The sequence below is a fragment of the Podarcis erhardii genome (genome assembly GCF_964252035.2).
Source record: "Podarcis erhardii genome assembly, chromosome: 16".
NCBI classification, from domain to species: Eukaryota; Metazoa; Chordata; class Lepidosauria; order Squamata; family Lacertidae; genus Podarcis; species Podarcis erhardii.
This window is the reverse complement of record NC_138514.1, coordinates 16,227,064-16,357,737: the sequence shown is the minus strand read 5'-3', so window position 1 is coordinate 16,357,737 and position 130,674 is coordinate 16,227,064. Positions and strand designations below refer to the sequence as shown.

The following is a 130,674-nucleotide window of genomic DNA, read 5'->3' as shown; positions in this document are numbered from 1 at the left end:
GCCAGCAAAGAAGTGGGTACAAGTGGCAGCATCAGAGATCGCAGGATCAGGGAGAGGCCCCAAGGTGGCTGCTTCAGCAAGGATCAGAGACCAGTTTGAATTCTTAAGTGGCAGCACTCACCCTCTGAATATCCAAAGCCTGTCACTCAACAGAGAACTGAAAGAAAGTTAAATAGGCAGTGCTGCCCTGGCTAAGAGATGTGCATTTCAGCATCATTGGGTAGCATCAAAGTGCAGCTTTTGACTTGGGGAGAAATCAAACTCACCCACACCTACAGAAGGCCCCCTTTGCCATTCAGCTGCTCTCCATAAAGTACCCAGGCATGCCTTCCTGTGCCCTTACCTATGTGTGTTCATGTCCCTATCCAACTGAGACATGAATTTTCAGCTCAGAGTTGCAGCACACCTCCGGGAGAATTAAACACATATAAGACACTTGGCAATCAGGCAACAGCCCAGAGCTTGGAATCCGAAGATTTTTGACAAAATAGAGACACTTTTAAGCAGGTTGTTAAAAAATAAAAAGATTTACAATATAGGCATTGGCCTTGTATGCCCCTTCTGGCAACTCCTGCAGCAAAGCTGGTGCCAAATACATTGCTCTGCTTTCCTTTGGACCACATCAGCAAGACCAAGACATTGACATCGGGGCATCCCAGGACCTCCATACACACTGCCTGGGACTGTGCCCCAGGGAGGTCACTTTGGTGCTGGCAAAACAGTGGTTTGACTTTACTCCTGGAGGTCCACTCCATTGTCTCTTGAGACATTACGGATAACAACAACAATAACAACAAAATGTAACCTTGGAGTTAAATATAAGAGGTGGAGAAGCAGGAAAATCCTCATGAGAGCCAGTCTGGTGGAGTGGTTAAGAGTGGTTAAGAGCGATAGACTCGTAATCTGGGGAACCGGGTTCGCGTCTACACTCCTCCACATGCAGCTGCTGGGTGACCTTGGGCCAGTCACACTTCTTTGAAGTCTCTCAGCCCCACTCACCTCACAGAGTGTTTGTTGTGGGGGAGGAAGGGAAAGGAGAATGTTAGCTGCTTTGAGACTCCTTTGGGTAGTGCTAAACCGGGATATCAAATCCAAACTCTTCTCTTCTTCTCTTCATTCCAAATATGGTAGGTGCTAGACAGACATGTATGAGGCTACGTCAGATGAGAGAGGGATGTTGAAAAAAATAAGCAATACAAGCAAGAAGCAGTGTAGCTAAGTTGCTTGAGGTCTAGAGAGACAGAAGGATAGAAACACTAAAAAGAAAAACCTGGGTTGAGATATTCTGCTGTAAAGTAGTGGGAAAGAGACACTTTTTCACAGGGAAATGTTTGTGAATTGTGCTTTGGCAGTTTGTGATGGGAAGTGGAGAGGACCATGTAGCTCCTCGAAACCTCTGTTGATTGGAAGCTTCCTAAGACAGAGGCTCTGGAGGAGAAACACAAGGCTGCGCATTCCCTTAGCTCTCCAGTGGGTGAACAACAACGGGGCAATGGGGTTAGGAAGGGGAACCAAGCTGACTACAATTGGAGGCAACTGGAGAGGAAGCACAAGGGCTGAATCCTGGAGCTTAGAGGCAATATGGACACCCAAAGGGAGGCAGTTGCCTTGAGCACAGCGAGAGAAAGATCTAGAGTACTGGTTGGAGTTCTAAGCTGCAGAGCACTGGATCTAAATTTCCAACCCCAGCTGATGAATACAAAGGAATCTGCAAACAGTTCCACATGCACATATACCTGCTAGAGCAGGCTTCCTCAACCTCGGCTCTCCAGATGTTTTTGGCCTACGACTCCCATGATCCCTAGCTAGCAGGAACAGTGGTCAGGAAAGCTGGGAATTGTAGTCTCAAAACATTGGGAGGGTTGAGGAAGCCTGTGCTAGAGAGATCTAACCTCAAGTAATGCTAATGAGTTTATCTAGCTGTGGTGGCACAGCCTCATGCGTTTTGCTTTCCTCTGTCGGGGCTCTAACTGGATCAAATCAGAATGTGCTGTGGATGACTTAATTAGGTTAGAGGCCAGGTAGAGATGTTGGGATACTGCCAGGGAGATAAAGCCCATCATGGCCCCCACGTCACCTCCGGACGATCCATCGATCTCCCGTAGATACAGTATCAGCAATTAGTGACACGAGCTCCAGAAAATAGCTTGCCACATTCCAGAGCTGATGCACCACTCTATCAGCAGAATTCGTACAGCGAAAGATGCACGCAGGAGAGCATTATTTAGAAGTTTATTCAGCGTTGGTCAGAACAAAGGAAAAAACATGACTGCCTGCTTGCGTGTTCAGGCACAGAGAGAGAAACGAAAGCATAGACAAAACATAAACTTCCTGTGAACAGGAAACACGCAGACTCTGTGACTCACAAAGCCTGCTCCCTTTTAAGGTGGAACGGAAATATCCTAACAAGAGAGAGACAGAGGTATTTGCATGGGCTGGAGATCTCACATTGGGATGCATAGCCAAAGTTTGCCTCCATGATCATTACTGACTCAGGTCAGCAAATGCAAAGCACAGCTTGCTCTGCACGTCTAAGATTTTCCTTTGCACACTTTCCCAAGCAATATGGAGCTTTCTGGAATCCAGGTGCTAGGAGGCATTCGTGAAATCCTGAGACTAAGCCTAGGACTAGGACCCTACTGATGTCTTCTTTTTGGGTGACTGGAATGTGCTTTCCCCCCAAAAGGGGCTGAGCCACATGTTTACATCACTGATATATAGGAGTACAGTGGTACCTTGGGTTACATATGCTTCAGGTTACAGACACTTCAGGTTACAGACTCCGCTAACCCAGAAATAGTACTTCGGGTTAAGAACTTTGCTTCAGGATGAGAACAGAAATTGTGCAGCAGCGGCACGGCGGCAGCAGGAGGCCCCATTAGCTAAAGTGGTGCTTCAGGTTAAGAACAGTTTCAGGTTCAGAACGGACCTCCGGAACAAATTAAATACTTAACCCGAGGTAACACTGTATACTACCTATCTAAAAAAAAAGTCCACAAAGTGCAAAAACCTGTAACGTTACTTCATCTACTAAACACTTAGAAAATTATACAAAATCATTGTCCAACCTGATCGGACTGTTAATTATGAGATAATGAAGTAGAAATATGCATTAATTTCCACATTATAATTTGTCCTTCAATAATCAATAAAAGCAACCCACTCTTACAAATTTAGGATTCTGCGACTGTCTTTTAATTTTAATGTCTCACTGATTTTTAACAATCATGCTAATTGCCAAACCTTATTTATTCATTTTCTACACATATTTTTGGCATCTCCGCCACCACCCTCAATTCTTTGCAATGATCAGCTTTGCTGTTGTTACTAAGTTAAAGATGTGGCAGAAGTCAGAGCGCAGGGAAATGCTGCTTACCTTCTGGTCACAGCGGTGCCTATTTATCTACTTGCATTGGCATGTTTTCGAACTCCTAGGTTGGCAGGAGCTGGGACCGAGCAACGGGAGCTCACACAGATTCGAACTGCCAACCTTATGATCAGCAAGCTCAAGAGGCTTGGTGGTTTAGACCACAGCGCCATCCATGTTCCTTTCCCTCTCATATACTCTTACATGCGAAGGAACTAGTGTTTCATTCAATGCTATAAGGTTTGGGCCACCAAAAGCAAAATATTTTATATAAGTGTACAGTGGTACCTCAGGTTAAGACCTTAATTTGTTCTGGAGGTCTGTTCTTAACCTAAAACTGTTCTTAACCTGAAGCACCACTTTAGCTAGTGGGGCCTCCTGCTGCTGCCGCGCGATTTCTGTTCTCATCCTGAAGCAAAGTTCTTAACCCGAGGAAATATTTCTGGGTTAGCGGCGTCTGTAACCTGAAGCGTCTGTAACCTGAAGCATCTGTAACCCGAGGTACCACCGTATTGTGATATGGTGGGAAGCGAATGAACCTCTTTCAGCAGAGCACAGCAAAATAACAGTAGGGGGTTGTGAAGCAAGAGCTTCTGAAGGGACTCTCTTCAGATTGTGTTTTTAACAAAGAAAAAGGGGAGGAGTTGGCCACCAGGAACCAATCTGAGACTCATGTGAATTCTAGACTCTAAACCCAAGCACAGTTATTGTTGCTGATCCAGTTGTGAACTTCTAGTGATGGCCAGACTCTGGTGGGAAAGGTGGAAGCTCACCAGCTCATTCCAGCAATCAAGAACATATGAGCAAGCTTCAAAAAAACGGGGTCCCATGATAATCAAGTCTGGGGGGGGGGGGTGGAGGTAGAGAAGATGAACTGGAGGGATGCTATGTTGAGACTCCATACCTTGGCCATGGCTGCCATCTAGTGGACAGTCCTCCATTTGATCTTGCTTTTGCTCCACAATTGCCGTACTCTCTTTCAGTCATAAAATACTTTCCTGACTCAATTGTAGCATACCCCAGGTGCTAATATCCTTGGTTAACCTACATCCCAGCCATTGTAAATCAAGCCTGGCGACTGAAGAGGACTGGGACAGAGGCTCAGAAGAAGCAACGGTGCTTTCTTTTGTCTTTGTTGGATTCGACTTGGGATCGGGGCGCAATTCCTCAGTTTTTGTTTTATCAGTCTAACAAGATTCCACGAAGAAGGGCAACACTTGGGTTTAATTTGCACTGTACAATGACAATCCTGGGGACAGGACTCGGTTGCACGCCTGCTCCCCTGCACTGCAAATAGGTTTGCAGGAAGTTTCTGTGACTTGGATAAGACTTGGAAGTTGACCAGCAGCCAAGGCCGGCCCGAGACAGTTTGTCACCTGAGGTGAACCATAAAATGGTGGCTCCCTCAGATCTACAGCAGGGTCAAGGGGAGAACAGAGATCTACATTGGGTTCTGCTGCCCCCATGAATCCTGACGCCTGAGGTCACCTCACCCTGCCTCATGGGTGAACTAACCTGCACATTGCTGACTTGGATGGAGAAGGGGAGGGTATATATGGATAAATTGGGGTGTGAAAGATAGAGAGGCTGGATGATGTTTGGACATTTCCATATTTTGAACTTCAAACAGAATGCAGTATTTAGGAGGGAAGATCATATTTAGATGTGCGCTCAATGCTCAGCAAGCATAGGGGGGAGGAGATTGAAGAATGGTGTGTGTTGTGGACACATATGTGTAGCCAGTACGTACGTCGTAGTAGGGATGGGAGAGAGATCTGCTTTGTATTTTAATGCAAACTTACTAGTTCACACTGTCCAAAACAACCCTTCGAATGCACACGTCTCTGAATTTTCACAATGCAGCTCTGCGACCAGAGAGTGGCTACCAAAATGCACACATTAGGAGGAAGGGTGTGTGTAAATGGGCATGTGTCAGGGGAAAAAATATAGCATATAGAAATGCCTTGCCTCAAAGATTGCAAATATGTGTACATTAAACACAGCTGCATGCAAAATTGAGTTTATCAAAAGGAACACCCATGAAAATGCTGGGGAATTTTCATGAGGACCTGTAAAAATAAATGACCCTGAACTGATTTATTCCTGCGTTTCAGAGGGTTGGACTAGATGACCCCTGGGTACCTTCTAATTCTATGATTCTATGATGTAGCGAACAGGCGAGGTGGGTAGGATGGAGAGAGGAACTGAAATTAACACATTTGCCCTTCCCTGTCTCCAAGGTTGGGGTCCTAAAAGGAGCACAAAGCGCTTCAGTTCTTTGTGATGCTTGAATAGAGAACTGGTAGCAGCGAGTGTTTAGTGCCTGGTGATCCAGCCAACTTTCTTGATTCTTTGGTCTCTAGCAGCCCTTCCCAGGTTAGAGGATACTGGCCTGCCATTGGGTGTTCATAATTCTCATTATCCCCTCACCCTCCATTAATATTTATTTGCTAGGAAGAACATGGTAGACTCTGCAATCTCAACTAATGACTTGCTTGGCATTCTGGCTTTGAAGGCATCCATTTAGCGGTACATACAAGTGAAGGTGTGAAGGGAGAGAAGAATGATTTACCGCAGGAAAGGCAGTTAAAATAAATGTCTGCAAGGCCAGGCACGATCCTGCTAATGGACGAGAGCTGCAAAGAAATCACTTTGGCAAATTTCTCTCCCCGGCTCCTTTGCACTAATAATGTTGCGGAGAATCAGAAAAGCCAAGGATTTGGGGCCTGCAGGGATGGTGGTGGAAGAGGAGGAAGAAGCGCCCAGCGTGATCCATGCAGAGAATTAATGGTGCAGAGTATTCTGGAAGGAGATGGCAAGAAGTAGAAGAGAGTGAGAGGCAAAAAAGTGCCATGGTGTTTGGTGGGCGTCCTCAGGGAAGCCAGCAAAGTGTGACATACCCTCCAACATTTCTCCAGTGAAAATAGTGACGTCCTAAGGAAAAGCGGGGCATTCTAGGGTCAAATCAGAAACCGGGATGGCTTCTGTAAATCCGGGACTGTCCCTGGAAAAGAGGGACACTTGGAGGGTCTGGTGTAGTGGTGTGGTTAGACCAACGGCGGCTCATGTGTTGCCTGTTAGGATATAGTTCTGTTCCACCTTAAAAGGGAACATGCATGACTATTGTATGTCACATGCCTGTTTACTTCCAGCACAGTCTGCTGGGAACTTCCGTTTGTATATAGCTTTTGTGTTACTGCTGTTTTGCTGGAGACGAAGGGAAGCAGACATGTTTTCCTCTGTTCCTGAACTATGCTGAATAAAATGCAGTACATTATGCTTACACATTTCTCTGTCTGCCTCTTCTGCTGTGAGAAGATTTATGCACTCTGCTGATGGAGCGTGCACGGGTCTCTAAATGTATCTGAGGCTCGTGTCGCTAATGTCGAAACTCCGTTCGTCAGAGCTGATAAGGCTCATCTTCGGAATCGCCTCCCGACATGTTTAACGACCTCGAGCCTTTGATGAGGCTCCAAGGCACGTCCTCCCAGCAGAGTTTCCAGCAGCATGCGGAAGTGATGAGACAGTATGAGCTACATTGTAAAGAGTTTTATTTCTAAACTATGCAGAACAGAAAATACATCCTCTCTCTATAGAAGCAGAGAGCAACTGAACAAAGGAACAAAGGAAACAGGAAACCACTAACGTCATATCCCGTCTCCTTTCCCATGAGACTCCAATAGTATGGAATCCCAGGAATGTAAACAGAGTCCTATGACTCCACGCAGCTGCTCAGTGAGAAACATAGCTGTCAAGTGTCCCTTATTTGAAGGGACAGTCCCTTATTCCAGCGCCATGTCCCGCTGCTGTCCCTTATTGATGGATGTCCCTTAAATGTTCCTTGAATGATGTCCCTTAAATTTCAAAGGAAGCAGCTCCTCTCCCTCCCTCCCTGCCGGCCAGGGAGGAGGGAGGCTCCAACTGTGTTGCTTGGCTGTGTTGCTCACCCAATAAGGAGTCTAAGAACAACTGGGGGGTGGAGCTTGCATGCCTTGTGTGTGGCTAGTTAATGCAAGCTGAGAGGTTTTTTGAATGCTGGATGCCATTTGGTTGCATGGTGTGATGGCCTGGGATTCCGATTCAGAGTCAGTCAGCCCGGTCCCAGGTTGCGGGAGCAACGTCGTTGTTGGCTTCAGATCTTCCAGTGTTCCTGTTCCCTGCCCGGCCTCCTGCTCCTGACCTTCCAGTGTTCCTGTTCCCTGCCCGGCCTCCTGCTTCTGACCTTCCAGCGTTCCTGTTCCCGCCCGGCTCCCAGTTTCGGACCTCGCCTCTCATCTTGTGAACTCTGACTACGATCACGGTACCTTCCCCCTGGGGCCAGCACACATGTGCTGCTGCAAACTTTGCAGTGCAAAGCCAGGCCGGGGAGCCATCTTAAGTTGAGGCTGCATAGGCCTTGTGGTGCATGTGATTCAGATTCTATTCAGTTGAACCTCTGGTTACAAAGTTGGTTGCACAGTGTTCTCGGGGCTACCAGCATGAGTTTGACTAGACTGCAGGAGGACAGGAAGACAGGAGTGCCTGGAACAGGTGAGGCTGCAGGTCCCTTATTTTCAAGGCTGCTGGTCCCTTATTTTCAAGGCTGTTGGTCCCCTATTTTCAAATCTGTAAGTTGACAGCTATGGTGAGAAACAGAAACTAACAGCTAATTGATGCTATTCCAAGGGAGACTGGCTGCCAGCCAGTGGCTGGAGCCAGCTGGGGGCTTGCCTGATGCCTCCATCTTCCCGGCAGCATCCCAACATTGCCTTCCAGATGTTGGAGCCCCAACCAGTGAGACTTATGCTCAGGGAGGATGGCAGTTCTATTCAAAACAACTTCCAGGATAAGCTGCTCTGCCTACATGAAAAGAGCAAGCAAGTGGAAGCCCAGCTCACAGGGGATTCCCCCCCCCCCCCACTTCAATAAGAAGGACCACCAGTGGCTCAGCACAGACTTTTTCTACAGGAGGGCTGGACCTAGACACATCAAAGAAGCGATTCACTTAAACGCATTGTAAACTCATACAAGGAAATCTGGTAGGGAAAGATGGGACTCCACAGCACCCTCTGGTGTCACAGTGTTATACTGCATATGCAACGCATATATGTAAAACACTGGTGTCCCCAAGAAAAAGCTTGCCAGGCCTTGTCCACTGCGAGCCAAAGACTTCTGGGCATCGTTCACGTGACATTGTCCTCAACTGGAGCCAATCCCTTAATCCTGGGAAAACCTGAAAAGCAATATGCAAAACCAGCCTGCTTCAACCTGGCTGGGAGAGATACCCTCCTGGCTGAAACGCTCCCAGAGCTGCTGCCAATTAGTGTAGACAATACTGAGCTAAATGGTCCCCAAGGATCTGAGTTGGTTTAAGGCTAGTCCCAGTGTTTCTATGTATTATTTTACTGTTAGTTCTAGATTTTATTTTATTTGATTATTAGTATTTTATTTAATAAAAGTTATATACCACTTGATTGTAAAAAAACAACCCCCAAAAACCTCAAAGCTGTTTAGTTTTTAATTTTATGCACTGGTAGTGCACATGCCTTCTTAAACTAACTAGTTCTGATTGATCCCAATTGGGAGAAATAAGTAGCCATTCCACGTGGGAAATGCTAACAGTTTGGGGTGTTGTTGTTTTTAAGAGATACGTAGCTAATGCCTGGTGTTTGGTTAGTGCTTAAAAACGATCAGATGCTGCCATCTAGCGGCACACTTCTCAAATTGCAGATGTCACTTTCCTTTGAAGACCCTGCGTGCTGAGTTTTTCCCATGGCCTTAGAGCAGTATGCAATGTGTGGGGAGTGGGAAGAGACCTCTGAGTGCAAGTGTACTTGCACCACAGAATTATATAAAAGCATGACCAGTGCATGGGCAGCTTTACATTCAGTCCCTTTCCTTATTGTACCCCCTCAGAGTAGATATGGGTAACATAACTAAATCAGAATGCATGGCCATCATAAACCTGTCCATATAACTTAAGGCAGGAAAACAAGGCAGAATGAGGGCTCCACCACCAGTTCCTTTCCTTTTAGCTTTCTTCCTTTCCTCACGGTTATTATAGGAGCCAACTCCTAGGGCAGGCATAGGCAAACTCGACCCTCCAGATGTTTTGGGACTACAACTCCCATCATCCCTGACCACTAGTCCTGTTAGCTAGGGATGATGGGAGTTGTAGTCCCAAAACATCTGGAGGGTCGAGTTTGCCTATGCCTGTCTTAGGGGCTGTGGGGGCTTCGGTCCTCACAATATTTTTTTTGAGAGGGCTGGGCCCCCACAACGTTGATGGGCATTCCCATTCAAATGGTGTGTGTGCACTACATCCTGTGATTAGTTAATGTGGGGTGAGGCTTACCTGGGCCCCCACACTATTTTATTCAAGTTGGCACGCCTGGCTGTTGTTCCTTATCATAAATTGCATGTGCTAAGCCGACTCGGAGAAAATGAAACCCTTTCCTCCTTGCTGCTTCCTGCTACAAACTGTGGAGGGTGTTCAACCAAGTTTCACCCAAGATTAGACCTAATGAAATCAATGGGCCTGTCTTAGTCATGTCCGTTAATTTCCTTGAGCCTATCCTGAGTAATATGGGGACGCGGGTGGCGCTGTGGTTTAAACCAAGGAGCCTAGGACTTGCCGATCAGAAGGTCGGCGGTTCGAATCCCCACGACGGTGTGAGCTCCTATTGCTCGGTCCCTGCTCCTGCCAACCTAGCAGTTCGAAAGCATGTCAAAGTGCAAGTAGATAAATAGGTGCCGCTCCGGCGGGAAGGTAAACGGCATTTCCACGAGCTGTTCTGGTTCGCCAGAAGCAGCTTAGTCATGCTGGCCACATGACCCGGAAGCTGAACGGCGGCTCCCTCGGCCAATAAAGCGAGATGAGCTCCACAACCCCAGAGTTGGTCATGACTGGACCTAATGGTCAGGGGTCCCTTTACCTTTACCTTTTATCCTGAGTAATACTTAGGCCTTGTCACACTGGGTGCCATCCCACTATATGTAAAACATCCAGTGGAGCTATGCAGCCGGTGCTATTTTTCTAGAAAAAGAGGTGTTGGGATTTATTGTGAACGCCTCCCTTGTTCTCTTAGAATGGCACTGGCGCCCACCTGAGAGGTGCCAGAACTGAGTTCCAATGAGTTCTAGCTGAAAAAAAGCTGTCACTCGCTGTTACTAGTGTGAGCTCTAGGTGGCAATAGCACATTGTTATTGCCTTTTGCATCACATCGAAAAGAGAAGAGCTTACCTTTGCTTTTTAAAATAAACATGCTTATTTGCTTTCTTCGGTGGCTACCTGTTGCAGGTGACTTCCAAGGCCCCTCCTGCTCTCCCTTCTTAGGGTTTCTTATTCTTAAACCAGATTTGGACTGGGTACCTCTTCAAAAGGGACGCGGGTGGTGCTGTGGGTTAAACCACAGAGCCTAGGACTTGCCGTTCAGAAGGTCGGCGGTTCGAATCCCCGCGACAGGGTGAGCTCCCGTTGTTCGGTCCCTGCTCCTGCCAACCTAGCAGTTCAAAAGCACATCAGAGTGCAAGTAGATAAATAGCTACCGCGCCGGTGGGAAGGTAAATGGCATTTCCGTGTGCTGCTCTGGTTCACCAGAAGCGGCTTAGTCATGCTGACCACATGACCCGGAAGCTGTACGCCAATAAAGCGAGATGAGCGCCGCAACCCCAGAGTCGGCCACGACTGGACCTAGTGGACAGGGGTCCCTTTACCTTTACTTACCTCTTCAAAAAAGTTAAGGTGTTATTAAAGCTCATAAATGTGTCTCATTGCTTTTTAATGTTATAGACAGATAATATTGGTTTTTATCACTTTGGTGTTTGCCTCCTTGAACTACTTTGGGAGGAAGGATAGGATAGAAATTTTAATCATCATCATATTAATAGAGGGCTGCCCTGTGCAAAGTAGGGTGCATTATAGTTGGGGGTTAACTTGTCCCCCCTGTGCCATTTTCCTTACAAAAAACGGTAAATGAATTGCTATTCACCTCCAGTGGATATTCAGAAGTGATCCTATTATCTCCAGCTGTTGCTTTCTGAACCTTTCTACAGATATATGGAAACCATATCCATCTCATCTCATGATCTGCATCTTGTCAGTTAGATGCTGCAAAATGGGCAGGGTTTGGACATGCCTCATCCTGTCAGGGCTTAGCAGATCAGAGATAGCAAGAGAGAGATGCCCCCAATTTTGCACTGATGAGCAACAGACTGCACAATATTCCCTTCATGTGACATTTGTTGCCTTTTATCTGACAGTGGTTTCAAACAGCAGAGAGAAGAGGCTTGAGTTCTTGACTCCAGGTTCCCTTTGTGACTTTGAGCAATCCGCTGTGCCTCAGCTTTCATTTCCCCATCTGCAGAATGGGGGACTATTGCAATGACACCTCACATATTAAAAGTACAACACTGTCCAAACAAACTGTAAGGGGTACAGGTGACAGAGGAAATGAAGAGCTTCACAAAGCATTTGGCCCATAGACTTTCCTGTCTTGGTCCTTAACAATTAATCTATAGCATGCAAGTGTGTTTAGTCATTATTTTTATTTTTGCAAAATCTCAGGTCTATACATCTCTTTCCGTGCAATGATGACACCAGGCTGGCAACCCACCTTATGGTCTGGAAAATACATCTGCTGTGGCAGCAGCAGGGGCCTTTAGGAGGAGAGACGGGACTCATGGGGAAAGGCAAATGACTAAGACTTTGTTTATTTGAAGAGGCGAAATCATGTCTGTGTACCACTTCATTCAATTGTATTATATACCTTCCTGGGAATAATTGCAGAGTTTCAGAAAGGGTTCCTTCTGTCTCCTTCCCCCCTTTAGAACTGAGTGGAGGATCTCTTGTTTGTTTTCTGAGAAGGCAGAGCACTGTCAGTATTTCCACAAAGCCAAAGCTCCCTGAGTAAAGCTGCAGGAGCCAGGACTGATTTTCAAAACCTGCTGTTGTGTTTTTAATTAGTAAGATCCAAGGATGCGGGTGGCGCTGTGGGTTAAACCACAGAGCCTAGGACTTGCTGATCAGAAGGTCGGTGGTTTGAATCCCTGCCACGGGGTGAGCTCCCGTTTCACTTTCCCAGCTCCTGCCAACCTAGCAGTTCGAAAGCATGTCAAAGTGCAAGTAGATAAATAGGTACCGCTCTGGCAGGAAGGTAAACAGTGTTTCCGTGCGCTGCCCTGGTTCGCCAGAAGTGGCTTAGTCATGCTGGCCACATGGCCCGGAAGTTGTCTGCGGACAAACGCTGGCTCCCTCGGCCAATAAAGCAAGATGAGCACTGCAACCCCAGAGTCGGTCACAACTGGACCTAATGGTCAAGGGTCCCTTTACCTTTACATAGTAAGATCCAGTATTGGTTCCAGGTTTCGGAGGAGCTTTGGACAAGACACCCTCCTTCAGTGAGTCTCTTTCCTCACTGCAGCAAGCCCAGGGCGCTCTTGTCAGTGGGGCCATTTCTTGGGCATGGGCGCTTGGTGAACACCTCACCATGCCGACCCCTGGTGGTAGGGTCTTAAGGTGCAAAAACACCTTAAGCTGCAGGATTCCTGCTCTGATGTTATTGGCAAATAGCTACAGAGGATTTCATGTTGGACTGAGGGCTGGGTCTCCTGCGCCAGTTATTGACTTTAGTGCAGGAAATGAGAGACTGTGCCCCACCTTCACAAGAGCGGGAGGTTGCTGGGCCTGGCAAAGGCAGCAAGTCTTCTGGCTGCCTGTTGCTGGATGACCCGTCTGCTTGCTGTAGCCTGGAATCTGACACTCTATACAGTGGTACCTCAGGTTACAAACGCTTCAGGTTACAGATGCTTCAGGTTACAGACTCCGCTAACCCAGAAATAGTACCTCAGGTTAAGAACTTTGCTTCAGGATGAGAACAGAAATTGTGCAGCTGTGGCATGGCGGCAGTCGGAGGCCCCATTAACGAAAGTGGTACCTCATGTTAAGAACAGTTTCAGGTTAAGAAAGGACCTCCAGAATGAATTAAGTTCTTAGCCCAAGGTACCACTGTACATAGAAATGGTCTCATCTGATGGGCAGAGACTCTCAAGGGTCTTGGACCAAGAGAGGCTCTTTCCATCACTTGTTACCTGAGGTTTGGGGATAGAGATTTAAGAGATTTAAAAAATAAAATAAAAAAATACAGTGGTACCTTGGCTTTCAAACTTAATCCGTTCCAGAAGTCCGTTCCAAAACCAAAGCGTTCCAAAACCAAGGCACACTTTCCCATAGAAAGTAATGCAAAATGGATTAATCCATTCCAGACTTTTAAAAACAACCCCTAAAACAGCAATTTAACATGAATTTTACTATCTAACGAGACCATTGATCCATAAAATGAAAGCAATAAACAATGTACTGCAGCCACACAATCAATCAATCAATCAGTAGCTGAACTGGCTTCCACACAGTCACAAAAAACAAAACAAAAAGCCGCAGAAACAAAAATGCAAAATAAATAGCAAAAACAGACAGACCTCAGCATAACACTCAAAATGGAAGTGTGGCACTCAAATCGGAAGTGAAACACTCAAAACGGAGCATGTTTGGCTTCCGAAAAATGTTCACAAACTGGAACACTTACTTCCGGGTTTGCAGTGTTCTGGTTCCAAGTTGTTCAAGTACCAAGGCGTTTGAGAACCGAGGTACCACTGTAAAAACATTTGCAGTTGGCTGATCTAACCAATTAATTGGCTAATGCATCACTAGAGTGTCACTCCCACATAGTTTGATTTAAGTTACTTCCATTTAAGTTGACTGCCTCCCTGCTATGTACAGGACCTGAAGTAAGAAAGACAAAAGAACTCTCTGTTTCCTTTTCCCTCAAATCATACGCTGTTTTTGTTCAGTATTCTCAGTAAAGTGCTATCAGAATTTCTCTCTCACTCTCTGAACTCTATCTGTGCTATTTATATGACTTTTCTAACCTATAGACACAGGTGCACCTGGCTCTTGGAGGACGACTGGCTAAAGAAAGGGCAGCTGCAATTTTAGCACCGGACCAAGAGACAGCACCTCTCTTTTATTTAAGTCCAACCCAATCGCGAATGGCTCATCCCATTACAAATAGCAAGCATGAGAGCCTCACTGCCTGGTCATGACCATGGTAGGGTTTAAACCCCACCTTCCTTCCATTCCTCTGTAGCTTCCATCTAAGCTGGTTCTTTATTTTAATTTTAAAATATACCTTGCACCCCAAGACAACAAATGGTGCCTCTAGCCAAACAGAGCCTTAAACACTTGTTGAGTGTTTAATTCAGAGGAGAGTGAGGAATGACAACCAAAGGAGTCAGAAGTTTAGTTGCCCTCGGTTCATTTGCCTGGAAGGAATCCAGGTGGCCACCCTGACAACCATATCCAGCCCACTGAGCTGGCCAAGATCGCATAGATTGGCATAGACCTCTGTCTAATGAAACTAATCAGTGGCTAGGAGGAACTTCAATGAAGGCAAAAGTGAACAAAAGAAAAATGAAATGTAGAAGATAAAATCCAAAGTCAGAGGGGTAGGAACCGGGTTGTAAAACTTCAACTAAATTGTTAAAATCTGGGGTTGTTGGCAGGTCAAGCAAACTCAACGATTACTCTGCATTTTATGTGCTGCAGTGGTAGCCAATTTGGAAAGCCTCATGCCAGCATCACTCTTTCTAATACCAAACTCAGTGCTGTCGGGCATTGAGGATTGGAGCAAAAAAAGGGTCATTGGGAATGCCCACTAAGGGAATGGGGGGGGGGTCGTTTAACTTCACAGCTGGTCTGCTTTAAGACCCTGGTAAAACCTCTCTGTTCTGCCAGAGATGCAGATGTTCTGCCAGACAACGGAGCTGGAAACATTTTTGCTGCTGAGTAGAGCAGTATGAAAACAAACCAAAGGACCATTTTTCTCCCTCCTTGTTAAAACCACGAGGAAAGCAGTGGATTTTGAGGGAAAGGGTTTCAATGCATGTTGGGTTTTTGCTTTCAGGACAGGGCTTTGGGTATTGACATGGGCCACCAAGTTTCAGAAAAGGCACATACTATAGAGCAGGCATAGGCAAACTCCAGCCCTCCAGATGTTTGAGACTACAACTCCCATCATCCCTAGCTAACAGGACCAGTGGTCAGGGATGATGGGAACTGTAGTCTCAAAACTTATTGAGGGCCGAGTTTGCCTATGCCTGCTATAGAGGCTTTCCTTGTTTTCTATTGATAAGATGGAAGGTCTGTATTCTTTTGAAAGGATATTTCACTGGGCAACTGCCTTGCAGACGTGTTTTCAGACTGGATACCAGTATCAGTCGTTATGGTTAGGAGCTTTGAAGGTAAACCCCTTCTCGGTCATGGAGCTCAGAAATTTAACTGAGATCCAGGAAATAAACTTTGTGAAACCTGAGGTCTTAAAGCCAAAGCAGAGCTCTATGCAAATTGCTGGCTGTTTTGTAAGTTGGTTTAATTTAAATGAGGGGGGATTGTGGACTTGAACACAGCCTCTATTCTGCACTCACCTCAGACCCAGACCTTCTGACCCAGCACCTTCCTCTGAAGTCTAATCTCATAAGGCTTTTCAACGAACAAATGAAACATTTTGCAGCTCATTAAAGCTCCAAATGAGATTCTAGTTGCAATCCATCTGGTGAAGGGGAAAGTCCAAGCAAAGGGCACTAGGGAGCGAGGAGAAGAGCTCCAAATTAGTTAGAATACAAAAAAAGAAGTGTGTGTGTGTGGGGGGGGGGAGAACCAAAAGAAAATTCAGCTTGTACCTTGGTGGTTGTCTTTGTCCATGGTGTTTTCTTGGCAGGGATACTGGAGTGGCTTGCCGGTTCCTGCTCCAGGTGGATCACATTTGGTCAAAACTCTCTCCAATACTTTGGCCACCTCATGAGAAGAGAAGACTCCCTGGAAAAGACCCTGATGTTGGGAAAGATGGAGGGCACAAGGAGAAGGGGACGACAGAAGACAAGATGGTTGGACAGTGTTCTCGAAGCTAGCAGCATGAGTTTGACCAAAGTGCAGGAGGCAGTGGAAGACAGGAGTGCCAGGCGTGCTCTGGTCCATGGGGTCATGAAGAGTCGGACACGACTAAATGACTAAACAACAACAACACCTTGGTGGTGATCTATATGGGCTTGCTAAGAAGAGCCCGTGCTTGGCTAAAAGACAGTGATGACAAATGCAGGGCACCTTGTCCTCGAAGAAACTGTGACTAAGTTTGTGGCACCTCAGGAGCCTATTTTTTTTACTATAATGCCGAGTAAATTTCAGGTTATAGCCCTGGCTAGGGAAGCTTGTGGCACTGAAATATGCGCCTCTTCCAACAGAGGAAATTTCAATAGCTTTGGAAAGGAAGAAAGGGGGAATTTGTGAGCGGTGCGCATACTTAAGAAATGTTGTTACAGTTCTTTCCTTTCCTTGTTGCTTGTAACTAAAGGCCAAGTGAGATGACATATTAGCTGCATTCTTCTGCCCACAAGTAAAGGGCTTTTTAAAATTAAAAAAAAAACCCCACAAACTGTCAGCACGGCAGGGTGCCTGCTATAGGTTTGGACCCTAGTATTGGGGTGCAAGGTAGATTTTTAAGCCTTTGCCTCTCTGCTAGAGTATTGATTTGATACCACCATCGCTGCCACCAGTTTGCACAGAAAAACAGCAGCTCCCATTCACTTCAGTGGGAACTTTCCACCTTATACAAATTGAATTTTTTTTGGGGGGGGGGATAGAATGGAATGGCTAACAGCTCTAGATACTGCAACATTCTGTTACAGAGCCCCAGAGAAGGTCACACATGACGTCTGGGGTTTATTGGAATGCGAGGTTGCAGTAACAGGACCATCCTGGGATGTGAATGATCTGAACTCCCTCCATCTAGATGCAGGTTGTAAATACAGTGGTACCTCAGGTTACATACACTTCAGGTTACATACACTTCAGGTTACAGACTCCGCTAACCCAGAAATAGTACCTCAGGTTAAGAACTTTGCTTCAGGATGAGAACAGAAATCGTGCTCCGGCGGCGCGGCGGCAGCAGGAGGCCCCTTAGCTAAAGTGGTGCTTCAGGTTAAGAACAGTTTCAGGTTAAGAACAGACCTCCAGAACAAATTAAGTACTTAACCCAAGGTACCACTGTATGTTTAAATAAACCATATAGCATAAAAACAACACAGACCCCCCCCCAAAAAAAACCTTTTTCAGGTGAGCAGGCCATAGCTGCACAACATTCCAAATATGGTGACACCATAGATTGGTATAATGGCGTTATTGTATTGGTGTCTTCCTGCTCTGAGCTGTCGCTGTGCTCACTGTGGGAAGCCAAACCTTTAGTTGTGCGTAGTTTGGGGCGATGCCGTGTGAGAGAGACCCTTTTTGCCATGCGGCCGCACAGTCCTGAACTTCAGAGAGCAGAATGGCAGATGGAAGACCCATAATCGGCTCATAATCGTCAAGAACATGAGCCAGGGAAGACCATTTGGGACAAGTTGTGGACAGGATGAGATGTTTATCCTGGTTGGCATTTCAGTCAGAAAAGAGCTACAAAGCAAAACAGACCCTCGGAATATGGAAATTTACCAGGCTGCCCTTCCAACCTTTTAGCACAAATGTGCATTTAAGTGACTATGCATCCAGACCCCCTGGAGAGAAGCCTTTATAAGCCCTGAAATGGGAGAAGGTGTTCTGCGTTTATGAGAAAACGGGAGCACAGGCTGGGAGATTTTTAATTTTTTTAAAAAAATACTGCACAAATAAACTTTGGCTGTCAACGGGTGATTTCCAGCACACTGCCTCTTGTCTTCTGGGGCCCAGTTTAATTCCACCATATGAAATAGCAGTTGGCTCAGCGTTCCCTCCAGCAGGAAATAAAGCAAGGTGAATGGATAGGAATGACTCTGTGGATTTCAGCATGGGGGCCAAAATGCATGTTGGTTCCATTACCTAAAATGTGAGCTGTCTGGAAGATGAGGATTTCACATTCATCTTTCCTGAAGGAAGGAAGGGTGATAAAATTGCTAATTAGTCAACTTGGAAAGAAGAACTTTTTAAAAATATGCTTTTCTCCTAAAGGTAAAGGGACCCCTGACGATTAGGTCCAGTCATGACTGACTCAGGTTGCGGCGCTCATCTCGCTTTATTGGCCGAGGGAGCCGGCGTACAGCTCCCGGGTCATGTGGCCAGCATGACTAAGCCGCTTCTGGCGAACCAGAGCAGCGCACAGAAACGCCGTTTACCTTCCCGCCAGAGAAGGCATCTACTTGCACTTTGACATGCTTTCGAACTGCTAGGTTGGCAGTAGCTGGGACTGAGCAACGGGAGCTCACCCTGTCGCGCGGATTCGAACCGCCAACCTTCTGATCGGCAAGTCCTAGGCTCTGTGGTTTAACCCACAGCGCCACCCGTGTCAGTACACCTCAGTAAAATTGGCTGTATCAGGCCAGTGGCCCATCTAGTCCAGGATCCTGTTCTTAGCCAGCAAGCAACAGCATTCCCCCCAATTATGTTTCTCAGGAACATGCATCCAGAAGTTTACACCCTCTGTTAATAGAAACAGTACACAGCCATCATGAGTAGTAGCTATTGATACCCCCATTCTCCCTGAATTTGTCTAAACCCCTTCTAAACCTATCCAAAGATTCTTTAATGGATGGTATCCAGCTCTTCCTCACTGTCTCACCTGAGTGGTACATGCCCTGGTTATCTCCCGCTTGGACTACTGCAATGCGCTCTATGTGGGGCTCCCTTTGAAGGTGACTCAGAAACTACAACTAATCCAGAATGTGGCTGCTAGACTGGTGACTGGGACTGGCCGCCAGGACCATATAACTCCAGTCCTAAAGGATCTACATTGGCTCCCAGTACATTTCCAAGCACAATTCAAAGTGTTGGCACTGGCCTTTAAACCCCTAAATGGCCTTGGCCTGCGTACTTGAAGGAGCATCTTTGGCCCCCATCATTCAGCCCGGACACTGAAGTCCAGCTCCGAGGGTCTTCTGGTGGTTCCCTCAATGCAAGAAGCAAAGTTACAGGAAACCAGGCAGAGGGCCTTCTCAGTAGTGGCACCTGCCCTGTGGAATGCCCTCCCATCAGATGTCAAGGAAATAAGGAATTGTACAACCTTCAGAAGACATTTGAAGGCAGCCCTGTATGGGGACGTTTTTAATGTTTAATGCTTAATGTTTTATTATGTTTTTGTATATGCTGGAAGACACCCAGAGTGGCTGGGGCAACCCAGTCAGATGGGCAGAGTACAAATAATAAAATTGTTATTGTTTTTAATAGAGTCCCATTTCTTTTGCACCACTTTTATATTCCTGAATTGCACAAAAGAACTAATTGCTAATAACAACATTTCACACTTCAACACCTTTTCTCTAAAGGGACTTTGGTGGAATGCCCATTTTGCTGATGGGCAAACCAAGGCCATGTTGAATTATTAAACTGGAAAATTAGCAGTGACCCATATGCTTCTAGCCAAGGCAAATGGAGAGGAATCAGAGCTCATTATTGCTTCTTCATGCAAGGAAAGGTTACCGATGCTGAAAAAATCTCTCTTCCAGTTTTCTGGGCGAATGTGTGAATTACATTATTGAATGTGATATAATTTTGAGTTTAGGTTCCAGTTCAGCGCACGAAGAAAGTACAAAAGGGTGCACTATAGTGCTGATACGCCTGCTTGATTTTCTAGATTTAATACACAGCAAACTGGAAGTAAATGTGAATCATTATCTTTTGACAGAGAATGATGGTTTTGCTTTGCAATATCAATTGAATGCTCGTGGGCAAAGATTCTGCCCTAGTAGCTGTTGAAAATTCTTGATTAGATGTTCGGTGGTGACGGTTTCCCATCTTCACTGTAGATCTTTGCCTCTTTACTAATCTCCCTTGTCATATATATTTTCCTATTTGAGAATGCCATTAAAAAGCCTTGCTCTTTAAGAAGCAGAAACTGTTGCCTTTCCCTCTGTAAGTGAACGGGGAATGGAGATGAAGTAATTTTACTGGAGGTTTATGAAACAGACCAATATTATAACGATGATGACAACGACCTGAAAGAATCTACTGCAGAGATTTAATGACTGGCCCTGGGAATACCAGAGGCAGCCCATTGCCATGATATTGCTTTGGTGGTTGATACAGATAACTGTCATTATGTATTAATCTCATCTGGGAAGAAAACTATGCACTGTTCTGCAAATATTGAGGAAAATTCTGCATGCAGTCTTTTTTTGTTTTTTTGCTGCTAAAGAGGGGATAAGGTCCGTATAGTTAAAGCTATGGTTTTCCCACTAGTGATGTATAGAAGTGAGAGCTGGGCCATAAAGAAGGCTGATCGCTAAAGAATTGCTGCTTTTGAATTATGGTGCTGGAGGAGACTCTTGAGAGTCCCATGGACTGCAAGAAGATCAGACCTATCCATTCTTAAGGAAATCAGCCCTGAGTGCTCATTGGAAGGACAGATCCTGAAGCTGAGGCTCCAGTACTTTGGCCCCTTTGAGAAGAGAAGACTCCCTGGAAAAGACTCTGATGTTGGGAAAGATTGAGGGCAGAAGGAGAAGGGGACAACAGGGGCAAGATGGTTGGACATTGTTCTTAAAGCTACCAGCATGAGTTTGACCAAACTGCGGAAGGCAGTGGAAGACAGGAGTGCCTGGCATGCTCTGGTCCATGGGGTCATGAAGAGTCGGACACAACTAAACAACAACAAAGAGGGGATGGAAATAGTTGACCACAGAACAGATAATAGGGAAGAGTCTTCCCATCTTAGCAATTGTCACTGAGAGCTACTCCGGTGGACCTTACAGATCAGGTATAACCTAAAGAGGGGCAAAAACAACTATCTCTGACCATTGGCCATGCTGGCTGGGGCTGGTGGGATCTGGAGTCCAAAACTATTGTAGGGCACCACGTTGGTTACCCCTGTTCTGGAATCTGTGACAATTGTATGAAAATCAATATACTTACATGAGTGACTAATACAGTCAAACCTCGAGCTGAATGTGCTTCGGGTTGAGCGTGTTCGAGTTGTGCTCTGCGGCAACCCAGAAGTAACGAAGCATGTTACTTCTGGGTTTCGCTGCTCACGCATGTGCAGACGCTCAAATTGACATCACTTGCATGTGCAGAAGCAGTGAAATGCCGCCCGCGCATGCGCAGATGTGTCTTGCATTCCGTTCAGGATGCGAACAGGGCTCTGGAACGGATCCCGTTCACATCCCAAGGTACCACTGTAATCAGTTTTACACAGAGAAGGAAGGAAGGAAGGAAGGAAGGAAGGAAGGAAGGAAGGAAGGGATGGTGGTGAGCTGCTGTGGTGTAGTGACTGGTGTCTTAAGTCTAGCACCTGGGAGACTTGGGTTTAAATCCCCACTTAGCCATGAAGCTCACTGGATGACCTTAGGCCAGCCATTTTCTGCCTAACCTACCTCACAGGGTGGTTGTGAGGATAGAAACCGGAAGGGGGAGAACTGTGTATGCCACTGTCAAACTCGTTGTAGGGAAGCTGGGATATAAATGCAATTGTAAGATGACATATCGTATCTCCCACCTGTGTAAATATATACTGGACAAATTGAAACTCCCATTATCAAAGTAGTTAGAATGGGGAGAAAGCATATTTGCTAGTGGAACTCTATTGTCTTCTTTTTGTGCAGCGGCAATGACGTTGATTTTGAAATGTTGGCACACAGATCGAGTTATTGGGGGCAGCAGAGAGTTGGTGCCATTTAGTGTCTGATGCACAGAGCATCCAACTTGGAGGTGGGAGGTCCAGGTTCATATCCTTGCTCATATGTAAAGCTATCTCTGAGCCTTAAATTACAACCCTCCTGCCCCAAGTCCTATGGTCATTCTCTGAAGCCCTTCTCCAAATCTAACCCCTCAACCCCAAGTGAATCACGTGATATCCAGAAATCGGCCTCTCTGCCCAAGGAGGCTTGACAGGTGTCATCTTGGTTTTGTTCTCAGCAACAATGCCGTTTTAATTACCTATTTTTAATTCATCAGCTGTGCTGTGGCATCTTATGCATGCTTACTTGGTAATAAATCTCAATGTGTTCACACAAGAAAAGGGTAAGAATGCAGCTTTAGTGAGCACTCTGCTGACTGCTGTTTTATTATGTTGCATTACTATTGCTGTTTGGTTTTATTGTATTTTTAATACTTTAATTCTGATTGCTCAGAGACCCTTCCTGGCTTACCTGTTGAAGAGCATCAGTGTGAGAGGTTTTCAAAATACCAGAAATCTACCTCACGGGATTGTTGTGGAAGTACAATAGCAAGGAGTTGGGGGGCAGGGAAGTGGGAACACCACCGTAAACTTCTTAAAGGAAAAGCAAGATTATGTGTAATAGGGAACAGCAGACGGGGCCTTTTTGGTGGCTGCACCTCAACTGTGAAGAGGCCTCCCTTGGGAAGCCAGCCAGGCAACTGCTCTGCACTTTTCCTGCTGTTTCGGTGTAGGTTGTGATTCTGCTGTCTGCTCTCAAATGGTAGCATTTTAATGCTTTCTGGTGGTTTTTTTGTTTTACTTGGTTTCATCAAAATTGCAACTGCACCCGGGGTCCTGTTGAAGAATGGTATAAATCACATATATAAATAAAACCTACTAAGATGAGCATATTTAAAGCAACAAACATATCTAATGTAACACATTTGGAGGGATACACTAAATCCACCAGGACTTGGTGAGAATGGAGTGTTTCTAGATCAGTGTTTTTTTCCTGGATTTTTTTGTATATAATTTTTATTAAATTTTCTGTTTTACAATTTAAATACTCATTTTTGCACCCTTAAGATATCAGAGATATCAGTGACTTCCCTTCTTCTTTTTCTATGGTTCATTTTACATATAATAAATCCTGGCATATTTTACAAAAAATAAAAAAAAAACCCATTCAGTATTCTATTATTGCATCCAGCAAAACATAGCTGTCAACGTTTCCCTTTTTAAAAGGAAATTCCCTTATTCCAAATAGGATTCCTCGCAAGAAAAGGGAAAGGTTGACAGCTATGCAGCAAAACTTATTTACACTGTTGGCTTTATCTTAATGCTGCCAGCGTTTTCAGCTGTACATAATTACTTCCCATATATTCAATAAACGTTTTCCAATCTTTCTATGTCAGTGTTTCTATTACAGGGACTACACGGAAGCTGAAAACCTCCTTGCTTGCCTATAAACTTCTGTAGGTGAAATGCCGTCGGACGTTGTGCTTTTACTAGCAGTCTCAGCTGCAAGAGCGTGAGCCTTAGCAGGAGAACGTGAGAATACCTTTCGAGCAACCCGTGTTTAGACATCACAGCGCTGAGGTACAAACAGGCGGGAGAGACTTGTCTCCGCCCACAGACGCGCGGCTCTTCCCTCGCCTCCTCTGAGGCGCCAATGACTTCTCCTTCCCCTTGGGCTCTTTTGCATAGCCACGCCTCTCCGCTCTCGGGGTTGCGCGCTGGGCCGCCATCTTGGACTCCTCGGCGGGGGCAGCGCGGTTACCATGGAGACCGCCGGGACGCGGCGCGGCCTGTGAAGGAACCCAAAGCCCGACTCAAGTCCGTCCCTGGTATTTGCTCCTAATTTCAAGACTTTCATCACTTTTCCTAACCGAAAATAGTAATTCCCGAGTCCTCCCCAGGTATTCTGGGGAAATAGGGACTTGACTTCGGTCCGTCTAGCTCAGTATGGTCCGCACTGACTGGCAGCGGCTCTCCAGGATTTCAAGGCGGCTCTAAGGGGAGATGTCGGAGCCTGTCCTCAGATCTGTGTACAGGATTTTTGACTGGGGGGGAGGTTGTTGAGCTTTTTTGTGGGTGGGTGGGGGGAGATCGCACCAAAAATTGAGTTTTTGGGGAGATCCCAGATCATGAACATTTTCTTTTAAATGTAAAGAAAAATAAAAATAAACCCAGTGGTCAGTCATCTGTTTGAGGGGCAGGCTTTTGTTAGGGGGGGGGGCAGAACCTCAGTTTCAAGATTTATACGCAATTTATACACTGTGTGTGTGCGTGTAGTCATTGCTTTTTTTCTGGGGGGACGCAGGGGTACGCATAGCCCCTAAACATTTTGTGAATCTTTGTACTTTTGTCCATTTACTGTATTTATTTTCCCCTATTTAAACTATAAAATGGTGATTTTCTTGAGTCAAAATGAGAGTACCCCTAAACATTTTTAAAGGAAAAAAGCACTGTGTATTGTAATTTATACACTATGGAGTGTGTAGCCAGAATCCAACTGGTGCAGCTTAAGCTCCCACCACCCTAGTGGAAGTATGGATATATATATATATATATATATATATATATATATATATATATATATATATATATAACTTCCCCTGTTGCTCTTCTGCTTGCCATGCAATCTGTAAAAGCAACAGATGCCAACAACAGAGAGAGGGGGGGTCCCACCTGTTCTGCCCCCACAAGGGTCAGTTTATTTAGTGATAGCAAATCTGTGTATTAGTATTAGGTAGAAGGAATAACCATGCTAACCCCTTTAAGAAAAATAGTGCTCCCCCTTTTAGATCTCTCCCACCCCCCAGTTTGTCTGCAGCAAGGCAAGACCCTAGAAAGTGACTTCTTCTTTCTCATCCTTGGCACTGCCCTGTAAGTAGCATCTCGTCCTTCCCTCGTCCTTGAAACTACACCCATTCTTGGATGCTCTCAGCATCTTCTTTGTCTTCTTCCCTCCAGCTATTCTCACAGTTCCAGCTTTGCCCTGGATTGGCTTTGGAACACCAGAAATTAGACTCCCCCATCCACCCTTTTTTGCAATGCTAAAAGTGTTTCTTCTACAAGGGCCTTTAGTAGAAGGTTTTACACTATTGGGACATATATAGTTTTGTTAGATAGTAGTACTGAGGATTAGTGAGCTCTAGCCCTGCCTCATAAGTGTCCCAAGTAAAAGCCATGGTAGTAAATCTGCTTTGCATGTCTGCAGCATAGGCAGAACTCAAAATTAGCATAACATAAATTACTGTTAGCCATTTCTAATGAACCCATGAAACAACCACAAGGTGGCAAGCTTTAGACATTATGAAATAGTTTGAGATGTTTTATAATTTTTCCTCTTCTTCTTTTCATACAGATTGTTTCAGTATTTGGGGTCAAGATGTCTAAAGAGCAGGAAGAACAGGATTTGCAGAAATTCCTTAGAGATGTGGATGAAGTTAGTAAGTCAACCATAAGTTTGCTTGAACAGTACCTTGCATGAGCTGAGCATGTCCCAGCCAGTCAGCAGCACCTGATTTTTCACTACAGCATCCTTTGGTGCAATTATAGGGAGGTTCTCCTTCTTTCCTAGAGAAGTACCCCACTCAGCTAAAGCAGGAGAAATTGAAATTACCGCTGAGCCAATTTTTCTTGAGCTCCACAGTAAACATACTTACACTGCCTTTTTAAACAACCCCCAAGTGTTTGAGAGTGGTTTGACCCTCTTAACTTTGCCTTTCAGCTTCCTTTTTACCAATCCCCTCATTTTGGGGAAGTTGCCTCTTTTGAAATCGAATGTGATTGTGTTTGATTTTCTTGGCAATTGGCCCTGTGCATGTGGTTGCTTTACCTTTCTTTCTGTGAAACAATAATAAATGGCCCATTAGTGTTCTACACCTGAGGCAGCTGATGGCAAGAAGAAATGACTTTCACTACACAGGGATTTCTACCTGGATTTTATAAGAGGAATACAGGAAGCCGCCTTGTATCAGGTCTGACTGCTCATCTAAGTCCAACATTCTCTACTCTGACTCTCCAGTGCCTCAGAAAGAAATAATTCCCATTAACTAACTGATTATTTAGATCGGAGTTGCCAGAGATTGAGCCTGGGTCATTGTGCAGGCAATACGTGTTCTCTAGCATTCTGCTGTGATCCTTTCTTAAACTCAGTATTTTATCCTCTTTGCTGTACTGACTGATTTGCTGAATTACACCTATGATGAAATGAAGCATTTATACCACACCTTTCATCTGTGGTACAGCACACAGAGTTCTCAGTGGGTCTCTATGCTGGGACTGACCAGCCCCAGAATTGCTTAACTTTGATGAGGTTGCTGCTACATGTGCTTTCAGATCATGCCCTGAGTAATGAATCCAGTGCCACCTTTCAGAATAACATCTGTCAGGAAATGAAAATTCTGTGTCACTTAACGGGCTAACATTGTTGGTCCCTTTGAAATTAGTCACCTGTGATGAAGCTGCAGCTCCTCTTGACCACTGGACAGCACCAGAACCATCAGCTTGCATGGATTTTAAAATCAAGAGTTGTAAAACACTTTATTTAGACAACACTTTTCCAGCCATTATCTGACCATTCAAGTAGTATGTTGCAGCTTACCCTGAACACCTTCCTAAAAGAATTAAGAAGCATAGGAAAGACATCTTGAAAGCACCGAGATAGTGAAAGAAGCGGATGATTTATTAGAACAACTCTTTCTAGTAATAGTGTTCAGAGATGCACAGATTTGATCACCAGACTACACAGCATTACAGCTATATCTGACAAGTTCTGCTGTCGGTAATCCTTTGATTTACTTGTTCTCTGTGTTGCAAAAATTGCCTTAAAAATTTATGCTAGCAACTGCTCTCATGACAATCAATAATTTAAAAGCCTCCTAGTTTGGCTTTTTTTTTTTTTAAATGCTTATGAGACTATGAGCTTGACAGCTCATTCCATACAACAATTTTGGTAACTCTTTGTAAACATTATTTTATTTACAGTTTCAAAATCTTTTTGAGTTAGATAATATGAACCCTGAGATTTGGAAAAAGAGCACAAAGCTTTATAGAAATATGCATAGCAAATAGTATTTGGTGACAAGCAATGCGGTACGACAATAAATAACCCACCTTCCCGCATGGAAGGGGAAGGATGACTAAAGCAAAACACTCCTACCCTCATTTGAAAAACTGTGTATCAGTATTATAAAAATGAGATTCTTTGAATGTTATTTATATCCTGTCTCAGTTGCTGAAATGCTGTTCACTTTGGCCAGCCTTTGGTTTATTGTACCTAGCACACTATCACATAAAATCTCTAGCTCTGTGATATAAAAACTGCCCTATTCTGCTTCTTCTTTTCTCCCTCTTTTCCTTGTCTTGTCCTAAGGGAACTACTACTTAATACAGGTTTTATATTTCCAAAAGAAATGTTTTTCTCCCCAGTTTTTCCCCATGGTGGTATCAGTGTCGAAAAACTGAAGCCTTATCAGAGTGACACATCTGTAATCTAATTAATTTTCTGCTCCAGCTTCTCCCCACACACTTTTAAACAAAATGAGGGAGAAGATAAAGGTACAAATACAGTGATTATGCCACCATTTTGTAATGAAAAGATTACTGAAAGCTGTTCAAGGATATAATATGGAAATAAAAAACCTATATTCATCATTTATGTAGCCCACTAGTATATAGTGATTCTCACATAACTTTCCACTCCAAACATCAGACTGAAATATATTTACAATTTCATAAACTGCTACACATGGATGGTTCACTGGGTGACTTTGTTAAGATTCAAATACGTATTATTTTAAGAAATGCCTTTGTAAAAGCAGAAAGGAATTGTCAGTCATTGTGATGTATTTATTGTTCTAATATTGTTTGACCCGTATCTAATCAGCTTCAAATTTTGTCTGAATGTTTCTTTGCTGTTTCATGCAGCATAAGCTAAATTGTTCAAAATTGCCAATCCCATAATTTGCTGTACAATTCTCTATAAGTCCTAGGTATTTGATTTATTTCCCAGTGCTTTGGAGAAACAATTCTAGTTGTTACAATCATATACAGTGGTACCTCGGGTTAAGTACTTAATTTGTTCCGGAGGTCCGTTCTTAACCTGAAACGGTTCTTAACCTGAAGCACCACTTTAGCTAATGGGGCCTCCCGCTGCCGCCGCAGCACGATTTCTGTTCTCATCCTGAAGCAAAGTTCTTAACCCGAGGTACTATTTCTGGGTTAGCGGAGTCTGTAATCTGAAGCGTATGTAACCTGAAGCGTATGTAACCCGAGGTACCACTGTAAAAGAGTGTACAATGATGTGTAAATGTGATTTACACAGCAGGGAATAAATGGCCTTGCTGCATTTTAAGCCAGTAATGTTTGCACAGCCTGTGCTGGAAAGAAAACTTTAGGGAAGCCTTTTCCAACCAGGTGTCCTTCAGATGTTTTGAATGACAACTCCCATCAGCCCCAGCATCATAAGGTAATGCTGGGCGAGGGCTGATGGGAACTGTAGTCTAAAGCATCTGAAAGGCAGCAGGCTGAGGAAGACTGCCTTAGTATCAGCATAGAGTTTAGAATTTATTGCTTCTTGAATTTCTTTCCTGAATTTCTTTGTTTGTCGTCCTCTGCAGCCGTAGTGCAGCATCTTTTAATTTCCTCTGCTGTCTGCTTTACTTGCAAGGTACAGACAGGGGTTGTACAGGTCATCTGAGAAGATGGGAAGATGATGGTTGTTCTTTGTTTTGGTTTTGCTTTCTGCAGTATCCCCAACTCATCTCGCCTCTACCCCCTCAGTGAATTACAACTGGCTTTCCAATTCATGACTTGGAGAAATCTCAATTATTGCTTGGGTCATCCATTTTCATATAAACACGAGTGCAACAAAGCCAGAACTTCAAGGAGAGCAGGCATCCAGAACAGCCAATCTTTTCTGCAGAGATAAAATGCTGACTTCAGAATTAAATCTTGGCCTAGTTGCACTGCTTTGCAAAAACATTTCTCTTTTTATATCTTTCTCAATGTTTTGAAAGTGGTGTACATCATGCCAGCTTCTGAGAAAGCCCCCAAATTAAATCTGAGCTGAGCAATTTGTTCAGCATTGAGTCGACATCAAAATGTTACTTTGCCAGAGGGCAGCACCTGGTTTGCATATTTACAGTATTTTTTTTAAAAAAAAACATTGTTTGCATATTTTGAGTCGTAGGAAGTTAACATAAAATATTCCTTTCTTGAGCATGTTGACTAATACTCTAAGCAAGTGATGGGTGAGTATCACTTGACTTCTAAGTTCTTGAAAGTTAAAAATAAATGTCAGAGAAATAAATATTTCTAAGGGTCTTTTTAAAACAAACAAACAAAAAACCCAATATTACAGTTTTCCTTTTGCCTTTCCGATTTAAAACACATCTGTGCAACCATGAGGGATAGAAGATTTGTTTTCCTACAAATATCAGATTTGTAGGATTCTAGCTAGAACATCACATTTACAACAAAAATCATATTATATGATTAACAAATCAGCGTGGCCTTTATAATCTATAAAACAATATTAACAGCAGTAACAAAATAGCATCTAAAAGCTAAGTACTGTTAAGTTCATCCACATGTTCTCCATGTCCCCAAATACTATGGTCTTTGTTCATTAAAATACACATAAAATACACATAATGTCCACTTTTAAGCCAGCTCAGCCAGATACTGCACTGGCTGGGGTCCTTGGGTAGTTGGTCGTGGTGGAGATGATGGGGTTCTTGGGCCTACCACTAATGGTAAGGTGGATGCTGACTCTGGGTAGCCTGCCCCGTGGCACCTTTGATGAGGAAGTTTGATAGCTTAGTTATTATTAATCTCAGGGTTGTGGGCTTGAGCACCATTTGGGCACAAGATTCCTACATTGCAGAGGGTTGGACTCGATGACCCATGTGGTCCCTTCCAGCTCTATGACTCTATGATTCTATATGTTGCTCTTGATAATCAGGAAGTCCCTTCCCCCTTGAGGAAGTCAGAGACAAACCTGTCCCTCTAGAGTACTGAGTTGTGGCTGCCCTTGGTGTAGAAGCTGACCAAGATGTCCAGCAGTGCCTGCATGCTTATGATGCTCTTGCTGTGTGGTGGCCCATCCACCAGCAGGTGCTCCAGCTTCTGCCACACCTTGATGGCAGCAGAGGAGGCTGCTGCTGAGGGCAGGCAAATTTCTATTTGGCTTAGCTTTTCTCTGGTTGGTGTGGTTTGTTATGCTCTTATACTTTGTATTACCCTGTGGCTTTTATTGATTTGTTTGTTGTCCTTCTTATTTGTCCTTTACTTGCTTGTAGCCGTGGAAGCCGTGTGCAGAAGCAGTGGCATGTAAATTTCTGAAGCCTATTACTCAGGGCAGGAGTGAACTCCTTATTTGTCTGACAACTTTTCTATTCCACACTTAATTGTTTCGTTTTTCTTCCCGTTTCCAGCCAACCTGATTCAAGGCCTGAATTCCACAGACCCCTCTATCCAGGAGAAAGCCATTGCAGATACAGAGAAAAGATTAAACTCCACTGCTGTCAAATGTGACGATAAACACAAGCCCACAGTGGACAGAACATGCATCAATACACGAGCCCCGGTAAAGCTACGCTAATCCTCGTACCCTGATGGTACAGGGGACTTTGAACAATTACATATTGTACTTTTAAGCTATTATATAGCAAACCAGGTGACACTTCTGTTTACAGGATGCCACTTTTGCCTTTTGTCGAGTTTCTTTTCTTGGAAGAACTATTTAAGGTTTCTCAGTATGCTGCTAATTCCTGTATCATTTCCCAACGTTGCTTAAATGCACATAATATTAAAATGAAATGCCACTGTTATTTGAGAACAGTGTGTGTCAATATTAGGAGAAATAATCTCCTTTTTATAGCCCTTTCCTGCTGTTTCCTTGCTTTGATTGTCTCTGATTATTGTGTTTGCCCATTCTCATTGACAGTTCAGACTGTACTTGGGTGTAGCTGACTGAGGCCTGCATCCACATTGGCAGCACAGTTAGATGTTAGTAGATTGGCCTATGCCACTTCTGACTGCAACTGACGGCTGCCATTTTTTACCTTAAAAAAAACCTGCAAGTTGAAAATAGCATTCTAGCCCAGCCTTCTTCTTCTTGTGCTAATTTTCTAAGGTGTTTTTTTTTTTTTAAAAAAAAAAAGGCATCCCCTAATCTGTAGTCTGAAGTGCAACAGACCATTCTGCCATTTTTGGGACCCTGTAATCTCACCCTATTTTGCAATCTAAAGACAGTCTGACCATTCTATCACTATGGGACTCCGTCATCTCATTCCACCCTATTGTTCTGCATGTTTAGATACAGACGGACTAACTTCCTCAATCAGCTGTAGCAAAATTTTACTGGCTCCAATTATGAAACTCACACACTTTTTTATTCTGGGCTAGTAGAAGCTTGACACCCGCCCCCCTGCAAAAAACAAATAAAACACTGAAAGTAGGAGTTTTCGTCAAATTGGGACGTTAATTATGAAATGTACAACAGCATGCCATTATTGCTGTTTTAAAGTGTCAGTCCACAATGGCAATTTACCCTATTGAAGTGTCTGCAAAATCCTTCTCCAAATTGATTTTAGTTTCTTAAGCCCCGAATTACTGGGTGGGAGGGAGTTTGTTTTGTTTCCTTCCCGTGGCTTTTAATGCTCCTGGCGGAATTAATTTTGACAGCTGTTGAAAATGTTCTTCTTTTTGAGGTTATTATAGGTTATTACTATTTTTTAAGTGGCTTTGAAAAATCAGCCTCATTTTCTTTTCTTGCAGCAGGTACCATTAAAAAACCCCACAGCCAAGCAGTATGTTGCAGCATGCTCTTTCTTCCTCCGAACTTGCAACTAACTTTTTGCTTTGATGTACCTCTTTTAGGATTTGCCAGATCAGCAGGAAACAATGAATCCAGGTAAGCGGCTCAATACATTGCTCCAGTGTATTTTGAACTAGGAGTACTACATGAATCTCTGTGATATGCAGGTTGAACAAAGGATGAATACGTGTATTGTAAGCAAACTCTAGCCCAGGTTCTACATTTGCCCACGTATGGGTGGGTCTTGAAAGAAAGCCGTATCCCAAGAGACTCCTCTGCTGTTTTTGTTTGTGGGCACGCATGGAGTGAAAAGGAACAGATCCTGTTTCACAGATTGGCTGTCTGTCTACTGTCAACCTATAGACCGGCTACCCCACCAGATCCAGGTAGCTTGCATACACCTCTGTGAGGACGGAGTGTCATGGTAGTAGCAATTCTGCTGTTCTTTGTCAGAGCCCTACGATTAATTGCACGTGAGTTAAGGGGAGGGCAGTGTTGACATGTCCTCACTCTTTCCCCTTTGCCTTGATTGGCTCCTTGTTCCCTGTATCTAGTTGAGGGACTGGAATGCCAGTTATCTCTACTAATCCTGAGACATCTTGTACCATTAAAGCCACTTTTTCTTTTAAATTCCCAAGTCAGAACTGGTTTCATTCATCTACATAACAAGCCCAGATGGCTTGCATCTTCAGTGTGTGAATAAGTGCTTTTCAGTATCTTTTAATCACTTCATTATCCAGAAACTAGAAAGACCCTGCCACCTAGAAATGTGGGTTTTTTCAAATGTAGGGATTAAAATCACTATCAGCGCTATGGGTCTCTGTTTAAATGGAAGCTTATTACCCCTGTTCTGATTTGATGTCACATTAATGAAACAGCCCTTTTCAATTTCCATTGCACATCTCAGATATGGCTTTGCTCTTCAATTTTACCTTCATCTTTTCCCTTTCCAAAGCGATCAAGCTCTTTTTGTTTGATTGAACTTGCATCTCCACTTTCTTGGCTTTTAGAGAGTTTCATGGCCGTTTTAGAAAAGGATGCCAAAGAGCGAGCAAGGAAAAGGAAGCACAATGAAGCCTTAGCAAATGGTAACAGTTTGGTTTTGACATGTCAGGGGAAGGGGTGGGAGCTGTCTAGAAAGAAACCTTGGTTTTATGTGATGAAGCTGTTCTATTTTATTTATTATTTATTTTACAGATTTATAAACCACTGTGCCAAAGCTATTGAAATGCTGCTGAAGAAATACAACCTGTGCCGTTAATAATGATTGTGCAACCCGTACAGCACATAGGCAACAATTATTCACACAATTAATATTCTTGTTCAAAAACAAATTTTTCACCATTTATCAGATTTGTGAGAATAAGACAACTACTTACAAAATGCCATAAAAACTTAAGTTATCTAAAATAAAGTGAACTTGCAGTATCAGATTTTACTAAGTTCTTACAACTTCTTGACTCAATTTTTATTTTTTCTTGCTTTTTAGGTAAGTTCAAGAAGAAGGTAGGTAATTGACAGAGCCAATTTATTGGGGTTGGCTGATAGTCCACTCCCTGAGCACAGTTTTCTGGGCTCCCTCAGTAGTCTTAAGCTATTTAGTTCTTTATGCTTAAGCCAAGAAATTGTTTCTATAACTACATTTAGGACTAATAGACACATTAATGGCTCAAGACTACTGAGGACAAAATAGCAGCTCTTCAACTTTATGGATTGCTAGGGCGAAACGGGGATAGAACGCTGGCACCCTGTCTTTCATCTGCACTTCACAGCTACCAGGAACATCGCTACCTTCTTGAACTTACCTAAAAAAACAAGAAAAAACAAAAATTGCGTCAAGAAGTTGTAAGAACTTAGTAAAATCTGATACTGCAAGTTCACTTTATTTTAGATAACATAAGTTTTTATGGCATTTTGTAAGTAGTTGTCTTATTCTCACAAATCTGATAAATGGTGAAAAATTGTTTTTGAACAAAAATATTAATTATGTGAATAATTGTTGCCTATGTGCTGTATGCACAAAGCTATTGAAGCAGCATACCGTGAGATAAAATAGAAAAGATAATAAAAATCAGTGCTAAGAGTTGTACATATAAGATTTCATAAAATGTCTGGGTCACACCTCAGGCTACAGAAGGAGGGTCCTGCCTCCACAGATTCTGTGAACAGCACTGATAAGGCATAGTCAAAGAATAATTGATCATTTGACTGCTCATGTATCTTCAAGTATAGTTTACGGGGGTCAAATATTTAATAACGTCAGGTTATTACAGCTCGGCAACGGCAACGGAAGTTAATGAAAGTTTTAACCGGATATGAGGATCTTGGAGCTCAAGTCCTAGTTGTTTATTGTGAATCAGGATGTTGGTTCATACCCCCCACCCTACCCACTTTCTAACCAACATTCTGGGTCTAACCTAACAAAGGCTTTTTATGCATCTGGTTATCATTTCCACAGCACTGAAAGAAAACGGGAACAATGCTTTCAGCAAAGGGGACTATGCACTGGCTATTCAGAAGTACACAGAAGGCCTCAAGAAGCAAAAGGATATGCAGGTGCTATACACCAACAGAGCACAGGTCAGTGTGGGGCAAGAACAACAAATGATGACCACTTTATCCCCCCCACAATGGGTAGTTGATTTGGTGATCTAATCTTGAGTCTGAATATAACCAGTGCTAAAGATAAAGCCATAGATTCATGGTTGCAATTGAAACAGACCTCCTAGTTTATTGGTAAACGATGCTTTATCTGGAAAATAATATTATTTTCACATTGGAAGATAATATTATGAACTTGGAAGGAAAACATGGCAATGTTATTCTAGTCATTTATAACATTGGGTCACCAACTCCTGCCTGATCTCCTGCATTTGAAATGCATTCATTTTCTTTATGATTCCCAGGACTGTATGGCCTTGGCTTAGTATCGCCCTCCTAGTACCCACCTATCTGCCAACTCATCGCTTGCTTCTCTCATGAGAATTGCACAGCTGAGCATCAGTGATGCCCGTTTTCAGGCAAATTTTGACTTTGGGAATTGGCATAGGGGCATTTTCCATTTCCATCACAACATTTTCTGGTGCTCCACAGAGTTGTCTAAATTAGCATGTTTATTTAGCAAACAGTGCTAACCACTGAAACTTTCAGGCTTGCCAAATTATGTGATTTCAAATGACGTCCAATCATGTGCAGTAGTCAGAAGCATCATCTGCTTAAACAATCTGGGACCTGGATATTCGAAAGGTTTCCTCTGCTTATGTGAAACCATCCCAATGCCCTTTTAAAAAGTGTTGGGCTATTGGGTTGTTGTTTTTATTTTGATTATAAATTTTGTGGTTTTATATTCTGATTTTATTCTGGGAAATGGCCTGAGACCTGCGGGTATAGGGCAGTATATAAATTCTAATAATAATAATAATAATAATAATAATAATAATAATAATAATAATAATAATATCATCATCCAAGGTTGCCATTTCAGGTACCCCGCCCCATGCCCTGCCAAAAAGAAATCAGGCTCTCTGGGCTTGTGCCAGAGATAGGGCCTTCTCCATGCTGGCACTAAGATTTTGCAATTCTCACCCCAGGGATATCCAACAAGCCACCTCTTTGTCTATTTTTACATGGACTTTAAAAACATCATTGTCCCTAAATGTTTTTGTATATGTTTGTTATTGGTTACTTTCTTTTTATGCTGTGCTGCTTTATTAATTGTGAGATTTTTTTGCTTTTATTATTTTAATTGTAAATTGTCATTCAGCGAATCTGTTCTTAAAAGGTGGGGTATGCATATGTAAAGTAAAGAAATCAATAAATTGTCTAGTTCTTATGGATACATAAGAAGGATGCGTACATAAGAGGCATGACAGGTTCAAAAGAAAAATATAGATTGGTGGGATTACCAGTAGTATAGCACAGTGGGTTTTAAAAAGGGGTGGTATTCAGCTAAGTTTTGAATACACTGTTGTTGGCATTAGTCTGTCTCGAGAGATAATGAAGCGCACCTCTGGGGGTGAAGTCAAACCACTGTGTTAGCGACACCAACATGACCTCCCTGGAGTGCAAGCCTAGGCAGTGTGTCGTGTCTTCTTCTTCTTCTTCTTCTTCTTCTTCTTCTTCTTCTTCTTCTTCTTCTTTGGCAATCACTCGTAGTCAAGTAAGATTGTTTTCCATAAACACGATTTTAACAATGAGTCCGTAAGTGACTGTGGAGGGCAGCTGTGTGTATGGAGGTCCTGGTCTACCCAGACGACAAGGCCCTCATCTTGGCCTCGCTGATGTGGTCCAAAGGGAAAAAAGAGCAATACGTTTGGCACCAGCTTGACTGCAGGAGTTGACAGAAGGAGGCGTACAAGGCGCCATGCATCCATCTTGGAGACTCCACTCCAGATCTGTGTAGGGTTTAATCCTTAGCCTTTTCTTCTCCCGAAGATATCCTGTAGTGTAGCGGTGGTTTAGGATCAGTGTTTCCTTCTCCTACCTTCCCAGGTTGATGAGCCCCATCTGCCCGCCCCTTTCTTCCCTCTACAGCATGTGCAGTACCTGCCTTTTTAACAGTTGGACCCACTATTAGTTTCATCTGCTCAATCTGCCAGAGTCTGTCTTCGCATGCAGGGGAAGTCCCTAACTAACCAAGGGTTTGAGACCCATCAGGTACCCTCACCTGGTTTAGCTGACCAGTCGAAGTCGTATCCCAGGGTGTGGCCTCTGTTACATGCTGACAGCTTCTAGGTGCCACAGGTGATAGCTGAGTGCAGGATGGAGACCAAAGGTAAAACTCAAAGTGTTTGCCCTATTTCCAACCAATACCCCTTTGGAGGCACAAATAATTCAGCTAAATGTGTGTTACAGTTGCTCCTTTGAAATGTAGCCAGACCTTCAGCACCTTCTAATGAGAACATAGACATAGTCTTTGTGGGCCTTTCTAGAGTCTAAGCATGTTCAAAATGAGCTACAAGCAGCTCTGTGCAATTCTCGCGTCACCTTTCACATTCCTTATAATAGGATTTGATGTGCTTCATTTCTTGCCATGTTCTCAACAATGAATATTAATAGGATATCTAGGAGAAAATATGGCCGAAAGTTACTGGCAGAATATTGCAGACTCTGCTCTTTGACAAAGCTCATTCAATTCCACTTATCCTGCATTCTGCTCTGTAAAAGGGGATGCAACTCAGGCATGCTACATGGCTACTGCTGACATCCTGAAAGATGCTAAAAAATGAAGCCAAATTCTCTGGTACAAAAGTGGTGTAAGACAGTGTGCATCTGTGGCTCCTTGGGGGCTCTTAAAATATCAGAGTCCTTAGATATTTTTGTCTGTATGTGTGTGTGTGTGTGTTCCGGAGTATCCATTAGCAGGTGAACCAAGCTTTCCTGGTCCCAACATGTCATAGGGTTGGGGAGCTGACAGGCTTTACACACTGGAAAGCATGGGGTGTGTCAGGGCAAGTTGCTTCCCTTCCCTAGGGGTATATCTTGGTCACCAGGTTGTCCACTACAGTGCCTAACTAGCAGCATAAAAACTCCAGGACACATTATTTGAAAGCTTGCAAAGTGCCGCTGCTCATCCTTTATAAAGAACTCTATGCACTTCACATCATGAGTGGAACTCTCCAGATCTGTACTGTCATTTTGTCAAGCATTTTAAGAGGCTATTACATCATGTGGTTGGTCACGAACTCTTAGATTCATCTCTCACAGGACAGCCAACTGATGCAAAACACATCTGTAATATTGTAGTTTTGACCTGCAGCTTTTTGAAGAGTCGGATTCCTCTGATTTAGGACCTTAACTCTTAAATGCCTTTGTAGGAGGAACAGCTTCTGTTCTAATTAATGGTGCTTTTGACAATAATTGAAACAGGGCTATAATTCATTGCCTTAAACCCAGAGGCATAGAGGACCCTTTCTGATCATGGGTTCAATGCTTTTTGACCTCTCCCTGTTTTCTCTGGTTTAATTTAATTGAAGATTCTGTGAAGGTGTGCCTGGGAGAGTAAGGAGCATCTCTCAAGGGTTACTTTTTGTAGCCTTTCCAGAGTGTGTGCAGGTTTTATCACTTTAATTGAGTTTAATTAATTAGCTGAGATCAGTTGAATACTTTGAACAAGGAAAGACTCACAAAAATGACCTGTCTTTTAATTAGCAACCGTACTTCAACTTATAGTCCTCTGTTGATCCATTTTGTTTCAGGCCTACATCAAGTTGCAAGACTATGAAAAAGCTATCAGTGACTGTGAGTGGGCTTTAAGGGTAAGAAACCTCCAACATTTCTCAGCTGGCCAGTTCTGAAGAGGGAAAGTGTTGGGTACATTCAACCTAGTGGTGTGTGAATGAGACAATACAGGTGATGGAGGGACTGGGTAGATCCATCTTCCAAGCTATTAAATACAAACCAACCATTAAAAGGAAAAAGTACCCCAAGGAAAGTTTAGGCAGCCAGATGAGCCACTTTTCATGGCACAGGGAGGTAGTAGCTATTCTAGAGCATCATGAGAAAACTCTCACTCTTTTCCAAACCTCTGTGCTTCACGACCCTTTGTTGCCATGAACCTCTCTCTTGCTTTGTGATGGCACTTACAGATGACAGTCAGGCCAGGTAGATGAGGATCCTCACTTGGATCAAGGGGTCCTTGCTGTTAGGCAACCCAGTCACTCTCTCAAACCATATTTCTGGTGGTAAAATGGCTATCATGACTAGGCTACTAGTCTTGAATATATTACCTCCCTTACCAGTTGCTGGCTATCACAAATGGGGAGAGTTCCATTACTCTCATACCTTACTGGTGGGCTTCCCAGAGGTATTTGGATGACTTCTGAGAACAGGATGCTAGACTAGATGCACCATCTAGTCCAGTAGATGTTCACATGCCTGTTCTATAAAATGGAAATCTCAGGAGGTCAAAATGTGCTGAAGATTCCAAAATGATTCACATTTAAAGAAAGGTGTTGCATTGGTTATGATTACTGGATTAAAATTAAGTCCTATGCTTCCTTAAGAGACACTGAGTTGTCTTCCTGGATACAGTTTCTGACTTTTCATTAAAAACCTAAATGAGATGCTAGATGTCCCAGAGCAGAGAGGTTTAACATTTATATCTCTCCTTTATGGAACAAATCTCCCAATTTCTCATTTGTTTCAATTCAAATATTTAATTAAAGACTGATATAAATCATGATAAATTAATTATCTTGTGACACTTTCTAAGATATGTGTAAAACTTGAAGATTAATATTCTTGTTCAGTTCCCCGAGCATATGTGACATTGACATATTCACTTGACACCCGGAACAAGGAAGAGCTGAACGATGATGCATTTTAAGTGATTTTTTTAAAATCCTGATTTCCATTAAGCAGTGCATTGCTGACAAAGCTCAATTGTGTCACCTCAGATATATTAAGATATTCACGAGTTTGTGGCATTCACTTAAGGCAGAAGAGACCAGCTGATCCGCTGCCATTTGAAATCTGATTTTCTTGGTTCTTTAAAAAGCCCACAAAACTTACACAGGAGTACAGGAAGTCAGAATACTGTTCCAGCTAGCTCAGTATTGTCGAACCGCAGACCTTCTGCATGCAAAACAGATGCTGTTCCGTGAGCTGGGGCTCTTTCCTCCAATCAGTAAGGGCCTGTTTCCACTCTCATCAGTATTTATGCAGTCACCCTGTGAGATTCACTCAGCCATAGGCTCCCGTATGACCACCTGGAGTGATTCCTCAGGCATTTGTGCTTCTTGGCCTGCCAAGGTGGCACCCTGTGTTTTCCCTGGAGGATTCCTATGCTAGGGTTCCATAGAATGTCTTACAGCTTGTCCCTCCACAGAGCTGGAAGAGGAGTTATGCCAGGCAACTCTTTCCTGGATTGCCTGGGAAATGCACTCCAGCTGCTACTTCCCATGTAGTCAGCTTGCTTATTAGTTGCAGATTAAAGTGCTCTTCCAAGAGGTCCTCTATGTTGTATGTGGGTGGGAGTGATGTTGCTGTTTTTGGCTGAGAATCTGCAGTTTCACAGCCGTAGGGTTAATCTGGTTGTGCATTTCCCCAACTCAGTTCCTTTCTCTTTGTCCTTTCTCGATGAATAATTTATCCTTATTTTGTCAGGGTTCCAAGGGTATAGCCCTATATCCTGATCTGACTAGGATTTTTCATCTCCCGCCAGTCTTTACTGGCTTTTGACATTCTGTGTTTGGGGCTGTTCACTCCCAAAGCCAGAAGGCACATTAACACCACTTCTTGCAGCCCTGCCTGTCAGTGGATGTTGAGTGAATGTTGTCCTTGGCTGTGATCCTGTAAGTACCTGCAGCCAAAAGCTCCTTTGTCTTCCAATGTTGGTGTTGCTGTCCCAGTCATTTGCCTTTAAGATGAGAAGAAAGACTAATGTCCACTTAGGATTTGAAGCCTTGAAAGCTTTCTGAAAGATTGTTTTTCCTGCCACTTGTAATATCATAAGTGATGTTGATTTAGCGGGATGAGGGTGGAAGCACTAGACAGCAGGCCAGCAAAGGTGCAGCAAAACAGCTGCTTTCCCCAAAAGTCTGGTGAGTATCTGTCAGTATAAGTGATGACCACATTTCAGTATAATTTCCTGCCAGGGTGGCTGAACAGCGTTTTAGATGTCCTGATAGCAGACACCTTTAAGAATTAGATCAATCTATTTGATTTCACTTCTTGGGCCTCAAGAGAAGCATCACTGCCTTCTAATTACAACATACCTGCTGCACAGGTTCACCGTTCTGTGCTCAGGGCTTGAAAAAGAAACACGACAACAGACCATTACCAGCTCTTCAACTGCCAGTCCATGGTTTCCCAAACTTGGGTCTCCTCCTCTTTTTGGACTACAACTCCCAACATCCCTAGTTAGCAGGACCAGTGTTCAGAGATGATGGGAATTATAGTTCAAAAACTGTTGGAGACCCACGTTTGGGAAACCCTGTTTCAGTCAATCTGGAGACATTTTCAAGTGGCTAGAATGTGGTTTCTTAAAAACTTTGTTGGCTGCCTTGTGTTTTGAATCATGGCCAAAGTCCAGGCTCCTTAGCATCCTGCAGTGGCATTCCTTCTAAGGGTGGTAGGCAGTTGGTTAGCATGGCATTTCCCTATGAGTCTGGGAAAAGCTGGAACTCAAGGGCAGAGCACATACCTTGCATAGATGAGGTCCCAGGTTCAATCCCCAACAGCATCACAAGGTAGGGCTAAGAATGTCCCTTACCTGAAACCCTACTAGTCAGTGTGGCTGGGTGGGCCAATAGTCTGACATGGTATAAGGCAGTTGCCTTATGTGTACCTGGACTTTGTCCTGGCTCGGTGGGACACTTTGTTATAAGATAGTACTCTAAAGGTACAGAACAACTGTCAGTTTGTAGTAATTGACTGTTGCCGTTATTGTGTAGTGCCAGGTCAATAGTGGAGACCGATAGCTGAAGGCTTGACTGAATAATTCTGTTCAATACAGTGTGATGAAAAATGCATCAAAGCTCTCTTCCACATGGGGAAAGCATATTTGGCCCAGAAGCAGTACAGTAAGGTAAGACCTGTTGACTTTTAGGCATTCATATCTGTTCTATTCCAGTTTAAACATTCATTTAGACAGTTATCCAGAATTCTCTCGGTTTTCACACTGCTGACTTCTGTTTGTTCTTACATGCTTATATGTTTTTAGAAAGAAAGGCGAGCGCCAAAAAGAAGGTATGCTAAGCAGCCTGGTCCTGATGAAATCATGTTCAGAATGTGTAGGTTTGCTGCTTTTGCAGTTAACTTGCTGACAAAAATGTTGCAAAGCCTTTTTATGGGTTTTATTTTAAATCACTGGCTGTCTCTATTCTAAGGGAGGAAAAGCAAAGGAGTTGATCCATGTCTGGGTTGGAGATACCAAGGAGAAAAAGTAGAATTTCCTTTCTAGTGCCTGTCTACAGGAATGTTTGATAATGAATAGATTCAGAGCAGGCATGGAGGGGAAAATGTAACCCTTTCTTGCCCTTCTTTAAATTTAACCTATTTCCTCTGAAGTCAGTATTTGCATTGGGAGGAAATCCCCCATTGATGGATCTCCTGTAATTGTCCCTCCTGTAAAATCTTGCCCTTTTTCTTTCAGTCCAGAGAATGCTACCTGAAGATTTTAGACATTGATCCTGGAAAAGAGAAGCTGTGCAAAGGTAAGGAGTATAAAGAGCCTTTCACTTTCCTGCTGCTGCCATCCTGCTGTCGACTTTAAACTAGCTTCCTGTATTTTGAAACACGATGTTTGTACTTTTGGCTTGCTGCTACTTAAGCACCAGGACCCGACACTTAATTGGAACACCGTGCTTTACGTTCACTGAATTCCGTTCCATTAGTTTTTGCTATAGGTTATGTGTCCTGTTTAGGTCTACATCCCCCCCTTTGGATTTTCAGACTACATACACCAAGTAGACTTGGAGGAGAAAAGGCAGCACGAGGAGGAGAGGGCCATGGAGGAGCTTGAATCTGGAAAACACACAGCTGTGTCAGTGAAGGAGTTGCTCCAGAAGCTCCGCATCCCTGATGAGAACATTCTGTACTATGCGGATGGGATTAGGCTTCTGACTGCGTTGATGCAAGACTGTGAGTACCCCCAGCATGTGCATATAAGTAGCAGGCCTCATGTTTGAGAGGTGCTCAGCACTTGTGACCTGAAATGCTGCTTACTGAAAGCCTCGAAGAACACTGTTTTGAGTGGTGTGTGCTATGCTGCTTGCTGCTCCCTCTGTCAGCCCTGACTTCAGTGATCTTGCTTCTAATCTCTGGGTATTGGGTGAGCATGTCATGATACTTCTCTGACATGATGGTCTTTGAATTTGTTACAGGCACTGAGCAAGCCTTATTTAGGACAAACAATGGCTTCAGTATCATCAATGACAACGCAGTCGTACAACGGTAAGGTCTCTCAGGTGAAGAGAACAGAAGGGTGTTACAGGCCAGAGCAATAGCAAGTCTATTTCCAAGAAACACAATCGCTCGTATGAAATTCAGGTGGGCTGATCAGCCGATAATGTGGCAGCCAGTTGCAAAGTTTTACTGACTTCTAGGTGACCCTTTGCACACACAAAAAATCTGCTCTTTTGGATGTGTAAAGGAAAAATGACTTTGGTGCATCCTCCATGCTCCTTCCAAAGGCTTAGTCTTTTTAATTTGTCAAGCCTGAGGGTAAGTGTAGGTTAGGAAAGCATAACATAAAAGGGTATCAGATCTAGGAGTTCTAAAGCACCACATTCACCCAAGGCGAAAGACCTCCACTAGTTTCAGCCAAAGGCAGTGTACACTTTGCTGATTTTCACCAGGAAGGGAGTTCAGGCCCCCTTTGCTCTAACTGCTGAAACTTGTTCTCAGTATCTCTTTAATGTTTTTAGAATCAAAGCAGAGGATCTTCCTGCAGGATTTATGAGCTCCTTGCTTCATATTGTTTCATTTTTGCAATGTGCTAAGTTGTACTTCTTGAAAAGCAATAACTCTGGTGACTTTAAGTGCTGCTCTCAGCTGCCTAAATCTGATGCCTGGAGGAGATCAAAGACATTTGTTCACTGCTGATTTCTTTTTAATTCTTTCGGAAAACAGAACAAAGAGAGATCCAGGGGAGCTGTAAGTGGAATGAGTGAATGCGAGCAAAAGCCGTCTGTGCAAAATGTAATAGTAACTTGAATGGTATCTTGAAGTCCGCAGTGATTCAATCCATTAGGATGGGAAGAATCTTTTAATGGCCTTCTGGGAGAAAACAGGAGGCCTCTTGTAAGGCACCTGGAGAAATGTTAAAGCTTAGAACTGAGGTATAAGAACATAGGAGCTGCCTTATATTGAGACAGACCATCAGTTTTTGCTTTCTAAGTAGACAGATAAAATCCTGCACTCTCTGCTAGTGTGGCCCTGAGTCGCATTTTGGGGGGAACAATTTTTTTGCCAGCATAACATTGCTGTGTAAAAAAATACATGGCCTGGCTGGGCAACATCCAGTCTGAGAAAGCACCTTTCACGATTCAAAAGCCTGCACCATGTTTTAAACCCCAGTTTGTCCAAACAAATGGCTGTGCCTCACTTGCTTCATGTTTCCTTATTCTGTGGGACCAACACATCTCCTAGGACCTGCCCCTCTCCTTGACGTTTAATGAACCTGTTTATTTTCCAGGGTCTTCCACACCAAGACAAAATCCCCTGATGAAGTGGAGCTGTTTATTTCCATTCTCCTTCTGTGGCAAGCAGCCTGCAAAGACAATGGTAAGCAACATCAATTATTGTTAATGTATTATGAATACGGCTTTGACTCTGCTTGGAAGCATTGTTTTCAGTGATTCACTCCTGCGAGTGCTCGTCTTTCCAAGATCCTGCAACCAAGATTTGCAGGTCAAATGTAATTACGGCAAGTACAGCATTAGCAGTGAGCCTCTGGACTTCCCACTAACAACTCCCTGGGGCCCTTCACAAAGCTTCTGCCCATTAAACTTTTTATATTCAATCTACTTCTGGGAACTTCCACCTTGGCCTCCTCTTTGCTTGTGCTTGGACCTCAGGAGCACTTTCTTAGCTATTAATAACTAATAGTCCTTTGCAGTTAATAATGGCAGTGGTGTAGCAAGATTACCACTGGGGAGAGGTTTTGCATCATCTTATTGTCTTTTGTGTCCATGTGGTTCTGAAAATCCTTGACTTAAGTTATGTGTCAGTGCCAGATTGAAATGGTTAGACATGGCTCAGTCTCACATTTGTGTTAGACAAAGGAGTCCGGCTAGCGTCAAGCTTTCTCTGAAGGCATGTTTTCAGAAATGAGATGGTTGTAGGATACAGCCAGAGGGACCAGAGGTTTCTTTCTTTAGGGAATGGACTTTCAAAAAGATGGTGGAGAGAAATAAGCTAGACAAGTTTCTGGAGCATGAAGTTGTTCAAATTAAGCCTTAAGCTGCACTTCTTGTGTCCTCCAGTGATGCTTGAAAGGTAGGACTAAAAGAGACATGTGAATTGCTTCTCATGTATGAATGAGATATATAATTTGCCCTTTAGAAATGGCACGAGGGAGGAGAGAGGGAGGGAAAGGGAGTAATGGAGAATGCAGACAGAACACTCTTCCTTTTACATTACTCCTACAGACATATCCCTCAAGCAGATGACAGAGCAGTGCTCACATAGCTGAGTGATTTTGGAACAGAGACAAAACTGCTGACAAAAGACTTTCAGAGCACCTGGTGGAGCAAGCTGAAATTTTCTTGTTTTTCTTTCTTGTTTTCTTTTCCAGAGGAGAACCAGCGCCTGCTTCTCACTCATCCTGATGTCAACCTGCAACTTCCTTCTCTGTTGCTCTCTGAGGTGCCTGAAATCCAAGAAGAGTGCTTAGCCCTGCTTTCTCTCTATGCAGAAACAGAGAATGGGAGGATCCTTTTGGTCCGACACCTGGACACAACTAGGTATTGTATTTTAACCTGGCTTGCTTAAGCAGTCCCAGTCCTTCTGCAGAAACAAGGAAGAGCAGAAAAAATTGTCGGGGCTGAAACAGTCATGTTGTGGCTCAGTCTCTGAAGCTGAGATTACGAGCAGTACAAGCATCCTACGTATTTTCAGTCCCAGTGTTAGCTTTTCAGACTGCTTGGAATGGGACCTTGGTTTTTAAAGTTTGAGGAGCATTCCTTCAGCATCTTTTGCTTTTGGATTGGGAATTGGGCTTGTCTTCATTGAGTCTGACTTGACATCCTTTTTTCCAGTTTCTGAAGAATCTTGCATTTGGCCTTGGGGCTTGCACTTCACTTTCAGTGTTTTGTCAAGCAGCCACTTACTGAGGGGTGGGGAACAATTTTCAGATTAATAGGTGTGACAGAAGGGTACATTCCAGCCACACAAGCACCAGAATTGTCTGTCTGCCTGCTTGTATCTCTCTCACCTGTCTCTCCATCCAGGCAAGCAAGAGACCTAGTCACAGTTAAGCACTTGAAGAGGGGGACATATTCTGTAAGAGTTCCAAGGGCCAAACAGAGAGGCCCAGAGGGCTGAATTTGGCCCCTGGGCATGAGGCTCCCCACCCCTGTGCTCATCCAATCCTACACACCAAGGCTGTCCCTTTGGGTGGAAAGCAGGAAAAGGAATGGGGGTAGGGAGATTCTGCTCCCTCCTCCTTCAGCAATAGCTCCTTCCAGAGAGCCAGTGTGGTGTAGTGGTTAAGAGTGGTAGACTCGTAATCTGGTGAACCGGGTTCGCGTCTCCGCTCCTCTACATGCAGCTGCTGGGTGACCTTGGGCTAGTCACACTTCTCTGAAGTCTCTCAGCCCCACTCACCTCACAGAGTGTTTGTTGTGGGGGAGGAAGGGAAAGGAGAATGTTAGCCGCTTTGAGACTCCTTCGGGTAGTGATAAAGCGGGATATCAAATCCAAACTCTTCTTCTTCGTCTCCTTCGTGCTGGGCACCAGAGTTCAGAAGTGGCAAAGCACTTATAGACAAGCTGAAGCAAAATGGCTGCTCCTTAATTTCTTTGGGGAAATGCACATTGATCTCCCTGGGTCCTCCCACCCACAGTAATAAGTTTGCTGGTAATAAAGAAAAATTCCCACCGAGAAAAAAGAAACACAGTCTCTGGTGTAAATGACATCTCAGTGGTGTAATTAAAAGCAAAATACTTCACTGTTTTGCATTGTTTGTAAGCCTAGCCAGGAATTAAAAGGCAGCTCAGTGTGTTGAAGAAGTCCCACCTGGTATCATGGTAAAAGGCTGCGCTCTTGCTTGCTTGGAAAGTGTGGTTTAAGCGTGTCTTGTTTTGCCATAGCCCTACATGGCAGATGGAGCAGCAGTTTGCAAAGGTTTAGCAGAAGGTGAGGTATAGATGAATTTGCAGCCGTTCGGGACTCAAAGCTATTCTCCTGGCATTGAGGGTGATGGAGCCACCAAGACAGCAGCAGAATGAATTCCTATCTATTCTCTCCCAGCTCTACCATATCTGCTATATTCTCTGGGTGTGCTACATTGCAGCTATGGCAGATGTCAGGACCAGGGAGTGAATGAGCTGCAGCTGCTTTCTCTCTTGCTGCTTCTTCAAGAGATTTAAAGGTCTATCCAGTGTGTCTGAGAGCATTGCTCTCGTTAGGGCTATAATACACAGGACAGAGATGACATTTTGTGCTAACAACCTGATTGTTAAGCCAGTGCATGAAATGCTAGGAGTGAAGGAAAACGCCTTTTTTTAACCTAACTGATGCTATTCAGATAGTCAAGTGCAAGGGACATAAAATTCTTACTTTTGCAAAATGTGGTAAATCTCATATTGAAGCACATTTTTGCAGTTAAGATACCAGGCATATCACTACAATTGCTTATATAAGCATGTGTTTCCAACTGCAATCAGGACAGATTTTAGTTATTGATGATCTTGGAGAAAAAGATCCACTTGCCGTCTTCTTGTGCTTCATTTGGACCTTGCATCAATTTTTTTTTTAGTTTCAAGCTTGTGCTAGTCAATTTGGAAATTGGAATCAATAACTTCTAGGATTATAGTGCCACTGTGCAGCATTAAAAATGTGTGCAAAAGGGATAATCTGCTTCGATTTGCTGTTTTTAACTTGGACCCCCCCCCAATTGAAGAATGACATAAGTTTAAATACATCGTTTTGAAATCACAGAGGAACAAAAGACATTTCTAACACTTGTACCAACACTTTATTTTTTTTTTAATAATATTTATTAAAAGTTTCCAATTATAACAATATAAAAAAAAAAACATCCAAATTTAAGATCTTATTTTCCGTAACATCTTTCCAGGACTTCCCCTCCCCTCCCCCTCTTATATTCCAATTCTTACAAATAAATTCAGCAATTTATTATCCCAAATTTTAACCTTATTATCATTAACCCAATTTAAAAATATTTTCCCATCTCCTAAGATCGACCTATTCCCTTCCGCGGGTTCCCCCCTTTAATATACATAATAGATTAAAATATAATAAAATAAAATATGATTTTACACCCTTTGGATTCCAAATTTCCCTCCCCCTTTTCCTGGTTGCGTTCCCCATATTGATCAACATCTGATGTCTTCCTGGAGCTCCCACATTTATTTAAACCATAGTCCTTTACCAGTCTTCTTTAATTTTAAATGTCCAATCTTGGAAGGAGTCTATCTCAAAAAGGCCCATTTTTTCCATCCAGATTTTTATATACTTGGGAGTAAAAACTCCAATTTTATTTCTTAAACCTTTCAAATCTGGATGTCCCAAATGTTCCCACTTCCAACTTTGTCCAATTCTTATTATTCTTGTTGTTCTTGTTAATCTCTCTCCTCTTTCTTTTCCTGTTTTCCTGCACAAATGTTCTAATTCCAAAAGCTTCTAAATTCCACTGCAGAGGCTCTGTTATTCAGGAACGAAACATGATGCCAAGTCCCTTCCATTCTTCAATAGATAAGTCTATTGTCTACTTTAGTGTGTAAACCTCTGTAGCCAAAATAGTGTTCCATTTCTGCAGTTTCCCAGGAGATAAAAAGTTCTGTCAAATTCGATGCCAACAACTTGTAATATCCCTCGGCTCCTCTAGGTGGATTGTAGTAACTCAGTTCCCTTCCAGATCACGTCCACCAGTCAAAGTAACTTATTATTCCTTGTTTTAAACATTTTGTATCCAATTTGTAACAAATATAACCGGCAAAGTCCTCGTAACAAAATTCTCAATTTTTGTTCTTCTGCTTTGACAGCTCTTTGACAGCTGTCAAAACCTCTCCTTGTCTTCTCCCGGCGCTCTAACTAAAACGCTCCCAGGTTCCGGGGTGTGTGTGTGTGTGTGTGTGTTTGCTTTTTGATTAAATTCCACTTTTCTCCTCCAGCTCAATCTTATAGTTTTCCATCGCGAAATTTCATAACTTTATCAAAATAGGGTTGCGCTCAATCTTAGATGTTAAGTCCTTTACTTTAGCTCCTCTACAACGGGGGGGGGGGGCTGACTTCCTTTTTACGCCTCCCCCGCTCGTTCCGAATTCTTTAAAAATTTCTCGCCTTTTTTAATCCAAGTTCCAATTACTCACGGGTTATGCTTTTAAGTCCAAATTTCCAATAGAAGAAGTCAGCGCTCTCCGTCGAATGGCATGCGGCTTCGCTCGGCAGGGGAAGCGGAGGACTCAAAGCACCCCCCCCGTCACCCGTTCCGCAGCCTTTAAAAAGGCTCCTTCGCGGGTCGGGGGGGGCTCAAAAGGTGCCAGCCGAGTCACCATGTCCATGGGTTTCAGCGCCCATGGTTTTTAGGGGTCCCCGCGTCGCCGGCGTGGTAGGACCCAGCCCCTGCCGAGCAGGCTCCCTCCGGAGCTCGGAGGGAGTCCGCCATTCGGCGATGGCGCCAACCCGGAAGTCCTCCTTGTACCAACACTTTATAACATGAAGTTCCAACACTGAGGCAAATACATTAAAAAAAAAAAAAAAAAAGAATTTCTATTCATAATGCAGCTATATTTTGGTGAGTCAGACTCCTTTGTCCACTTCTGTAGAAAAGACCCAACACTTCACTGACCGCTTACTGTTCCAGATGACATAATTTGCCTGTCTACGCCAATGAATTCCTCGTCTCACCCACTCACTCTAGCTATTTCATGTGATTTTCTTAGCATGAAAGAAGGTGCATCAGAGAAACTTGGATTGATAGTTTTCATTGGGAGAGTGATTGCTTTGAGTATAGCTTGGGTTTGTTTCCTTTCAGTGATAAGAACTCACTAAACTTAGTCCTATTCTCCCTCCTTCCCTCCTCACCTCTCTGTCTGTCTGTCTCTCTCTCCCCCCCTCTCCCTCTCCCTCTCTTGTTAGGTGCATAGTACAAATAAAAATTCAAGGTGACTTGGAATGCAAATCCAAGGTTTAAGCAGCCCAATCGGGATTCTACCCTGCTTGCTTACCTCTGCTATCTCACTGACCCAAGACATGTTTGGCTTTGTTTTTCAGGTGGCTACACATCTTTATGTCTTTCATCAAGGTTTTTGACAGCAGAGCTAGATGTGCCTTGAAATTGCTGACCAGCTTAGTCCCAGAGGAGAAGTAAGCTGCCCTTAGATTCCTTCCTCATCCAGAACTAGCTTTGGTAGTTTACTGAATCCTGACATTCATGACTAAACTGTAGACTGCTTTAACAGGGCAGGGCTTGCACCCTATGTCTGAGAAGACCTAGGGGGCAACCACTAAGATGCAAATCTCTAAAGAGTCATCTTGATTGGAATAGTTTTATGGAGGTTTGCTTGTTCAGAGGAAATGTATTGCTGCCTGCCAATTGCTGGGGAGCAACAATGAGGGAAGGCCTTGGACTTCAAGCCCTGCTTGTGGCCTTCCTGGAGGTATCTGGCTGGTTGTTGGGAGAAGCAGAATGTTGGAATACACGAGCCCACCTGGGTTTGGCACTGGTATGCTGTCTCTGACAATGGAAATTCCATAGAGCCATCATGACTAGCATCCATTGAAGGCCTTGTTCTCCATGAGTTTGTCTGTTTCTCTTTCAAGCTCATCTGAGTTAGTGTTCATCACCATATCTTGTCTTAGTGAATTATGACACTGAGTCAGAGGTTTGGGCATCTGTTTGGAAAGGCTTGGCAGGCTTAATATGTCCCTCCAGTCACCTGTGGAAGAACAAGAGCCCAGGCATCTGGTTGGCCACTGTAAGAACAGGATGAGTCATTGGCCTGATCCAGCAGGCTCTTGTGTTCTTAAGGTCTAAAGATCAGTCTCACTTTGTTACCAGGTTCAAAATTCAGTGCCGTATCAAACTCTCCACAGAGACTTTACCACTATTCATAGAATTACTGGTAAGAAAACCTCTCTCTTCCTGAATTTTGCTGCAAAGCATTGTTTTTGTCCATTTTGTATGCTGCAGCTTTGTTTCATTTCAAATTTCTGCAGGGATTATTTACAGCTAAAACTGAAATGCTTAACATAGATCTGGAAGATGATAGGCAGGGTGAAAAGTTGAAAATAATTGGAGGCTGAATAAGGAAAAAGAAAAAACAAATGGGTAGCTTGGATGTTTCCTGAAGCCCTTTTTGAATTCCCAGATTTGTCAGAGAGATTGTGAAGGTGGCAGGTGGGCATGATGAGTTTGGGTCTTGAGTAAGCTAGGCAGTTGCTTTTCTTTTGCCATACCCTTGTGCCTAACTCTGGTGCATTGAGACAGGAATCACCATGGAGTCTGACTCTCTGGATCTGTGAAAAGGGATCCAGAATCTGTTTTTAAGTACTTTTACAAATACTAAATCATGGTAAGACAATTCAGATCGAACTTTAGGTTCCCAAGGTGCTTCTGTCCCTCATCAGTGTTTCATCCATTTTTGTCCTCAGCAGTGGGGAAAGAGTTTGTTCATGGCTAGTGTTGCACACTGGGATTCAGCTGTTTTAAGCAGCAGCCCTGGAAATCCCTCCATTGCTTCTGGAGTTGAGTGACAAGGACATGGCATGAGGTCCTCATAACAGCTTGATGAAGCCGTTTCCATTAAAAAGAAAATTACATTGTTGGATTGTTTTCTGCTGATCTCAGGGCTGCCCCCACAGAGATTTGGCATTTCCTCAGGAATGTTCATTTCCGAATACTGTAATGAAGGAATGAAGGATTATTTTTCAGTAGAGAGGGAATCTTCTAAAATTTCTAGTCTGGTTGTGGAGTATTATGGGTGGATATACAACAAAATTCACATTGTGCTAACCTGTTTTCACTCGTTTCAAAAGAGTTCTGCTGAGACACTGAACGAACTGGGCCTCGCCCATTGCATTGCCATCCTGGGAGACATGTGCTCAGACGTGGTCATCCGAATGCAGATGACTGAAAGCCCAGATTGCTGGCAGGCCTGTTTGAGCTTTCTGGTGAGTAGGTGTGACCTGGCAGCATGCTGTCCATTGCATTGGCTGCGTTTGCCCCCTCCCATCTTGTATGGGCTGGGGTTGCTTCCTTCTCCTATTCCTACCTTTGCTTCTCCTATTGTGCTGCCCTATTTTCAATATTTAATTTTTGCTTCTTAAATAAAACACAAAAGTTAATACTGAATGCATAATTGAGCTGCTAAGACATATCCCACCCAATAATAATCAAACCCAAATGTTGATGCAATCACAGTTACAAAGCTTCAGAGTCATTTTTTTAAATGTGGCTTTTTGAAATGACCCTATAGAGCAAACATTTTCATCAGGGGGCTAGTCCACTGTCCCTCAGACCTTGTGGGGGGGCCGGTCTATATTTTGAACAATATAAATACCCTGCAAGCCGGTCCCGCAGCTGCCTCCGGACCTGGAGGAGGAATGCACTCTGCACACACTCAGGAGCACGTCTAGGCGGCACCCGCTCACTGGCATTGTTGATGAGTAGCAGCCACTCCATTCGCCCGTCCCCATGGAGCTCCCAGGCAGTGTACACCATGCGCTGCGGCCCATCATCCGAGGCCAGGTCAGCAGGCAGGCCGCGCATGCGGAGCACCAGGCAGGGGGTGCGCAGCTCATCCACCAGCTGCTCCAACGCAGCCGCCGAGCGTGCCACCAGCAGCAGTGCCAAGCCGGGTGTCAGGCGTGGGGCCAGCAGGTGCGCCAAGCTCTGCCTGAAGCCCCGCGATGCACCCATCATGATGCCCATGGCACAGCCCAGTCCCACTGCCAGCCTGCTGGCCTCTCCGTCCATGGCCGTGCTGGGTTTACTTCAGTGCACGGATGACGAGGCTTTGGATTGGCTGCAGAAACTTCCTGCAGCCAATCCGAAGCTGCGCCAGCGTCACTGCCTGCCCAGAAGCCGTGCCAGCATCACGGAACTTGGGTCCCCACATGGCAAGGCGTCCGCAGCACGCGGGGGATTGACCGAGTGGGTGGCAGGGTCCGCAGGCCAGATTTACGAGCCAGGGGGGCCGCATCTGGCCCCCGGGCCTTAGTTTGCTGACCCCTGCTATAGAGCATTAACTTAAGTCACTTTTGCTTTAGCCATACTCTCCCAAAGCATTAACCATTTCAGAAAATAAACTTCATTCCTCACAAGTAGAAGTTTGGAATCTCACCTTTGGAATGGGGTGGGGAGAGAGTCAACTTAGAAAGGAAGCCCAACCAGAAATCATCCTTTCCTGTTGCAATGGAAAGATGACCTCCTTTAACAACCTGTCACTGTTTTAATAGCATCATACTGTCTTATCTGGATCTACGACGGTGTTATGGTCTCATGTAACTAACTACCTGAAGTTGCCTCATACTGAGTCCAGACCATTGATGCAAATAGTCCATTAATGCTTGTGTAGTAATTGGCAAGGGCTCTCCTTTTCATCCTTTCATCTGGAGATGCCAGGAACTGAACCCAGGACCTCTTAAGTAAAAACATGTGCTTTGCCTACCCCAAGGAGTGGTCAGATTCAATGAGTGAGCAAAAGCGGAGTGCATAGTCCCTGGAGCAGGAAATATGAGGAAGCCATGAGCCCCAGACACTGAGATTTCCACATGCCTCAACAGTTTTTGTGAAATCCTAGTGTGCTTATTTTGTCTTCTCCCTGTGAAGGATGAGTGCTGGAACAAAGGCAAGGCCACTAGATACCCAGAGTGTCTCTATGCACTGCTTGGCCTGATGATGAACCTCTCTTTGGAACCCAATTTGCTCCTTCAGGTAAAGTGTTGGGCTCTCTCACCTATCCTTTAGTTGATTTGTTGGTTTCCCAAAGTGGAATTGAATACCTTTTGTGAGCCTTCCCACCTCTACTACTGTAGCTGTTAAGCTGTGTGTAGTCTTTTACTTTCCCAGAATGTGCCCCTATACCCACCCACCCCCAATTCATAAGGACAGGTGCACCAGCCAGTGACCTCTTTTTTTTTTTTGTCACGGATACACCCAGGAACTTCATCTAAATTCTGGAGAGGCTGCACCTCTATAACTTGCCAAAATCAGGCTTTTGGCTCTTGCAATTGCACATGAGTCCACTGTAATTGTTATTTAAAATTATACAACTGCATCATCCATGTACATGACACTTGAGAAAAAAGGAGAGGGCAGCATAAGTTGGGATGAGACATAGGGTTGTATCTAAAGTAGTATAGTACAGAGTTAAAAGTCACTGAGCTGTTTGCTTGTTTCACTGTTCAGTGTTTTGGGCCAGTGGAACGCTGTTGCCAAGAGAATATATGAGCAGGTTGCTGGTAATTTGGTTACACAATAGGTGGCATATTATGCTGTTCAATGAATTTCCTCCGGTGCAGCTGTTGCATTCTTCTGTTGTGTTACATTAAAACTCACTGGTCTGCTAGTACACAAGTCTTTGCACTTAGCTGACGGAGAATGTTGGATGCAGTCCGTAGTGACAAGCTTTGTCACTGAGAAGGGATCTGAATCAAAAACTGTCCAGTCCACGTATAAATTTACTGCCCTGTGACTTAAGAGCACTGTTATATGTCATACCTCAGAGGGGCCTTTCTGCTAATCCAGTAATTAGGAGCAGTAATTAAGCTTCTGTTCTCAGCTGACATTCTCACCTTATTGGTTCTTTTCAGGATCTTGCCATAGAGATTTCTGGGAAATGCATGTCCCTCTTTGACTGTAAAGAGGGAAGAATTGTGACAGTAAGTGGTACTTGAGTTGAAGGAAAGTGGTAGAATTAATATTAAATGAATGTGTTTTGTTGCTCTCACAGTGCTGTGATGTAAATTTGTTTTCTTATTGAGGTTTAATTATATATATGTATATTATTATGTATTATATAATGTTGTACTGGCTTTGGTTTTAACAAAGAGAGGGCTATAAATTGCCTGCATAATGCTCTTATGTCTATTCTTATCGTCTCTTGAGGAAGCATGCCGTTTGGGACTGGGATGTTGCCAGAAGCAGAAAAAGGTTTGGGGGCAAAGGCAGTGGGAAGGAAAGAAGCAGGGGCTAGCTTGGAATGCCCACAGGCTGCCTGCAGAGGATTATGGCTCAGAAATGAAGTAGCAGTATGTAACTGGTGAATCCTCCTCCTTCTTGGGAGTCACTTCTCTTTGCTCCCGACCGTGATGCCTTTGCCATTCCACTCTGGCTTTAACTAAGGATTTTAGCTTGGGAACTGAAGCACAAATAAACATAGGAGTTGTCCTTCTGTAGCCTGAGCTATGCTTTGTCTCAGATTAATACCAAAACGAAGAGCCACAGTTTGTCAGGCATGATGAGCTTCCTTTCCCGATAATAAATGTTTAGTATTGGCTTGCTGTTTTATTTTCTGTCTTGACGGTATCTATCCAGCAATATATAAAAGTAAAAGGTCCAGTAAGCTCTAGCAAAGGACCATGACATGAACAAATATGATAGCTTGTTTTTTTGAAAGAAGACAAATCAACTTCTCTCTCTTACCGCCACCTCCAAATTTCTTCTCCTTAAGCGAGCAGTTGGGCTTTTAAGTCACATCCTGCCAATAAGTCCAGAGGCACAGGAAGAGGCAATAAAAGATGGCGTGGTGAGGAAAATGATCAGATTTCTCAAGGTAATTCGCCAGTTTCAGGTTTCTATAACATCTAGGAAGTCAATGTTTTCATGACAATGCCCTGTACAGTGAAGGTATAGTTGAACCTGGGATATAGGAGCATAGGAAGCTGCCTTTATACAGAGTCATATGATATCTACACTGACTGACAGTGGCTGCCTAGGATTTCAGCCAGAGCTCTCTCCCATGCCTACCTAGAGATGCTGGGATTTAAACCAGGGGTGATGACACTCCCCTATGTGTATTGGTGGACACAATACATTGAGGCTGGGAGCCTCAATGGCACGCCTCTGGAGGCTTCACCCAGGGCACAAAACCTGGCTAGCCCCCCCCCAAGTTACGGCTCTGCCTGGGACCTGCTTGCAAAGGGACTGTAGCCCTTCCCCTGCCTTATACAGTGGTACCTTGGGTTACAGACACTTCAGGTTACAGACGCTTCAGGTTACAGACTCCGCTAACCCAGAAATAGTACCTTCGGTTAAGAACTTTGCTTCAGGATGAGAACAGAAATTGCATGGCAGTGGCGCAGCAGCAGTGGGAGGCCCCATTAGCTATACCCCAGGAATACCAGAAGTTGTAGAAGTTGTAGTTTAGTGAGGAGGTTGAGATACCTTACCTCTTAATGTAACTATTATGTCTGGATGGAGTCACAGCAGATGCTTGGAAACTGTATGAGATTCATAGCATTGCTGTGCCTCACTCCCAGCATATCCAGTCTGCAACCATTTGAAGAATTCTAGGCATTCCTTTGGCATCTTAGCATGGCAGCAATGAGGTCAGTGCCCACTTTTGCCACCATTCCATCTTCACCCATGCAGGCTACTGCATGCATAATATAATGAATAGCATATAATGAATAAGTATAAGATAATGAAAAGCAAAATTTAGCAGGAGCACAAAGGAAGGAAAATAATTTACAGAGTGTTGGATGACTCCATGGCCTTAGCTCTTCACCTCTAAATAATGTTTCGGCCCAGAGAAAATGGTCCGGGTACCTATGAAAGCTGAAAGAAGAGACCTTTTATACATTCTATTTAATGTGCAGTGAAGCCATCCCTTGGATGGATTTATTCCCTTATCAGCAATTCATGTATGGAAATGAACCATAAGAGGCATCATTAGAACTGCATATTCTTTGGGAGTGCCCATATTCCTGTTAGAGGTCACAGACTGTTGTAGTGTTAGAGCTTGAATCTGATTATGAGGCATTGTCTGGGCATAATTAGGAGCTCATATATGTAAAGATGGAAGAAAAATATTACTCTCAGAATGCCTAAATACCCCATGATTTGCTGCCTTGTCATAAAGCACCCATAAACTTTCTGGAACTGAGGGCCTTGTCGTATATTTCCGAGCCCCAGAGTGCATAACTAGACATTTAATGGATGCCTCTTTTTTTACCCCAATCTAGGCAGATGGGCTGATCACACATGGCTATGCAATGAAAATCCTGGCTGTTTGTGCCAAAAGTAGCCAAGAGGCACAGGAAGAGATTGTGAAGCTGGATAAAAGTAAGTCTGGCTGCAAAGAGTTGATCTGGGGCAAGGACCACAGACAGGGATCTCTGCTGTCTACAGGATGAAGCAGGACTATTAATCCTATCTTACGCCCTGCAGAATCCAAATACATTTTACAATCAGGGTAGCCTTCACCACTGCTTAATATGGCCTTCAGTCATTCTTAAAGTGCAGCCTGTTGTGCCTGTTTTCTATGGAGAAAATAGGTTTGTGTGCAGAACGGTAAACCGCCATCTCGGAAGAGGAAACAGTATCTTGCACTCGTTTAAAGGGAACAGTTTAAGGAGCAGAAAAGAGGGACTCTATACTGTAAGCAGAGTTGTTGGTTTTGGGGGGAGGAGGGGAAATCTATATTACAAGGCAAACACAAGCTTCCTTAGTCAAAACAAAACAAATTCCTTCCAGTAGCACCTTAAAGACCAACTAAGTCAGTTCTTGGTATGAGCTTTCGTGTGCATGCACACTTCTTCAGATACACAAGCTTCCTTGTGAGTTTCACTCGTAATCCGAATGTGGAGACCAGCTGGGGGGCATTTTTGTAGAGTAGAGATTAACTGTTCCCCACCAGCAGATTCTCCCTTAAAAAATCTCCTCTCCCCCCAGATCATTTTTGACATAGTTCCCCTCCCCCCCCCCAAAAAAAGCTGGAAGCAATTGAGCTGGGGGAAGAAGGGTGGGGAGAGAAATGGCTCAGAAGAGGGGAGATTGCTTTGGAAAACGCATGACTTTGGAAGGATTATGCAACCTCCTCCGTTCTCTTCTTCAGGTGCTCCCTTTTCATCACTTTGGCAAATGTGAGTTGCTCCAAACATTTTGCTAAGGGGACACATAGCAAATAAAGTAACTAGTTCTGCCCTTAGAAGGATTTTATTGACCCCAATAGGGTCAAGGTGAGGAGCTCTCCTACCTCCCCAGTTCTAGCCTGCCCAGGGCCTGTAATGCATTTGGGCCTCTAATGAGAAGCTGAGATTTTGGAGATTTTTGGAGATTTTTTAACAATAGAAGTGTGACAGTTTGATGCAGAGACAGAGACATCACCTTGGCCAACAAAGGTCCATGTAGTAAAAGCTATGGTTTTCCCATTAGTGATGTATGGAAGTGAGAGCTGGACCATAAAGAAGGCTGCTCGCTGAAGAATTGATGCTTTTGAATTCTGGTGCTGGAGGAGATTCTTGAGAGTCCCATGGACTGCAAGAAGATCAAACCTATCCATTCTTAAGGAAATCAGCCTTGAGTGCTCACTGGAAGGACAGATCCTGAAGCTGAGGCTCCAATACTTTGGCCACCTCATGAGAAGAGAAGACTCCCTGGAAAAGACCCTGATGTTGGGAAAGATGGAGGGCACAAGGAGAAGGGGATGACAGAGGACGAAATGGTTGGACAGTGTTCTCGAAGCTACCAGCATGAGTTTGATCAAACTGCGGGAGGCAGTGGAAGACAGGAGTGCCTCGCGTGCTCTGGTCCAGGGGGTCACGAAGAGCTGGACACGACTAAACGACTAAACAACAACAACAACATCTTAGTGCAGGACACCCTTTCTTAGGGCCACTTCTGAAAGCATGGTTCTGACATTATTCCTGAGCAACAACTTCAAGCTTTTGATCTTAGAGCTCATTTCAGTTCTCTTCCCCACCCCCAAATCAAGTTGTTGCCTCCCTTGGAAGCCTGCTCTGGGAAAGTGACTGCTCAGACAGTCATTAGAAGTCTGCGTAATAATCTCCATCTAATTGCAAGGTAATATTGCGACCCTGCCTTGGAACAGGTTGACTTTCAGATCATTAGCATGTAACTCCTGCAAGCCAGCTTCCACGTGCATAGTGTTTCTTGAAAGAGGAAAGCAGTGTCTCTGTTACAGTGGGAACTGTGGAATATGGATGAAGTTGTCTCTCAAAGAAGTTTGAAATCCTTGGATCCACCCATAAGCAGGCACCTTGAAGAAAGCTCTCCTACCCTCCTAGCTTGTGGAAAGTCACACCAGACCCCTCTCGGTAGAGAACCGCCCTTTGCTGCTTCAAAACCTTTTCAGCCCACCTCTCTGGTACCCTGACACTAAATTGCTTTCTGTCCAGGCCCTGTAGGTCAGCTTGCAAAATGGCTTCCCTGGGATGTGGGTGGATCAGGTTGGCTCTTTTCAATTTATTAAAAGATTTGACATGAGTTTAATCTGCATTTTCTCCCTACTCCCTGTCCACAGGGCAGCCGTGTTGCTGCTAGTTCTTCTTTTCCAAAGAACCATGAGGGTGTTTGGCATTGAGGGGACAGAGTCTTTGGTTACATCCCTTGCTCTTTTGCTGATGTTTGACACAGTTTCACTTTGGCTCCACACACCCACCCCCTTTGCAGAATGTAAGATACTGCTGAAGTTTCTGCGCTCAGAGAATGAGGTGTTGGCAGGAAATGCTGCTTTCTGCCTTGGGAGATGCTTTGAGGTGCCCGGAGCAGCCACTAATTTGCTCGATGTGGATATTGTGCGGATTTTATTGAAAGTCGCTGGCAGGGATGCTCAGAGGACGTCTGCGCAAGAGAACGCAGCCATTGCTTTAGGAAAGCTCTGCACAGCTGATGCCAGGCAAGTATCCACAGATGTGGGCTCACAGAGGATTGTCCTTGTTCTGTTGGTTTTATTTATTTGTTTATTTGGCATATTTATGTCCTGCTGAACTACTAAGTGAAGTTCTCAAGGCAGCTTCCAATACAGAAAGGAAATACAGAAAGATGCTAAGCGTTATTATGCATGCAATCACAAAAGGTGAATATTAGTTTTCCCTTGCCCCAGAAATAGCTGCCAAGCCCCTGACAGGTAAGTCTCTCCTTCCCTCCCTCATTGCCTCCCACAATCCCTGGCTCTGGAGACAGATGCAAGGCATGCTGGGGGAATAAAGGCTAGACCTCTGAGAAGCTCATTTTTTATGGCTTTCTGGTCTCGTTCTGCATTTGTTTGTGCTAATATTTATTGGCAGCCACCCTTGGAACTGATGTTATTTGGCAGATTATGAACAAATATTGTAAATCAGCACACATCCAGCCACTTTGGTGGGCTTTATACAAACAGCTGTAGTGGTCAAGGCATCAAGCGGTAAATGATTTTTGTGTGAGAGAGATGATTGCTTGACTGTTCTGACACATCACAGCCAAGAAGTGAGATCAGGGTTTTCCAGTCAGTCAGGTTTTTATCATTTTTCAGACAGTGTCCATTATAATATTATCTTTTGTTACCTTCTGGAATCCCTTTTGACATGTGGAGTGGGCCAGGAAGTGCTGAGTTCTGAGTGCACATCATGTGGCTTTACTGTGCAGGGAGCATTTGCAGGAGATGTTGCCTTCAGAATAGTTTCACCAACATCTCGGCTGTTAATCCAGACTTGCCCTTTGTAACATGTTAAAAAAAAGCATCCATGGGCTTGCAAAACAGATTTCTGTGTACATAACACATTTTAGCAGTCTTGGGAAGCTTGAGTGGCTGGATCTTATCAGACTTGATATTCCCAACTTGAAAGACACCAGGCTTATTCCCAGGCCAACAGTATTGGGCAGAATGTCTAAGGCTGCAGTCCTATGCACACTTACTTGAGCCCAGTGAGACTTGCATCTAAATAAAGGTTCATTTGATTGGGGCTGCAAGCCTCTTTGGCTGTGATCAAACTGGCTTGTGGGACTGGAAATGGGGGGGAACTGCTGGATTATCCTTTTTTTTTAAAGAATAGTTTTTTTATTAACCGAACAGTCACATCAAATCAAACCAAATTACATAAATTCCAAATTACACAGCCGAATTTTAAATTTTTGTTGGGGGTACCCATATTTCAAGTTCCGAAGGGGATCCAATCAACTTCTTGCTTCTTGCTGCTGTTTTAATGTCCACAAATCTAACCATATGATGTTCACAGTACTATCCAGTCCTTTCTTATTGTTTTTCCACATCTCTTGTTGTTATTTTCAACCTATTTGTGACCTCTGATAGTGTCCACAAGCTGGTTAAAACAGTTTGTAATCCTGCGTGGATATTATATATTTTTTTATCCAGTAGCCATATCCAGACGTTTTCCATATAACATCACTTCCATACATCAAAACAGTCTTAGCATCATTAATCTTCACCAATCTGCTGGATTATCCTTCTATCCCTATAAGAGAAACCCATGCACAGCCAGAGGGGCTTCTTCTTTCCCAGTTGCTGGAGCCCCTGGAGCCTGCCCCTGCCTGTGAAGTGTTTTGGACAAGAGAACCTGCCCTGCCCAAAGAGAATTTGAGCATTTCTCAAAACCAACTGTGAAAATAATCAAAAGGCCTCCATATGCTGCATAAGCTCCTTCAGTGCCTGTGCTTTAAGCCTGGTCATTCTCAGTGTGGTGAGGTCAGCTTGAATTTGTTCTGATATTGGCTCTCCCTTTCCCCAGGCCAGAGACTGAATGGGCAATACAGTCCTTGAGCCTAATTACACCTTTCTGAAGCAGGACAGGTTTTGCCAGTTGCAGATGGGATGTTTGTGTGTATGTGTCTCATACATACAGTTTGTGCAAGAGGAAAGCAATGATCTGTGGTGAAAGCGGGAATGTGCTGCAATGTGAACACACCCTCGTGCAATAGTTCTCAAGAGTGTGGAGTGCTTTGATTTAGAACACATTAAAGTACTTCTTCACTCAGTGGAATGGAACTTGCTCCTTCCCACAGGAGGCAGTGATGGCTAATTACTTGGGTGACTTTAAAAGAGGATTAGACAAATTCATGGTTCCTACCCAAATTTCTGTGCTCTGCCTCCATGGTCAGAGGCAAAATCCTTGGGAATTGCAATTGCCGGATACCACAGGAGGGAAGATTGCTCTTGTGCTTGGGTCCCGCTTGCATGTTTTCCATAGGCATCTGGGTGGCTACTGTGAGAAGAGGATGCTGGATTAGATGGGTCCTCTTTGGCCTGATCCAGCAGACTCTTCTTAAGTTATTAGGGCGTTGTGTGAGAGAGATCTGGTGCCAGCCAATCCAGCTCCCCTGCTCCCCAGTATGCCAACAACAACTAAACTCTGTTGTGTCAGGAGGAGGAGGAATTTACAAATAATAAGCTTTTTTATATGCTGGGAAATCTATTGAAGAAGGCATGCAGGTTCCCTTTCAAGTTGCTTTCTACCCACTTGAAAACATTGGCAGCATGGAGATAAATTCAACAGTGTAAATAAGTTTTGATGGTTGTAATAATGGAATGCTGAATGGTTTAGTTTATGTAAAATATGCAGGGATTTATGTTACACAAAATGAACCATGGAAAGAAAAGAAGGGAAGTCATTGATATTTTAAGGTTGTTAAAATGAATACTCTAAACTGTAAAACAGAAAATTTAATAAAAAAATAGAGACAGAGAAAGAGAGAGAGCTTCTGCCTACGACTCTGATAAGTGAGTGACACATAACTTCATCTTTTGCCCTGGCAATTGCCTTTGACTTAATCTTTCTCTTTTGCTTTGCAACTTCTAGGCACACTAGTCGGCTGCGGGAGCTGAATGGAATGGCGGTCCTCAACACCTCTTTGAAGCACATGCAGGGATTTTAAAAGCTTCTGTAAATGTTCCAGAGCATGTTTACAAAGTCTGCCATAGCTCTGGTCAGGGCTGCACCTTGTTTTTGTAATAAAGAGGATTAATTGGAACAGGGCTACTGTTTGGTGATTCATGGAGGGGGAGATAAAAGTATTGGAAGGATAACTGAGTTAATACAAAGCCTGAGGCCATGCCTGGATGAAAGAGGCTTTTTCCTCCTTTCCAAAAAGAGGTAACCTTTCCATGAGCAAATTTCTTGGTATGATAGAAGTTGCACCGTTGCCGTTGGTTTCCTTGTTGCAGAAGCCACTTATCAAGTGTTAATCAGCTATCTTAGGTGTGATTTTCATGCCCAGATAGGTAGAGAGCATGAAAAAGAAAATGAGTAAATGTGTTCCTTTTTAAGGTGAGGGTGATGTAAATGTCCTAGACAGACATTGACAATAGAAGGCTATTAACAAAAATGGGCAGTTGTCAGTCTTCAAGAATCAAAGAGGACATTTGAGGCGGAGCTGTGTGGAGGGTAAATTGGACCCTTTGCAGCAGCAGCAGCAGCAGCAGCAGCAGCAGCTTAGCACATACCTCCTGTTTGTGAAAGACCGAGCAACACACTGAATGCACACAAAAATCTATTGCAAGGTCAGATGTGGACCTGGCCCCCAGACTGGCTTATTTAGCTTCAGTACTTTTTTGCTGCTTAATCAGGTTGCAGTAATATAATCAAAATGGGCAGCCAGCCTATGAAGAGGAGAAAAGAAACAGAAAAGTAAAGGGCAATCTTATTTGATTTCAGATTGGCTCTTCTCTTCTCACTCCTTGACACTTTTAGATGGCTATTATGCCAAAAGCAGCAGATGTAAAATTAGATATCATTATGTCCTCTTGGGAGCAGCTGATGAGTGTATTAATCTTCCCCACTTCAGAGGAAGGTGCTGTTTGGAGTGAGTTGGGCTTTCTTCCAAGCCAGATATGATGGCTGGCTGGAAGGGGCTGCTGCTCATTTGACACTGAACACCAGCACAACGGTGTTGGTCTCTTAGGGCTGTGGGCCCTGGTGGATACTGGTTTAATCACCTTCACTTGGTGGTCACTCCATTCTGCACATTTTAATTGAATAGGTCTCAGGTTGTACTTTTGCATTCTGTTGCTATTCTTTACAACATTTTCCTGTATGCTCATGTATATCGAAACCTTTCTTCTGAAGATAACCCTTCATACATCTGATGGAGCAGACTCTAGACCACAAAACTATAAGCCAAAACAAAGTTTTTTTTTTAATCTTTAATGTATCACAAGACTGGATGATTATTATTGTTATTATTAGTGTCATTATTTTGATTTAAAAATGCACACAAACATCTCTGGTCCTGCCGATGTGCGCAAACCCATCCATATAGGCTGCCCATGCCAGCAGTGCTGTTCTAAACTAAAAAAAACTTTGCTCCTCACCCCCCAAAGTTCAACAATTCTGCTAAAAAAAATGCAACAACTTTTCTGTCTGGATTTTAACTTTTTGAAATATAGCAACCCTAACCACATATGAATCAGAAGACTCTTCTCTCCATTGACTCAACTCTTCAAGTGATAGCTAAAACATGCTTATATGTTTTTATAGTGTCACAGGATGGCTTTGTTATAGTTAATCCATTGAAGAGTATCAGGAGCTTCTGAAGAAGGAGCCTCATAACATGTTATCTTCAGTACATCTTTGAGGTCTTCTTTGATTCCTTTTCCTCCCTTCCAGGCATTGGCCAGACCCCCAGGACTTCTTTGCTTCAGCAGAGCTGCTGTTTCAGACAATGCCTTGGCCCTCTTGATCAGCAAAGTTGGCCCTTTCCCTCTCAAAGTCACATTTTACCTTCTCCTATAGAAGATCACAACATTGATTCTGGAGCTTTGACACATTCTTTATACAATACAGGTATTATTTCATGTTTGCAAAACTCCATACTGGATCCTTCTTCACCCATGTCAAGTGATGGATCCAGAGTTCTCCTTTTTTCTGCCCCTTTGATTGTGAACAGGCTCTTCTGTAACCACTAGATGGCAAACTGGTTACTCATTAAATTCTTCCGCTAAGACACATATGCAAACTATTTCAAGAGTTGCTTGGACAATATCCATTGCAGTTGCTGATCACAGCAGATGGCTGACATCCATTGTGCTGTTAGGATTATGTTTAGATGTACTAAATCAGAAGTGTGCATTGGTGTTACTGTGAGCGCTGAGGTCTAAGCTTGACACTAACTCCCTGGGATTGGCTTCCTAGAATTAAAGAAATCCAGCACGACTTAAATGGAAAAGATGTAAAATCGCTTTCCAACTTTTTACTGGGCAGTTGCGGATTCTAAATGCGGAGCTGCTTAATCAAGAAGGTGCTAAGCATTCACAGCCTCCTTTTGGAATCATGCAAAAGTCTTTAATGAGGCTAAGTTTGGAGCCAGCCTCCTTTGAATTTAGTGCAGAAGCTGATTTTTTCAGCGCTAGGATTCAGGCTTAAAGCTTGTGATATAATAGTAAGAACAGAGACTATTTTTCTGTTGCCTGAGTTAACCATGGCTCGTATGAAGAGAACGCTTTCCAAAATAGTCTTGTTACTTTGTAGCCTCAAACAACCTGCCTATAAGAACTTAATAAATAATAACAGTAGTAGTAATAATAATAATAATAATTTTACAGTTACAGATAGGTAGCCGTGTTGGTCTGCCATGGTCAAAACAAAATAAAAAAAATCCTTCCAGTAGCACCTTAAAGACCAACTGAGTTAGTTCTAGGTATGAGCTTTCGTGTGCATGCACACTTCTTCAGATACACTAATTTTACAGGTTAATAATTTTACAGGTTAAGAAGTAGTCCTTGGGCTCATTGTTCATCCCATAGATACTATTTACTCCAGAAAGCAAAAGCCACAGTAATGGTAGCAGGGAGATTTGTGGGACTAGAAAAAGGATTCTGAAGAACACCACCACCACCAGCCCCGCCAGCAATAACAAGATCCTAGGGGAGAAGACTTTTTATAAATGCCTGCAGTCTCCCCAGTACTTTCAACAGCTGCTGGCTCTGAAAGTTCCAGGCGCTGGGAGCTGTTGATGGCACCTTCCCAAAGCTACAGAAACTTCTGCTGAACTGGGGGAGGCACCATCTTTCAGGAGAGCAGATCCAGGAGCTACGTGATAACCTAGTTTGGCACCATCAGCAGCACCTTGCTGTTCGCAAGGACAGTTCTTTCATTGTGAGGGCAAATAACATCTGTCAATATATCTGATTTTGCTGTTATGATATAGACACAGGAAAAGAGAGAGAAGCTCTGTCTCTCACACAGTGGCAGAGCCCTGTTTTATTCTAAAACATTCCCGCCCCCGCCTCATTATCTTGTTGCCTTTCTTTTATATTTTTGGAATAATTTTTATTAGATTTTACAAGTGTAAAGTTATAAGAATACTGAATACATATTCATACATAGAGATCCCTCTGAATCTCCAGACCTCCCACCACTCCCATCCTATTGTCAACATTTTCAACTGCATATTATTTCATCCATATTTTATATCTCTCCATATTATCCATAGTATTTGTTACATTACAAGTACTGTATTGTTAAGGTAATGGTAAAGGGACCCCTGACCATTAGGCCCAGTCATGGCTGACTCTGGGGTTGCGGCGCTCATCTCGCTTTATTGGCCGAGAGAGCCGGCGTACAGCTTCCGGGTCATGTGGCCAGCATGACTAAGCTGCTTCTGGCGAACCAGAGCAGCGCATAGAAACGCCGTTTACCTTCCCACTGGAGCACTACCTATTTATCTACTTGCACTTTGACGTGCTTTCGAACTGCTAGGTTGGCAGGAGCAGGGACTGAGCAACTGGAGCTCACCCCGTCGCAGGGATTCGAACTGCCAACCTTCTGATCGGCAAGTCCTAGGCTCTGTGGATTAACTCACAGTGCCACCCATGTCCCTACAAGTATTATTAGAATCCTGCTAATGTTTTCATTTGCTTACAGTGGTCTCCTAAATAAATTATTAATCATTCCAGTTCTTTCTTAAAATTTTTGTCTTCTTGGTTCCTGAGCCTTCCTGTCAGTTTTGCCATTTTGACATACTCCAACAGCTTAATTTGCCATTCTTCTCTGGAAAGGACTTTATCTTCTTTACATCTCTGGGCTAGTAGCATCCGTGCGGCAGTCGTAGCATACATGAAAAGTCTTTTCTGCTCCTTTGGGATCTCGGTACCTACAATTCCTATTAAGAAAGCTTCTGGTTTCTTTAGCAAAGTTATTTTAAGCACATTTTTTCTCAAATATTTTCATACTGCCTTTCTAAAAACCATCATGTAAGAATAAAAATAAATAACAAAACAGCTACAGTTGCATGCTCTCCTAACGCTGTATATACAGCTCCTACTAAAATATCCCACCTCCACTTTTTCCATGTTAAACCAGAGTCTTGTTTGTTGACTGTTTTTAGAAACAGAATATTGCCTGGGTTGACCTGGCTCTGGTCCATCAAGGCAATTCTGAGGTCCTAACATTTAATTTCTCTACAGCCTACACTTGACTCTCTTTCTCCCCTGCACACCTCTCATTTGACTTGTTCACACATTACAATGAACGCAGGTACAAGCTGTCTACACAGGCACAAGTGTTTGTGTGTATGAGTGTACACGTGTTAATTTGTACGCTCATCTACACAGACTGTACACCTGTTATACATTACATGTGTGTAACTACAAGCGTACAGCTCACCCATGAGTGAGCAGATTGTACACTCGTTGAATGTAGCCTGTCTCAGAGAGTCCATACAATTTAGTGTTTTAACAGGATGGGCACTTGGGATTTTTTAACTGCAGTGGTTCCACTCCAAATGACTTGTCTAATATTTACAGAAATATAACCACAGTTGAGCTCCTTGTGACAGAGACCAGCTTGTGAAGAGAATTCTATGGCAGCTCTTACATGGGGTAGCTATTTCTGTGGCCCTCCAAATGTTGCCACACTACAACTCCCATAATCCCCCTGCCCATTCGCCATGCTGATGGGAGTTGCAGTCCAGGTCCAGCAAATTTGGAAGGGTCCCAACCTAAATTGTCAACTCCATGTAAAAGGGCCCCTGGATGGTTAAGTCCAGTCAAAGGTAACTATGGGGTTGCGGCGCTCAACTCGCTTTCAGGCTGAGGGAGCCAGCGTTTGTCCACAGACAGCTGGTCATGTGGCCAGCAGGACTAAACCGCTTCTGGAGCCACAGAACCCACCATGACAGAAGCCAGAGTGTACAGAAATGCTGTTTATTTTCCTGTCGCAGTGGTACCTATTTATCTACTTGCACTGGTGTGCTTTCAAACTGCTAGGTTGGCAGGAGCTGGGACAGAGCAACAGGAGCTCACCCCTTTGCTGGGATTCGAACCACCGACCTTCTGATCAGCAAGCCCAAGAGGCTCAATGGTTTAGACCACAGCACCATCTGCATCCATGTACCAACTTCATGTAGGCTGCCCTCTTGTTAATGAATACTGACACATCCTTCTTTTAAATGATGCTTCTTCCTTTCCACCCAGTATGGGATTTGAATAGGCTTTTCTACATAACACAGAAGCTGTAGGTCGCAGGGCTAAATGCATTTGTTTCCATTCACCCTTGTCTTTGGTGGCAATGAGGTTATGATGACTTCATTCAACGAGATCTGTTTCATGTCTTTATAACAAAGGCAGGCACAGCTGGCCTAGCCATAGATCTTTCAAAATTATGTGTGCGGTTCACAGCCAAGGTTAACTGTAATGCTTCTAATCGAGTCTTAAACTGCTCAGACAACTGAATACAGCCTTGCCACTGCCTGCTTATGAGTAACAAAACATAGAAGAAATGTTTCTTCCGAGAAACTGCTTGTGGGCACCAGGACAGGCACCAAAAATGATTTCCTGGTATAAATTCACAACAAAGGACCTGAATCTTGCCCAGACCAAGGAAAACTGACAGACCTGTGCTGTTTTAGACTACTGTTGGTTACAAATCTCTGCCTTTTAAGTTCCAGAGTCCCTTCTGCCCATATTTACCGTATTTTTCGCTCTATAACACGCACATAGTTTTTAGAGGCGGAAAATCCGTAGGCATGCCACCAGTAGGCATTCCCTCCATAACACGCACAGACATTTCCCCTTACTTTTTAGGAGGAAAAAAGTGAGTGTTATGGTGCAAAAAATACGGTAATTGGGTCTCAAAGACCTGAAAGTTTCAACTCACTTTACACTGGTCTACATTTCATGAACTGTAGTTTTAACTGTCCCTGGGATTTTTTGGTTTGAACTGAAGTGGGGCATGGTATGCTACTGATTTCATTAATTGCATTTTGTATTTGTTGCTGCTTTATGGCTTTTTGCTAGAAAGGTTAAAAAAGGAAAATATTTCAAGTTAATCAATTTTACACCTGCCTGGTGTAAGGCAAGGCCTTCTCATGAAGATCGAAAAGTTACACTTTCTTTGCCCTGTGAGGAGAACCAGTTTTCTGATGCAGCACAAACAATCTGACAGCCTGCACAATCCGACAGCCTGGCTTCAAAATGTTGTAAAGTAGCGTTGCCATAGTTCAAGAAGTAAAAATACGGACACGAAAAGTCATTAAGGGTTTTTTGGAGCCCAGATCGCCCAAGCCAGAGCTGAACCAGATGGGGTCATGAAGAGTCGGACATGACGAAATGGCTAAACAACAACAACCCTTTCAAAATGTGTCCTTGCTAAAGTAGCACACAAAATATAATAAAAATATATAATAAAAACCAGTTAGAGCAATGAAAACAAAACAGCAATGTAATCACTTCATTTCAAGCTATCCATCCCACTAAGAGATCTAAATCTGCCAATAAAAAACTGGGGAAAAAATAATTTCAGAACTCACAAGTACTGAAAAACATGCTGCAATATTGTTGTTGTTGTTGTTGTTGTTGTTGTTGTTGTTGTTGTTAAATGTGTCATTTGACCACTCCAGGCCAATGTAGTAACAGAAGAATTAGGCCTATCCAGCAACCACAGGTCAACATAATCTTTGCCCAGACTGGGAAGTCAATTACATGGTGGGTGGGAGTTGCCGCACTGACATTGTGCTTTGGAGAGCACCCAACCACCCTATAAGCAAGGTCATTTTTTAAAAAAGTTTATTAAGGGAGGGAGGGGCAGGAGACCTGGCACTCAGGCACCCTGACCCACCCCCTAACAATGCCCCTGTTTGTAAACCAGGCTTTGCCAAAGAGAACTACATTTCATAAAGCCGTTTTCTTAGCCAACTCTCTCTCTCTGTCATCTAAGCCAACCAAAATCTCAAAGCAGAGAGGGATAAATCGAGCATACACAGCCTTGGTTTGTGTCATCGCTTCCACCTCTTTTCTTAATCAGTACCTTCCAATTGGCTGAACAACTCTCTCTCGCCCTTTTGCAATTGGCTGCTGTCTGGCCTAAAGACTTTTTTTTATAAAGTATGTAATTCAAGACTGCTCACCTGTAAAGCGGGGTTTGCAAATGCTTCATTGCAAATGCTTCGCAGCATCTTCTGCCCATGGTGTGAGCAAGGTCCCTTCCAGTGCTTCAAGGGCTCCTGTGTTCAGTACGAAGCAGAAAGATGGACAGCAGCTTCCCCACTTCCTTGCTGGTGGTGGCAGGGCTACTGAGACTGGCTGGTGAGTAAGAGTGGTGGAGAAATTTGTTTTAATATGAACCTTCAAAATTTGCAACATCTCCAAATTTGCCAATGCACTTCCGCAACCAAGGAATGCATACGGAAATGTGTAGGTAAGCGAAAGATGCACATGAAATGGTATACATTAGAAGAAATTACAAAAATGTTTGTCATTAGGGGAAACATTGCTTGCAAATGCGTATACTAGGTAAAAATACATACTGAAATGTGAATGTTGGCAAACATGCAGAAAAATGTGTGCAGATTTTAATGCAGTTTTCTTGTTAAATGTTACAAACTGGTGCAGAAATGGGGAGAACTGAACTCAAGATTGGAAAAAAGAAACTGAGAAACTGAAATGAACATACTTGTCCATGCCTCACTTCTTGTTTCTCTGTAGGCTTATTTCAGCTACATAACTGTCACAACTCAGCGCTTGAATTTACTATTATTATATACAATATGATATTCATCCATTCAGCCATCTGTGGAGCGTTCATTTGCCTTGTGTGTTTGCAATTAGCAGATGCAGTGCTAATTTTCTCCAACAGTTTTCTGCCCTCTTGAACTCCTGATCTTGATCTCCACTGTAGCATGTTCTCTGTGTCCCACAGGGTGAGACAGCTAGCAGATTTGCTGATCTCAGAAGTCACTGCTTGAACACTGTTTACATTTTTTGCAAAGTGCACATATTCCACTTGCCCCTGCTAATGGCACACACCTGGATTTCTGGGAGCACAAATGTGAAGCCTTGGCAAAATGCACTGATGCGCTTTTTCGCGCGGCAGAGTTTAACCTTCTAATCATGAGGCTCAATGAAGACCTTGGGGATGTCAACAGCTGCTACAGTAGCAGATGTGTGATACGGGGGCGGGGGGGAAGAGAGGTGGTTAAAAAGATGGTCCAGAAATTTAAAATAATGCTTGATTTTGATTTGGAGATCTCAGGGGGATAGGTATCACTTTATGTGTTGTTTGTTTCGCACTTGGCTGATGAAACAAAGCAGCTGTAAGCCAACTTTATGTTCCCACTTAAACCAGACTTACAGCCACTTTGGGCCTCTGACATTGTGCAGCGAAATCCCTTCAACAGGAGCACGGACATTTATGAGGATTTACTGGGGTAGTTTTTATCAAGATCAAGTTTGGGTGAAGGAACCTGTCATTCACTTGTGTGCTACTACTGGGGAAATATTACTGGGATTGCTGTAATGATCATTTAGGGCCCTGCCAATTGGAGAGTTGCATTAACAAGACTCAGTTTGGCACCAGTTGCTTACATAAGAATATGTTAAATTCATTGGGTGTGGGTAGGTTCATCAATGGCTGTTTTAACATAGCTATTCATTCCAGCTGCCACTATTTACCCGCAATCTACGTTTTCTGGTCCCTGCTTCTGGCGAACCACAGCCTGAGTTTTCTCCCCAGTCTTTCCTTTAGGGGATGCCTTGTTAAAAATGTGAGCTACATTTACTAGGTTTGGCAATCTTCAGAGGTTGGAACATAACCTGCCACACACACTTACACACCAGGATCTCTAAACATTTAATCTTAGAGTGAGTGACAAATGGATACATCATTTTTATTTATTTAAAGTATTTCAGCTTTAATTTATAATATTGCATAATCCAACAATACAATACAATGAAGTCACATGATTCATACAAATATCAGTTGTATGTTCCATTGGTCCAATCATGCGATGTAAAGAATAAAAACAACGCACCTATTGTGATATACATATGTATAGGTGCATAAGAAAATGAGACAAAATGGATAACGACAAAGACAATGATGGATGCATCTTCTCTCATGCACATCCATGCACAGGAATGTGCATGAACACTAAAGCCTTTGTGGGTTGCCATTTGTTATCCAGTCAATCAGGTTCTGGGTCCTGGAGGGAAGAGGGGAGGGTGCTGATGGTCTGTCCAAGTGGGACAGGAGCAGTTGGGTGATCCGAAAGAGGGCAGGGGAGCAGAGCCATTATTACAGATGACAGAGGTTTAAAAACTGCTTTTTCTTTGCCCCCAACTGATTATAGCAAACAAATGCAACAAACTGCTTTAACACACTGCGCTTCTTCTTTTAAACAAATTTAGTTGGTGGGATTGCAGCTTGCAACTTCTCCTGGAGTTTCTTTGAAATGTAAAGGCAACCAGGGAGGGCTAGAGATAAGTTGCTGGGACTCAGGAGCAAGTCTGAGCCTGGTGGCCTGGGATTGGCCCTCAAGAGTCAGGTGATCGGATGCCCAGGCAGGCTGATGCAGCAGCCTAGATGGCACTCTCCAAGCACAGGGTTTGGTGTTTCCTGGTTTGTAGAGAAGTAACAAAGCAATGGTGTCACTGGAGCCCAACCACAGATGACATTGGCTCTGAGGCTCCTCTGGGTGCCTTACAAGAAGTGCAAATTCAGACTGGATGTCAGTGACTGTGTTTGTTTGTTTAGAACATGTATAAACAGCTTGGTCAAAAAGTTTCCCAAGCCGAATTGGGGGCAAAACACAGCTAAAATCCACTGTCCATTTGCATCCACCATGTGTATAGATACTCTGATCTACACACCAGCATATTATTTTTTTAAAAAAGTAGAATATAAATATTCAATACTAAAACTGCACTGCGCTAAAGGCAACTAAATCATCCTGAAATTTCAGCCCTCCCTAGTTGCCTTTACATTTCAAAGAAACTCCAGGAGAAGGTGCAAGCTGCAATCCCACCAGTTTAATTTATTTTGAAGAAGAGCTGCAACAGACTCATCCCTACAGAGGACAGAGGTTTAAAAACTGCTTTTACTTTGCCCCCGACTGATTATAGCAAACCCAACAAACTGCTTTAACACACTGCCTTTTTCTTCTTCTTTTGGTATGATTTTAAAGGGTTTTTAGGTGCCTCCAAGAGTGAACTTTGGTCCAGTCCCTTTGCAGACAGAAACTTGCTTGGTGACGGCCTGGTGACAGCCAAGATTTCAAGGACTGAAGATGACACAGAAAAAGCGACACTTCAGTTTGACAGCTTGACATCAGACCTTGCTAATCAGGATGTTTCTCATTTTCATGAAGTCAGTGGAACGGAGGTGGAAGCAACCTCAGAAGATGGAGGCCAGACACTTCCTGTTCTTGCTACAAAGCCTGCAAGCCCCAAACAGTTCTTGGATGGAGCCATTTTGGATCCCCAAAGCAAAGCTCCCATCACCAGCCAGTCCTTGTTTACCACAGGCATGCCAAAGTCAAAAGCAACATCCTTCAGTTCCCTGCTGGAACGGTTGGTAACACCCCTGTCTAGGGAAGAAGGAAAAGCAGAGCCAACATCTCAGGAGCTCAGCATGACTCCGAAGCAGCCTGCCTCCACCCCCAGCAAGGTGGTAGCGATGGGTGTGGTTGCAACTGTGCTGCCTGATTCAGAGCCCTCAGGAAGTGCCAGGCAGAGGGTAGAGTTGTCTATCAACCCTTCTGTAGTGGCAGCCACTACCTTTGCTTTCACTGAGAACAGAACAGACACTGAAGGATACCCTGCAGAAACCATGCAGACCCCTGCCAAGAAAGGGATGGCTAAATTGTTAACATTGATCCCCAAAGCTAGCCAATGGACCCAAGCTGAGCGTCAACAAACCCAGTTGGATATGAGAACTTCAGTTGTTGGCAGCACTCCACGTCTGCTGGAGCAGACACAGAGTCCATCCCTTAAGGGGAGCTCCACAGTTCTCTTCCATCAGTCTTTTTCAGAAGAGAAAATGACAATCATTCCCAGGACAGAGTTGACGCAGCCTTCCTCCTCAGCTTCCTCTCCATATAGAGAGATGGTGTTGGAAGATGAAACCATTGAGTTTAGAACGGCTGAAAACCCTGCCCGTCTAACTGCTTCTCAAAGTAACACCCTCTCTTCCTCATTGTTGTTGACTCCAAACACCCTCTCTTCAGAATCCCCACCACACTCTGCCAGGCCAAGGGACACCAGCCAAAGTGTTCTGCCCAAACTTCTCTTTGTGCCGCAGTTTTCCTTATTCAGTAAATCAGGGACATCTGATGAATCAGAGGAGCATCTTCAAGACGGCTTAATTTTGCACCATGAGACTGATCATCAGACAGCTACCCAGACTTCCCATGTCAGGCTTTCTCAAACTGTTGGTGAGCCAAGAAGAACGCAGGTTGCCCCTAGTCTGCAAGAAACCACTCTTGAGAGTTGGCCAGAGTCATCTCTCCCACTCTACTCCACTGCACAACCACTGGACATTCCTTTCCTGGTTGATGACAAGCCACAGGTAAGCATGCATGGCATGCCTCAGCCAGCCCACTCAACATCAGCTCGTTCTGGACCTACAATGTCAAGCATGGGTATCTCTTTCACTGTTGCATCGCCATCAGACACTGTGTCTGCCCCTACTGGTTACGTTATGCAAGGCACATCCAAATCTCAACTGCCCAACACATTTTCGACAGTCCATGGAGAGCGACCATCTCCCAGTGCTCTTGTTCCATCTCTTAGTGAGTCAGAATCATTGGATACATCTGCTCTCACCAAGCCAGAGACTCATGGCACCCATGATGGGCAAAAGAGACCTGTTTCACTTGTTTCTCCTTCTTCTGCTGAACATGAGTCAGAACCATCAACTGTGGCTTCGGCTTCTGCCTTTCCATATGCTGGATTTAGCACATCAGCTGTGGCAGAGTCTTCCCAATCTGAGCCCAGGCAGTCAGTGTTGCCAACTCTTGTACCCAGTGAATCACAGAGAACAGTGTCAGGTACATCTGTGCCATTCCAAGCTCAGCAGCAACTGCTAGGCAACTTTGCTTCTACTCATACTACAGCAACAGCCTCAGGGTCACTTGTTCCTTTTCATGTTGAACCAAATGTGTCAGGTACATCTGCTGCTGGCCTGAATGTCCCAGGCACCACTTTCCTTGGCCATAGCTCTCAAAAACTGTCACCAGATACATCTCTCTCTTTTTACACTAAGGCCCCCTCCCTGCCTGCCCAATCATTGCAACCACAGAGCATCCATCCTCATGCTAGTGGTGAGCTGCAAATGGGTATCTCAGGCACGAATGTGCCATCACATGCCAAGTCGCAAATGCCTGCCTCTTTTATTGATGAGTCCCATCTTTTGGTCACATCTGCCCGTGTTGAGCTAGTGACAAATGAGGCATCCTTGGAACAAGGTTTGCCAATCTCTGTTGATGCCAAACCACAGATAGCAGAGTCTTCTGCCTCTTCTCCCACCGAGTCACAGTTGCTAGTGGTGTCTGCCCATGCCCCCATAGAACATGAGTTCTTGGATGCCTTGGGGAAATTGCGGGGCCTACCCCAAAATGAGAGTTACCCACCAAAAACACGTTCCTCTACCCCAGCACAGCACCCTTCACTTGAAATGACTTTCCTTGGCCATCTCAAGTCAAGACTATCCAATGCCTCTGCCTTTGTCCATGCTTTATCCCTGTTACCAGAAGCACCAGCCTCTACAAGTGCTGAAACCCAGATGCCAAGTAGACTCACATTTGTCCATCCTGGTTTGCAACTTCAAGCTGCACCTGGTCTTTCCACGACTCCTCACACTGCTGAGAAAGTGAGTGAAGGAAAACACTCTCCACAAACCAGCCTTCCAACACCTCAGTCTGGCACTCGAGGGTCAACTGTGCAGGATGTTTCTATCCCTGCCTCCTCAAGGAGAAGTCCACCTAGTTCAGATGGTGCAGCCTCCTCTATCAGCCACCAAACCAAAATAAACATTCCCCTTCCACTGGCTCACAAGGTGGAGGAAAACATCACCAGCCTGAGGACAACACCAATGCTGGTGGTGGCTGGTGCTCAAGATCTCATGCAAAGCTCCTTGGGGTTCTTTCAACACCTCAGTTGGCCAGATATTGGAAGTCTTTACTCTTTTGCCTCTAGTGGCATCCTGGGAATGTCTCCCTCCCTTCAGTATTTGTCCCACTTGGTCCAGAATGCTGAAAACATGGTGTGCCTACAGCCTATGCGAAACAGCACCCCAACTTTGGGAGAACCAATTGCTAGTGGGCAGGAAATGCTGGTTCTGACTTCTGCCCTTGGCTTCCCCCATCCAGGGGTTTCGAGTCTGATACAAATGAGTCCATCCAGTGTCATTCTGGTTAAACCTGTGTTTGTCTTCTTACCACCAGAGGCACCTAAAGGTCATGTGCCACTTCCTACTGAGGAAGAAGTGGGCCATGATGCTAGTCATTCAATCACCAGCAAGGCTGCTCTAGCTTTGGTTACTCCTGGTAGTATCCAGGAGCGATTGGTGGGAATTGGTCCTCTTGTGTCCACCCTTAGACATTCCTCAAGGGCAAGCACTCATTCTCCTAATTTGTTGGATCATCTAGTCATTTCTGGGCCAGCTTCCAGTGCTTCCCCAAAGCATACAGGAGTCAGTCTGGTGAGATCCAACACTTCAACAGCCAAGTCATTCCTCTATGGGTTGAGGGATCGTAGCACTAGGACAAAGCATGGACTGACCACAGACCACAATGAAGATTTTCAGTTGTCTGCTGGAAGGCTGGAAGAGGACAATCCAGTTTCGTTATCTGCTGGGGTGCTTGTGAAGAACCATATCTCAGCTGCTCCACCAGTAATGGTGCCTATCCAGCAACAACCCAAAGTATTATCACTCACAACTGAACTGTTGAGCACCCTTGACAAGGTTTCCTCTCGGTCCTCCTTGACAGAACCCTCTGCCTCTCGGATGCCAACAAGCTCTCTTCAGGCTGCAAGTAATCCCCCACTGCTGAGCTCAACAGGAATGCTTCACACTGAAGAGCATCCATATGGTTCAGTGAGCCCCATTACCCACATCAGTAAAAACTCTGAAGAGTCCTTGAGTGCATCTTCAGCTAGGAACACGAAACTGCCATTAGAAGTGGGACAACATCTTGCACCTTCAAGCTCAGCATCACGCGGCTCCTTAATCAATGAACACTTTGGAAAGACTCCTTCTAAAGTTCATTATGTACCCAACACGGTGTCAACTTTTCCAACGTCCTCAACTGGAAAAGAGCACAAAGAAGCTGCAGCCTTAAATAACCCCTATGCAGAAGCATTTCTTGTGGCAAATGAAACATCTTCCTATCATATGAACACTATCTTCCCCAAGCCTTCTGATTCCCATCACATCCCATCCAAGGCCCCCAGGACAGATGAGAGCCTGGAGACACCATCTTTGTCTTCTCTGTTCTCAGCAGATGCTCTGATGCAAATGGCTCTGCCTGGAAAACATCCTGAGGATATCCTGAATCATCAGACACATTCTAGACCATCTGCCGATGTTCCTTCCCAGGTAACAACACATTCCTATTCTGCCAAATTGGTTACGGAATACAATCCAACCACTGTAACGCTCAGGGGAAGGGCCTCTCTTGCAAGTGCAGCAGAACAGCTGGAACCAGTGCTGAGTGCTGTAGAAACCAAGACTTTGACAGATATTGAAACTTACAAGCAAACCAAAGCAACTAGCTTGATGTCAACCATGCCTGGCACAGATTCTGGGCATTCATCTGCTTCACTGGTTGCCACAGATTTCAGATTAACCTCCTCCTCCCCATCATCATCATCATCATCGTCATCATCATACTATGCTGCAGGATCTACAGATCATCAAAAGGAGGTTCTTAAGTCACCTCTGCACCCTGTCCATTCATTTGCACCAAATTCTACTCTTAAAGATGTGACTCTGTCACTTGTGGGTGAAGAAGCACGGATTTTGGAAACACCGCAGACCGACTCCTACAGGCTACAGCCTAGTGTAGGTGGAACAATTGAAATGGTAGCTTCCTCACCATCAGCAAGCAAGGGCAGGTTTCTTAAACACAGGAGAAGCAAGAATGCTGGGAATGGAGATCAGTTCCTGGTTGCATCTTACTTGCAACCTCAGCCAGCAAGTTTAGAAGCTGACCACCCTGAAAGGCCCATATTGGCAGGTGATGAACAGGGACAGGAGGAGGAGGAGGCTGCTTCTTCCTTGCCAATCTCCTCTGTGTTTTCTACAGTTCTTAATACACCAGCATTTCTAATGACCACATTATTTCCCAGCATTTCTGCTGATGGACTTGTTGGTAGTCGTCTAAACCAGGCATCCCATTTGCAAAGTCTTCCACCGGGCACCTCTGAGATATTCCTAAATCCTGAAGCTCAAGTCCAACCGACCCTGGGGAGCCTTTCAGATACACCTAGTATGAAGGCTGGTGGAGACTTCTCTGCAGATGCTACCAGCATCAGTAGAGGATTTAATTCATACACCTCTGAAGAGCAAGTTCCCATCACAAGTGACTCTACTGGAGGAGGAGGAAGAGAAGACTCAGTAGCTGATTTGCCACCATGGGACCCCAATTCAACTCTGTCAGATTGGAGAGCACACCACCAGAGAGTGATGCGCTCAGATGATGTTTTCATGGATGGGTAACTATTTGGAGCTGGGGCTATTGGAAGCCTTCCCCAACCTGGTGCCCTCCAAATATTTATGGACTGCAGCCATTGTAGTCCGTAACATTTAGTAGTCTGTGGGACTTGTAGTCTAGAACATTTAGAGGGCACCAAGTTGAGTAAGGATAGCCTCAAGTGAGAGGCAGTCATTTCAATGCTGAGACCAATGTAGGACATGCAAAATTAAGATTATTTATGAATCGGGGCAGCTTTCTGTTAAATGAGCTGTTCGGTGCTTAAGATCAGGAACTGAGGCCATGCTTTGGGTGGCCTCACTTGTGGAAGCAAGGCGAGTGGTGACTGGGCAGGGGGCCTTGCTTAGCGAATACTGCCTCTGGACAAGGGTGAGAGGCATCTACAAGCTCCCTTCAGATATCATGAGCTGCAAATAATCCCCCATTGCTCCAGTCAGGGTTTAAAACCATTCTACACAGGGTCTAAACCACTGAGCCTCTTGGGCTTGCTAATCAGAAGGTCAGTTGTTTGAATCCCTGTGATGGAGTGAGCTCCCATTGCTCTGTCCCAGCTCCTGCCAACCTAGCAGTTCAAAAGCACACCAGTGTAAGTAGATAAATAGGCACCGCTGTGGCGGGAAGGTAAATACATTTCTGTGTGCTCTGGTTTCCGTCACAGTGTTCCATTGAGCCAGAAGCGGTTAGTCATGCTGGCCACGTGTCCCAGAAAGCTGTCTGTGAACAAACGCTGGCTCCCTTGGCCTAAAAGTGAAATGAGCGTCACAACCCCATAGTCGCCTTTGACTGGATGTAACCATCCAGGGGTCCTTTATCTTTTTTTACCTTACTTTTTATAACTGTTCAAATGGTGGATCTTCAACTGCCAGGGCTGCAGTTTATTTCATTTTCACAATATATTGATGGCTTTTCTGTTTCATTCCTGCGACTTCCCTACACCCCAAATGGCCATAATAGCAGAATTTTACAAGTGGCAACTGCAACAAAATGTGGCAGTGTGTCCTCCTCATCCATTAACAGGATGCCTCTGTTCACAGTGCCAGACAGCCATGTCCCCAGGGTTATTTCATTCCATGCTCACTTGATTTTCTGTTTTCTTTTCCATGTCCAGCATTTCTCAGCTATTGAGCACATTCGCTTCTCATTAGCCCCCACCCAACCGCCGTGCTTCCTTAGATTATTTTTTGTTTAAGATTATTGTTTTTGCTCTTTTTATTCATTCATTCATTCATTTTGCAAAGCAGATGTTCTAATACTGAGCTACACTCTTTCCCCAGATATTTCCTCCTCCCCCTTCATATGCAAATAATCATTTTTTATTATTATTAACAGCCTAACCAAAGAGTGGTAACTAACAATGTTCTGCCGCCGTTTTCAGTTTACAAAAGCAGAGTGTTGATGCAGTTGGGCTGTGGAGGCGTATTCACTTTTGCAATTCTTTTTGGTGGGTTTTTTTTTTTTTTTGTCCTTTTGAAATTCAGCAGGGAGATTGAATATCTGTGGTTGCTCATAATAAATTAGGGCATCTTTTGTGGAAAGACCAGCAGATTTATTGTTCCATCAACTTTCATGGACTAACATCCCCTTTATCAGATACAGGAAGGATTGTTGTTACTTCGGAGGCATATATGTATTATATAGTGAGATGTTAAAGGAAAACAATTGGGCTTTGGAAGGGATATTTGTACTTTAGCCTTCATTTGGGGGGATAATCCCCACCTCCTTCCCCACTCGCACTCCCTCTCTCTTTCTCTCCACTCAGCTATGCGGTTGTGTCTGACGATGCCTGTGGCTCTGGCAACTACACTGCGGAGATGAGCCTACAGGCTGTAGCCATGGGCAAGACTCCATCTCTCCCTAACAATTTCCTGGCCCAGATCGTTCTGCAGGACAACAGAAGCCACCCGATTCTGAGCGTCAAGTCATGCTGCGTTACATCCACCTCCAGGCCTGTGGGTCCAGAGGCTGCCTGCTGTCTTTTCCCCAGGTCAGGTGGGGAAGCAACTTGAGACTGAAGGATGCTTGGGGTGAGGCAGGAAATGGATGCTCCAGAACCTACCTTTGTCTGGGGCATCAGGGACTATAGAAAGGGATGCTGTCTGTTGTCTTGGTGGTGGTGGGGAGTGCATGGATTTGGCCTTAGATATTCAGGATGTAATTGACAGCTGTATAGGGATGCGGGTGGCACTGTGGTCTAAATCACTGAGCCTCTTGGGCTTGCCGGTCAGAAGGTCGGCGGTTTGAATCCCCCTGACAGGTGAGCTCTGTCCCAGCTTTTGTCAACTTAGCAGTTCAACAGCAGCAGTGGTGGTGTTGGTGCAACAATCAGGCCAGTGCAAGTAGATAAATAGGTACCACTGCGGTGGGAAGGTAAACAATGTTTCCATGTGCTCTGGTTTCTGTCATGGTGTCCGTTGTGCCAGAAGCAGTTTAGTCATGCTGACCACGTGACCCGGAAAGCTGCCTGTGGACAAACACTGGATTTCTTGGCCTGAAAGTAAGATGAGCACCACAACCCCATAGTCGCCTTTGACTGGACTTAACTGTCCAGGGGCCCTTTACCTTTACCTGGACAGCCATATCTGAGTTCAGGAAGGCATTGCTCCCATGTCAAATTGGTTAGAGGCCCGGCGGGGGGGAGGAGTTTTTACCTTTCCCCATTTATGCATGGCCTGGCATGATGGTTGCACCAACACCACCACAAACGCATTAGAAAAGCTCTGCAGGATCAGAAAGAAAATAAAAAGACTCCTTAAACCCAGTTTCATGTTTCTGACAGTGGCCAGCCAGAGCTTCTGGGGAAAGGGAACAAGATGGACTTTTATTTATTTATTTATTTATTTATTTATTTATTTATTTATTTATTATGCTTATGAGATGCCGTATAAAATTAAATCCTGTGAGAGTTGTACAAGATTAAATGAATGAGTGACTGAATGAAACATCATCATGATTACTGGATGCACTTATTAGTTGCTTTTCTAAAACCAAAACCAAAAGGTCTCCCCTGTCTCCCTGTACAGTGGTACCTCGGGCTAAGTACTTAATTCGTTCTGGAGGTCCGTTCTTAACCTGAAACTGTTCTTAACATGAAGCACCACTTTAGCTAATGGGGCCTCCTGCTGCTGCCATGCCGCCGGAGCACGATTTCTGTTCTTATCCTGAAGCAAAGTTCTTAACCTGAAGCACTATTTCTGGGTTAGCGGAGTCTATAACCTGAAGCGTATGTAACCTGAAGCGTATGTAACCCGAGGTACCACTGTGCTGTTCTGAAGGTTCCCCAGGCACACATATCTTTAGCCAATTCAGGGGACGCACAGGACAGGCTGGGAACGCCCCATTATGCTAATGAAAGTCCCTGCATAGGTTTCCACTAGGATGACTTGTTACTGTAGTTGAATCTGGTCCGGGAATATTATGGTGAACAGCAAGAGTGGGAAAATTGGGGGTGGGGTCAAAACTTGCAGAATGGATCGACCGTGCAATCCAGAAGTAAGTCCTATTGAATTTAGTGGGTCTTGTTCCCAGGTAAGAGGGGTTGGGCTTGCAACATTAGGCTGTTATCTAAATCCTTTGTTGCAACAGCCATGAAATTCCCAGCCTCTTCCAACAGCTGATTTGTCTGCTGCAACCCTAACAGCTTATTCAGAACCTGTGCCAACTGTTAGCAAGAACCTCCCCCACACACAATCTATAGGTGGCAAATGGTCATTTTGGCTGTTCGCCTGTATCTTTGTACCAGATGCAAATCCATTTGCCCTTGGCCTCGACTACATGAAGACAAATTCATTAATTCATTGTGACTTTCCTTCACTGTCCTTATCCGTACGTGAAGGCTTAGGGGTGGCTTGCCAGCAGGAAGGATCACTTCTGCCATGTTGTCAGCCGAAAGAGGATCAAGGGAATCATAGAGAACCCACACAACATCTGGCTGAGTCTGCTTAGCAAAATCACCTTGACTTTTTTTTAAAAAAGGAGGGATTTCTCCAGCCCTGGGCAAATACTCTATTCCATAATGCAAAAAGACCCCCATTGGCAGTGACCCCAATGACTGCTGAAAGAGCATGGCTGTTCAGATCCAGCCAGGTGCCACATCAGCAAATTGTAGGAATATCACAAGTTACGAACTCAGAACCAACCACCTATGTAATCCAGACAGCTGTCAAAGGTATAAGGTAAAGGTAAAGGGACCCCTGACTATTAGGTCCAGTCGTGGCTGACTCTGGGGTTGCTCGCTTTATTGGACGAGGGAGCCGGCGTACAGCTTCTGGGTCATGTGGTCAGCATGACTAAGCCGCTTCTGGCGAACCAGAGCAGCGCACGGAAACGCCGTTTACCTTCCCGCTGGAGCGGTACCTATTTATCTACTTGCACTTTGAGGTGCTTTCGAACTGCTAGGTTGGCAGGAGCAGGGACCGAGCAACGGGAGCTCACCCCGTCGCGGGGATTCGAACCGCTGACCTTCTGATCGGCAAGTCCTAGGCTCTGTGGTTTAACCCACAGTGCCACCCGCGAATATGGGGTTTTCATTCCTCAGCTTAATAACAGATATTGAGAGGTTTGCAATCTGAAAATATATCTCATTCTCCCACCCCACCTTTAAATTCAGGAGCATCTGGGCCCATCACAGCATGTCCAGAGTTTGAATTCCATGGTCAGTTAAGGATTCTCAACAGTTTGTGGATTTCCAGTTTGTTGATTTGGTGCATATTGAGCCGCTATGCAGGTGATATTCTCTCTCTCTCTCTCTCTCTCTCTCTCTCTCTCTCTCTCTCCCCTAGATCACTGAGGGAATGCGCACATATTCAAGTGCTCCAGAACAGCAAATCCCAAACAGTCAACTTCACCATCCAACTTTTTCAGATGGTGAGCCACACTGTGGCTTATCTGCACTGTGAACTCAGTGTCTGCCTGAGTGATGACGCTGGATGTGAACAGGTGAGTTCCGTTAGAAGACAGAGGACCAAAGGGTGCCGCTAGAGTCTTTCAAGAGGTGTAAGGGTAGAAAATAGAAGCACTGTGTAATTTACTCCTCTTTTAGTTTGTTGGCAAGGGTGCAAGCTAAGGCATCTATCTGAGCTGAGCTGAGCTGCCTTAGTAGCAGCTCAGGTTTAGCAAATATTCTCTAAGCAGCTGGTGTCTACGCAGTTGTTATGCTACCTAGCAGCTGAGTTTTAGCAATGATCACTTTAAACAATTATGAGGGGGAAAGGTGCTGAAATTCTGTAAGCAGGTGTGTTTGAAGAAACTACCCTACTGTACAAAGGTAACATTTGCATTTTCTGCTTCACTCATCTTCCGGCCCTCCCCTCCCCCTCCTCCACTGACATGTGACCCTTGGGAGGTTGCCCAGAAAAGAATAGGGTACCTCTGAGCATATCCAGAATTCCTCTCCTTCCAAAAGTCTGCAGGATTTGGGGAACAAAGGGAAGACACTTTTAGACATGACATCCAAACCAAATTATCAGGTGGTAATTACCACCCTGACTTATTTCCTTGCTTTATTTAATGTGTTATCTTTCTCCCCTTCCTCTCTTCTCCAATTGCTGTTCTGTAACCAAGTCCTGCCACAGACCGCCATTCTAGAAACCAAAGAAGCTGTGGATAAAAATAAATCCTTTTGCTGAACCTTGCATCTCTGCAGAGGAGAATTTAGGGGAGCATGACCAGTTTGGTCACCCAGAGTGTGGACTTTCAGGGGTGCCGCAGGGCATAGGAGACAATTCTTAGGAGTCGTGGGGGCTTCAGCCCCCCACAATAAAATATTTGAGGGGGCTGGGCCCCCACAAAAATGATGGGCATCCTCATTCAAATAGTGTGTCTGTGCACTATGTCATGTGATCAACTATGTGTGGCAGGGCTTACCTGGGCCCCCACAATATTTTTTTCAGGGTTGCAGGGGAAGCCGCAACTATTATTTAAAATGTAGCTTGAGAGGCGGGGTGTGGGTGTGTGCTGAATTATTGGATTGCACAGGGCACTGCTGAAATATAAGGCCCCAAGGTCCCCTACTGCGCTCTGAGCCTTAATGGTAGTTCTTTCCCCTTTCCAATTTGTGTGGGTGTTTTAATGTTGTGCTTTCAATGGATAAATAATGTAATAATAATAAACTGAGCTGCAGTCTCCACGTTGAATAATCCTTCCATTTCCTTCCCAGAGCTGCTTAAGTACCCTCTCCAAGTCAAGCAGCAGGGATAATTACCAAACCCGCCACAACATAATCTCCTTCGGACCGGTTCCAAAGACCCAGGTAGAGTTTACACCTGGACCAGTTACAGGTGTGTGTGTGTGTGTGTGTGTGTGTGTGTGTGGCCTGTGTTCTTCATTCTTCCCCTTGCCTCAAGGTTTCCAGGTAGCAACTAGAGAATTGCACAAGTCTAGCAGCTAGAGCCTTCTGCTGCCAAGGTGTTTTGGACCACAACTTCCATCACAGCCCTAGTCAGCACATCCCTTTGCTGCTGGGACATATCATAGAATTACAGAGTTGGAAGGGACATGAGGATCATTTAGTCCAACCCTCTGCAATGCAGGAATCTTTAGCCCAACGTGGGGCTTGAACCCACAACCCTGAGATTGTGAGTCTTATGCTCTACTGGCTGAGCTATCCAACTGGTGGTCTGATGGGAGTTGCAGTCCAACATACCTGGTGAGCATCAAGTTGAGGAAGGCTGAATATTCTCCTGCCAACCTAGCAGTTCAAAAGCACGTAAAAGTGCAAGTAGATAAATAGGTACCGCTCCGACGGGAAGGTAAACGGTGTTTCCGTGCGCTGCTCTGCTTCACCAGGTGGCTTAGTCATGCTGGCCACATGACCCGGAAGCTGTACACCAGCTCCCTCGGCCAATAAAGCGAGATGAGCGCCGCAACCCCAGAGTCGGCCACGACTGGACCTAATGGTCAGGGGTCCCTTTACCTTTACCTGGTATAAACCTGGTGAGCACCAAGTTGAGGAAGGCTGAATTTGCTCCTTGGATCTGGGTAACGGATTTAAGTCTAACTTCTGCCATGAGTTGGGTGGATAACTTTGGGCAAATAATTCTCCCACAGTTGCCTACCTGTGAAACTCTTGCAGGATTGCTAGGATGTGCAGAGAGATGTGCAATGCATTCTTGAAGCAGGAGAGAGAAAAGACATTCCCTATAAATGATAAATATGAGCAGTATACTAGCTGCTGGCTTTTCCTAGGGTTGCAACAAGGTCATCAGAAAAGGAGTGCTTGAAGGGACATCATCACAGGTTGAGAAGCGGTGATTAAAATTAGGTTTGCTTATCCAGCTAATCCCCTCACCTTTGCACCCCTGCTGTGGGTGAAAGCAAAGGACAGACAGCCTTAGGCTGGGTTCTTTTGTTCCAGCTCCACATTTCTTATGGCTTGATCCCATGCATATTTCATCAAAAGTGAGCCCTGCAGGATTTGAGTTCTACTATCTTAGGGATGACGGGACGCGGGTGGCGCTGTGGGTTAGACTACAGAGCATAGGACCTGCCGATCGAAATGTCAGCGGTTCGAATCCCTGCGGCGGGGTGAGCTCCCGTTGTTCGGTCCCAGCTCCTGCCCACCTAGCAGTTCGAAAGCACCCCTAAGTGCAAGTAGATAAATAGGGACCGCTTTCTAGCGGGAAGGTAAACGGCGTTTCTGTGTGTGGCACTGGTGCTGGCTCGCCAGATGCAGCTTAGTCACGCTGGCCACGTGACCTGGAAGTGTCTTCGGACAGCGCCGGCTCCCGGCCTCTTGAGCGAGATGAGCGCACAACCCTAGAGTCGGACACGACTGGCCCTGATGGGCAGGGGTACCTTTACCTTTACCTATCTTAGGGATGATGGGTCTGATTTCTAAGCATGACCTTCTCTTCTGCCAGCATTCAAGGATTGACATGCACACAAATGAGTGAACATTGGGGGGGGGGAGGACAGGCATTCACAAACACATGCACACTAACCCCACACACTCAGGGGTGGCTGGTGCCCATTAGGAGTGGTGGGGTAGAGAGCAATGTTCTTGATCCCTCTTGATCCTTTTCTGCTGCAGAATATTTTTTACATGCCACCACAAATTCTGAGTGGCAAGCTCAGGGTTTGGTTTCCTTGGAATGAAGGTCAGCAGAGAATATGGTGTCTCTGGGATACAGTCGTACCTTGGAAGTTGAACGGAATCCATTCCAGAAGTCTGTTCGACTTCCAAATGTTCAGAAATCAAGGCGCGGCTTCCGACTGGCTGCAGGAAGATCCTGCAGCCAACTGGAAGCTGTGGAAGCCATGTTGGACGTTCGGCTTCCAAAAGAACATTCACAAACTGGAACACTTACTTCTGGTTTTGCGGTGTTTGGGAGCACAAACATTCGAGTCACAAGGCGTTCGTCAACCAAGGTACGACTGTACAGTGGTACCTCGGTTTAAGAACTTAATTCATTCTGGAGGTCCGTTCTTAACCTGAAACTGTTCTTAACCTGAAGCACCACTTTAGCGAATGGGGCCTCCTGCTGCCGCCACACTACCGGTGTGCGATTTCTGTTCTCATCCTGAAACAAAGTTCTTAACTCGAGGTACTATTTCTGGGTTAGCGGAGTCTGTAACCTGAAGTGTCTGTAACCTGAAGCATCTGGAACCCGAGGTACCACTGTATATGGTTTTATTTACACATGTATGCCACCTGAGCATAGGATGGAGGTGCTCACAGCAACAACACCCCAACAGATCTTGCTTGTCCCCAGGTTCCCAGGGGAGCCCCTGCACAGAGCAAAACATGCCTCAGTGTCTCCATCTTACACGTACCAACTCTATTGTTTTCCTATGTTGCAGTTCAGTGAGGGCGGTGGGGGAAAGCCAGCCCATTAGGCTGTAGAGCACCATTGCTATTTTAAGTTTACATGTCTGCAATACGGGGGACACCTAGGAAAGAATTACTACCACGTTGCAACATTGGCCAATCCCACCCAACTCTCGTTCCATTTATCTTTCCAGGATCTGACATGACCATGATGCTCCCTGCTCTTCTAGGCTTATCGACCGGCATTGTTGTCTTAACGTCTGTCGTCGTACTTCTCTGGTTGTATCGGAAGCGCCAAATCAAAATGGTAGCAGCCTTGGAGCCCCAAAGAATGGAAGCTCCTTGAAGCCCTCAGTGCTAGCTGTTGCCAGTAGCTATGCCATGATTTGATGCTGCTGCCGCCAGTGGGAACACACTGCTGCTTGCTTTTTAAGTCTCTGCTTCTCTCTCTCCCTTCCTTCTTCATGAGAGAACCTAAGAACTGCAGAGGTGTCACTGGAGTGGGCGGCACATTCTGAAAGGGAGAAAAGGCTTGGCTTGAAAAGGTTTTGATGGGCTAATGGACCCCGTGTGAGTTGTGTCTCCACCTTGGAGACTGGAAGTTCAGAAGCCAAGGTTGCGAAGAAAGAGGGGCCCTTCTTTAGAGCCTAGTTGGCAGCGTTGATCCTAAATAATTTGGGAGTAGAAATTCCCAAGAGTTGACATGGGTCAGGAATCTTCCTCCTGAAAGGAGATTGTTGGGTTTCACGGTTATTATCTCCTGGGATTTAACTGCTGTATCCCTGTTTTTTCCAAGCTCGATTGTGTTAGCAATATTTGCTGCAGCATCACAACGCCTGGCTTAACGTTCAGACAATACTGGTCAGGCACCTTGGCTTGTATTCATCTGGAAGGAATTTGTCCAAGTCAAGAAAGAGGTCACAGGTCTGAAGGGAGGGGGAGGGAAATGAAAAGATAAGCAAACAGGTCCTTTGCGATCCATGGAAGTTAGAAGAGCTGAACTGAGACTTCTCCCTGGATAGTTCCCTGTTTATCAGCAGCGGTGCTGTCTAGACAGGACTTGGGGGGCAGCAGTAGTCCAGGGCTGGTGGGTCCCCCAACTGCAGCTGGGCTGACGTGCCTAATTTTAAAGGAAGTAAAGTATTGCATATTGACCAGGGATGGGCATAAGACCACTCAAGTTCAGAGTTTAAAGTTTCTTAACTGCACCTCTGCTGTTGATTCTTTAGAAATCCTTTAGCTGCTGTAAAAATGACTAGTGGGTTCCTTGCATCTCTCCCACTACCCTGCCTTCCCAGTCATTTGCTTTCTGAATGTGATTAATCATAGTGCCTTGATAGCTTGTGCATCAGTTTTTAGGGTTCCTTTGTCCTTCACCTCATCCACCTAGCTAGGCTGCTTAATCTGTTGATATAGAGAAAACTATGATTCCCAACTGATTTGGAGAAAACAAAAAATTCCTTCCAGTAGCACCTTAAAGACCAACTAAGTTAGTTCTAGGTATGAGCTTTCGTGTGCATGCACACTTCTTCAGATACACTGATTTGGAGATTAGTGCCCCTTTGGCACTGACATCACAATGCCTGTTGATTCATTTTTCAGTTTGGTATTCTGCGCTCTAACATCATTTTGGGCTTTTTCTCTGCCTCGAAGGAAAAGGAGTATGATATTGTGAAGTGGGATCTGGGGCCAAGTTTGGGCAGATGGTTACTTCAAGCTGAAGTTCTAGTCACTAAACTTGACTGACTTGATTCATAGAACCTGCTTTCTGTACTAGACCCTGGAAGCATGTGAAATAATAAAGTATTCCTCTGAGCTTGTGCACAGTTCTCTTCCTTGCCGACAAAAAACTTTTTTTTAACTTACCTACAACTGGGGGTGGGGAGGAATTTTCAGGACAAAGAACATCCAGATGTTGGAATTTGGCAGCTCTCAGTTCTGTAATTAAGCTCTGTGTCTGATAGATCAGAGAGAGAGAGAGAGAGAGGGAGGGAGAGGGAGAGAAAGTGTGCAATTAAGTGAAATTAATTCCCTTTCTCACTGTTGGTCAGATTATGAAGCAACTTGAGCCACTGACCAGCAGGACTCATAAAAGTTTAATTACTTGTTGGGATGTTTCTGCAGGGTTGAGCTGTTTGGGATGGGTTGGGGATTTTCCCTTCTTATGTAACTTCATAAACCACACCATTCCATTCCTGAGTGAAGGAGTTAAGCAGGAGACATCTGAGAATCAGGTGTGCCATGTGATCACCCTGGGACTTCCCAGACACTGCACACTAGTGGTGACATAGGTTTCTATGTATTTGTGGAGTTTCTGCCTAACATCCCTACCAATGCTCCCTCAGGCAAGGTTTCCTCCTGAGAAAATGTGCACCAGATGATCATACCCTTTTGTAGTTATTTGTATATATGTAACACATTACCACCCTACTCTTCTACAAAGCAGGCAAACACAAGGCATCAAAATCAGTAACATCGCTATTGAAGCACACATAACAACACATACAGTGATTCGAACTTACAGTGTCAACAGAACGAAACAGTCAGAGACCGACTGAAATAGGATAAATGCAGAAAGAGCAGCCCCCTGTCCCACACTTGACATTTTATATTTATCCATCTCCATCAGGTTACACTCAGATATATTCCTCATTAGGAGAGACAACATCTTAAACTCCTCATGCCCTGAAACTAGAATAAACTTGTTTCAGGATTTGATTTCACTTCTTCAACCCTATTTGACCCCCAAAAAGGCAACATGGCAGCCATTATACTACAACAAATCTAAACCTTGGTTTGATCAGGAATGCCTCACTATGAAGCGCTCTTTGTTGGGAAATATATCTCCATCAAAGCACAGTACAGGAATAAATAAACGGGACAGATATCTGCCCCAAGAAACATACAATTTAATTTTTGACTGTGAGGAGTAGAACAGACAGGGTGAGAGGATGGCTAAGAGCTTCTTCCAATGGCCTTCAGCACTTGTGGGTCTTCAGATGGGCCAAAGTAGCTCACTTTGAGGCAGAAAAATCTCCCCACCCAGACAGGATTATCACACTGAAGAGGCCTCTGTGTGTGTACTGTACAGTGGTACCTCGGGTTAAGTACTTAATTCATTCCGGAGGTCTGTACTTAACCTGAAACTGTTCTTAACCTGAAGCACCATTTTAGCTAATGGGGCCTCCTGCTGCTGCCACACCGCTGGAGCATGATTTCTGTTCTCATCCTGAAGCAAAGTTCTTAACCTGAAGCACCATTTCTGGATTAGCGGAGTCTGTAACCTGAAGCGTTTGTAACCTGAAGCGTATGTAACCCGAGGTACCACTGTATCTCTCTCTCTCCTCCTTGCTGTCTTACTTGTATAAGAGCTGGTCTGTTTCGGAGGGCGCTGCTGCCTGCTGCAAACTGCGGATCTTGTGACTTCATTAAGAGTCATGTCAAACAAATGCAATCAACACACACAACTCTCTCTGCCCGCCCTTGGCAAGGCAGAACCAGGAAGTCTCATCAGATGCAGAGGAACAAGAGGCAGAGGCAGCTCTTCAGAGGAAGGCTCCTCCTGGCTTGTTCTTCTGGAAATGGACCGGCATTCGGGCAGCTTAACCATCTTCACCAAGGAAGATTTTGAGGACGATTGGCTCAAGGTGGCCAGTGGGGTTTTTGGCAAGGTCTTCCGAGTGAGGCACAAGCGATGGAGAACCACCTTTGCAGTGAAGTGCTCCTCTCGCCTTCCCCAGGACTCCAGACCTGACAGGTAATCTGCTTGGCTGTGCTAGGTGCTTTCTTTGGAGAGGGTTGCCTTGGCAGATTTCTGTTTGAAAGGCTTTTTGGATGTGCTTAGCTCACACCTTTGGCACTAGACTGTTCATCGCGCTTGGCCAAAGCAACAAAAACAGCATTCAGTGAGAGGCGAGTTGAGACTGGCCTGGTTTGCTTCAGGCCCACCTTGTCATGTGCCTGAAGCTCATTCTCTTGGCAGCCTTCAACGTGTGTTGAGCTGCACCAACTGGTCAGGCAAGTTATCAAGCAGAATGTGAAGCCAGCTGAGAAGCAAGATAAAAAACTGTTGCATTGCACCCAGGCAAAACAAGACTAGATACTGCAATGGTTGCCTGTTCTGGTATGGAATTTCCAAACCAACCAACCGTCTTTAAAATATTCATTATGTAGATGGGCTCTGTCATTCACTGCTAAATTTACCCCAAAGTATACCTGTAATCCTTGTAATTAAGATTTCTTGTCTTCATTTTTTGGGGGGGGTGGGGGGAACCAGTCATGAAGCGCATCAACTTTTAAAAGGCATTTGAATACCCCTCACTCTTTGTGACTCTTTGCACTTTTGAAACCATTACTCAGTAGTACTTTAGCCAAAGATTTCCTGCCCTCTCCTTTCTCCCCTCTTGATCCATGGTATACTCTATAGTAGGGTTTCCCAAACTTGTAGGCTTTTGGACTACAATTCCCATCATCCCTGACCACTGGTTCTTCTGGCTAGGGATGATAGGAGTTGTAGTCCCAAAACAGCTGGAGACCCAAGTTTGGGAAACTCTGCTCTATAGGAACACATAGCTTAAAGGCTAAAAAATTTAATGACACAGGTTTTTGTGAACAATGGTCCACTCCAACAAGTGCATGGAGTGTTATTCTGAGGCAGACATCCCCAAACTCATCCCTCCAGATGTTTTGGGACTACAACTCCCATCATACGGGACCACCTCTCCTGGTATGCCCCACGGAGGACCTTACGGTCTTCAAACAAAAACAAAAACACCTTGGAGGTCCTGGGCCACAGAGAGATTAGGCTGGCCTCGACCAGAGCCAGGGCTTTTTCGGCTGTGGCTCTGGTGGAACACTGTCACAAGAGACCAGGGCTCTGCGGGACTTGACATCTTTCCGCAGGGCCTGCAAGACAGAGCTGTTCCACCAGGCCTTTGGCCAAGGCACAGTCTGACCCCCTCCTTTGGTAATCCTCACAGAACTCTAGCCCAATGGTTGCCATTAATTTAATTTAATTTTGAATTGATTTTAAAGTGAATTGATTTTAGAATGCTGTGTTACTTTATTGTTGTTAGCTTTGGCTTGGGAGGGCGGGCTATAAATAATTGATAATTTATTATTTTTTATTATTATTATTATTATTATTATTATTATCCCAAGCTAACAGGACCAGTGGTCAGGGATGATGGGAATTGTAGTCCCAAAACATCTGGAGGGCTGGGTTTGGGGGTGCCTGTTCTGAGGGCTCATCATACTTCCATTTGGTCTCTGACTTCTAGGTGGTCCAAGAGGTTTTTCTTTACTCCTGCTGCTTTCCTTGAGAAAACCCACTGTTTGCTGATGAATTGGAACAAATGTCAGTCTTGTTTTCTGTGGATTTTTCTGATTCAGAAGCAAACAGTGGGTTTTCCCAGGGAAAGCAGCAGGAAACCAGAGCCCATGCTTTGAAATCACAGAACAAGCGGAAGTGTGGTGGAGCCCTGAGTTGCAGCCATGTATATACAGTGGTACCTTGGGTTACATATGCTTCAGGTTACATACGCTTCAGGTTACAGACTCCGCTAACCCAGAAATAGTGCTTCAGGTTAAGAACTTTACCTCAGGATGAGAACAGAAATTGTGCACTGGCAGGGCAGCGGCAGCAGGAGGCCCCATTAGCTAAAGTGGTGCTTTAGGTTAAGAACAGTTTCAGGTTAAGTACGGACCTCCAGAACGAATTAAGTACTTAGCCCAAGGTACCACTGTATGATTGGAGGAACTATAAGCACTGAGGTCAGAAGGAAATGAAATGCAGCTGAACCAAGCGCAGCCAGAGGTGCAGTACTGCCTCAGACTGCCTCAAGGCTCTCTGATGTCACAGAGGGGCTTGCAAGCAGGTAGTGAACTTGCTTGTAGAAGTACCACTACTATTGATGTGGTGAACACAATGCATAGTGGTCAGGTTCTTAGTCCAGTCCAGGTGTTCTCTCTGTGATGATGACTAAGCTGTGATGCCCTGTTCACACACTTCTAAGTCATCTTGATGCTACGCTCAAGAAGGGCTGGACATTGATTGCATGTGTAATTCCAAAATGGGAATGGAGTTCCCCCAGAATTTCAATGCTGGGTTTATCTGCACAGAATTTCAATCATTTCCATGATGCCAGTTATTTTTTTATTGGTCTTTAAATACCTCGGCTTTATTTTCCAGTCAACAGGGTCATGGGGAGCCCATCAGATACATGCAAATCAAAAAGTGTCCCAAAGTGCCTAAATTCTGGTGTGCTTTTTCCATACCAAAGGTGGCAATCACATACCCTCAGCCCTTGAAGTGTTTAAAGCTAAACCCCTAGCACAGTTATTATATGGGTCTCAGATTTGGACAGACCCTCACCTTGGATCTACAGAAGCTGTTCAAAGTTCCTAAGGCATTTTTTTTTTTCTTGTTCCATCCTGTGTTCCAAAAGCTTCATTGCTCTTAGAGGCTAACCTCCCCTCTGTTGAATTATAGATTTGGTTCAGGACATTTAATTATTGGTTTCGCCTAAATTTAAACCTCACTGGTCTACTACTCTTAGTATCACAAGATTGTCGTGAGAACGCTTGGAATAAAATTGTCAACCAAAAGCTTTTCTTTTTCTGGTTTATTTTATCTATAGAATTTCAATCATTTCCATCTCACTCATTGAGCTAGATGAGATGCCAGTTATTATTTTTTATTGGTCCTTCTAAAAATATGAATAGTTCTCATATACTCATTTTTTACATATACTATTTTACTCCAGGCTTCCAGGTTACCAGTGCATAAGCATATATATGCAACAATGCATATAACTGTATAAAATAATGGTGCTGAACTGTAGTATAGCATGGGACCATATATATATATATATATATATATATATATATATATATATATATATAAAATATGACTTTTGTGTGGATAGTTTTGTATATAATTAGGATTATTATTATTTTTATAAAAATCCTGACACAAGAAGAGCCTGCTGAATCAGGCTAATGACCAATGGTCCATCCCATCCAACACCCTATTCTTCCCATCACCAACTCTTGTGGGAGCGATTTCTAACTGTGTGACGAAGTCCTTTTGTCTGTCCTGAGCCTTCCAATGTTCAGTTTCATTGGATGTCTCCAAGTCCTAATATTATGAGAGAGGAAGAAAAATGTTCCACTCATGAGTGGCTTGGACATTAGTAGGCACTTGATGCCAGAGGTGATCCAATGAAGGCAAAGGCACAACATTTAATGTATGCATCTATTTAAACTGGGTTCTTCCTCAGTTTCTAATCCAGACTACACAAATCATTCATTGAATTACTCACCGTGGCACCATCACCATCCTGTCTAGGCGTCATCCCTTGGTACCATCTCAGCCAATCTTTTGCACTGACCTGCATCTACCACTGAAGTTATAGTACACTAATGTGTTGTGCTGTTGTTGTAAAACTGAAACAACAGAGCTTGACAACATGGATCTGACTCAGCAGGCTCGCCTTATTTGTGTTCTTATTTGTGTCTTTCACTGTTTTGAGACCAAAACTTAGCAGTAATGCTCCACATTACCCCCTGTAGAACCAGCACAAAGCATCTCATTGAAGAGGCAGCCAAAATAGAGAAAATCAAGTTCCAGCACATTGTGTCCATCTATGGTATCTGTTACAGCCCTTTGGGGATTGTGATGGAATATATGGCCAATGGGTCCCTGGAGAAGATTCTCCCCACCCACCAAATGTCTTGGCAACTCAAGTTCCGGATCATCCATGAGACGAGCTTGGCTGTGAACTTCTTGCACAGTCTGAAGCCTCCTTTGCTTCACCTGGACCTAAAGCCAGGAAACATCCTACTGGATGCCAACATGCATGTGAAGGTGAGGTCAAACTGGGGAGCAGGATTCAGGTAAAGGAAAAAAGGTAAAGGACCCCTGGACAGTTAAGTCCAGTCAAAGGTGACTATGCGGTGTGGCGCTCATCTTGCTTCAGGCCGAGAGAGCTGGCATTTGTCCACAGCATGGCCAGCATGACTAAACTGCTTCTGGTGCAACGGTGCACAATGACAAGTGCCACAGTGCACAGAAATGCCATTTACCTTCCTGCCGCAGCGGTACCTATTTATCTACTTGCACTGGTGTGCTTTTGAACTGCTAGGTTGGCAGAAGCTGGGACAGAGCAATGGGAGCTCACCCCGTCACAGGGATTCGAACTGCCAACCTGCTGATCCGCAAGCCCAAGAGGCTCAGTGGTGTAGACCACAGTGCCACCTGCATCCCTGGGGAGAAGGATTAGTGTGTGTGTGTGCGCGCGTGCGCGCACGTGTGATAGCTCAGTACTGCATGTATGGTGCAGCTTTGCTTGTAGAAAGTCACAGGTTCTGTCTCTAACATATCCAGTTACAAGTTTCACGGATGGGAAAGATCAGGGCTGATGCCAATGGTTGGCGTGATTGGGCACCTACTGAGGGCCCAGATCCTGGAACGCAGTCCAATGACAAGAGCCCCCAGGACCTGCTCCTCCTCTTATTCACTGCAGCCCTGCTTATTCATCTGCATCTTGTTCTGGCCAGAGGATGTTGAAAAATTAAAACATCTGTGAATTTGTCTTTTTTTGGTCCAGTTATAATTAAAGTAAATTTTATATAACATCCATCACACACACCAACAAACTCTCACACAAATACAAAAAGGAGCCCATGCCCAGAAATAAGGAGACAAATGAAGTTACATCAGTGGTAGGCATGGAAGTGAAAAATGTACTTTTATTTCACCTTGACTTCAGATTTCAGATTTTGGACTCTGCAAGTGGATGGAGGAATTAAGCCTAATGGAATACATTGAGAGGTCAGCCCAGAGGGGTAGTTTGAGCTATATCCCTCCTGAGATACTTCTGCAGAGCGCCAGTCCACCAGGAACCAAGTTTGATGTCTACAGGTGAGGACCAACCTGCTGTCCCTTTGAGTTGCTGGCTATCTATTCTCTGGTGGAGTTGACTTACCTTCTGACCACTCTTGAGTCTTGCTTGCCACTTCTCAGCTTGCAGTCTGGGCCCAACCCAATCATTAGGCAGAATGAGGAGGATGCTTAAGGTAGCAGATGCTGAGGCACTTGGAGCAGGAAAAGTTAAGTGTGTGTCCAAGTGCCCCCTCTCATGCTAGCCTAATGCCAGGGCCAGTCTGCTCATGAGGTAGGATGAGGCTGCTGCCTCGGGTGACAGAAGTGCAAGAGGCAGTGCCCCTGTGGGCCCTCTGCCACCAGCGGAGAAGCAATGCTGGCAGCAGTGTTGGCTTCTGATGAGATCTCACCAAAATATTGTGAGATCTCCTGAGATTTTGGTGAGATCTCATTGGAGCCCACCACCACTTCATAGGTGCCACCACACAACCCAGGTAAGGGAGATGGTGGCTTGGTGGCATGGCAGTACAAGCAGCATGGCACATTTCTGTTTCACCTCAGGCAGCAAATGGGATGCGCCACCTCTTCCTACTACATTCAGGCATGATGGAATAGTTCTCCTCATTACCTGGGTTGGAGTAACAACATCCAACTGCAGTTTAGTTGGTTTCCATACGTGGAAAGGGGGAAGGAGCCATTTTGTCTTTTCTTTCCGGCTGCAAACTATATTTGGGCTCACCCTGTTGCTCCACATGACCATATTTCATAGTTTTCAAATCCCTGTTTTGTTTAAGCTCCATGTGTAACTATTTTCACCTAATAATGCTTTGTGCTTTTGTTTGTATTTGTTTCATCTTCATTTCTTTCATTCTTTTTCAAGTTTTGGGATTGTCATCTGGGAGATTCTTACCCAGAAGAAGCCATATTCAGGTAATTCTGATGGGGTGAGGAGATGGAAATCACCTATTCTCCCAGGGTTCTCCTTTGCAGAATGCAGGTGAGGGATTGGAACAGAAATTTCAGTACAGGCTTCCAATAACGCCACAGGGATGGTAAACCTGTGACTACTTCTATATGTTATTGTCCAGCCATGATGGACAACAGTCAAGGATGATGGGAGCTGGAGTCCCAACAGCATCATGATGGCCACAAGTTTCTAACCTATGCAAGAACAGTTACATATCCAGAGTTCACTTCCTCATAACCCTATGAGTGAATGGTGAGTGTGTTGTTAATGGAGGAAATGCCTTTATTTTTATTTATTTAGAACAAGTGGGAAAGGCCCCAATGTTGCTCTATAATTCTAAGAACCACCCTCCCCCCCCCAAATCAGTGCAGTTTAGAAAGCTTCAGCCTGCCATCTTGATTCAAAATGGCATCCAATTTTATCCAGGCATAGCTGAAAACCTGCTCCTTGATCTCAGGAACCCAAAATTTGATTATATCTTAAGAGCTGTTGAAATGCATAGAGAACAAACAACTTTCCAAAACATCTAGTAAATGCCTGGCTTTTTTTTTTAATCTGCTGAAATTTATATTGCTCTTGGTTTGTTTATTTTAAGCAGTCAATGTTTTTTAAATAACATTTGCGTTGCTTCCATATAAACCGTCTAGCTGCTTCTTTCGAAATCTATTGTGTTTTTATGACAGGGAAGCCGCCCCCTGTGAGCTATGCCTAAAAAGGCAGTCTTTCCATACATTAACAAAAATTAAAAACAACTAACTATTTGCTCCATCCCACCCACCCCCAACCCCAGATTTAAAGCCTCCTTTTCAGCTTGGGAAAAGCAAACTCCCAAAGTGAGTAACAGCCAAATAAAGAGAATTTGCACAAAGGGAAATTAAAATGAAAACCATAAAAACAGCAGGAAGAAAACCGCAGCAAAGAAGCAGATGTAAAATGAAGTTAACATTTATAGACAGTGGGATAAAATTGTTTCAAATCAATGCAGCTTAAGCACCACTCTGAAAAGGCGCTTCAGATGTCTTGGTGGGAGGGCAGGGGATATCTTGACTGGCTCCAGCTGAGGGATTCAACTTGATCTTTCCGGAGAGGATGTTTCTGAAGTGGACTACCACCAGAGAGGAGGCCCTTTTTGCCACTCACCACAAGAGATGGACATATCTGCCCATTTGGGCTTCTCTCAGTTTCTCATTTTTGCCAGTATTAAATCCAGTGTGTCACAATGTCACATCAGCTGGTGATTATTTTTTTTAAGTCCTCATAAAAACCTGTCAGCAATTTAGTGCTCATTTCTCCTAACATACATCCACAGTTTTCCCACAGAGGAAAATATGTGACAGAAGGTGGTCCTTTTTCGTTTTCAACAGGGGTCAAGACAATGGCTGTCATCGTCACTGTGGCAACAGGCCAGCGCCCCTCCATGGAGCCCATCCGTAATGACTGGCCAGCGGAATGCCAGCAGATGGTTGATTTGATGAAGAGATGTTGGGACCAAGAGCCCCAGAGGAGGCCAAGCTTCACAGGTCTGGTAGCTGAAAGGATTCCTCCTGAGAGCTATTCCACATATGGGGTCCCAGCTGGGCTTTTGACCTTATCCAGAGGTCGTAGACCATTGATCCATACAGCCCAAGGATAGGCAACCTGTGGGGATTGATCAGATGATACTGGGCTACAGCAACTCCCATCATTCCTTGCCATTTGTCATGCTGCCTGTTGGGGCTGCTGGGAATTGGAGTCCAAAAATATCTAGAGGACCACAGGGATTTCAATCCTTGAACTGAGAAGAGGTGTTCTATGGTCTCAGGATGGAGTGCCTCTTGCAGTAGAGAATGCTACTTCTTAGATCAGGGCTGGGGAACCTGTGGACCTCCAGATGTAGCTGGACTTCAACTTTCATCATCCCCAGCCATTGGCTTTGCTGGCTTCTGGGGCTGCTAAGAGTTGGAGTCCAACAAAGGGCTACATGCTCCTCATTCCTGATCTAGTCAGATGATGCCCAGTCTAAGAGGCAGCTCCTCCTCAGGGTCCCAGGCAATGGTCTTTCCCATTACATCCTACCTGAGATCCTTTACATCTTGATGCCAGAGCTTGAACCTGAGACTTTCTGCATGAAAAGCAGGTTTTCTGCCATGAGCAACATCCTATAAGTGCTGCTGCCACAGAGAAGGCCCCATCTATCATATCTCTGGAACATGGACCACAGCCTCCCTAGAACATGTAGAATCTGGTCTCCACAACTAACTGGCATTTCAGCATTCTTCAGCTGCATGGGAAATGGAACTGCAAGTCCTTGAAATGAGCTCATTCCCAATCTTTTCCACTTCCTTAGATGTTGTGGTGGAGACGGACATGCTATTGTCCCTAATCCAATGCCCTGTGGTGGACCTGGAGAATGAGCGCTTCTCCAGGAAGATGTCAGTGAAGCCTCCTTTCTCTAGAAGAGAACAGGTAAGGGGAAAGCTGTCCTGCTACCTTGGTCATTTTAGGCAGAGCATTTGCCCTAAATAGGAAGGGAATTCTCCATGTGTTGCATCTTAAAAAGGGTACAGAAGTAGGATCTGAAATGATGCAAAACAACTCAAGGTCAGTTGTGGGACTTGCTGTTTCTGATGGGCTCTGCATATTTGTAGTTCTCCAGTAGACACGATTCCTAGATATACGGTAGATAGATAGATGATAGATAGATGATAGATAGATAGATAGATAAATAAATATAGATGATAGATGGTAGATAGATAGATAGATAGATAGATAGATAGATAGATAGATGATAGATAGATAGATAGATGATAGATAGATAGATAGATAGATGATAGATGATAGATAGATTTTTCTTTATTTTCAAAAAGGCCATTAAAGGTGAACAAAGATAAGAATGCCTTTGTGTAACAAGTGTGTAGCACACAAAGTGAAAATGAATATAAAACACAGAGCAATCCAGTAAAGAGGCCTTTTAAAAGAGATATCATGACAGAAAATCACATGGCTCGTGTTATTACATTGCTAACTGTCTCCATGCTTTTTCACATGTCTTCAATACAAAGAGAAAGGGTACAAATGGATCTGGTCCCTTTCAGGAAGCACACAACAGTGGTGAGTATCTGCTTTTGTAGGATCTAAAACGCATTTTGGAGTTCTGCAAAGTCCTACTGCTCAAGATGTTCTGTTCCAAGCGGGATAAGGGAATCTGACCTTAGTGCATTGCAATGAATCTTGAGACAGCCTTTGCCCATCATTCCCCACTGCCCTGTTCTGGGTCTTGAGAGGTGTGGTGGCTAGCAGCAACTTCCAAGTCATTTTGAGAGTTCTAGGTCTGAATGGAGGTTGGAAGTTAGGCTTACAAACAGGAATTAATTGGATCAGTTAAAGAAATTATCTCAATGACCTGTTAGTAACTAGAATGTAAGTAGCTGAAAACCTATTGAAACGCAATGAGGCAATGATATAAGAACCAGTTGGGACTTGAGCAAATCAAGTCCTAATCGATGGGTGTTTGTGTGTAATTCCAGCATCAATTTGGGGTCAGGCAGAAAACCACAGTTCACAAACCTATTCAGGGGTGAAAGTTCAGACTGGTGACCCATATGGAAAGGGGATAGAAGTGGTGACAGGGGGTAAGCTCAAACTGAGCAGGCAGAATGCATTGTTGCAACCTACAGTATAATTTGGTGGGAGCAGGAAATAAGCTTGGTGTAAGATATGAAGTGACTACTCGGGGCACAAGGTAAACATTACCATCAGTTGTATTGGAGATGCGAGTCACAATGCACAATTTGGACGCCTTCACAAACTGACTGGATATGTGGGGGCAGCTGTGTTTCTAATGAAAATGACCAAGGGAAGTACTTATTATTGCTGACCAATCCAGTAGGAGAGCTCTGTCTGCTTGAGAATGTCGAGAATGGCACAAGCAAATATTTACAGATCCTAGAATGCAAAATTAGCACCATATATGACAGAGATGGATCATGCCATATATCAGAGCCAGCATGGTACATTAATTAATTAGAGTGTTGAACCGGGGAGACCAGGATTCAAATCCCCACTCTGCCATGAAACTCAAGCTTGGGTGAACTTGGGCCAGTCACCATCTTTTCGGCCTATCTCAATGGGTTGTTGTGAGGAAAAAATGGGGAGAGGAAGAACCATCTATGAAATTTTGAGTTCCCTGGAAGAAAAGTGGGGTATAAATTAATAAAATTAATAAATAGCTTGGCCACAGCAGTTGACAGTAGTACTTTATAGATGGCATTGGGCCACATTTCAGCAGAACCAAAGCGCCTGATATCAGCAGATCTCATTGGTTATGTTCTCAGCCCCTTTTAATTTTGTTTCAGCTGAGGATGAGAAGGATCAATCCCACTGTTTCCCTCAGAACGAGGTTGAAAGCTTGGAAGCTCTGATAACATCAGAAGAAGTGAGCAAGAGCCACGAAGACACCCTACACCTCATGGTTGCTTCAGGAAACCTGGAGAAGGTGAAATTCCTCTTGAGGCAGGGAGCTGATGTCAACAAGAGGATAGCCTGTGGCTACACACCCCTCATCCTGGCCATCCAAAAGAGGTCTCTGGAGACCATCTTGCTCCTTATCCAACATGGTGCAGATGTCAACATGGCTGATGAGGACAACTGGTCACCTCTCCATTTTGTGGCTCAGAACGGAGACGACAGGATTGCACGTCTCCTACTCGATCACAAGGCCAACGTTGATACCCGAGAACTTGATGGGTGGACGCCCCTTCACTTGGCCTCTCAGAACAACTTTGAGAACGTGGTGCGGGTTCTCCTCTCACGCCAGGCTGATCCCAATGCTCAGGAGAATGAGGGACGGACTGCCTTGCACCTGGCAGCTTGTTATGGGCACATCAAGCTCGTTAAAATGCTGGCCAGCCAAGGCGCAGACCTGGAAAGGAAGCAGAGAAACCTCCGGACCCCTCTTCACCTCGCTGTGGAGAAAGGCAAATTTAGGGTGGTCCAGTACCTTCTGAAGAATGGCGTTGAAGTCAACAGCCTGGACCAGAATCACTACAGTGCTCTGCATATGGCTGTAGCAAAAGGGAAATACCTTATCTGTGAGAAGCTTATAAAATATGGAGCCATTGTGGACCTGAGGACAGATAAAGGATGGACGCCTTTGCACCTGGCTTCCATTGAAGGCTACGTGGACATCATCCACCTCCTGGTGGACAACCATGGCAAGGTGAATGCCAGAGGAAGCCTGGACTGGACTCCCCTCCACTTGGCAGCACGTTACAGTGAGGCGGCTGCAATTTCTGAGTTGCTAAGAAGTGGAGCAGACCCCAATGCAGCTGAGAATTTGGGCTGGACTCCACTCCACCTGTCAGTACAGCGGGGGGCTTTTCTCAGCATCCTCCACCTACTTGAGCACAAGGCAGATGTCAACATCAGGAACAAGGTGGGTTGGACGCCCACACACCTTGCAGTGCTCAAAGACAACGTGGCCATCGTAAAGACTTTGCTGGATGCTGGGGCTCTGCTGGAGCTGGAGGACAATGCTGGGTGCACGCCGCTCCAACTTGCCATCAGGAATGAAAAGCAAAGCATTGTGGATTTGTTGCAAGGCGTGGAGTCCTCAAAAACCAGCCCAAGGAGCCAGGAGGGATGAAGGGAAGGCTCCAAGAAAACATCCAAACAAATCCGAGGTGGAACTGGATTGACCTCAGAGTTTGGGAGAGGGTCAGTACCAGCATGAGGAATTCAAGTGGGCAATAATTTCTCTGCTTCTGTGGGTGGTCCCTCATAGGACATGCTTGAGTTTGTGCCTTTGTCCTATTAGGCACTTTCAGGAAAGTTGGTTTGAGATGTGGCAAAAAAATGTGTCCGTTTCATGGGAAAGATATAAGTGGTATCTAACTCCTCTTAAATGTTCACATCTGCCAAGCAGCTCAAAGTGCTGAAGAAGATGGATCATATCCAAATTCTACTAAGGGTAGACTTAGTCTACTAAGGGTAGACTAAGGGTAGTAATTATTGAACCTAAATTAAACAGACCTATAAATTTCAGTGGGTCATTGTTATCCCCATCTTGCAGAGGAACAGACGTCTCTGCTTTACCCCGGAGTCAGTTCATTGCTCCCACTAGCCCAGCACTGTACAGACTGAAGATCAATCACTCTCCAAAGTGGGATTTAATTGGCTCTGGTATGCAGCCAGGAAGATTATGTGCAACGAAAATTTAATTGTAGGTGGGTTTTTTTGGTGAAGTTAGGCAATATGAAGTTTAATAGAGAGTTTGCTTGCTAACTTAAATAAAATAGAAAATGAAGACAAATAGTTTCCTTCCAGTCTAACTAACTTTATTAACGTGACTTTGTTCAGCCCAAGGACCAAAGCTGGGGAGGGGGAACGTGCCAGTGGTGGGAGGGGCAAGAAGTGGGTGGAGAGACAGAGGGAAAAGTGGGCGGAGTAAAGGAAATGACTTTTGCTCAGCAGGCTGTAGTCCAGCCACACAAAATTCAGAGGTTTCTACAACCAAAGACTCACTTGAAGCTGTTCAGACAAGCAGGAGGCATCACAGTAGTACCAGTAAACATTTCTACCAAAGAAGGTGCCAAGCATGATCAACAAGAGGGGTGGCTTGGAAAGCAAGGGTATGGCCTAGGGGGAATTCCGCGGGCCAGACAGAAATCTAGAGGGCCGAATTCCACACACCCCACACTCTTGAGACCTGGGGTTACCCTCTTCAGCTTGATACAAATAGTATACAGTGGAACCTTGGTTGTCAAATGCAATCTGTTCCAGAAGACATTTGACTTCCAAAACGTTCAACAATCAATGCGCAATTGCCAGTCGGCAAAATCCATTGAAAAAATGGAGAAACGCGCCTCAGAAGCCATTCGACTTCTGAGGGGTGTTCAAAAACGGAAGCATTCACTTCCGGGTTGTCAGTGTTCAAAAGCTGAAACGTTTGATTTTCGAAACATTCGACAAATGAGATTCCACTGTACAGTCATACCTTGGATCCCAAACACCTTGCAACTCACACATTTTGGCCCCTGAACACCGTTCCAGTTTGCGAACGTTCTTTGGAAGCCAAATATCCAATGTTGAGTGCAGGAAGCTCCTGCAGCCAATTGGAAGTCATGCCTTGGTTGTCAAATGTTTTTGGAAGTTGAATGGAATGGAATGGATTCCATTTGACAACCATGGTATAACTGTATTACATTTTTACTCTGAAATTCTTTGCAAAGACCTCCCCCATTTCTTTTATGATTGCTTTCTCATTTCCTTTCCTTCTTTGCCACCTTTCTTTCTTTATTGTGATTCCTATTTCCATTTCCCTCTTCTTCTTTTCTGTCATTTCCTCCTCCTTCCCCTCCTGTTTTCTTCCTTTTCTCAGTTAAAAGAAATTCTGGGGAGTGATGTATATTTTTTGGGTGGGTGGGTGGGAAGGTTATGCCACCTGCTTGGGCAGTAAGCTGGAGGATATGAAACTTAGAGTAAGCTCTGCTCCAATACCTCACAACCGTTTCTGTCTCCACTATCTGAAATCCTTTAAATTCGGGACACCTCAGATTGAGTCTGGGACCATCTACATGTGAAGTAAGTTATTCACCACAGGGTATAGCTTGGAGACGTCTGAAACTGAGAGGCAATGGAATGTTCCTTGCTTTCCCCTCTTCTCCTCTAGCATGGACATGAGAAGGCAATCAGAAGTTTTCACATCTATTGTCGAATAATCATAGTTTCTAGAGTTTACCAAGGTTTATTGCTGCAAGGCAGGGTCATTATATATTTGATTAGTCAAGCTGCTTTTCAAGAGAAAACCCTTCAGAAAGTGGAATAAAAATATCAAAAGGAAATAATCATTGAAACAATGCAAAACAAAAAACTTTTTATACACCCCAAATTCACAGGAAAAAGCAGGCTGGGGAAACAACAACCAGCCTAGCATAAAGCTAATAATCCAGGTAATATAAACAGTTCAAATAATTGCACCACTGCTGCTTAAATAATCAATAAATAAATGGAACATGACAGGCAGCAGAATGAAGACGAGTTTTCAAAGTCTGTTGAAAAATATCAGTGGAAAAAGTTTGCCCAATATAATTGGAATTGAATTTATCAAATGTGAAGAGCTACCCTGTTCTGTTTGCTCAGCAATCTGAGCACCTAAGCAGAGGCTCTGCTGCAGATCATTAAAGTCTTCTCTGGCAATCACTCGTAGCCGAGTAAGATTGTCTTCCATAAACACGGTTTTAATCATGAGTCCGTAAGGGACTGTGGAGGCCAATTCTGGACCCACATGTCTTTCCACAGTGGGGACATTGGTTTCTGGGCGGGAGTTGATCACGGTGTGGATTTGCCAAGCGTGCCTTCCTCTTACCATGTTTCTCCCTTGTGTCCAGAGTTTGAGTGTCTTCAAAGCCCATGACACATTTGGTAAAAGCTGTTCTACAACTGGAGCGCTCGCAGGCCAGTGTTTCTCAATTGTCAGTGTTTATTGTACATTTTTTTAGATTTGCTTTGAGACATTCTTTAATCCTCTTTTGTTGACCACCAGCGTTACACTTTCCATTTTTATGTTTGGAATAGAGTAGTTGCTTTGTATTGTATTAAACACAGCTGGAAGTTGGTTTGCTTCAGTAAACCATAGGTAGCATGCTAGCCACAAGTTATCCAGGTTTGGACACAAGAAACTGTGGTTAGTTGAAAACAGATACGAACCCTTCCAGTCTGCAATTCAGGGAGATGGGAGGGGAAAGCACATGAAGCTCATGCATGGAAGGCTAAACTATGTTACAGCTCAACATTACAGGAGAACACAGCCAGCAGTTTGTCAAGGGCTAACTACAACTTTATGGCAGAGACAAGTTTTGAACCAGTCAAGGACTTCCTGATTCAGGGTTTGTTCACAACATCTAGAGAGTACCACACTGGGAACCCCGATGCAGACATTATTGAGATAGATGAACCAACCTTCAGATTGGTTGTACAAATGCAAGGCTGCATTTTTTCCAGTTCTCTACTGTATGCATAACTACTTGGCAAATTGGTTGTACAAACTGCCCTGCCAAGTGGTGTGTGTAGAATTCCCATTTTCCCCAAAGAGTGATACAATCCTTTTGCCCCCCTGGTGATGATATGGATCACTGTCTTGCCCAGCATGGCATGACTGTGATTCACAGCTTCCGCATCCCAATTTCAACTGGGGAGGAAAGAGTGAGCCTTTCCTCTAATTGTCTTAATTTTCAAACCCAAACTGCTCCAACACTCCTGCTAGGCCTTAAGCTGTTTTGATGATGGTTAAGCTGTCAAAATCAAAATATTAAGCGATGATTTAATTGCCGATACGTAGCCCACTCCCGGTGTGACTTGTGTGTGTGTATCTGCTGGGGATATGAATTTTAAGAGTATTACTCTCGAACCTTCCCCTTCCTTGTTAAGCTTCTGCAAGCAAGCAAATGTACATTTTTTAAAACCTGCAAGCTGCGCCTCAGATTTAGCCCTCAGCTCAATCTGCTGCGATCAGTCCTCTTTCCTTCAGGGGTCTGCATTTCCCACTGGGTGGGAAAATTTGCAATGCTTTTCCTCCTCTTTAATCTCATTGGAACAGAACTCAGAAACTCAGAAAAGCGGATTAGGATAATTTTCATGTTTTGGCTACAATGGAGGGCTCCAGCACTGATCCATCAGAGTTCCCTAAGGCATGCTTAGTTGGGAACAAGCACCGCCGAACCTAGCAAATGTGTGTAGAATTAAGCAGCTTGGATGAAGTTCGTTGTGCGGAAATGCTACAGCTGCTTTTTGAAATGGGGAAGGAGGACTGGACAGTAGCTGGGCGAGAGGAATAAGCTAGGCAAGGCATTCATGAAGGAGAAGTCTTTCGCTGGCTATGAGTCAAGATGGCTCTATGGGACTTCCACTAACAGAAGAAGTCTGCCATTGAATACCAATTGCTGGACTGGGGGCAACAACAGGATAGAGCTCTCATCTACTTGCCCCTCTTGTGGGCCTCTCAGAATCATTTGCTGAGCTCCTCTGATGTTCTTAAGTATCATATGAGGACTTAGGTCTACCTTCGCCTTGTCAGAAAGGGTGCACTGCCAAGTAGAGCCTGGCATTCTTATGCAAGAGAAGACTGTGTGACTCCTGTTGAAGTTGGGGTACAACTCAGCTTACAGAAAGGGGTTTGCATAGGGTAAAAATTTAAAGCAAAGGACCTCCAGATCCCCAGACTAACCATGTACATTTGATGTCGCAGAGGAGGGCAGCCAAGATGATCGAGGGTCTGGAAACTAAGCCTCACGATAAATGTTTGAAGGAGCTGGGTATGTTTACCCTGGAAAATATGGGTACATACTGAGAGGATCCATTAAAAAGCAACTGTACCAAAAGGAATTATTGTGAAAATAAGAAATATTGGTGGGGGAGGCGATTTCATCCTCGTTCAGGACACCACATTACTAAAGTCCACCCCTGCCCCTTTGAGACTCCCCCACAGCTTTGCAGTTTCCAGAAGTGTTCTGAAGCAGTGGTCTTCAACTGGTCCAGACCCAGGACTTACCTCTGACCCACTTCCATGTGATTTATGCTGTAATGCTAATGAGGCACATTAGTAATCCTAAAATGTCAATTCACAGGGCGGTGTAGTGGTTAAGAGCGGTAGACTCGTAATCTGGTGAACCGGGTTCGCTTCCCTACTCCTCCACATGCAGCTGCTGGGTGACCTTGGGCTAGTCACACTTCTCTGAAGTCTCTCAGCCCCACTCACCTCACAGAGTGTTTGTTGTGGGGGAGGAAGGGAAAGGAGAATGTTAGCCGCTTTGAGACTCCTTAGGGTAGTGATAAAGTGGGATATCAAATCCAAACTCTTCTTCTATATACCTAGGGTTGCCTGAAGATTACTACTAAAAAAACAACAACCCAGTTATTTTTACAGTTGTTCTTAGCCAAAAGGCTTAGAAGCTATTGAGAATCATTAGTACTTTTTATTAGGAAAAGACACACGGGTGGCAACCTCTGTGCAGCTGAGCTAAACCAATGCGGTGGACACTTCTGCATTCTAGTCCCCAGCAGAGCAGTTCTGGATGAAGTCTAGAAAGCCAGAGAAACAGACTCAAAAGTGAACAGAGGGTCCCTGCTCCATAGAGAGCTCCCTTAGCCCTCTATCTTCTTTCTTGAGAGAGAGAAAACCTAGCCACTCATGGAAACTGCAGGAACGAGTGTGTCATAAGAAGAATGTGTTTTCATCCAGAGAAACTGTATTCAACTGTATTCTTTGGTTTGGTGAGCCTTAGCTGGAATCCAAGACAGCAGCAATAGCTTTGCTGAGACTCACCATGGCCTTCTAACCCAACGTCAGAATCCTGACCCACTGGTTGAGGACCTGTGCTCTAAGGCACCCAGCAAGTTGGCCATGTACAAACCTTGTCGGTGGGAACTGCTGTGTCTTTGGAGACTCCCATTGCCTTATGGGTTCTTAGGGCTTCTGAAAAAAACAGCCAAATGTCTCATGTTCTCATTTTTGCCTTCAAGATAACAAGAGCCTTGTCAAGTTCTGGAAGTATTAACCCGGCTGCTGAGGAGTTTTGCTATAATCCGCTTCTTACATTCCTTAATTCTCCGATTTGCTGGAATTACCAGCCTTTAATACGGTGCGCGATCGTGACTGCATTGTAAGCAGAGCGCAGGTGAAGTCTTGCCTCTTTACTGATCGGGAGATCGGATATATACCGTAACGTTAACATACTTTTCAAATATAAGTCGTCGTCCCCGCCCCGGGGTGGGGGAGAGACCTCCCTCTTTGTAATGCCAACCCCAGATTTTCATAGGCCTGGATTTTTGTTCCAGTGGCATAAGTTAGAATTTCATATCACTCTTTGTTGGGCAGGCTTCAGAGGCAACATTTTTCTTGTAGAAAATGCAGATTTGAGAAATGGTGCTTTTTATATATGTAGTATTTCTTTCTGTTAAAGTTCAGCACAATGGCTCCATGATATATATAAAGCAGCAGCACACCATTTTGAATGGTCATGGCTTCCCCCAAAGAACCATGGGAACTGTAGTTTATGAAGGGTGGTGACAGGTGAGAGCTGCTAGGAGACCCCTATTCCACTTGGAGAGTTGCAGTTCCCAGAGTGGTTTAACAATCAATCCCTCTTCCTGGGATACTCTGGGAATTGTAGCTTTGTGGGGAGAATAGGGGTTTCCTAACAACTCTCAGCACACTAAACACTAAAGGCCATCTCTGGCAGAATCATAGTATTGGAGAGGACCACGTGGATCATCTAGTCCAACCCCCTGCAATGCAGGAATCTTTTGCCCAACAAGGGGCTCGAAGCCACGACTTTAAGAGTCTCATGCCCTGCTGACTCAGCTGGCTATGTGAAAATCCTTTAGTTATCCTAGTCTCAAGCGACACACCAGCACCAGCACTTTGAATTTTGCTTGGTAGTTAAATGACAGCCATTGCTCCCTGTTAGAATTCCTGCTCCATGGTTGCAGTCATGGGATTGTTGTCTATCACATGACGGTGTATGTTTTGACTCCACAAAGTGGGAAGTGCAGAAGACAGGATGTTTGTGTTACTGTGTTCTGTGAAGTGGGACTATTGTCCTTTGCTCTTTTTCTCTTTGCTGTCTGATGCTAGAGAGAGAGGGAGCCATGTTGCAGTGCTCCATGTGTGTTTATATGTGAATAAAGTAGATTAGCCAAAATGCTGAGTTGCTGAGGTCTGTTATGCAAGCTGTGAAAACTCTGTGGATCCCTAAGTGTGCCGATGTCTGTTGGCATTGGTCGCTGTGATGTTCGGGCTGAAGAAAGCTTTTGATTATTTTTTTAAAATATATTTTATTAGGATTTTTAAACATAAATGCAAAGATAAAGAACAGTATAACATATATCATAACATACTTTCTTAACATCTTTGGACTCCCTCACACCTCCCGCTCCCATTCACATCGTTGTCAATTCTTGCCCGCAATTTATCATCTTGTTTACACTCTTGTGTCAAATTCATTTAAATATAGTCTATTAATTCTCCAATAGGTTTATAATTTTTCCTCAAACTTACTTATCATCTTAATTCCATCTAGTTTAGTGGTGCACAATTATTTATGATCTAGCATCCTTTCTTAACATTCAACCAAATTACAGTGTTTTTTTAGATAAATCTTGAATTTCTTCCAATCTTCTTCGACCCTCTCCTCTCCCAGGTCTCGGATTCTGCCAGTCATCTCGGCTAGTTCCATATAGTCCATCAGTTGCATCTGCCACTCTTCCAGTGTGGGTAGATCTTGAGTTTTCCAGTTCTTAGCGATGAGTATCCTTGCTGCCGTTGTTGCATACATAAAGAATGTTCGGTCCTTCTTTAACACCTTCTGGCCGACAATGCCCAAAAGGAAGGCCTCTGGTTTCTTGGTGAAGGTATACTTAAATACCTTTTTCAGCTCATTATATATCATTTCCCAGAAGGCCTTCACCCTAGGGCAGGTCCACCAGAGGTGAAAGGCTTATTGCTGGTATGAGATGGCAGCCTTCACATGCAATTCTAGCTTTGTTTGCTTGGAAGGAAGTACCACTGCATTCATGTACTTGCTCCCGTGTGAGCGTCTATAAGATGGCAACCTTGGTCACAAATAACATTTTTTCCAATTTTGTGTTCTCGAGGGCTGCTGAGCATTAAAGCCCTGCTAAGTCACACCAAAATCCTTCTGCAGCCTCACAGCTAGGGCATATCCAGGATAATACGGAACCACATTTAATGAAAGTCGCACAGCATTTTGTTAGATCACGGCCTCCAAAGCTATGACCAGAGGTTGGAGAAGGAGTGGGGGTCACCGCAAAGCAACAGCGGTGGGTGGTGAAAAAAACTTTTAGTTTTCAATCCAGGATTCATACTGCAAATTGTCCTTTAGTGCTGGAAGCAGGGATAAATATTGCACTTCAAGAAGTAATGGAGGTCTTTAATTAACAGGGAGATGAAATGCCGGGTCAAAGTGACTTTTGCTGCTACTTGACATCTGAGCACTGGCAGCAGATTCCTTTGATAGGTGATGCTCAGGAAGATGTGATGGTCTGAGTGGATCAAAGAGAGAGACGGAGGCCACTTGTCCAAACAGGAAAAAGGGCAAAGTGCTTTCTGCTTTCTGCTTTTTTTAGATAGCGGTTAGAAATTAAGCTCGTCAAAAGGGCTGCATTCCCCTTAAAAGCACAATTATATTCTCAGAGATTTGCCTGCTTATGTCTTGCCAAGGTCAAAGGGGGCACAGTCTCCTCTGCAGCTTTTTCACACAGCTTTCTGCAGGGAAATATGGGGAGACCTTGAAAGCTTTTGGTTTCACGCGGCTGAGTCCAGTTCCTATCCTCAAACACCTGAAATGCTACAAGCTTGTTGAAAACAAGAGAAAAGAGGACAAAAGCTTCAAACCCCCCACCCCCAAAACCAATCCTTTGGAAACCTTTGATTAAAAAAAAATCTTAAGCAAACAGAAATTACTGTTAAGAGCTCCTCCTCCTCCTCCTCCTCCTCCTCCTCCTCCTCCTCCTTCTTCTTCACAATGCTCTTTGTTGGTTTCATTAGATATTACAAGTATTCCATTCATCTTCAAAACAACATAGAATACAGAAAGTAAAAAGAAAAAAGCATGAAAAGTCACCCATACTTAATAAAGATGTTCAACACCTTATATCTTCGGAGCCTTAAATCATGGTTAAATAATCTTCTATTTTTTGAAAGTGACTTCCATCTACCTCACTGCAGCCCCCCCCCTTTTACTGTGTCCTTTATTGCCTTCACAATCATCAATATTGTATAAAATACATTATCCATCACTCATGCAATTTGCAAAAATTAGTCAAATCCCAAGATTTTAATTGGGAACATTGTTTTCTTTAAATACCCTCTGTAACACTCCCACTCCTTTATAAACTTTTGGTTTGTTTGATTCCTGATTTTTTCTGTCATTTTTGCATGTTCCAAACAGTCAAACAGTTTAATCTTCCATTCCTCTTTCGTTGGAATTTTCTCTCCCTTCTTTTAAGAGCAGATTCTTTCTTTCTCCTGGCTGGACTTTGCTTAGGTTGAGTATGGAGTTTTGATAACAAGTCTGAGGCCTTCAACTTATGGCATGCTACAACTGCATCAGCATCCCAGGTCTGCTGCAAAGCTGCAGATTTAACTTTCTGGATGCCTTGGAAATTCGTCTGTTTATTCTGTAATTTTTGGGTGCTCCACTCAATGCTGTACCAAACTGAATCAGGTGATTGGGACATCGTCCCTATGAGGAAAAGCTGAAGCCTTTGAAGCTTGCGGCAAAAGGTGACTGCATCACAGAGGGTTATAAAATGGGACATCATGTGGAGAAAGGAGAGAGAGAGACTCAGAACTGCCTCACCCATTCTCATAATGCTATAACCTGGGGGGGGGGGGGTCACCCAATAAGGCCAACTAGCAGCAGATTCAGGAAAGAGAAAATGAAGTACTCCAAACACAGCCCATTGTAATAAACAAAAATCTGCCCTTATTCCCTTATAGGGGACACAAGAGCCCTTATAGAGTTCTTTGTAGGTTTTCCATCAGTCAGAGAAAATAACAGAGGCCAACCAGAGAATATTGAGAAGCAAAGCAGCTCGTAAGCCTGATCTTTATTGAATGTTGCAACAGGGTGTTCCCCTCACACGCAGGAAAGGAGGAGGACCTCAAACCAAGGTGTGCCCGCCCTTATATAGACATTTTTAATTGCTCGCCTTGGAGTCCAATACCACCCCCAGAAACATCATACCTACATCACAGAAAGGGCAGTCTACAACAGAAATCTGAGTGCATTGTTTATCTCCTGTTGGATTACCTGGGGAGCCTGACCAGTCTTTTGTTATGATAAATACTTAGTTCCTGAGCCATGTTACAGGCTCACCCTGTTCATTCACAGACATACCCTTAAGATAGGATTTGTGAACAAAAAGACAATGGGGAGGCTTTTCCATTTTCCTTCGACCTTGCAGAGAAATATTTGAGAGCAATTTGGGAGGGACAAAATGTTTTTTATATATAAAACCTTAATTTTTTTTATTTCACCATTGTTATAGAATTCCTTGCCACAAGTTGCAGTGGTAGCCATTAGCTAAGATGGCTACAAAAGGGGATTAGGCAAATTCATGGAGAGAGCTGAAGAGGTCTATCAATAGCTGTTAGCCCTTATCATAGAATCATAGAATCATAGAGTTGGAAGAGACCACAAGGGCCATCGAGTCCAACCCCCTGCCAAGCAGGAAACACCTTATGATGTCTAAATTGTCTCACTCTCCCTACAGAGGAAACAATAAAAAAGAAATTCCTTCTAGTAGCACCTTAGAGACCAACTAAGTTTGTTATTGGTATCTGAAGAAGTGTGCATGCACTTTATTTTGTTTTGACTGTGGCAGACCAACACGGATACCTACCTGCAACTAGACCTACAGAGGAAGTATGTCTCTGAAAGGACAGTTGCTGGGGATCAACACCAGGGTGGGCCAATTGCCTATGAGTCCTGTTTGTGGACTTTGCAGAGGCTAACCACTGTGAGAAACAATATTCTGCTCCATCTTGGCTCTTTTTATGTTCTTGTATTCTGAAGGAGATCCACTTTATCCAGCCAGTCTTTCATTTCCACCAAGAGCACACCCACCACACAGCCTTGCTGGTGGGAAGCTTTGTCCCCAAGCCAAACTGACGGGTCGCTTCCTTTGCAGCAGAACATTTATTTGACCAATGTTCAAAGCCCAAACACTTTACTCCTCGGCAATGAAAATGTTCCGTGACAGCAGAGCAAGTCAGCAAAAGATTAGTTATCGTTTATTGATGTTGTTTACCAACTAACACCAGCTTTCCAGAATGCTGGTGGAAGAAGAACTCTGAGGCAGATTTGAACATGAATATGAATCGCTAAGAAAGAAGATAAAGACAGAAAATGGTTGCATTAGCAACCTCTGCCTCCCCTCCACTCTCCTCTTTACAAAAAGTGATAGATCGTTCCCCAGTTTTTCTTTGTCCTTCATGACCCTCTAGCCAACCATAATCAGGCAACCTCCTGCAGTTCTACAATTTATCACACACTTTCCTCTTTCACACACAACTGTGACTGTCCCAGAGATAAAGAGAGCGAGGACTGCAGAGAACTGTAAAACAATGACTTCTTTATTGAGGAAGATTTTCCGGAGCAGCCCATTTAATCAGGCATCAAGAGCTGTTTGCTTTTCTGTCAGCTTCTGCATTTTCTTTTATTTCCGTGGTTCCTGCTTTTGCAAAAGCTTATTCTTAGCTAGAGCACAGACTGGACTGGCTGACGTAAAAAGGGATAAGGCTCCTATCTGTGCAGACTCTGCTTCCAAAAAACATTTCTCTGTGTGATGGGGAGGGGGACAAGGAAGCTGAAAAGAAGTCAGCAGCAAGGCTACACCCCCATCTCTGTTCAAATGCCAACATTGCAAAAAGTGCTATTCTTTCCAGTGCTCTGTCCTGAAGATAGGGATGGATGAATGTGCCCATTTGTGGTTCCACCCCATTTCTCATTTTTTCCAATCTTCTATTCAGTTCTCCACATTTCTGCATCAGTTTGCAAAGTCACCCCTCCAAAGAAATTTGTGGAAATTCACCGGCATTTTAGTGCACTCCTAACCTAAACACATACTGTATGTATGCCTTTTTGCCAAACAGAATGCACTTTGGCTTGTTATGTTCACTAATCACTAATGCGCATGTCTTTAAATGTAGACTTTCCCCTAAAATGTGCACTTTTCTGCACAGTATTTGTGCACACATTCAGAACAGTGCGAGTTTCAGAGCTTAGTTTCATTTCGGTTGATATATTGTTTCAGGAAGGGCCAGTTAGATAGGATGTACCCCTTTACCCTGACCTTTGGCATCTGAGATACATATTCTTTTTTTTTTTTGATGACCCTTTTAATTTTATTTATAATTTTCATTATTACCATTTCCAAAGTCACATACACGTTCAAATATACATTTCCACCATTGACATATTTCTTTTAATAAAAAACATTCAATGACTTCCCTTCTTCCCCTTTCCTGGTTCCTTGAATTTTCCCACCATTTCTGCATATTCTTATATATCCATGAGATGCATATTCTTAGGGCCCATCCTGTTCTTTGTGACTGCATTTTTTCATTGTAAGTTTTTATTTTTTCGTATATAATTTTTATTAAATTTTCTGTTTTACAGTTTAAAACACTCATTTTTGCATCCTTAAAATATCAGTGACTTCCCTTCTTCTCTTTCCATGGTTCATTTTACATATCATAAGTCCCTGCATATTTTACAGAAACTATACCATTCAGTATTCCATTATTACATCCATCACAACTTATTTACACTGTCGAATTTATCTTAATGCTGCCAGCGTTTTCAGCTGTACACAGTTATTTCCCATATATTCATGTCAACATTTTCCAATCTTTTCTAAATGTATGTGCTTCTTGTCTCTTATTTTATATGTTAAGTCTGCAAGCTGTGCATATTCTGTCAACTTAAGTTACCATTCTTCTTTGGTTGGGACTTCACTCATTTTCCATTTTGGGGCTATCAAAACACGGGCTGCAGCAGTGGCATACATAAATAACCTTTTTTAACACCTGGAAGGACTCTTGGGTAAAGTACTTTAAAACATTTTTTTTTTCCTGTTCATTATGGATCATTTCCCAATACTGTACTCTTTTACCCTTTTGTAAGTCCACCACATGTGAATTCATTGTAAGCTTTTAAACGGTTCAAACTCTTGTGCTTGAATCCTGCGTGTAGGTTACTCCCTGCCATCAGTTTGGGCTTTGTGACCAGCAGGCTGCTCTTATGCAACTTATCCTGGAGCCTTAAGGTGAAAGGCAGGTAATAAATTAAGACAACAACAACAGTAAGAAGAATATGTCAACTGAACTGAACTTCTTCCCCAATCTCTGCTTGTAGAGTCCAGTAAGAAAAATTCAGTGGTTTCCCAGCCAAGATGGTTGCAAAATTCATGAGAAACTAAATCGCTGAAAGGGATTCTTTGTGCAGGCCAGAAACAGAGAGCAACCTTTTGGCTGCCCGTTGTTGTTGTTATAATTATTATATTAAATTTAAAACTTTTAAAACAGATTACAGTCACAGGAATAGGGTGGGTCCGGAAAACACACAAATGTCAAAAACCAGAGTAAAAATTGAGGGTCTCTCTCTGTCTCTCCCCCTTTCCCTTTAGGGGCAGATTACCGGTACTCTTGCCAGGTTTAAAGATATTATTAGCCCAGGTGCTGCCTGTTGCTTGCAGATTGCTTGTGCAGGAGGTTCCCCTACATTCATTTTAATCTATTTATTTAGCTATGTACTGCTTAATTGCACAAATATCCCGAAGCAGTTTACATGAAATGGCACAAAATATCCATTTGAAAACTGCAACTGAAAACAGACTTTAAAAACAAGTAGGGATAATAAGACCACCACAATATAGATAAAACCAACAGGTTTGTTTTTTCAAAATGCACATAATAAATTTACATGCTTATTTAGACATGCCTAAATGGGGGAGGGGAGTGTTTAGGGAGCATTGAAAACTGTGTAATGAATGTGACCATCTAATAATAATAGGCAGGGAGCTCCAGTGTACTAAGAGATCTATTTCTTCACAAGTGTGGTTAGAGAATGGTGCTGATAACGTCAAGGTTGCAGGTTCGATCCCCATATGGGACAGCTGCATAGTCCTCATTGCAGGGGGTTGGACTATGTATTTATGTATTTATGTATTTATGTATTTATGTATTTATGTATTTATGTTTTTATTGCATTTATACCCCACCTTATTTCCAAGAAGCTCAATGTTGTGTACATAGTTATCTCCGCTCCTCATTTAATTCCCACAACAACCCTGAGAGGAAGGTTAGGCTGAGAGGCAGTGACTGGCCCAAGGTCACCCAGGCAGTATCATGGCCAAGGGATTTTGACCCTGGTCTACTCATGTCCTGGTCCGACACTTTAACTACACTGGATCTGTCCAGTGTATCCAAATAGCATGATGGGCTCTTTATGCTATTTCCCCTTCACTTCCATCCCTATCACTTTCAAGGGAGCGTAGTGTGCATTCTTCAGGTCCCAGAGCAGCTTTGAAGCTCCCTAATTTGCCATTTACAGATTTAGGAAAGGCAAGTACAAAGAACCAGAGGCTCCGGTCAGCGTCCCTTCTCTTCTGTGTTCTAGCATGAAGGGCAGCCTCCTAAGTACTTTCCCTCTCTCTCATTTTGCCTTCTCTTTTCATCTCTTCCCTCTGATGTAAAATATTCATGATTAGCTTGAAACAACTGAGATGTGTGGTGGGGAATAACAAGCACAAGGAGGCTCCAAAACAGATTTCCGTGGTTATAGAATCATAGAATTGTAGAGCGGGAAGGGACTGAAAGGGTTATCAAGTCCAACCCCCTGCAATGCAGAAATCTCAACTAAAGCATCTATAACAGATGGCCATCAAACCTCTGCTTAAAAGCCTCCAGTGAAAAAGAGCCCATAACCTCCTGTGGGAGGCCATTCCACTGTCAAACAGCTCTTACTGTCAGAAAGTTCTTCCTGATGTTCAGTCGGAATCTCTGACTATTCTTCTTGAGATAGATAAACCAAAGAGGCAACCAGTTTCCCCAACCACATTTGCCTGGGCACAATGGTGGCACAGGGCAGCCTCAGCCCAGTATACCTGAAGGAGCGTCTCCATCCACATCATTCTGCCTGGACACTGAGGTCCAGCTCCAAGGGCCTTCTGGCAGTTCCCTCATTGCGAGGTTACAGGGAACCAGGCAGAGGTCCTTCTCAGCAGTGTTTGCCCGTCCTGCGGGATGCCCTCCCATCCAATGTCAAGGAAATAAACAACTATCTGAATTTTAGAAAGCATCTGAAGGCAACCCTGTTTAGGGAAGATTTTAATGTTTGATGTTTTATCGTGTTTTAATACTCTGGGACGTGAGTGGTGCTGTGGGTTAAACCACAGAGCCTAGGACTTGCTGATCAGAAGGTTGGTGGTTCGAATCCCCACAACGGTGTGAGCTCCCGTCACTCGGTCCCTGCTCCTGCCAACCTAGCAGTTCGAAAGCACGAAGTGCAAGTAGGTAAATAGGTACTGCTCCGGCAGGAAGGTAAATGGTGTTTCCGTGCGCTGCTCTGGTTTGCCAGAAGTGGCTTAGTCATGCTGGCCACGTGACCTGGAAGCTGTACGCCGGCTCCCTTGGCCAGTAAAGCGAGATTAGTGCCGCAACCCCAGAGTCATCCGCGACTGGACCTAATGGTCAGGGTCCCGTTACCTTTTAATACAGCATTATTTTAATAGCAGCATTATCCCCACTTTTGATTCCTAGCAAATGGTGCTCAGATGCATATTGCTTTAACAGTGGAGGTAGAACATAGTCATTGTGGCTGGTAGCCATTGATAGCTTTCTCTTCCACGAATTTGTCTGACGCTTTTTTAAAGCCATTCAAGTTGGTGGCCATCACTTCTTCTTGTGGGAGCAGAATTCCATAGTCCAACTATGCATTGTGTGAAGTACTTCATTCTTATTTGTCTTGAACCTTCCCATATTCAGTATTATTGGGTTGTCCCCGTGGGTTGTGGTACCATCCCTGAGTCTATCAAGGCTTTGGGTAGGGTGGCTGAACCGTTTTTGGTCCCCACACCCCTTGGCATTGCAGGTGTGTGTCTGAAATTATCACTACTGGGGTAGGGGAATTTGTAAAGGGCTGGCAGAAAATAGAGCAAGCTTTTAGAACCCCAGCTCTGTCCCTTGATGTGAATTGACATGACACCCTGGCATGCATCTGTGCACTTGCATGGTGTCTGTTTCGTCCTGGGATAGGTGCAAAGCCATCACCTCACACTTCTCTGTCTGACCTTCAAGGGTAAAGAAGGCCATATGCTTCCATTCAGCACAACGGCCCCAAATCACACCCCTCAAACTGGAGATTAGGCACTCCTGGGTTAAATGATCTAAGGCACAAACTCTCCCTTGAGGAGCCACTGCCAATCAGGGTAGACAATATTGGTATCAATGGATCAATGGGCTGATTTGGTTTCTCGGTGATTTAAAGCTGTTTCCCTGCCCTTGTTGCTTGCCTTGCTTCAAAGCTGGCTCTCCACACCTCACCCATTTCTTACAGCGGCAGGAGAGACTCTTTCCATTTCTCTAGCTAGCAAAGTTTTTCTTAATTGAAAAATAAGCACTTAATTATCACCATATTTTCCTGATTAAAGAGCAAATCTGTGCTGTTGGTGAGCGAATTTTAATCTCTCTCTGCTTTTGATTCATTTTCCCCCCTCCTCTCTCTCCCGATGCACTTTCTGAGGTTGAAAAATGAAGGGTATTCATTAAATGAATGGTAGTTCATTAGAGCTGCTCGTTAATTACATGATTCATAAAATTGCCTGTGTTAACTAAGATGCATGCCTTGCAGCCTAGTGGAGCGGCATCAAACATCTGTGTCTCAGGTTTGAAATGGGGAAAGTGACACCCATCCAGAGACCAAAACTGCCTTGAACAATCTCCCCCGCCTTCAATTCAAGAAGGCTGATCACTGAAGAATTGATGCTTTTGAATTATGGTGCTGGAGGAGACTCTTGAGAGTCCCATGGACTGCAAGAAGATCAAACCTATCCATTCTTAAGGAAATCAGCCCTGAGTGCTCACTGGAAGGGCAGATTGTGAAGCTGAGGCTCCAGTACTTTGGCCACCTCATGAGAAGAGAAGACTCCCTGGAAAAGACCCTGAAGTTGGGAAAGATTGAGGGCACAAGGAGAAAGGGACGACAGAGGACGAGATGGTTGGACAGTGTTCTCGAAACTACAAACATGAGTCTGACCAAACCGCAGGAGGCAGTGGAAGACAGGAGTGCCTGGCGTGCTCTGGTCCATGGGGTCATGAAGAGTCGGACACGACTAAACGACTAAACGACAACAGGTGGCAGTCAAGTGGGAAAGGCTAGTGATGGGGCTGGCAATGTGGGGAAGGCTGGCAATGGTGGCAGTCAAGTGGGAAAGGCTGGCAATGGGGGACTCCAGGTGTTGTTGGACTCCAACTCCCATCAGCTCCAGCCAGCCTGGCTAATATTTAGGGATAATGGAAGCTGTAGTCTAGTAACGTTTGGAGGACTGCAGGTTCCTCACCGCTGCTTCAAGCCTTCTTTGTGCACTTCCCAGTGGCTTTGGGTTTTCTGCTCTTGGATGTAGGAAGCTGTAGGACAGGGATGGGAAACCTCTGTCTCTCTAGGTGTTGCTAGACCTCAGCTCCCATCAGGTCTGATCACTGGCCATGCTGGCTGGGGCTGATGGAAGGTGGAGTTCAAAAACACCTGGAGGGCCACAGAGGTCTCCATCTCTGCTCTTAGAGGAGACATTCCATGCTCTACGGAGGGAATGACTTTTCTAAGTAGAGACACTATTCTTGCATGCAGTGGAGAATGCTACTTCTTAGATCAGGGACAGAGAAACATGTGGTCCTCCAGATGTTGCTAGACTCCAAGTCTCACCATACCTGGCTATTTGCCATGCTGGCTGGGGCTGAAGGGAGTTGGAGTCCAATAGCATCTGTAGTCTTTGCTGTAGAAGATGGTTCATGGAGTGGGCAAAGTGAACAGAGATCAGTTTTAATCCCTCTCTCCTAAAGCTAGAAGCCAATGAGGACCATCCAATGAATACTGGAAGATTCCACATATACAAAAGAAAGGACTTCTTCCCATAGCACATAGTTAAACCGTAGGATGCACTATCACATGTTGTAGTGATGGCCATAAACTTGGAGGGCTTTAAAATGCTGGGGGGGGGGCACCAGTATGGAGAAGAGATGTCCTTCTGGTGGCCTTCCAAGAGGCATCTGGTCAGCCACTGTGGAAGCAGGATGCTGGCTTCGCTAGGCATTTGGCCTGATTCAACAGGGTTCTGATGTTCTGAGGACCATGACAAAAATGCCATTTCCCCATGGTTTAAAATGTGCTTCCAATCTCCTGTCTGCTGCTTTTGGAAATGGTCCTGGCTATGTGATGCAGGGTTGCATTTGGCGTTTCAGCTGATGAGGATGTTTGCCTCACACCGAGAAGCTTAGGACACAGAGAACTCATTGAAGCTTCATGGTGCATTGCAGTAGCTGGGCCCAGCTGCCTTGCAGATGGTGCTCGCCACTCAGGAGCTGGATGTTCTTTCTGCAACTTGGTTAATAAGTCTGTTTTGTGCCTCCTGTGGGCACTGATTTACAGGGAATCTCTTTGATGGGGCTTGGGGTTTCTTAGTTTTCCCCAACCCCTTTTTTAGCAACTTGAATTTGGACACCTTCTGCTTTAAGAAACATTCCAAGTCACTAACACAGTTTTAAAGTATTGATTAATTGGAAATTCGACGAGTGGAACCTCAAGGTTTACAAATTTTCTATCTCCAGTTTCCATATGTTTGGGACTAATTATAGAAAATAAATCTCTCTACTATGTGCTGTTTGCAAGCTTTCTAAAAGCATCTGTTGGAAACCGCTGGAGATAGAGCCCTAGGTTGGACCATCTATGTATTTCTGAGAACTTTGCACTGTAACTAAAACAACAACAACAACCCCCTTTTTAAAGTGTGCAGTTCAAAATAAGAAGTGTGGATGAGACAAGCATTTGTTTGAATAGACCTGTGTGCTGGACAGGAGAACTCACTGAGGTCTTCCGCTGCTAGCAAAAATGTGGCAAAATTGCCTTTTCATGGTGTTAAAGTGCTTTTTCACAGAGTAGCATCTTCGAGTCTTAACAATGGACACCAATAATACACAGCTAGACTCTGGACTATTGAACAACTTGCAGTCTGTTTTCAAATGCTCTTAAGACTTAACAATACCTTATGTAAGCAACACAGTCACATAGAATAAACATTTTGGAGGGTTGGGGGTTGGGGAGGGAATCAAACCTGACTTGGCTGTGTTACGATGAAAGGTGGAGGTCATTCTCAAGGCCATGGTAACAGTACTGCCAAGGCTCACATTTCTTGGCTCTGAAGAAGGGAGAGTGAAGACAAACCTAGCCAATGGGTAAGCTTATACTTCCTCTCTTTCTGAGAAGTGTCATCTCCTCCTGGCAGTGTTGCAGAGAGAACTTTAAAGTATAATGAAAATAAAACAATAATTGGTTTGTTTGTTTAAAAAAATATGGCATAGAACATTTGGGACATCCAGATTTGAAAGGTCTAAAGAAACAAAATTGGAGTTTTTACTCTTAAATACAGATATCTGGATGGAAAAAAAATGGACCTTTTTGAGATAGAGTTTTTCCAAGATTGGACGCTCAAAACTAAAGATGATCAAAAAGACGGCAAAGACTATTAAAAAGACGGCAAAGTGGACTTGTGAAGGATTTCGGCCTAGATGTGGGATCTCCAGGATGACAACAGGCATTGATGGACATTGGGGAACGCAACCGGGAAAGGGAGGAGGGAAATTTGGAATCCAAAGGGTGTTAAATTATACTTTTTTCTTTTTTCTTTTTTCTTTTATTTTAATCTGTTCTGCATATTAAAGAGGGGAACTCGTGGAAGGGAGCGGGGTCGATTTTAGGGGAGGGAAAAACATTCTTAACATTGGGTTAATTGTAATAAGTTTAAAATTTGGGGTAAGAACTTGTTGAATCTATTTGAAGGAATTGGAATACAAGAGGGGGTGGGGTGGGGAAGTCCTGGAAAGATGTTAATGAAAATAAGGTTATAAAATGGATGTTTTATTTCTTTTCTTTTTTTTGTTATATTTGAAAATGTTCAATAAATATTATTTTTTAAAAAAATAATAAAATATGGCATAGAAACAGAATCATAGAATTGCCATTTGGAAATGACCCCAAGGTTCATCTAGTCCACCCCTCTGCAATGCAGATAAAGAAGCTATGACACATGGCTATCAAACCTCTGCTTTAAAAACCTGAAATGAAGGAGTGCCCACAACTTTCCAAAGGAGACCGTTCCAGTGTTCTTCCTAATGTTTGATCAGAAGCTGCTTTCTTGCAGTTTCGTGGAATCATGGAAGGAGTTGGCAGGGACCACAGTGATCATCTTGTCCAACCCCCTGAAAATGCGGGAATCTTTTGCCCCACGTGGGGCTCAAATCCAAGATCCTGAGATTAAAAGTCTCATGCTCTACCAAACGAGCTATCCGTTGTCCTACCCTCTGGAGTAGCAGAAAACAAGCTTGCTCCATCTTCCATGCGACAGCCCTCCAGGTATTTCAAGATGCCTCTCATTTCCCTCTCTCAGTCTTCTCTTCTCCAGGCTAAACATACCCAACTCCCTCAACCCTTCTTTGTAAGGATTGGTTTTCAGACCTTTGATAATCTTGGTCACCCAAGCTGCACACGTTCCAGCTTGTCAATACAGTACTGCAGGTGGCGTCTGACCAAGGGCAATCAAATACTTCCCTTGATACGGAAGCCATGGAGAAACTTGCCTATAAAATTAGATCTATACATAAAACCACAGAAACTGACAATGCTTTTGCTACTTGTCACTGTTTTGCACCATGTGCAAATACATCGGTATGTGCTGTAACTCAATTAGAGTCAATTTTAGAAGGATGATCTCAGCTGAAATTTGGAATCTTCTGGTAAAAATATATATAATGGGAATTTGTCAAACTTATCTCATCTTATGCTTTTAAAATCTTTAATCCTTTTATCATTGCCATTATACACTTAATGTTATTGTGTTTATAAACTGCACAATAAAGAATAATTAAAAATAAATGATCCTCATAACAAACACACCAGGTTTGTTTGGGGTATTTTTGCCATCTCTGCACTCAGTGCTACAAAATTGAGACATAGAGGCAATTAGCTTCTTTTCCAATTTGAATAAAATTTATTTAGAATAAATTGAATTAAATGGAAGTTCTTCTCAGTTTACTCAGCTCAAACTGAACAGACCTCCAGCTCAAATCAATTCTCCCAACACCCCCTTCTTGGGAGCTGTGAATGGAAGCCTTATGCAGACAAATAGTGAGGTGCTACCCCTTGATTTGTTGCAATAATTAAAAAGCTGTTTCTATTGCCGTAGACTCTGCAGTTCTGCATTAAAAGGAACAAAACCCAGACTGTTCCCACAAATGAAAACACCCCCAAAACAAGTCCACTGACTTTTCCGTCTTCTGGCGGGTTGGATAAATTAATTAAAGTGCTGTCAGAAATATTTATCATTTGCATTGGGGAAAAAAAATTCTTGCAAATAAATAATATAAAAACCCAACCCAAAGCTGTAAAATGTTTGTAGTATTATTTGTGAGCAGAGCTTTTTGCTTGCCAAAGGATTCTGTGGCTGAAATATGAGACAGACATCATTCAGAAGGCTGGCCCAGGTAGGATTTGTCAGCGGTGAAATGTTTGCTTTGCTGACCTTGGAGATTTGCCGAGTAGCAAAACAACAATTTCTTAATGTTCACTGGGTGCACAATACTTTCAGCACAGTGGTGAGCCTGCCTCTTCTCTGCTTCCCCATTTGTGATGGGGGCAATTGTCAGCTGTGTTGCAATTTGGAGCATGAAACAGAATTGAAAAAGGATTCAGAGTAGTCTTTCCCAACATGGTGCCCTCCAGATGAAATCCTGGAGAGTCCAAATGCCTGTGTGGTGTAGTGGTTAAGAGTGGGAGACTTGTAATCTGTGGAATCGGGTTCGCATCTCCGCTCCACCACATGCAGCTGCTGGGTGACTTTAGGCCTGTCACACTTCTCTGAAGTCTCTCAGCCCCACTCACCTCACAGAGTGTTTGTTGTGGGGGAGGAAGGGAAAGGAGAATGTTAGCCACTTTGAGACTCCCTCGGGTAGTACCTCAGGTTACATACGCTTCAGGTTACAGACGCTTCAGGTTACAGACTCCGCTAACCCAGAAATAGTACCTCGGGTTAAGAACTTTGCTTCAGGATGAGAACAGAAATCGTGCTCCAGCGGCGTGGCAGCAGCAGGAGGCCCCATTAGCTAAAGTGGTGCTTCAGGTAAAGAACGGTTTCAGGTTAAGAACGGACCTCCAGAACGAATTAAGTACTTAACCTGAGGTACTACTGTAGTGGTTAAGAGCGGTGGACTCGTAATCTGGTGAACTGGGTTTGCGTCCCCGCTCCTCCACATGCAGCTGCTGGGTGCCTTGGGCTAGTCACACTTCTCTGAAGTCTCTCAGCCTCACTCACCTCACAGAGTGTTTGTTGTGGGGGAGGAAGGGAAAGGAGAATATTAGTCACTTTGAGACTCCTTTGGGTAGTGATAAAGCAGGATATCAAATCCAAACTCCTCCTCCTCCTCCTTTTGGTGCAGACAGTATAGAGCTAGGTGGACCAATGGTCTGGCTCAGGATAAGGCAAACTTCCTTTTATACTTCTCCAGCCAGGGGAGGGAAAAACTAAATGTCCCATGGAGAGGCATTTCCATAACAACAGCAGGGGGCTTGACCATGCTGCCATTTTTTATATTTTGGAAAAATTGTGCAACAATTTCTTTTTAATGTATTGTTGACACTGACCGGCTGTGGCTCTCCAAGACTACAGGTGCAGTACATTCCCAGTCCTACCTGAAAATGCAAGAGACTGAAGCTCTGAACTTCTACCTGCAAAACAGGTGCTAAACTATACTGAGCTGTGGTCCTTTTCAGACCAGATCCTTCCTCTTTCTCCAGTTTGAGAAATCCTGTCACTGAAATGCCGGACCTAGAGGTTCAGAAGATGCTGGCAAAATCCCTTCAGCGACAGAATCTGTCATTTGCACAATAAGAGGTGGGTTTTATGTCTACCATTTCCCCATCTTTTTGCATGGGGGTCTCTCACTCCTTCAGTGTTTGGTTGATGGGAGTCCACCCTCTGTTCTGTAAAAGGTTCTTACGCAAATATCTGCAAGAAAAGGAAGGAAGGCACTGCCCTCCCCTGTCTGTCAGATTTCTATGGATGATGTTTTTTCTGCACAGCAGTTAGTGTTTGTGAACATTCCATGACATCACAGAAATGCAACAAATATCAATGAGTGGGGTCAAAGTTTAGGCAATATGGGAGCCATTTTATTTTTTTAAAAAAAGCTAGCAGTCCATATATTTAAATTATGAGCTGAAAATTCTTTTCCCAACAGATTTCTTTAATGTCATTCATTCCAGGGTTGAACTTATTTCCTTCCTTTGCTTTTCTTTATTTAACAGTTTTTTTATTTACTTATTTATTTGGCCTTTCATTTACAGCCTTCATTTTTCCTGTGTTTAATATTAATATTTAATATTAGGATAGCTTCAAGCTAAGAAGTATTGAGTCTATGCTTTTTCAATAATGCATTGCTTTATTTCCAAATCTCTATTTTTTCTAACAGACCACGAATATGATTTTATAATGATTGCATTGTACACCACTATGATATTTACCATTATAAATACATTTTTTAAAAAACCCACCACACAGTCTGGCCATCAATCACATCCTTAGGAACAGAACTGGCCGATTACACACATCTGGCCAGACAAACTCTGTTTTGCAAGCATTCTGTGCCAAGGAGCTTTGTCAATTGAGATGGAAGGATCTGCCAGTATCATTTCTCTGATTTTTCATTCTTACAATTTAGTTTTCCACATTTTGCAGCTTCTCTTCTTCTTCTTTTGCTTCATGCTCATGAAAATTCACCAGCTTTTTAGGGCAAATTTCTCCCAATCAAAGCATTTTATGTGGATTTTTGACAAACACACATTTTTGCAAGTAATTTCCATTGACACTTCATTTTTTGTATGCATTTTCACTACTATCTTCATTTTTGTGAACACTTTCCCTTAATATATGCATTTTTGGAAACATTGGTTAGAGAACCTTATCGCAAAATTTTGGATAAATGTGAATTTTGAAAGATGACTGTAATTATTTCTACTTTGAGTAGAATTTAGCTGGCAACAACCCCAAAAGACCATTACTTTTCTGAAGTTGATTTGCTGTATGAGGTCTTTAACTTTATTTGTGCAAAGCTACATTGATAATATCTGCTTGAATTCCACCCCCCACCCACCTAAAGAAATGATTTGTGATATGGCCAGTTCCCCATAACTGTCAGAAGTTACAGAAAGCAGCTTTTCCCACTTTCCACATGAGATGAGATCAAATATGTTAACAAATATTTCATTACTTTGTGCTTATGTCTTTTAAATTTGAAAGTGTTTTGCTTATTTGGAGTTCTATTCAGAACTGCCAAACTGCTTCCCTTGAATCTGAGTCAAGGCAGTGGGGAACCTTGGAGTCTCAAATGTCAGTGGCACCTTGTGGGGTGCAAAAATTCGGCACTCCTTTGCATCTTGCGCTCCATTCTAAACAATAATCGCAGCATCTCCTACGGAGCCCCTGAGGCTCCTTGCCCAGTGTGGCCGAACCGGTCATCATCCCCTAAATCTGCCTCTGGTCAAGGGGATTGGCAGATGCTGGCTAGCAGCCATCCCTGCTCCCCAAGCAATCATCCCTAGCAAGAAAAATGCTACAGAATCCTTGAGAGAGAACATCATTTTGCAGAGCCAAAACGTCTGTTTGCCTTTGAAAAGACCCAGGGCAGAGTTGAGAATCTTATCGCTTAATAATTAAACATCACTTAGCAGTCAGGTCGCTTGGCTAACAGCAGTGCTGTGAAAGGGTGTGCAGCTTTCCCCATGAACTTTAGAAGGTTTTATTGCCTCTGGAACTCCCCTGGGGCCAATTCTGATTTTCTCCCATCACACTTTTGAGAGCATCGATTCCCTCCCCAACACCCCTTTTTTGTAATCCAGCCGCAGAGGAGAATACTCGGTTTTTCGGGTAGGCAGCAATGTATGTGATACTCAGCACTTGTCTTCTTGCCTCTCCAGAGGGTTACACACTTCCTCCCTGGTACAATTAAAAGAAGCTGCTTGCAATCAAAGGAATAAAAACAAAAAAGCAATTGATTTTAATTCAGTGAACTGACATGTTTTGTTCTACGCCTCAGCTCCTTTTGTTTCCGGGTCCAGCAGTTTTCAAAGTTGTTTTTGAAGAAGTACAATGAGCTCACCCAATATTTGTAGAGAGAGACATGTATGAATTGTCTTTTGTTTTCTTTCAAGCAGAATTATATTGAACAACTGCTTCTGGAGTGGTGGAGGATAGTTTGATACACCCATACATTACTTATTTTCTTTTCCCTGTCTTGTTTAGTTTTTAAATAATCATGGTTCCCTACCAAGGAAGGATATATTTGTTTTGGTTCTGCCAGTTTCTTATTTTTCCAATCTTGAATTGGCCAGCATTTTTGCGCAAATTGCCCTTGTTATAAGAATTTTAAGGTCTCAAATATAGAATAAATATTCCTAAGTGCACACATACCTAAATATATGACCCATGTGTCTGAAATAGTATGGGAGAGCAATCCTGAAGCCATTTTGACTCTCCCAATGACCTCAAATATTCCTCTGCAGTAAGGGAGGCAAATGAGGAAAGCCTTCCCATTGTCTTTTTGCTTGCAAATCCTGTCTTAAAGGCATATTTGTGTATGAATAGGGTGAGCCTGTGACCAGGATTCAGGAACTAAAGTATTAACCATCCCAAAAGTATGGCCAGGCTGCCCAGGTAATGCAATCAGTGACCATTATCAGGTAACTTGGCAACCAAGATTTCTGCTGTAGACCGCCTCCTTCTGTGATGTATGTATGATGTTTTAGGGGGGTGTTCTTGGGCTACAGGGTGGGCAATTTCAAAAGTCTATTTAAGGGCTTGCACACCATTGTTCAGGGCTCTCCTCCCTCCTGTGTGTGGTGAGTGGGGACCCTGTTGCAACAATTTATTTCCTTTAATAAAGATCAGCCGCTTTGCTTCTCAATATACTCTGGTTGGCCTCTGTTTTCTCCTACTAATAGGGAATCCATTTATACAGAATACACCATAAGAGAAAGGGAGCATTTTTTCTTATAACACCCCTAATAAACACATTTTTGTATGCAGCTCTGACAAACGTACACATTTTTGCAAGTAGTTAGGAGACCCCTGCAATTCCCAGAGTTCCCTGGGAAGAGCGACTGCATGTTAAACCACTCTGGGAATTGCGAAGTGAACAGGGGTCTCCTAACAATCCTCAGCACCCTTAACAAACTATAGTACCCAGGATTCTTTGCAGGAAAAGCCACGACTGTTTTAAGTGGTATTGTGCTACTTTAAATGCATGCTGTTGAAGTGGCCTTAGATCTTAGCTAGTGAACAACTTCAGTTTTGGATGCTCCATTTCCACATGGTGTCTTAAATCTTGGATCAATGCCTGAACTCCCAGCTGAAGTTGGCCATCAGTTTTGAAGGTACCCATGTTTGGATTTGACCTGGCTGCATAGAGTTTGGCACTGAAAGGCAGAAAGCAAAGTATCTGAATGCCAACTGTGTTGTTCATGTATAGTTCCTACTCTCATTCTCTACCCCTGTTTCTCATGTTTTTGAAATAGACAATGCCTGCCTCTTGAGAAGGTTAGGGCATAATGATCTCTCACTGTGGGCTGCCCTTAGATAAATCTCTTTGTCTGCTGAATTGAACATCAAGGATGAACTAGACCTCTCCAAGTGGTACACAGGCTTCAGCAAATGGTTTCTTTTTGGCTCTGTGATTAGACGAACAATCAACAAGAAGCTCAGAGCATCCCAGCGGCTCAACTGCTGACACAATCTTGCATTAAATTTTGGGCTATCCACTGATTGGTTTGAGTATTTATCTGAGAAGCACTGATCTCCTTGGAGTCAATATCTGAGAGGCAGCAGGAACTGCTGAGCTTGTCCTTTCAGTTAAACAGTGAGAGATTGTGAGAGTGAGAGAAATGTGCTTTAGTGTTGGGTGTTACTGTGAAAACCCCAGCATTTCCAGTTATCAGCTGCATATTACAGATGTAGGTTGTGTCATGGAAGTGCAAATCACTCGCAAGACATTATCTCATCCAGGTACCCTTTCTTTTGATATGGATGTCTCCAAATCCAAGTTATGTGGGGAAACAGAGAGCAAGGAAAAATGAGTGCGTGCATTAAAGCTCAGTAAAGGTAATGGTAAAGGGACCCATGACCATTAGGTCCAGTCGTGACCTACTCTGGGGTTGCGGCGCTCATCTTGCTTTATTGGCTGAGGGAGCCGGCGTACAGCTTCCAGGTCATGTGGCCAGCATGACTAAGCTACTTCTGGCGAACCAGAGCAGTGCACGGAAATGCCGTTTACCTTCCTGCTGGAATGGTATCTATTTATCTACTTGCACTTTGACGTGCTTTCGAACTGCTAGGTTGGCAGGAGTTGGGACCAAGCAACGGGAACTCACCCCGTCATGGGGCTTCGAACCACCAGCCTCCTGATTGGCAAGTCCTAGGCTCTGTGGTTTAACCCACAGCAGTATTGGCCTACATATATATGCACATACATGCTTGATTCATTCAAGGTCTGGGGAAAGGAACCCCTTTCAGTCCAAGGGCCATGTTTCCTTCTGAGAGAAAAGTGAGTGAGACAAGCAATGGAAATTTTACCTCTGAACAGTAGGATGTGAAGTAAGGCTGGGTGTATGTGTGTGGCAGACAGAGAAGCTTGGAGGACTGCGTTTGACTCCCAGGTCCAACATGAAGCAGATGAAGTCACAGACCCTCCAAGTGTCCCTATTTTCCAGGGTCGTCCCTGATTTAGAGAAGGTGTCCTGGTTTCTGATTTGAACCCGGAATGTCCCACTTTTCCTTAGGATGTCCCTGTTTTCATTGGCGAAATGTTGGAGGGTAT

At 44.0% G+C, this 130,674-nt stretch overlaps 3 protein-coding genes across 9 annotated transcripts; all 3 read left to right on the top strand.

The window, feature by feature from the left end:
- The first annotated feature begins 23,711 nt into the window (after positions 1–23,711).
- TTC12 (tetratricopeptide repeat domain 12) lies at positions 23,712–62,411 on the top strand. 7 transcript variants are annotated; one of them, XM_081844380.1, is made up of 22 exons: positions 23,712–23,864; positions 25,388–25,472; positions 30,465–30,616; positions 31,912–31,945; positions 32,860–32,937; positions 34,308–34,429; positions 38,047–38,106; positions 41,307–41,378; positions 41,946–42,006; positions 42,245–42,433; positions 42,676–42,745; positions 43,989–44,077; positions 45,090–45,258; positions 49,754–49,846; positions 50,541–50,604; positions 51,518–51,652; positions 53,313–53,417; positions 54,296–54,364; positions 55,156–55,257; positions 56,669–56,768; positions 59,118–59,343; positions 62,240–62,411. In XM_081844380.1, exons 2-22 carry the CDS (start codon positions 25,412–25,414, stop codon positions 62,313–62,315), a joined length of 2,127 nt encoding a protein of 708 aa, XP_081700506.1. In that variant the 5' UTR covers positions 23,712–23,864; positions 25,388–25,411; the 3' UTR covers positions 62,316–62,411. The 7 variants fall into 7 exon arrangements, with proteins under 7 accessions (XP_081700506.1, XP_081700509.1, XP_081700510.1 ...); XM_081844382.1 differs by having other exon boundaries at positions 23,729–23,853; XM_081844381.1 differs by having other exon boundaries at positions 23,781–23,936.
- Positions 62,412–62,451: 40 nt separating this feature from the next.
- LOC309331895 (uromodulin-like) lies at positions 62,452–87,510 on the top strand. The gene is made up of 5 exons (XM_081844478.1): positions 62,452–62,533; positions 80,125–80,349; positions 83,144–83,300; positions 84,520–84,640; positions 87,324–87,510. The coding sequence occupies exons 2-5, from the start codon at positions 80,177–80,179 to the stop codon at positions 87,473–87,475; spliced, it is 603 nt and encodes a 200-aa protein (XP_081700604.1). The 5' UTR covers positions 62,452–62,533; positions 80,125–80,176; the 3' UTR covers positions 87,476–87,510.
- Positions 87,511–90,639: 3,129 nt separating this feature from the next.
- On the top strand, positions 90,640–102,929 carry ANKK1 (ankyrin repeat and kinase domain containing 1). Its single transcript, XM_081844334.1, has 8 exons — positions 90,640–90,886; positions 94,702–94,996; positions 95,901–96,052; positions 96,894–96,943; positions 98,345–98,500; positions 99,307–99,425; positions 100,022–100,070; positions 101,315–102,929. The coding sequence occupies exons 1-8, from the start codon at positions 90,711–90,713 to the stop codon at positions 102,601–102,603; spliced, it is 2,286 nt and encodes a 761-aa protein (XP_081700460.1). The 5' UTR covers positions 90,640–90,710; the 3' UTR covers positions 102,604–102,929.
- Positions 102,930–130,674: the final 27,745 nt, after the last annotated feature.

Coding starts and splice junctions, on each gene's coding strand:
- ANKK1 (XM_081844334.1), top strand. CDS start 90,711: ATGGACCGGCATTCGGGCAGCTTAACCATCTTCACCAAGGAAGATTTT. Junction 96,053..96,893: donor ACCAAGTTTGATGTCTACAG/GTGAGGACCAAC, acceptor TTCTTTTTCAAG/TTTTGGGATTGTCATCTGGG. Junction 99,426..100,021: donor CTTTCTCTAGAAGAGAACAG/GTAAGGGGAAAG, acceptor TTCAATACAAAG/AGAAAGGGTACAAATGGATC.
- LOC309331895 (XM_081844478.1), top strand. CDS start 80,177: ATGAGCCTACAGGCTGTAGCCATGGGCAAGACTCCATCTCTCCCTAAC. Junction 83,301..84,519: donor ATGACGCTGGATGTGAACAG/GTGAGTTCCGTT, acceptor TTTCCTTCCCAG/AGCTGCTTAAGTACCCTCTC. Junction 84,641..87,323: donor TACACCTGGACCAGTTACAG/GTGTGTGTGTGT, acceptor TTATCTTTCCAG/GATCTGACATGACCATGATG.
- TTC12 (XM_081844380.1), top strand. CDS start 25,412: ATGTCTAAAGAGCAGGAAGAACAGGATTTGCAGAAATTCCTTAGAGAT. Junction 25,473..30,464: donor TAGAGATGTGGATGAAGTTA/GTAAGTCAACCA, acceptor TCCCGTTTCCAG/CCAACCTGATTCAAGGCCTG. Junction 42,007..42,244: donor AAAAGAGAAGCTGTGCAAAG/GTAAGGAGTATA, acceptor TTGGATTTTCAG/ACTACATACACCAAGTAGAC.